The following is a 144,179-nucleotide window of genomic DNA, read 5'->3' as shown; positions in this document are numbered from 1 at the left end:
TCATCTTTCTAAAAACTTACATCAGGTAAGAAATAGATAAAAATCAATTGCAAAAACCTAGTGTAACCAACACCACCATATTTATAACTAATCCTAACTATCATGAATTGCATGATAGTGTTACCATAATTAAAAGTATTACCATATAACAATGAATTTCCTATATGCAATGAAGCGAATAGAAGAGCATCAAAATTAGATACCTTATTCAGAAATGCTCTAATTATGCAATCAAAATAGAAGTTCCATTTTTTTCTGAGCTTGGCTCTAAAAATCTCCCTGGCTTTAGTGAAATCAGTGTTATGGCCTATTTCTCTCACCCATTCAAAGAGAGTAGCATTTAGAGTTACAATAGGTGTCCTTCCATTCAATGCAAGCAATTCCAAAGCTTCCTCAACTACAGTGGCATTGATCTCATATTCCTTTCTATCATGAGTGAACATAATTACCCCTTTCTAAACATCAACAGTTGAATTCTCCAAAATCTCCATGAACTTTTTAAACCAGACTCTAGACGAAGCAGTAAGAGAATACCCAATATCACTTTGAGCTAAAAAGTCTTGAATCATCTTATATTCATCAGAAATATCAGTTCCATGCAAAGGGGATTTATAATTTGTAGCAGGATAACTCTTATGTTGAAACACATACTAAGTGGCAGTAAAAATAGAGACATAATCAGTGGTGGCCATTTCAAAAAAATAGGGTTTTGGCAAAGAAGCTTGAGTTTGAAATGTTTTTAGAGAGAGCGATGAAGATGAGCAGTTTGTGTATATTGTGTGTATAATATGAATGTAAATAGTTTATCAGGTACTGATGGTATCAGTAAAAGACTGTAAGCCAATAATACACATGACATCTTTTAATTTGATGGCATTATTAGTGGAACAAATAATGTGCAATTGTAGTTAATGATGCATGACTTTTATGGAGCGTATATATGTTACTGCACCTAACAAATAAAAATTAATCTTCAATTTTAGTACAAATTACAAACGGTTCTATAATTATGCACAAAAATAATTTTCAAGGTTACTTAATTAAATCAAGTAGTAATCAAGAAGAATAATTGAACAAAATCATAAAATACTCACAGTCAGTATTTGACATTATTAGGATTTTATTACATCATCAGGATTTGATACGTCAGGAATTGACATACCTTGTCAGGATTTGACACGTCAGAAAATGACATACCACGTCAGGAATTGACTAAGTGTGTCAGGATTTGATGTGTCAATATTTGACTGATTCAATCAAGATATGACAAATCATTTCTTCTCATAGCTGACCATTCCAAGCTCATGTAGTAACTTTCCAAAGGTTGCTTCTGATAATGGTTTGGTGAAGATATCAGCTATTTGTTGATTAGTTGGAACAAAATGAAGCTCAATTATTCCTTCCATGAAATGTTCCTTGATAAAATGATATCTGAAACTGATATGTTTTATGAGTGAGTGTTGTACTGAATTACCTGTCATAGCAATTACACTTTGATTGTCACAAAAGATAGGAATTTTTGAGTAAGATAATCCATTGTCCAATAGTTAATTTCTCATCCAAAGAATCAGAGCACAGCAACTGCCAGCTGCAATATATTCTGCTTCAGATGTAGATATATATATTGATTTTTGTTTCTTTCTTTTCCATGTAACCAATCTACTACCCAAATACTGACAACCACCTGGGGTAGTCTTCCTGTCAATTTTGCATCCTGCAAAATCTGCATTAGAATATCCAACTAGACTGAAATTTGATTCTCTTGTATAATACAAACCAAGAGATTGAGTCCCCTTTAAATATCTCGAAATTCTTTTCACAGTAACCAAATGAGGTCCTCTAGGCTTGGCCTGAAATCTTACACACAAACATGTTGCATATATAATATCTCATCTACTAGCAATCATATAGAGTAATGAACCAATCATACCTCTGTAGGAAGTAACATTAATTTCTATACCTTGGTCAGGATCTAACTTTGTAGCAGTGGCCATTGAAGTTGCAATAATTGTACTTTCCTACATACTGAATCTAGTCAATAGATTCTTTATGTACTTATATTGATTAATTAAAATTCCTTCATCAGTTTGTGTAAATTGCAGTCCAAGAAAGTAACTCAACCCTCCCATCATACTCATTTGGTACCTTGACTTCATAAGATCAAAAAATTTCTTGCACAACTTTTTGTTAGTAGACCCAAAAATAATGTCATCAACATAAATTTGCACCAAATGAAGATCACTACCTTTATTATGTAAAATAAGGTTTTATCTATAGTACCTCTTTTGAAACCACTTTCAATCAAGAATTTGGCAAGTATTTCATACCCGGCCTTTGGTGCTTGTTTGAGTCCATATAGAGCTTTGTCAAGTCTGTACACATAATTTGGAAACTTTGGTTCTATGAAACCAGGTGGTTGATTAACACACTTCTTCTTCTAAATCTCCATTTAGAAAAGCACTTTTGACATCCATCTGAAAGACTTTGAATTTCTTGTAAGTTGCATATGCCAAGAAAATCCTGATATCTTCCAGTCTTGCCACAGGAGAAAATGTCTCATCATAGTCAAAGCCCTCTTATTGTGAATAACCCTTTCCAACAAGTATAGCTTTGTTCCTGATTATTATTCCATCTGAATCTATCTTGTTTCTAAAAATGTATTCGTGCTTACTACTGATTTGTTCTTTGGCCTTGGAACCAGTTTCCACACTTCATTCCTCTCAAACTCATTCAACTTTTCCCGCATAGCTTGAATCCAATCAACATCTTTGAATGCATCCTCTACTTTCTTTGATTCCTCCTTCGAAAGAAAGTTATGATAAAGGCATTCATGTTCTGTTGCACTCCTTGTTTGAATACCAACATCAGGATCTCAAATGATAAGATCAGGTGTTTGATCTTTTGTCCATTTAACAGCTTTGGTAGTTCAATCCCATTTCTGGATTCTCCCCCTGAATAGGATGCATCATTTTAAATTGAAGCTCCCCCTGTATCAGTGTTGTCATTTCCTAGATTGAGCAAGGATTTCGGTTGAAGACTGTTCATCAAATTGATCTTGATGCTCAGTTGAATGATCATCTCCTGATGAGGTATCATTTTTTATACTAGAAAAATTTCCAGTTGATCCAGTATTTCCTGATTCATCAGTATAATCAGGATTTGATTCACTAGACTTATTACTGTCTGTTTGTTGATATTGCTCCCCCTCAATATGTCGATCTTCATAAATTAACTCTAGATCATGATCATAATTATCATTAGGATGTGACTCATTGTCATAATTTGACTTGTCAGGATTTGACTTATCATCAGGAATTGACAAGTCATCAAGATTTAAATTATTTCCTGACTTGAGCCTTTTGCTTGAAAATACAAGTTCTTCATGAGTGTCTTCTTCAATTCCAGTAATCTTCTTATCATCAAAAGAGACATTAATTGATTCAAAAATTGTCCTGGTTCTCAGATTAAAAACTTTATAGGCTTTTGATACAGGATATCCAACAAAACTACCCTCATTAGCTTTTCTGTCAAATTTCCAAGCATTTCAGGGTGTGTTTTAAGAACAAAACACTTGCATCTAAAGATATGTAGGTACTTTAAGCATGGCTTTTTTTCTTAATCATTTGATAAGGAGTTAATCCATGTCTGTTGATCAGGGTCAGGTTCTGAGTATAACATGAGTATAATATAAATTATTGATATCTTCAGCACAAAAGTATATTGGTAGATTAGCTTCCACAAGCATAGTCCTTCCGGCTCCAATCAGTTTTCTACTCTTCCTTTTTCATAACTCCATTTTGTTGAGGTGTTCCAGGAGCTGAAAATTGTTGAGAAATTCCCTTATATCTGTATAGCTCATCCATCTTGCTGCTTTTGAACTCAATCCATTTTCACTTCTCACTATTTGTACTTTGTACTTTGAATAATTTTCAATCAGTCTCAGAAGATCTAAAAGAACAATTGCAGTTTCATCCTTATTGTAAAAAAATAAATACCCATGTAAATCTAATATATTCATCAAATACAAGTAGAGTGTACCTTTTCTTGTTGATTGACATGACATTCACAGGGCCAAAGAGTTCCAGATGTAGCAATATATATGGCTCTTTGATGGATGATTCTGACTTTCTTTGGAATTAGGTCCTTCTTTCTTTTGCTTGTTGACATGCATCACACAAACCATCAGGGGAGTAAAACATGTTTGGTAGAAAACTCATCAAATCTTTTTCGCCATTTAATTAAGATTTTTGAAGTTGAGGTGAGAAATCTTCTTGTGCTAATTCCAACTTTCATCTACTGATGTTTTGCTTATCAAACAGGTTTCAGGGTCATAATATCTACATGAAGTTTGGCTTGATAGATGTTTCCATTCTATATCATTTGAAAACAACTTTCTTTGTGACCATATGAACTACTTCAGTCAGTATCATAGAACATAACATAGTATCCTCTGTCAGTAATTTGACTGATACTCAACAGATTATGCTTCAGTCCTTCTACCAGAGCTACATTTGAGATGACGATATTTCCAATGATTATATTACCATATCCCAGTGCTTTTCCTACATTGCAATCACCATAAGGAACCATTGGGCCATCCTTCTCCTCATATTCTAACAACATAGATTTATTTCCATTCATATGTACAGAACAACTATTATCAAGTACAAACACATTCTTCTTGTTTCCCCGTAATCAGAAATATGGAAATCAGTTAGCATTTTTAAGAACCCACACTTGTTGGGTCATTTTTGACATCTTATGTATTTTTGCAGCAGAAGACTTCCTATCAGGATTTGTCCCAATAGGATTTGACCCATCAGATATTGTTCCATCAGGATTTGTCCTGAGAGTTTAACTTTATAAGATGTATGCACATTCAATTTAGCAATTCTATTTGAAATAGAAATTTTATTAAATTTAGGTAAAGGATCATAATTATTGTGATACAAGCTATGATAATCTTTACATGTGTAAATAGAATGCCCAATGCGACCACAGTGAGAACAAGGTTCCGTGGTTTATAAAGTACTGATCAACCACTATTATCAGATGCATAGCCACATGCTACCATCCTTCTTCTTTACAAACAACACTGGTGCACCCCATGATGACACACTTGGTCTTATCATCCCTTCGTCTAGTAATTCTTATAGTTAAGAAGCTAGTTCCTTCATCTCAACTAGGGCTAGCCTATATGGGGCCATAGATACTGGTGTCGTTCCTGGTGCTAATTCTATAGCAAATTCTATCTCTTTATCGGGTGGCAACCCTGGTAAGTCCTTCAGAAACACATCCTCGAATTCATTCACTATGGGTATGTCATGTATGTCAGGGACTTTCTTCTTAGTGTCCATCACATAGGCCAAATAGGCCTCAGTACATTTCTTTAATAACCTCTTGGTCTGAACCATGGCCATAAATTTCATGGTATGTCTTCGACCTTTAAACACTATCTCTTTTCCATCTTGCACTCTTATTTTTATTTTCTTTTTCTAACAATCTATTTACGCTCCGTTACTAGATAACCAGTCCATTCCTAGGATCACATCTAATTCTCCTAACGCAAATGGGATTAAGTCAACCTCAAAGACTTTCCCTTCTAGTTTCAACTTGCATATATGATGTAATTGATTAACATGGATGATCTCATGGTTCGAAATTTCTACTTGTAATACCTCACGTAAAGGTACAATATTAAGATTTATTTTCTTAAAATTTTTTTGAGATATAAATGATTTGGTCACTCTGGAATCAAATAAGACATTTGCACTTTCAAAATTTAATAGAAGGGTACCTGCTATCATATTCATGTTTCGGACATCGTCCTGAATGGTAATGTTGAAAGTCCAAGCAGTTGGAGGCCGGTTGAAAGTAGCTCTGCTCATCCCTAAGGCCGGAGGCCTTGTCGTGGGGTAATCCTTCCTTACATGCCCTATATTTCTGCACTGGAAATATATCATTCCTGGTTATGGGCAACATGGGGCAAGGTGTCCTGGTTGGTTGCATTTGAAACACTTCACTGGGGCTCTTTCCTGGATACACACTTCGAGGTATCTCTTCCAGCATATTCGACAATCTGGTATAGGGTCGCGGGGTTAACTGTGAAATGTTGCTCTAGATTGCTCGCCACCCTGACCAACATTCTCACTTGGGGCCTTTCTAAACCCGGGGCCTCTCGCAGGTTGGGACACCACTCCCCAGACAAACCTGCTCGGAAGGCTTCTATTCCCGGTCCCTCCTCCTCCTTGACTTCCTATCTTCCTTTTCCTACTTTTCTTCTATTTTAAACTCTGCTCACTGCCTGCTACAACTATCGAGGCCTTCTGTACTAGGGTGGCATAATCTATCAATTTTAACATCGCCAGTCGGTTCTGAATCCATTATTTCAGACCAAGCTGAAACCTTCACGCCTTCTTCTCTTCTGTATTCATGAATTCCGTTACAAACCGTAATAACTCAGTAAATTTGGCCTCGTACTCCGCCACTGTCATTCTATCGTGTTTAAACTTTAGAAACTTTATCTCCATCCGAGTCTTCCTAAACCTAGGGAAGTACTTGTCTAGAAACAATTACGTGAATCTATCCCATGGGATCACAGCATTAGTCTCAAGGTTACACTTAGACTCTCACCAATAGTTAGCTTCTCCCTTCAGCATGTAGGAGGCGAAGATGGTCTTGTGTCGCTCTTCGATACCTAGTATCTAGAAATACTTCTCTATCTCCTTAAGCCAGGCCTGTGCCTCAACGGGGTCGGCAGATGCTAGAAACTCCAGGGGTTTGAGGGACTCAAATGCCCTGAAGGCGGTAGCAGTAGTTTGCGGAGCAGCATGTGGCGGTGGTGGAAGGGGTTGTCAGTTCCAATTTGCCCTTAGGAGGTCCTTAAATTCATTCATGGGGTTTCCCCTTAGTGGGTGTCCTCAACCTCTTCTTCCATATATTCTTCTTCATCGAATTCATTGAAATCTAAGTCTTCCTCACTTTCCTCATTTACAACATGGCAAGGTTCGTCCTACCTCTGATTAAAAGATTTTGTGGGCTGAGCCCTAGTTCCTCTTCTACAGAGTGACATCGTTCTGATAATGAAAATGGTGTTAATACAGTTGCATATATTTATACTTTCATTAATTCATTTGTATGTATACATGCATTTAAATATTTGACATTCTTTCATCGAGGGTGCAATAATAAAGTAAAACAATTTCTTAACAACTACTAGATAATATATAACAAGGTCTCCCAGACTATGTCCTGAGGCGAAATACATACGTCCGGAATACAAGACTATATTGGGTTTCATCCTAAGATGATTAATTGATCTTGGTGATACAAGACATAACTAGATTGGATAATAATTGTATGTGTAGACAATTATTATCATGATGGGATTGGGTAATAATTGTATGGGTACACAACCATTACTATAATATGATTAGGTATGTCTTGTTGACAAAGTTTTATGATGGTTATTTTGATAGGTATGCTTAATATATGTAGTCATCTTAGTATCGTGCGGTAGATGCTTGAGCATTGGTTGGTGTTATTCCCAAAGCATCAGAGAGTGGGGGGGGGGAGTTGAATACCTATACCAACAATTTCTTCGATTCGTTTTAAGTTCTTCGTTAAGGTATGTAATCAAATAAAGTGAAAAAACAATTCGAGGAATATATTGCTTTATTAATATAAACCTTGAGATTGCTACACTCTAATCAGTTAAGATTAGCTACAATAAATTCAACAGCATAACAGTATAGTTACAAGCTTTTTTAAATTAATGGCTTTCAATGAGCTCTGGTAAAAATACAGTTGGTTGCTAGAGAAGATCATTATAGCCACTTAATTCAATTATGATTCCCTAATAAAATGATAAACCCAAAGTCATTCTGGCATGACAAGAGTGTATAATAACACTTATAAAAATGCTCCACTTGCGCCAAGAGGAGAATTGTTCTTCTTCCAGTTGCTCCAATAATAAAAACAAGTCTTTTGACTTAGATTTTATGTCTACTTGCGCCATGAAGAAACAAGAGCATTCCCCGTAATATTTGATTTCTCTTGCACCAAGAGGGAGCAATTATTGTGCCTTAGAATCCTTTTCAACTTGTGCCAAGAGGGAGAAACGAAGTTCTTGACTTAGAAATTTTCCCACTTTCTCCAAGAAGGAAAATAGAGTTAGTATTAATCTTAGTTGCGCCAAGAGTGAACATGATTTCATACTTAGGATATTTTCAACATTTTTCAAATAAATCCCACTTCTTTCCCTATTATGATTTACTTTTTTCTGTATCAACTTGATTTCTTCTGAATGATTTAAGTTGATCATTTTCTGATGTGCTGATGCTAAGTGCACTGGTCTAGTTCACAAAAAACTAGCACTGAATTGAATTCACTCAATTTACTTTACAATTCTGAGTTAATACAACCTATAGGTCATTCATTATTTCATTCACTGTAACCATTTGATCTTTAATACTCAAACCAATACATTTCATTGTCACTGGAAGTCCTTTCACATGTATTCTTCACGGAGGCTTGAACATATTATTAAACTTCTTTCCATGACCTAGTTACGAACTTAGAGCATTAATTCCATGTTTTGATTCTTTGTATTTATCCGGTCTTCATATTCATGGTTCATGTGCTTCATAGTTAATATTATTTATTTGTTTTTGTTTCATGTTGAGTTATAATTCCTCGGTTATGTTACATTATGCTTTACAATCGCCCCCTATTTGTTTGTTAGAGTTCGACAAGTAAATCCCTAAAGGATAACTCAAATAATAATAAGAAAAAGTATGCACTGAGAACAGAGAGTATTATTAAATACATTATGGATCATATATACAATTCTATATTTCTCAGTTAGAAGTACAAAGATAAGAATTGTTCCTTTGATTTCTTGGTGTTTGACTTCTTCTGCTTCTTGACTTTACTACATTCTCTTTCTTGAGTAGATTCAGTCTCAACAGACTTTCTTTTTATAGCTTTCTTCTTTTGTTCAGAGGCCTGTGGAGAGTTAGGATGATATGCTTTTTTCTCCTTTCTATCTTATCGTTCAAAAGTTCATTCAGTCTTACCTGAACAAAATTACAAGCTTCAATTTCAAGTTCATTTTTCAGTGGTGGATTATTCAGCTCAATGAGCATCAGTTGAAGATACCTGATATTGCTAACTTTGTGAAGACGACTTAGCAACAATGAATATTTTATTTCCAATATATATACAGTTATCCTCTTGGGAAAGTCTTGCACACTTTTAGTGTTGTTGACAATCTCCTCTTCTATGACTTCCACAAGTACTTCAATGATTGGAATCAAGGAACGCTTGTCATCTTTGCATGTTGAGACTTTTACATCACCCAAGGCTTGCCTGATTGGTTCTGAATCGCTCAATCTAAAATCTTTGATTGAAATCTTCTTTTTGTTGATCTCAAAAACTAAATCCTCTTTATTATCCTTGTTGATAATAGGTTCACTGTCTTTTAAAGTATCAATTTCAGCCACCCCATCAATGAATAACATCTCATGATATGCTCTGTTCAACTTTCTCATGTCTTTTTATGAATCTCTAATTATCTTGTCATTTAACCTGTAAGCATATAACACTTTAGCAACTTTAAAGTCTGCTTATGATATTTACACTCCAGGTGCTCTTAGCTTGGCTCTTTTGCTTTTAAGTTCACTCTCTAGAAATGTGTGTTAAAGATATGGAACTAATCTCATGCTTTCATCAGTTAAATTTAAGTTCTACATCCTCCCATATGCAAACCTTTTGATCACGAATGGTTCATCGAAAGCTTGAGGAGGGAATCAAATATCATCTTGTGAAGCTTGTCTATGAAGTACTCATTTTCCAATGAGGTCATCCATGTGATATTTGTAGATAGGACAAACAGTTCAACCATATTTTGTTTTCTCAGCACACTGGTGGATATCTTCATTAAAATTCCATTTACATGATTAACATAAATTCTCCACCCGTTCTTCAAAGTATTCACCGTTACACCAGTGATTATCTAATTGAACTCATGATAGAAGACATGAATATTCACGTAGCGTATCCTAAATTCTTCAACAATATTCAAAAGGTTTCTGTTGTCAGTGTTTATCTTCAGATAAATCTCTGGTTTTTCCATCTTGCTTTTAACTTCCTCCCACTTTCTCATTCTTCTACTTTTTGAATATATTACTTCCTTGCCTCTCTCGCTTCTTTTATTTAAACAACTCTTTGGATTCTTGCTCTCGTTCTAACTATTTCATCTTGAGTATCTTCGTATGACATTTTTAGTGCTTTAGGAGCTCCAAAGTATAAAAAATCATCTGAGAAAGCATCTTCGTCCTCAAACTTTTCTTCTTCAAAAATCTTCTTTCTTTCTTCTACCTCAACTTTCTCAAACACTGGCTCAAACCCTTCACGAAATTCTCCTTCATCAATCTCTCCTTTATCTAATTCATCCTCCGGTTCTGTGAATATGGGTCTGAGAACATAAACATTGACAAAAGACTCAATTGTGCTTTTAGAACTTGGCTCAAAAGATCTTGTTTAGAGATTAACTGCTCTAGCTTTTTTGAATTCTTCTCACTTGCTCTAGCTTTTTTGAGCACCCTTTCATCCACTCTTTCCTCTCTCTCTCATCTTCCTCTATCTCAGCACCAAATTCAACATACATTGAGTCTTCTTCTTGAAATTCATCTTGAATTAAATCGACATCAACAACTACTTTTCTTATTCTACCCTTTTCTCCCCCTCGGTTTGGTTATCCTTCAGAGCTGGGGTTAATTGAGTAGACAAAATCAATCAGGTATTGGTTAAGCAAATTATTCTGAAAAAGGAACCTGCTTACTAACTGAGGTCTTTGGCTCAATACTGGAAAAAACTACTCCAGTAGAAGTAGGAATTAGTGCTTGTTTGCTAACTGAGATCTTTGACCCAGTGTGGCAATGGCATTTTCCTTTCCTGAGTTAGATAAAGGTTGCTCCATTAATTCTGTAAACTAGCAAATGATTCTTGTTGAACCTCAAGTTATTTGAAAAAATATGTAATTTGATGATCCACGACAGATAGTTTAGCTTTAAGTAGTTTATCTTTCAGAGCCAGTTGTTCTTTAAGATAATCATCCTTGAATATCAATTGTTCTTCGAGATAAGCTTTTGTAACATACTGTGACATGACTATAGTTGTAGTTTGGATGGTAGGAATATGGGTTTCAATAATACTCACGGATACACTCCTCTTAAATCTCTGAATCCAGATGTACCTGCAGAAATCCCTGGATTCGTCCTTAAAGAGGCCAGTAGTGATGCAATGGGAGTTCGCAATTCCCAATCCTTGTACAAGGCAAGTTGTCTGTCATTCTGAGATGACTCATCTAGAGGTTGAATCTCTGGGAGAATTACTGTAGCCATCATAGTTGGCATTTTTTCTTTAGTGTTCTAAAGTGTTTGTGAAGACACTTTCCCCTTAGGCTCACCAAGTTAATCTAGTTCATGGCCAATAGGTTGCCGATCCACACCTATGTTAGATCCCCTATCCGCAAATGCATCCAGGTTTATTAGTCCTGGGAAGGTAAGCGTTATGCTAGATGTGGCAGCGACCATAAAACTTTCTCCTAACACCTGTGGAGGGAATTGATCCATTAAAGGACCTTGAGCAGAATATTTTAAACGTAAAATGGTTGAACCTTCTGTTTTTGTCAATACAACCTCACCAAAAATCTTTCGTTTGATTTACGCATTCAAAGCTTCAAGTGCTCGAATAGGTGAATGAATATATGACTCAGTACAAGATACCATGGTTGACGGGCGAATTTCAATATATACAACTGTTTAAGAAGATAGACCTATAAACTATTTTATTTCCTTTTCAGCTATTGTATCCATTTGGGAAGATACAAGGGGGATTACAGTTGTCTCTTTATGAAAACTAATTTTCTTTTTAGGAGATAGGGCTTTGGGTTCTCTCAACGTACCTTCTTATTTGCTTCATCTAGTGCAGTTTCTCCCTCTACACTTATAAGATCTTTATACTCCAGGGATTTGATTAGGAGATTTTGAGATTCTATAATTGTTTCTACATGGTGGTTAGAATTTGTGGGAAAACAAACTCATTGCCTCTTATCCTAACTTGATATTCAAGGATCTGTGTGTGAAAATCATCCATGTGTAGTGTATCAATAATAATTAAATCGGAAACATTTTTAAATGTACCACTATTGGTGGAGAAATTCATACCTGAGAAGTCTGCCTGTATATATTTTTTATTAATTGTGCTGGCACTGGTTCTCCTTGTTGCTCACTGGTGACAGGTTCCTAATCAATTTCTGTTTCATCAACTTCAGGATTAGGTGCATTTCTCTTCTTTTGCTTCCACAATGTGTGAAACATTTACATTTTGTTGAGCAAGAGTAGCAAAGTAGTCCTGGATGTGATCTATCAGTAATACTTGTGCATTTTTCTTGTTATTGTTGACATAAGATGTATTCTTAATTAGCTTGATAGCAATATTGTCTGACAGTACATGGGATTCTTTCAGGTTGTCACTTCGCACTAAAGCTTTTTATTCTTCTGTAAGCTTTCCATCTAACACCATCTGCATGAATCTAGGATACGGGCAATAATTCTGATAAAGTAACTGATTCTCCAAGATTTCTTCCATGAATTGACATCCAAATTTGATTCGAAGATTTTCAGTGACAACCACTCCAATGATTTGATTGAAATTTGTGATCCCGTAGAAGCCAATGGTCTTTAAAGCCAGGCAGTATGACATAATATTGAAAATTTCGTGCTATACCTTTGGGAAATGACTCTTGTATATTTTACAAGGGAGGTTGTCATTTTCCATGGTGCAGTTGGTAGCATGAAAGAAGATTTAGAGTTCCCATCTTTTTGGTAAATCATCAAAATTATCACAATGTAGTTGAAGATGATTATTTAAGTCTTCCTCGGTGATTCTGATTGTTTGATCACCAATTAAGAAAGAGAATCCAAGATGATTGTCATTAGATGAATCTTCAATTGTAGTGTGAATATATCTGAGAATCCTAATATTCAATTTGACGTTAGTAGTTAGAGCATGGTGCACAATCAAATGTTCATTTAGAAAGCGGATCCATTTTTCAAAAATACCCATATTTACCTGATTGCGTTCAAAAAATAGAAACACAATTTGTTTTTCAAATCTCAAAATTATTTTCCATTTAATTTAAAATGAGTACAAAAATTATGATTTAAAACAAATTATATTGTGCACAATTATTAACTCAATAAAGTTAAACACATAAATAATATTGGACAATTTAGTGTAAAGTCTAGATATAACGGTTCAGATTATGTTAATCAAACTCAAAACAAACATAGCCTTAACATAGATGTACTAACAAATTATTATTTGATAAAACCCAAATAGAATCACTTGAATATTATTTCAAAATAAAGGTAATGATTCGGGATTTACTAATCTAAAATAGTTATGAATTTTGGCAGAGTTTCATTATGTAAATAAAATGAAGTGGACACACATACATAAATACCAAGTACAAAATTTACTTGCGCTTCCAAGGTTGTAGTTGCGCCTATAAGGGAGGGTTATTGTTGGACTTGTGCTTAGTCTACACACTACTTGCGCTAAGAGTGTCACTACTTAAAAAAAATCTAAGTAGACACATTCCAGTTGCGCTAATAGTAGGTGAGGCTATTTGCGCTACTAGAGAGGCTGATACTTAAAAATCTTACTAAGGCTTAAACTTGCGCCTATATTGAAGACTGTAGTTGCGCCTATAGTGCAAACACTTAATTTTTTTTTAAGTAAACTAATTCCCAAAGTAAAAAACTCTCTTGGGCTAACACGTGCTTCAACCACTTGCGCTTACAGTTACTAAGACTTAGAAAAATTTCTAAGTGTTTTCAGAAATATTATTTTGTAATTTGTTAATATTATCATTGATTGATATATGTCAGTAAAATATTAAAAATATTATGTTACTTTAAACTTTTAATTTTAATGAACTCCTTTAAATATTAAATTATTAAAAGTTCAAAAGAATAATTAAATCACAATTTTACTCATTGGAACTACAATGATTATCATTTAATTTCTAATATAATAGTTTTATGAAGCACAATTATGTTGCATTTATCTTACTGATAATTTAAAAAATAATGATAAATTACTTCCAAATGAACAAAAAATAAATATTTATCAATTACATATAAGAACACAAATATTTGATTTACGAGAATTAAATAATGGCAAATAAATTCACATGTCCTAAAAATATTGACATTAACTAATAAGTGAATTTATTTGAAACAAAATGCAGTTATTGGCTTCTAATTAGATGAATTATAAAGATTTAACATTCCAAATTCACTAACCAGTTTAGATATTGGATTCATCAAGCGGTTTTGTGAAGATGTATAACGACTCATGTATTTTCATACTATTTAATGTGTAATTATTGAATAATTAATTAAAAAAATATATGAAAGGGATCTGTCAGCTGTCTATTATTTTATTATTAACTATGTGTGATTTTTGGTGTATAGGGTTGTTCGAGTAATTAAATTTTTGAGTTGTACTGAATTTTTTCACTTTAAGAGTGGTTTTATTGTAGATTTATCTCCTTCATTATTCGGATTGTCTCTAAAATTGTTTTTATGGTTTTATAACTTTAATAATTATTTTTGGAAATTTATAAAATTTAGAAATCAATATTTCATAAAATATTTAGCCCTGTATGATTTTCTAATTATATTTAAGTATAAATTTATTATTAAATTCAGAATTGTTTCAAAAATTATTAAGTTTGGGATATTCCGAGAATTTTAAAATTATTTTGAAAATTTTTGGGATTAATCTCACCCGCGCGTTGATTCGTTTAATTGTTATAAGCAGGTATAAATCGCGTTTCAGAAAAATTGTCCTAACATTTCGAAATTTATGTATTATTAGCTTCAGGATATTTAGAAAATTTAAAAATGGTTTTTACTATATTTCGATGAATTATTATTCGCAGTGTTACGCGTTATATGCTAAAAACAATTAGGATTCGGGTTTGCGGTCAATAGAAAAGCAACACGTGTCCTACTAATTAGACACGTGGCTTGAAATTGAGCAACACATCAGATATACATCTTGTACTCGTCTGTAAAAACAAAATCGATCTCTTCTCAGTTTCTCTCTCTCGATTGTTAATATCTCTATTATCTCGCTTCTCTCAATCCTCTGTTCCGGTTCTTCTTTTCCGGTTTACCTGTTTCTCCGGTAAGCTCCGACCACTGTATAGTTCCGGTTAACTGCTTCGATTTTGTTTTGTTGGATTCCATATGTGTATATACGTGGTTAATATGTGTATATCTGTATTTGCATTCGATTTGTGGGGTTCTGTGCCGCCTGTGTCTTCCGAGTTGCCGCCCTTCTCGGTTTTTTCGCCGAAGTGGTGGCGCGTGGATGTGTGTATATTGCGTGTGTGTATTGTTGTTGTGATCTGGTGATTGTTTCCGTCCCTGGTTCTGTGTTGTTTCCGGTTTTCGTTCTTGTTATGGCCACCCGCGCGCGTGCGTGTGGTGGTAGTTCTCTGATTGTTTTGTTATTGTGATGAATATTCGTATGTATTTAATTGATAATTGCAATTAAATCGTTAAAATTCGTACTGGAAACACGCATGATTCGGGTACCGACGAATTTTGCCGCCGTCAACAATGATTTTCGATGAGCTGACGGTGGACCGTGATGATTATTCTGAGTCCTATAAGTATAAAACAATATTTAATATTTAATTCGTGCAATTATTTTTGAAATATAAATAGTCGGATATAATTGTTAAGGTCCGAATTGGAATTGTGAATTTGCGTAGTCGGGTTGTAATTGATTAATTGTGATTGCGGGTTTGTGAATTGTGATTGTTGGTTGTTGAGACGTCGAATTGGTTCGACGGGATAGTTCGATAAATAAAGAAAGTGTTGTCCGATTTCTCTAAAATTAAGTTACGGAAATACGGGAGCATATCCAGTAATTATCGGGATGTCGAGCGAATATATATATATAAATATATATTTTAAACGAAATTTGATTGTATGTTGTAGTGAAATATTTTTCCAAAGCCAATAACCCTAATTTCGTAAAATGACGAGTATACGTATTTTCTGAAAATGAACACAAAACCAATTTCGAGAATGTGAACTCTAGCTTATACGTGTATGACAATAATGTATATGTTACGAGTCAGGTTTTGTTAACGTACGGATAGATTGCTAGCGAGGATATGTCAAGCATAATCGAATGTCTAAATTAGGGTATTTGGACTCTGTAGGTTCTAGTCGGCAGGCCCGAGAGTTGGCTTTGGACTAAAGATAACCTAGTGATCAGTCGACAAGCACAACGAGGTTCCAAGCGAAGGACCTGAGTGTTGAAGTCGGATCCAGGATAGTTTGCTAATTAGGTGATAAGCCGAACGTCCGAGTCAATCCAAAATCAATCAGTGATAGTTGTAAAGCTCTGCAAGGCAAGTACCCCTGACCATGCTCTTATGGTTCAGTATATATGAATGAAATGTTGTTTTATTTTCGATCAAGAACAAAAAGTTTTGAGTTACATATCCCCTATGTTTGAAAATGTTGTAAAATATATGTTTTGGGGAGAAGTAACTTCTAAAAGTACCTATCTCTAAAATGTGAATAAAAATGGAAAAGAGATTTTGAATAGTGTGCTGTGACAGAATTGATTTTAACAAGAGATAGGTAAAAGTGATTTTGAAACTGAATAAACGGAATGAGATATTGGATAATGTTGCGTAAGTGGCTAATTCGGTTGTGTACCCTATCTTCACCGATTAGTCCAGCATAGTTAATCAGAGACCTAGCTAGTCTCTGTAGATCCGGTTAATTTGTGTGAAATCCCGATCAGCTTTCCTAGACAATTTGTGTGATGGCCTGGCCAACTATCCTAGATAACTTGTGTGGAGGCCTGATCATCCATCCCTAGACAACATCCAATGCATATCTGATTACGGTTGGTGGTCCCCATAACGGGACATTTAGTTTTGTGGTTCCAGTAACGGAATAAATGGTTTTGAGGTCCCCGTAACGGGACATATGGTTTTGTGGTTCCAGTAACAGAACAAATGGTTTTGAGGTCCCCGTAACGGGATAGATGGTTTATGGTTCATATAATGGAACATGGGTTTTGGAAATGAAAATAGCATGCTAAAATTGGACTATGGTATTTATACACAGCACCCGACTGATGACATTTTTTTATAGAGCATGCTAGTTTTGAATATCCAGTTTATACATGTTTTACTTATTTTCTAATGAGTTATGAATTTTGTTCCTATAAGTGCTTTAAATTGTTTTACTTGTTATTCATATAGTGGTAATGCTGAGCAATTGATTGCTCACCCTTGCAGAATATTTTGTATTTATGTATTGCAGCTGCTTAGAAGATTCTTTCGTCGTAGTCAGGGCAGAGTTCCAGTTCCATCTGTACCAGGCTCCTCTGAGGTAGTTATGTTGGACCAAAGATGGTCTGTTGAGTTGTTGTATTAAGTTAGTTAGGTCAAGTTGGTTTGTTAAGTTGGTTTTGTAATAGATGTAACCTAAATCATACTTAAACCTGGAAAAGGTCTTGGTAAAAGGGGTCGTGGTTATGTATTTTTAATGATCTGGATTATATTATGTTTGTTATTAGTGTTGTTGGTGACGTCAACTCCTGACCCCAGGGTTGAGGCTGTCACAAGATGTCTCCAAATTGATCCTCTGTGGGTACAAAATGTAATTCTACGGTGCCATTTATGACATGCTCTCTAATAAAGTGATACCTATTAGGAATATGTTGTAGGCTTGATGATAAGTCACCAAAACACCTTAGTAGATTGTGTGATGCTTGTCAAAAAGGGAAACAAATTAAAGCATCATACAAAAGGATGCTTGAATCTATAATTGAAGAACCACTATAACTGTTGTACATGGATTTGTTTGGACCAGTCAATATGTTGTCAATTTCAAAGAAGAGATATTTCCTAGTGATTGTGGATGATTTCTTATTTTCTTAAATCTAATGATGAAACTAGTGAAATCATTATCAATCATATAAGGAAAGTCTACAATCATCATGATCTCAAAGTTAGAAGAATTAGGAGTGACAATGGAACTTAGTTCAAGAATTCTGCAAAGAGGTTGTTATATGAAGAAAATGGGATCATGCATGAGTTTTTAGAAGAAAGGACTCCACAAAAAAATGAAGTGGTGGAAAGAAAGAATAGATCTCTAATTGAAGCTGCAAGAACCATGCTAGAGGAATCAAAGTTACCAACTTATTTTTGGGCTGAAGCTGTCAATACTGCATGCTACACTCGAAATATTTCTCTGGTAAATCAAGAAAAGTGCATGAATCTTTATCAATTGTTCAAGAATAAGAAGCCAACAATGAACTTTCTTCATTTTTTTGGATGCAAATGCTACATTCCAAGGAACCAAACTGAGCAACATAAAAAGTTTGATGCCAAAGCAGATGAAGGTATCTTTGGTGGATATGCAGTTGGAAAAGCATATAGAGTCTACAATCTAAGAACCAACATTGTTATGGAATCTGTACATGTTGTATTTGATGATAAGAATATTGAAGGACTACAAGATGAAGGTTTCCATGAAAGCCTCAAACTTGACAATGTTGAGATGAATTGTGATGATAGTGATGATGAAAGTGATCAAGAAATAAGTACTAAGGAATATGTAGAAAAATCAACAACAAATAAAGCACAAAATTCTATATATGTCGAGAAAAATGTTGTATATGTCGAAAGATCAAGTATGGCATCCGTTGAAAGATATGGTGCATTAGCCGTTGACAGAAAAACTGCATCATCCATCAAAAGGCAAAATTCAGCATCAGTTGAACCCTCAATAGGAGTTGAAAGTCACTCTAGATCACAAACTAAAAGAAACCCAACCTCAAATCAAAGATTAACAAATTCAGGGGGAGTTTCTTCAAATCAAAACTTAGTCACACATCAAGACAACTATGAGGCCTCTTTATCAAGAGCTACTCTACCACAACAAAGAAAATGGACTAGAGATCACCCATTTGAAATAATTATTGGAGATGCATCTTCAAGAGTACAAACAAGGAAAGCAACTCAAGAAGAATGTCTATATTGCAACTTTCTGTCACAAGAAGTGCCAAAAAAGGTAGAAGAGGCTTTATTGGATACTTATTGGGTTTTAGCTATACAAGAAGAGGATGGAATCTATATCAGTTAGCCTCCAGGTTTTGAAGACCCCAACTTTCCAGATTATGTCTACTATCTTTTGAAAGCATTTTATGGATTGAAGCAAGCACTTAGAGCCTAGTATGATACTTTGTCAAAGTTCCTTTTAGAAAATCATTTCACAAGAGGTACTATTAACAAAACTCTTTTCTTTAGAAATGTTGTCAGGTAATGAATACAACACGGGGGGGGGGGGGTTAATGTGTTTTGGTTATTTTTAAGGATTTTTCAAAGTTAATAGTTTGGTGAACAAAGTAGAGTAGAAATGCAACTATACTATATTAATTGAAATAAAATAGTGCACACAGTATTTCAAAACTCACTAAATTTTGTATTAAAATTAAGCTAGTGTCTTGCCACAAATTCCGGGTTCTTTGTAAGTAAAGAACTCAGCTTCTTCCTTGTGAGAGATACAAGAAATTCTAGATCTGTTTGATACAACTAAAAGCAAAGGACCAGTGTTTACTTTATAGATTAGTAAAACACTGGTTTACACGACATTCAAAGAAATGTACTAAACCCTACTTTGAGTTATCTCTAAAGCTTTCCATTTCTAGCCTAGCAAATCTCTGCATATCCTGTTGAATTGTGACACTCCTTTATCAGCTAATCTTGGCCTTTGATCTAGAACTCTTCAAGCTACTTTTGTAGACTTGTCAATCTAACTGATTAGATCATTTGTTGATTGATAATCTTGGATCTTTAACTTTTTTGTATTCTGTACTTGATCTTCATTTGAGATCTCCAGTTTGTTGAATAAAGAACTGACATATTGATAAGTATAATGGCTTATCGAGATCTATTAGTTCTCTATAAGTGTTTTTGACTTGTCGAGGTCTTTGTAATCTTCATAAATGAACTTGGCTTGTCGAGGTCTCCAAATTTCTGCATGTAGAATTGAGTTGTCGATGTCTCAGAGATCTCTATATGAATTTTGATTTGTAGATATCTCTCAGATCTCTAGTGATATTTCGACTTGTCGATATCTCCAATCTTCATGTCTTCATTTTGGCTTGTCGATATCTCCGAATTCTCTAGTGCAAAAATGACTTGTCGGTATATCAGAGATCTCTATATGAATTTTGACTTGTAGATATCTCTGAGATCTCTAATGAAACATTGACTTGTCAATATCTCCAACCATCACATCTTCATTTAGCATGTCGATATCTCCGAGACTTGTCTATAAGCTATCTTGGACTTCTCGATAAGTCATTCTGGAGTTCTCGATTGACATCTCTATATGACTTATAGATATCTTGACTTAGAATATTTTTCCTAAAATAGATTTATTTAACTCCAAGCTTCTTCATAATTTCTCAAAGGCATGAACTTCTTGATCTTCTTTCAGAGTTTATTCTTAGGCTTGAGACTGTTTACAGAAAAATACTCCATTCTAATCTTTCACATTTTTACAGACTCAAGTAATACAATACAAAATATCAATTTAGATTATCAAACAACTAATTCTTAGGGTTTTCAGTTTGACTTAGTCTTGTTATGATACATGCATGTCTTGCACAAAAATCACCCCAATTTATGAGAAGATTGCTTATCACAAATTCATGCCTGGTAACAAGACTAACCCCAAGTTACAGATAAATACATACATATTGATAGATTTAATACATCTTTTATACACCAATAAATTACATGAGTACAACAAGTATATTCATCAAACAAATTTCACATAGCCTGTTTCTTTTCTAATGAGGTCCTTTAGATACACAAGCACTTGTAATTCATCTATGATTTGAGTCCCTCTTTGAGCTTCCACAAGCTTGAGCCATGATATGGGCCTAAAATTAGCCTAGCAATATAATTAATATTGAATTAATTAGACCTGATACGGTCCAATAACGAAGCCAATTAGAAAGGGCCCAAAACCCTGAATATTAATTAATTTCGTAATTAATTAAATAAGGGAGAAATCAGCTGTTAAGATGAGTCCTAGTGAGGATATAAATCCTTGTAGATTACCCTCCAAGGGACCTAATAGGATAAGGAATCAGTTTCCTACTTCCTAGGACTCCAAAGTCTATTCTAATTCTGAGACTTGCCCACCAAGTCTCCTAGATCTAGTCCAATTAAAGGACTCCCAACACCTATATAAGGGGTCTCACCCCCACCAATTAGAACTATATTTTTTTGGCTTGATTCTCTAACTCACAGAGATACGTAAGCATCTCATAAATGTAAAGTTAAGCTACGAAACATGAGAACAACCATTAAAGGCCCTGAGCTCCCGCACCTTAGTAATAAATACAACAATTAATCTACCCTAGTTTTCAATCCATTACATTTGGTGCCATCTGTGGGAAAGCATAACGATAACCATGACGAGAACACGGAGCGGAAACAGCGTCCCCGAAGGAACACCAGATGAGACGACCCAAACGATTTCGTCAACAGTGGAGATACCTCCGCATTCGACCTATGCCGCCACCCAAGGAGGAGCCCAGATAGGGGCAACTGAACCTCAGCCACAAGGGACGATTCCCCCGTCAACTCAAGGGACGAATTCCCAACTTCAACAGCTACATACACCTGTGAATTCTCGACCCTTTGGGTATGAGTATTCAACTATTATGACCACTAACCCCCCTTATGGGATGCCCAATTACCCCGAGGTTGGAGGAGGCGGACATGCTAATCGGAGTGAAGCACAGGGGTAGTCGCCCCAATATATACGTGGTTTGGCTCCTATCCCGGAGGATCAAGATTTCTCTGGTCCTTACACCGAGAGAGACTCTGAATCTTCGGATGATGAAATGGCCCCAAGAAGGAGGCGTGCTGATAAAGAGCCGATGCCTGATGGTAACCAGCGCCCTAGAAGCACCCGAGGGACGAATCCCCAAGAAGTGTAGGAGAGAATCAGGGCTCACGATGCTGAGTTTCAAAGACTGAAGCGTGACTTGGAGGCGCACCAGACCTCCAGACCCCCACTACCTCCAAGAGGGAGAAATTCCCCTCCAATCATAGACCTGGATGGTCCGCTACAGAGAAGGGTTGTTATCGCAAGGGTTGATCGAAGTAATCTTCTTCCCTTGGGAGATCCTAATGATCCTACTCCGCCGTTCACTGAAGAAATAATGAACGCCCATATCTCAAGGATGTTTAAGATGCCAACCATCAAAGCTTATGATGGCACTGGAGATCCCGCTAATCATGTCAGGACATTCTCTAACGCACTGTTGCTGCAGCCCGTGAACGACACTATTAAGTGTCGGGCCTTTCTTCAAACCCTGTCGGGAATGGCCCAAAGATGGTATATCCATTTGCCACCGAATTCTATTGGGTCCTACAGAGAACTAAGTTAGGATTTTATTAAGTAGTTCATCAATGGGAGAGTGTATGAGAAAAGTTCAGCATCCCTCATGAGCATTGTGCAGGGAACGAAGGAGTCCTTGAGAGATTATCTGAATCGTTTCACGAAGGAAGCTTTAAAAGTCCCACACCTTGATGACAAGGTAGCTATGATAACACTACAACAGGGAACTAGGGAAGAGTTCTTCAAGATGTCATTAGCCAAGCGCCCCCTGAAAGTATGTTATAGCTCCAAGATAGGGTCGGGAAATACATCAAAGTGGAGGAGAGTATGAGGAAGACAGTAGTAAATAACGAGCCCGCTGGTGGCAAGAAACGAAAGACTGATCTAGAATATATTGCTAAGGACAAGTATCCTAGAACTCAGCAAAACACTGATTCTGCCCCAAGAAGGGGGACATGGGTTAAAGTTCACTGAATATGCTAAGTTGAATGCTCCTAGAAGCCAGATCTTGATGGAAATTGAGAAAGATAGAGATATTCGTTAGCCTAATCCCCTGAAGGCTGATCCTACCAAGCTAGATAAAAGTAAATATTACAGATTTCACAAGGATGCTGGTCATGACACCGATGAATGTAGATAATTGAAAGATGAATTAGAGTTCCTCATTCGAAAAGGAAGGTTGAGCAAGTATATTGGAGATAGAGGAGATAGGAATAATAATGGGAGAAAGAATTTTGATGATCGTAGGAGGGACCAAGACGATCAAGGGCGAAATCCCCAGCCTAGGGGAGTGGTGATAAACACAATCTTTGCAGGACCGTGACCCCGAGGGCCTGTGATAAATACAATCTTTGGAGGACCAACTGCTGCTGGGTTATCAAAGAACTCAAGGAAAGCATATACTAGAGAAGTTATGCATATTGTTGGGGAAGCCCCGAAAAGGGCTAGGACAGGAGTGCCAATGGCATTTGATGATCCTGACTTGGAGGGTGTAAAATTTCCTCATAATGACTTGCTGGTCATAACACCGATAATAGGGAACAACCCGGTAAAGAGGGTTCTTGTAGATAATGGTGCCTTAGTGGATATCTTGCTCCATGATACCTTTTTAAGGATGGGTTATAATGATTCTCAATTAACCCCGACCGATATGCCTATATATGGATTTGCAGGAGTGGAGTGCCCCGTGGAAGGGATAATTAAGTTGCCAACGACCATAGGTCAGGAATCAAGGCAAGCAACACAAATGTTGGACTTTGTGGTGGTGAAGGGTAGTTTAACTTACCTTTAAGGCAGTCCCTTCTTCCTACCATTTAGTGATGAAGTTTCCCACCCGGAATGGGATTGGAGAAGAAAAAGGAGATCAAAAAATGGCAAGGAGTTGTTATATGGCCGCTCTCAGGGCTGATGGAGTTGGGGGGAAGGTTCTTCCTATTGAAGATCTGGATATCCGTGAGAATGATGAGAAAAGAGGGAAGCCAACAGAAGACTTGGTTCCGATTCCTTTGGCTCCCGAGGATCCCGAGAAAGTGACTTTCATTGGAGCAACACTAGAGGAGCCCCTTAGAGGGAAGTTGGTAAAATTTTTGCAAGAAAACAGTGATGTGTTTGCATGGTCAGAGGCTGACATGCCAAGCATAGACCCAGAACTGATCACTCACAAGCTGATTGTGGATCCAAATCGAAAGACTGTGAAGTAAAAGAAAAGAAGCTTTGCACCAAAAGGGCAAGAATATATTAAAAAAGAAGTAGAGAAGCTCTTAGAGGCTGGTTTCATTGAGGAGATACGGTTTTTGGAATGGTTAGCGAACCCTGTGATGGTAAAGAAGGCTAATAGAAAATGGAGGATGTTTGTGGATTTCACCGATTTGAATGACGCATGTCCCAAGGACTGCTTCTCATTGTCAATGATAGATACATTGATAGATTCTACTACTGGTCATGAGATGCTGAGCTTAATGGATGGTTTCAGTGGGTACAATTAGATCAAAATGCACAAGCATGACATCCTAAAGGTATCATTCATTACTGATATTGGTGTTTTTTGTTATCTTATTATGGCGTTTGTTCTCAAGAATACATGAGCCACCTATCAAAGGTTGGTAAATAAGATTTTCAAGGATCTTATTGGGAAGACCATGGAAGTTTCTGTCGATGACATGTTAGTCAAGAGTCTAGTGAAGACTGACCACATAACCCATTGGAGGGAAGCTTTTGAGGTCCCGAGATATCACAAAATGATGCTAAATCCTGCAAAGTGTGCTTTTGAAGTGGGATCCGGAAATTTTTTGGGATTGATGGTCTCCAAGAGAGGAATCGAGGCCAATCCCGATAAAATAAAGGCAATCTTGGACATGGAGCCCCCAAAGACTATCAAAGATGTTCAAAAGCTCACTGGAAAGGTTGCTGCGTTGGGGCGGTTCATCTCCAAATCTGGGGACAAGTGCTTGTCATTCTTCAAATCCTTGAAGAAGGTTAAGGAGTTTGTATGGACTGAGGAAAGCCAGAAGGTATTCGAAGAATTAAAGAAGTATATGGCTGAGGCCCCATTGTTAGCCAAGCCAACTCTCAATGAAACTTTATACTTGTACTTAGCCGTTTCAGAAAATGCCTTTAGCGCTGTATTGGTTAAGGAGGAATTTAAAATCCAGAAACCCGTATACTATGTAAGTAATATTCTGCATGGAGCTGAATTGAATTATTCAACTATTGAGAAGTTTGCTTTAGCCTTGGTAATGGCCTCAAGGAAGTCGCGCCCTTATCTCGAGGATCATAAAATTGAAGTGCTAACAAATCAGCCCTTGAGAAATATTATGCATAGTCCCAAAGCTAGTGGGAGGCTGATTAAGTGGGCAATAAAATTGGGAGAATTTGACATCAAGTACAAACTATGAACTTCAATAAAAGCCCATACATTGGCTGACTTCGTGGTGAAATGTACCATACCCAACCAAGAAGTCGGGGGGCAGGAAGATACTATACCTAAAAACACAGAAGGTGATAAAGGAGACAAAGAAAAGGGCTTTAAGGAGAAGGAATATTGGGTTCTCTATTTTGATAAAGCATCAAAACAAATTCAAGCGGAGCAGGGCTAGTTTTACAAAGCCTCGATGGGTTCTTGATTGATTATGCTATGAAGCTAGATTTCCCAACTACAAATAATGAAGCAAAATATGAAGCTTTGATAGCTGGCCTCAGCCTAGCAGGGACACTGAGAGACAAGAACTTAAAAGTCCGTGGAGACTCAAAGTTGGTCATATCCCAGGTCAAGGGAGAGTTTGAGGCAAGGGATGGTACAGTGGCTACGTATGTCCGCCTAGTAAGGGCTGTGATGACTCTGTTCGATGAATGCCATATTGAGCACATCCCAAGGGAGGAAAATGCTAAGGCAGATGCATTGTCTAAGTTTGCTTCATCAGAGATAGAGGAAAGTTCAGGAAGTGTATACTTCCGCGTTTTGAAAATACGGAGCATTGATGTTAAGCTTGTAGCTCCTATATGGCTGGGGACGTCATGGATAGATCCCATTAAGGCCCATATTCAAACTGGTTGGCTGCTAAATGATGTGACTGAAGCACGAAAGTTGGTTGTTCGAGCAATGAGATACTCTTTGATCGATGGGATTTTATACACAAGATCTTATGTGGTTCCTTACTTAAGATATCTCAGGCCTAATGAGGCATGCTTGGCTCTTGAAGAAGTACATGAAGGTATCCGTGGGCAACACCTAGGGGGTAGAGCACTGGGTCATAAGATAACCCGTTTAGGCTTTTATTGGCCAGAGATGATGGCTGATGCCAAAGAATATGTGAAGAAGTGTGATCGTTGTCAGAAACATGCACCGGTTGTTCGAAAACCCCCCGAGATGTTAATTTCCATCAACTCTCCCATCCCCTTTGCCATGTGGGGAATGGATATACTTGGGCCTTTCCCCATGAACACGACATAAAGGAAGTTCCTGATTGTGGCTATTGAATATTTTACTAAGTGGATTAAAGCCAAGCCTTTGGCCAAGATCACAACTAAGCAAGTTGCACAATTCCTGTGGGAAAATATCATGTGCCGATATGGAATTACCCGATAATGGAACACAATTCAACAATGAGGAATTCAAAAAGTATTGCGAGGAGAATGAGATTGGGTTGCGTTTTACCTCCATAGCTCACCCGCAAGCCAATGGGCAAACAGAAGTGGCGAATCGTATAATCTTGGATGGACTGAAAAAGAGGATTGAGAAATCTAGAAATAACTGGGTGGATGAAATACTCCCAATACTATGGGCTTATAGGAGTTGAAAATACCAAGTTATAATAAAAAACATTCAGTTTAATCTATTTTATTGAATTGTTAGATTCTGAAAGACTAAGCAAGTTATACACTTGAGTTCAGGAACTTGAAAGGTCAAACTATGATAATACTTGAGATTTGATTACTAGACAAGACAAGTAAAAACATGCAAAGTCTATTACTAAGACTGAAAATGTCTAAAGAAAAGTAAAATATTTAAGGCAAGGGAGTTAAGCCTTAGAAGGCTCAGATTCCTCGAAGCCACTATCTGAAGTCTCCTTAGACGTCTCCTGAGTTGACTCCTCGGAAGTTTCTTCAGAAGTCTCCGCGGAGGTCACCTCGGAACTACCTTCAGACGCCTTAGAAGCCTTTGGGGATGCTGGTTTTGGAGGCTCTTCCACTCTGGCCTTCTTCACACTAGGCTCAGCCTCTTCCTCAGAAGAAGATTCCTCTTCTCCGGAGCTGGACTCAGGCTCTTTCCTTTTCTAACTTTGGCTCCCGACCGGGGCCTTTGATGAAGAAGCTCCGTGACCAGGAGAATGAACTGATCGTTCCTCTTCCCGGATAAGCTCCACGACCCTATAAGTTACTCCCCCTAGCCTTGGGATCTTGAGAGAGCAGGGGAAGGATTCTGCTTCAAGCATTTCTGGGTACTCAGCCTGAATGGCCTCAACCGCGGCATCCCAGCCCTCTTTGTAGCTCATGGGGTGAGTAAGCGCGTCGTGCTCCACCATCAGGTCTTGGAACTCCTGAGTGTCCATCCATGCCTCAAAGGCTTTATCTTTTTTATTTTTGAGGATCATAATCTCAGCCCGAGCCGTTTCCAAGTCGGAGGTTGAGGAGGCAAGTTGGGCCTTGAGGTTTTCAATTTCTTGGTTGGCCTCTTCCAATTTCTTGGTCGTATCCTCTAAGCCGACCTTCCAAGCCTTAGCTTGGTGAAGCGTCCCTTGAAAATGGACGTTCGCCTACAGGAGATAAAGAAAAAGTGAGAAATAAGGAAAATCACGACAAAAGGAAATAGTAACAAAAAATAATAATACCTTCGCTAGAGCCTGAGCATCAAAAAGCTCGTTAGCCTCCAAGTCTTGTTGGAGGACAAAATATTGGTAGTCTACCGTGAATAGACTGAATTGACCATTCTTTGGCGTGTTTAGTATTTCCAACAATCGTGTCTTTTCCCCGAATTCCCCACGCAGGTTGAAAGAAGGCCCCTGGCTTCTGTTTGGTACGCAGGGGTTGGCTAGGGCCTTCTTCGTCCCCGTCTCTTGTCCTTGAAGACCTTTCCAGCACGCTTCATCCTAGTTATTTCCAAGTCCTTAGGCTTGGTAGCCTCTTCGATCCTCTCAGCCACTGCAAATATTAAAGGAAAAGAGATTGGAAAGATAGTAAAAAGGTAAGGAAAAAAAAACAACTAAAAGGATTAAAATATACCTTGCTTAGAAATAGCAGAAAGACCGCATTCAATAAGAACCGTCTCTCTAATGAGGTCCCAGGAATGTGATGTCCTATTATCCTGGGTAAGGAGGTTGAAGGCCTTGGTCTCCTCCTCAGTCAAAGTGATGTTGTTTGGACTTCCGTCAACAGCTTACCCAAAGGACGAGCGAAAGAGAGTCCCCCAGTCACCGCCTTCCCAGAGGACGTAAAGAAACTCTTTCTTCCACCCCAAGTTATTGTCAGGGATGGACTTCTCGTTCACTATGTGGGGAATGGCGGGGCGTTGGTTCAAAGAAACCCACTCCAGATTCTTGTGGGGGCTATTCTTGAATTGAAATATCTTTCTGAACACGACGACCGAAGGAGGAACATCGTGTTTGGCACATTACGATAAATAGCAAAGGATCAGCCTCCAAGAGTTTGGAGGGAGTTGGCAAGGGCTGATGCCCACATCTTCTAGTAAAACTGGAATGAAAGGATGGAAAGGAAGTCTGATACCTTCCCTCAAGGTGTCCCTAAAAACACATAAGGCGTCCTTCTTCAAGTGGCAAGCCCTGTCGGTCGGGCCTGTGAGAACTAGCTTGTACGGCTCCTTGATCTTGAAGAAGAATTCATTTTGTCCAACTCCTTCGGATCCTGAAAAATGTTGACATGATCAAACGCGTCTAGATGTTCATTGGATGGATACTCGTCCCCTCGAGAATTGATCATATCAATCAAGGAAGTATACCTTGATCGGATGGGGAACTCATTCGACTTCTTAGCCACGTTCATCTTGGCCAAACGGGATAATTTCTTATCCGCCATTTAAGGAAGCAGAAAAGAAAACAGTTTTTAGACACAAACTTTATACGTAAAGAGTGCGTAAAAATGAATAATGTAAAGAAAGTATCCGTCTTACCTAAAATAATACTGAAAAAGGGTTGATTTGCTGGAAAGACAACTTTGAGGGATTAAAACTCTGACCTACAGTTATCCTTACGCCTTCAAGATTTTTGAGACAAAAAGAGAGGAAGAGAACTTAGAAATAAGAAGTGACGAGTGAACAACTCCACTCACTCCTTTATATAGGATAGGAGGTGAAGTTGAAAAGGAAAAAAGGCCCAATAAGTTGGAAACCCAAAGAAAAAGCCCACATTCCGGAACTTTCCAGAATATAGTTGAAAATTCTTAAGGATTTCTAAAAATAATTAAAGGAAAAATAAAATCCAAAAAGGATTTGGAAATTAGAGGCCCAAGTCAAGACCCAAATCCAAAGAGGATTTGGAAATATTGAAGGCCCAAGTCAAGGCCCAAATCCAAAGGGGATTTGGAAATATTAGAGGCCCAATTCAAAGCCCAAATCCAAATTGGATTTGGAAAAGACCAAATTAGGAGACCAATTAGAAAAAGACCAGGCCCAAATCTAAATTGGATTAGGAAAAGACCAATAAAATCAACTCGTCCAAATAGACCAGGATCTAGGTCAAGGTTTAGGTCGTAAATCCTATTCGAAATCTTTCGAACAGGAGCCAGAAAATCACCCACCTAATAGACCAGGATTGAGGTCGCGTATGAGTTTGTAAATCCTGGTCGAATTTATTGGAACATGAGCCAAAAAATGACCAATATTTCGACCAAGATCCTGTGCGTCAAAACGACTAGGATCTAAGTCAAGGTTTAGGTCATAAATCCTGGTCGAATGTATTCGAACAGTAGCCAAAAAATGACCAGAATTTCGACCAGATCCAGGTCGTCAAGACGACTAGGATCCAGGTCGAATACTGGTTGTGGATCCTAGTCGTATGCATTCGACCAGGCATCAGGTGTTGGCCATAATTTTGACTAGGATCCAGGATGAAATTTTGACTAGGATCCTGGTCGAAAAAGGGTAGAAAATTTCAGAAAAATTCCTAAAAGTTGGAAAAAATTACTGGAAATTGCTAAAAATTCCCAAAAAATAGGGAAAAATAAGCGAAAAATCCCAGAAAATCAGGGAAAATTAGAAAATAATTTTCAAAAATTATTTCTGATAAAATACTCTTGAAATATTAAAGAAATAATACATGTGAGTGTCAGAATATTCGGGAAAACTAGGAAAAAATTCCAGAAATTAAGGGAAAATTCCTGAAAAACACCAGAAAATTCCTAAAAAAGAAGGAATAAGGTAAGGAAAATAATAGGGAAGTTTTAAAATAATCCTGAAGCTATGTGCAAGGCAAATCATTATAAATGTGTAGGTCGCTCCACACTTTACGCAAAAACGATACCCTGTAAGGGAATAAATGAACTTAACTTCTGCGAAATCTCTTACGATTTCCCAGAAGTTGGGGGGAAAATGATATGGGCCTAAAATTAGACTACGAATATAATTAATGTTGAATTATATAGACCTGATACGGTCCAATAATGAAGTCCAATTAGAAAGGGCCCAAAACCCTGAATATTAATTAACTTCATAATTAATTAAATAAGGGAGAAATCAACTGTTAAGATGAGTCCTAGTGAGGATATAAATCCTTGTAGAATAGCCTCCAAGGGACCTAATAGGATAAGGAATCAGTTTCCTACTTCCTAGGACTCCAAAGTCCATTTTAATTCTGAGACTTGCCCACCAAGTGTCCTAGATCTAGTCCAATTCAAGGACTCCCAACACCTATATAAGGGGTCTCACCCCTACCAATTAGAACTACATTTTTTGACTTGATTCTCTAACTCACAGAGATACGTAGGCATCTCGTAAAGGCAGAGTTAAGCTAAGAAACATGGGAGCAGCCATTAAAGGCCCTGAGCTCCCGTACCTTAGTAATAAATACATCAATTAATAGACCCTAGTTTTCAATCTATAACAAGCCAATCATAAAATGAATAGCCATTCAAATAATTTATTCTGAACCTTGGAAATCTGCCAATTCTTATGTTTAGAAAGTTTCCATCTTCAGTCACTCTGCTCATTCCTTTTTCCTTTAGTTCCTCTGATCTTTGCTCAAAAATTTCTATTTTCTCAGCATATTTCCTTTCCCTCTCCTCTCTTGCAGCCTTGTCTCTTGCTCTTCTATCTTCTCTTACTACCAACCATACACATAATATAGACCTCCATGTCATTGTATTTGTATCCTTCTCCTTTATTAAGCTTGTGGCGCTCCGAAATCCAGGGTCAGGGATCTTGGAGGCCACGCCGTCTTGAATCCTGTATAACACTTATCTCATACCACAATATATAAATACTAACAAATTTACGACCCCACACTTATCATACATACACACTTATAGGTTATTGTCTTGGAAATGAACCATTCATTAATAGAGTATGTCAATCCATAAAATGATTAATTATTACAACCCAAAAGTGATTACGTCTTACCGCGGAAATAACCTTTAAGTAAGGTTAGTCCGTGGGCCAAATATCCGTTTCTTATTTATTACCTTACATAAGTCATACTTGTAAATGAGCCGGACTAAAGACAATTGAAAACCAATCCAGCTTATTCGATCTACCTGAGGTACAACACCAAACCTCCTATGGAATAGCTGGTCATTTCCTACCCATTTCCTGGCTATGAGTTTCATGATTGGCATCTTGATTCACTGTTGTGTTATGTCAATTTAGGAAAACAAGTGTGAGCTATAATGGCCAGCATAATAATGTACAGTATGAAATGACTGTATAATATACTCAAGTATAATGCCATATATAATAAATATGTTTTATTCAAAAATAGTTTTCCTCGGTGATACACACCTTCTTTCGAAAACAATTCTTTAGTAGATTTATTATCCTGCAAATACCTTAATGGTAAACCCAACACCTAGGCTTGGGTTACGGTATTGCATCATAATTCCAATTGGAAGAATAGGACATTCACTTGGAGCTAACGCATACGATGATCATTCATACTACAGACGTTCAGTAACCTTTTCCACTAGTAGAAGGACGATACCTTCGTATTCTGGTTATCATCCTTGCCGCATACGGGCTATGTGTCCTCATTTTGGGTATGCACACACTTCGCAGGTCCTTAGGTACATATAGTACTGTCTCCTACGGTACTAACAGTCTATCCAATACACGAAGTACTTGGATCTCTACCCCACCTTTGTCCTTTAGGAAATCCTATCATATACTTGGAATCATTGAACTATATTGAAGTTCCCCAAGCGTTTTGCTCGTTGATAGGAACAACTCGTCTCATGTGTATATATATATGTACTTCGGAAAATTTTCGGAGGAAGTACTAGGATAATGTGAGTTGACCATTGTCAAGAGATAAATAAATAAGGGGGAGTTTCTTTTGAAACTATATTCAAAATATTTAAAATATGTCGAGATAATATTCTTCTACGATCTGAAATTATTCGAATGATTTTTTGAAATTCAGAAAGTATTTTAAATCAGGTTTTATGATTTTTAAATCATATTAAATAATTTAATAAATAATTATTAATTAAATAATTAAACCTTGAATAATTATACTTTAAAAGAATATTTGAAATAATATTTCTCAACTAATTTATGTTTAGATAATTAAAGTAATCTTTAATAATTAATCGAGTTTGAAGTAGATAATCATTTGAGAATAATTCTTCTATATTAAATAAATAAATGAAATAATATCCATTATTCGAGTAATTAAATATAGTTGAGGGAATACGATCTTTGGAAATCGTTTTAATAAAGTTTGAGGTATTTAATGTTTCGCAAGTGGACATCGAGTCCATTAGAATAAAATAACTGCGGACTTTAATCGTCCAAAACATCACTGAAATGATTCTCGGGTTTTCATTTTAAAACTCTGACCGACTCTCGGTCTTATAATTATACATCACACTCATGGCGGCATTAAAATATTCTATGACATATACATATCGTAACACCATCGCTATATATGCGAAAACACAAATACTTAGTATCATGACAAGCATGACATTTATGCAAAAGATAATAAAACAATATTTTCACAACACAATAGTATATGGAGTTGGGTTCATAAACTTTCCTGGGTACTTTAAGGTGGAGGATGCTCTAGGGTCCGCTCGGAAATCTATAACCATAAACATAAACCGTTTCGTTAGATTCCGTTCTTATTTACGTCAACTTGTACTCATATGCTACTTATTATTCATTCTCTCAATTTATTTTACCCTTATTATTCCTTTAATTACTTATTCATGTCATGGTCGCTTCCTTTTCGAAGTAACTTATGTCCGGTTATATTTTCATTGTCGGCTCTGCTTATGATTTCTAACGGTTTTGTAATTGCGCGGTCTTGGTTCCGATATTTTTATAAAATTGAAAACTCTTTATTTTCACTTGAAATTTTTGTAGAAGTTACGGAACTCTATTTAATACTCTCTGTAAAAATTTTATTATTTATGAATATCTTTAAGTTGATCATTTCTATTCCCAAAGTTCGTAATTTGTAGAAGTTTTTGTCGTATAAATCACTTTTACTAAAACGGTCATAACTTTTGATCCGTATATCAGAATCAAGCGATTCAAGCGCCTAAACCTTATAACATTTTATATCATAATAAAGTGAGTTTTCAAGAAACTACAGTATAAATTCGGGACATTCTGCAGAAGCTTAATGTTGAGTTTTGTTCGCTTTAGCGAGATTACGATTACGATCCGAGTTTCGTTTACATCTTAAATCTCTATACTACCACCAACAATCATCAAATCATCATATCAAAACTAGATCCTCTCAAGAACATCATGATCTTGAGGCAATAATCATCAACCTTAGAACTAATTAACTAAAGATCAATATTACAACAAATCAACCACTAAAACTAAGTTTATAACTAGGTTTCAAAAGATTCTTGAACTTAAACCTTAAATAAAGATGGGTCAAAGATTTATATATTTATTGAAATATTGAGATGTGTTATTGATGATGATGAAGTCTTGGGAATGCTTGGTAGGGTTTTTGGAACCTAGATCAACCATTAAAATTAAGAAACCAAAGAAAAGTTACTATTTATTGTCATCTTTTTTGAATTTATTTCACCTAGCAAACATCAATGAAATAAGATTAAAAATTTATCTTACCTTATTTTAGGATGTATAAATCTTGGGAATTAATGGGGGAGTTTTTCCAATTACTAGAACTTAGGGTTTTGAATTTGATTTTCTTCCTTTTTTTGAAGAACGCCGAATGAAGAAGATTTAGAGGAAGAGAGAGTGTTTTGTGTTGTGTTTCTTGGATGCTTCTTGTATAAGAATATATTATGATTTGTATATCTTCTAGTATATATCCTAGTATAAGAGAATGTTGGCATATCTTAGGACATATCTTGTTAGCTTCCTAGATTACAAGCTAATCTATTTAGTTTTAGGTTTTAGCTTTACTATTCCTAGCTTTAGGTCATCATGCTTCCTAATTTAGGTTACTATTTGGTAACCTAGCCATGGTTAGTTTCTTACCATGGTTAGTTAATTAGTTAGGTTCGATTCATTTATTTATTCGTTTACGCGTTTGCTTGGTCGCTTATTCATTTTCATAATAATTTCTTGTAAACGGTTCGCGGTGTAAATTCTTTCATGTACATTCTTTATGTTTTGAAGTATCATTCTTGGATATAAATTTGTAGGGTTTTAAATTCGTAATTATATTGTGATTCCCGTAATCCTTGATGGTTCGTAAATACGGTCATTTTTCAAAGTTCGTTTTCTTCGAAAACTAATAGCGTTTACATACACTCATTTGGCATGTATAATCATGTTATCAACTCCGAAATTCAATTTCTCATGCACAACATAGTGTGGGCTAAAAAAAATTTCCCCGTCTGTCAGGATTACTATTAATTAAGAATTTTACAAATTTCAAAAATTCGAGTTATTACAGTCTTCCCCTCTAAAAAGGATTCCATCCCGGAATCAATTAGAAAACAGGTGGGGATATCTATTCCTCATTGCATCTTCTAGTTCCCAAGTTGACTCTTCAACATTTTAATTTCTCCACAAGATTCTAACCAGCTTCACAGTCTTGTTCCTCAGTACTTGTTCTTTCTGGTCAATTACCCTTACCGGTTGCTCAACGTAGGTCAGGTCCGGTTGTAAATCTACCTGCTCGTACTCTATCACATTTCGCGCATCGACATGGTATTTTCTTAGCATTGACATGTGGAACACATTGTGCACTTGTTGCAGATTAGGAGGCAAGGCGAGCTCGTAAGCTAAAGGTCTTATTCTCCTCAAAATCTCAAAGGGTCATATGAATTTGGGACTCAGCTTCCCTTTCTTTCTGAATCTCATCACTCCTTTCCATGGAGATACCTTCAACAATACTGAATCTCCTACTTCATATTCTCTATCTTTCCTGGTCTGGTCGGTGTACTTCTTTTATCTGTCTTGAGCTGCTACCAGCCTCTTCCTAATGAGTCCCACCATCTCTCTGGTTTGCTGGACTAACTCAGGTCCTATTATATTGTGTTCTCCAACCTCATCCCAACATAGGGGAGAGTGGCATCTTCTTTCGTAAAAAGCTTCATACAGAGGCATTTCTATGCTACCGTGATAGCTATTGTTGTAGGCAAATTCGATCAGGGGTAAGTGGTCATTCCAATTCCCTTTAAAGTCAATGGCACATACTCGCAACATATCTTCTAGGGTCTGAATAGTCCTTTCGCTTTGCCCATCAGTTTGGGGGTGGTAAGCGGTACTCATATTTAGTCAGGTGCCTACACACTCCTAGAAGCTTCTCCAAAATCGGGAATTAAATATTGGGTCTCTATCTGACACTATAGCAATAGGAACACCGTGTCTTACCACTATTTCCTTCAAGTAAATCTCAACTAGCTTGTCTATGGTGTACCTTTCATTGATTGGCAGGACGTGCGCGGACTTGGTCAGTCTATCTATGATGACCCATATGGAATCATGATTGGTTTTCATTCTTGGTATACCGGTCACAAAATCCATGGTTATATGCTCCCATTTCCATTTTAGAATCTCCAGGGGCCGTAATAGTCCACTCGGTCGCTGATATTCAGCCTTCACTCTTTGGCATGTCAAGCATTTGCTGACGCAATCTGCTACTTCTATTTTCATGTTAGGCCACCAATAATATTCCTTAAGGTCACGGTACATTTTCGTACTTCCTGGATGGATCGATTATCTGGAGCTGTGCCCTTCGTACAACAGCTCATCCTTTAATTCTTGCACATTTGGAATCTAAATCCGGGATGCATACCTCATGATCCCTTTCTCATCTTTCTCGCATCTGACTTCCTCAACGGTCAACATTTCTCTTTCTTCATTCATCTTCTTTTCCTGACACACTCGTATCTTTTCAGTCAATTCTGGCACTAGCTTAATCTCAAATAATCCTTCTGATCCTTTATTGGTTATTCTCACGTTAATTTCCATCTTCTCAAATTCCTCAACTGACTCCTCAGATGTCATTATCATTTCGAGTCTCTCTTTTCTACTAAGGGCGCCATCCACCACATTGGCTTTACCTGGGTGATACAAAATTTCACAATCCTAGTCCTTAATCAATTCTTCCACCTCTTTTGTCTCCTGTTCAGTTCCTTCTAAGTAAAAATATACTTGAGGCTCTTATGGTCTATGTAAATCTCGCATTTCTCACCGTACAAGTAGTGCCTCCAAATTTTGAGGGCAAACACTATGGCTGCTGACTCTAGATTGTGGGTTGGGTATCTGATCTCATATTCCTTCAACTGCCGAGAGGCATACGCATTAACCTTTCCATGCTGCATAAGCACACATCCTAGTCCTTTGTGCGAGGCGTCGCTGTATATCACAAATTCTCTCTTTCCGTCGGGAAGAGTGAGCACTGGTGCTTGCTAGTGTTTGTGCCCTAGAGATAACATTATTATGTTTATATTATGAAATATTTGGATTATTAATTATGTTTATATGGATTATTCTTTAGTAATTTATTATGTCTTTATTTTATGCAATAAGATATTAGATTAATAAATGTCCTTGGAATATGATATGTGAATCTATATCTCTAAGTACGTGACTTAGCAATGAGATTATGAGAATAGTATTGATATTCCTAAAGGTCCCTAGTCAAGTATTATTGTTAAGGGACGGTAATAAATACATTGAGACTAGTGTGTTTGTTGGCTGATGATCACATCTCATTGATCATAGTATGGTGATACTAAAGTCAAAACACATGTACATGTATTAAATACATGGTGTTGGATTGACTCGTTGTGAAATACTACATGTTTATAGTGTCATAAGTTAATCTCACAGTGATAATGATGTATAGGTCCTTTGACCTAAAATCATTATATTTCTATACGAGAATTAATATACTTTGATACTATTAAAAATTATCCTTGACCGGGTAATAATAAAAGTAGACATTGGGTACATTATGAATCGTATGTGAAATATGAATGATCTAGATGGGATTTAGCCCTCCTTTATTAATGGAGTGATATTATTGGCCTCTTGATTGAGTAAGACTATAAAATGCATGGCCGTGGTCAAATACTGATTTGTTTAATAGTTTACTCATTGATCAAGGAAAGAACGATTGAACGTTAACAGAGGATGATACAATGCATGCCTCGAGTTTGATCTATAATATAAGGCTAATGGGATTATATTACATTGTTCATTATTCACGAAAGGTTTAATTGATCACCGATTTAATTATTATTACTTGGGTAACAATGATGTATTACTAGATGCCGCTCACTGTTTATGATTTTAAATTAGATTTAAAATTATTGCCAACGTAATAATAACCTAAAGGGTCGCAGAAAAAATGATTGGAGGATTATTTAATTTGAATTCAGATTTAAATTAAATGTAAGTAATTCTAATTATTTGTTATTAATTATATAACGACTCGTGTACTTTTGAATCATTTAATTATGTAATTATGGAAATTATTAAATAAATAAAATATGTATGTTGGTGTTGACCGCTATATGTTGTTTGATTACTATCCATATGTGATTTATGGTGTACTGGGTTATCCGCGCAATTAATTATGCGATCGTATTGAATTATTTTCACTTTCAAAAGCGGATTTAGTGCAAATTTATTTGCATAACTATTGGAAATGTTTTTAAAATTGTTTTTATGATTTTATAATTACAATACTTATTTTTAGGATTTTATAAAATTGAGGGATCAATATTTTATTAATTATTTATCTTTAAATGATTTTCTGAATGCTTTTATTTGTAAAATCCATAATTAATTCTAGAATTCTTCAAAAATTATGAAACTCATATTTATTTATGTTTGGAATATTTCGAGAGTTTTAAAATTATTCTGTAAATTTTCGGGATTAGTTTTACCCGCGCGTCGATTCGTTTGAATGTTAAAATCGGGTATAAATTGTGTTTCAGAAATTATTTTAAAATTATGAAATTTATGTTTTTATTTACTTCGGGATATTTATAACATTTTAAGACTATTTTCATGATTTTCTGAAATTGTTCTAAGTGTAGCTCGGTTCGTTAATCATGAAAAGCGGGTATAAAGCATGATTCAAAAAGTACTTTAAAAATTACGGGAAATTTATTTTATTAGTTTTGGAATATTTATGAAATTTTAAAACTATTTTAATATTATTTTGATTAATATTTAGCGGCATATTATACCATTCAATTAAATTGAAACATATCGAATTGGGCTTGCAGCCAATTAAAAAGACAACACGTGTCCAATTAATTGGACACGTGGCTTGTACACAGCCTAACAGGAGGTTAATCAGCTTGTTTTGGGAGAGAAATATTAACATTTCTCAAAATCCCTCGATCTCTCCTCTCTCTCTATTTCATCTCTCTCTTAAATCTCTCCTGCCCTCTTCTCGTTTCTGCCTCGCTGTTCTTCGTTTTTTTTTTCTCGGTTTCCTGCGATTCCCCCATTCTTGCTCCTCCCTCCCGGTCGAGCTCCGTCTCCGGTACTCTTTCCAGCCGCCCTTCTTGTTGCGGTTGTTTAATTCCGGTTATTGGCTTCGAATTCTTCAGTTGATTTGTATATATATACACTTGTATATATGTATGTATCTGTGCAGCTGTTTATTATCCCTTAATTTTCGATTGCCACCATTTAAATTCCGGCTAGGTGACCGGAAGTTGTGTGTGTGTGCAAGTGTGTGTGTGCGGTTGTTATGCTGTTGTGTTGTGCAGTTGCTGCGGGTGTTGGCCTGCGGTTCCTGTGTTTTGCTCTGTTCTGTTTTTGCGAATTGAAACTTGGAATATTATATTAATTTTTAATTAATTTCTTAAAATTTCTGCAGGAAATTATTTTGAATAAATTTTGTGATATGAATAATTGCGAGCGGAAATTTTAAAATAATCGGTGGAATTTTGCGTTGGAAACCCGGGATTTCATCGGATACCCACAAATTTTTGCCGCCGTCGGCGATGAGCCTCGGCGAGCCGACGGTGGACAGTGATGAATTATTTCTGAGTCTTACGAATAAAAATATAAACATGTGAATAATAATAATTAATAACTAAATTGTATCGAGGATTGAAATTTGCGAGTTGTGATTGAAATTGTCGTTGATGTTGTTGTGATTATGAATTGTTGTAGTGAATTGACGTCGAATTGTTCGACGGGTTAATCCGATAAATAAAGGAAGTACTGCCCAATTTCTGGGAAAACTGAACTACGTAAATACGGGAACGTATTCGATGATTATCAGGATATTGAGTTACTATATATATATATGTGTGTGTGTGTGTGTGTTTTATACGAAACTTGATTGTATGATGTGATAAAATATTTTGCCAAATCGATAATCCTGATTTCGTAAAATAAAGAGTTTATGTACTTTCCGAAAATGAACACCGAACCGATTTTCGAGATTGTGAACCCTACTTGTTGCGTGTGTTATCATAGTATATATAATTACGAGTCGGGTTTGAAAATAGTTGGGTAGAATTGGTATCGAGGATATGTCAAGCATACCTAGACATCTAAAGTAGGGTATTTTGACCCTGTAGGTTATAGTCGGGAACCTGAAAGTGGAAGAGGGACTAAAGATAACCTAGTGGTCAGTCGACGAGCTAAGTAGAGTTTTAACATAAAGACCTGAGTGTCGAAGTTGAATCCAATGGGATCTAATGGTTGGACATTAGAACCTGAGCAGCAGAGTCGGCTCAGAGTTGATCAGTAATAGTTATAAAGCCTTGTAAGGCAAGTATTTCTGAACTTTTCTTCAAGATATATTACCAATTTTTTCAAACTATTTCATAACATGTTACCCTTATTAAACATAACTCCTGTTTTATAATGCATATGCTTCAAACTATTTACCCTTAAACCCTGATTCTTTCTTGATCTTGAGTCATAAGCCTTATTCTTTGCAAACCGTCCCTTGTTGATCCTCAGACACCAAACTATACAAATATAATACTACTCTTCAAAGATATAACTACCAAACACCAAACACTGAAAGAAAATGATTTGAAAACACATAAACTTTTATACTACAATCATTCTTAATAACATCAAAGAACCATATCCTGAAAAATCATTACTGGTCTGATACCTGACCCTTGTGCAAACTGAAACCGTTTCTTATACATACCCTGATATACCCTTGAGATATCCATGAGTTTCCTTACATTTTTATGCAAACGTTTAACCATCATTGATTGTGATCTTGTTTTATTGAATCATATTGTTATCATATTGAACTGCTTTAAGATTGGATAGTTTTTATATATGTGGACCAGATTCGTGGTCAGACCATACCAATGGTCAAGTTAGGCCAATGTGTGCCTTGGATCCAGTAATTAGAGCAGTGATGTGTGCTTGCTCGGGGTTAGTGCATGACTGATCAGTAGCCTAACCTTGGTTTTAAAAAAAAAACTTAAAATGAATATCCAATTCTAATGATTAGTTAAAAAGGAACTTGATTTCTCTGAATCATCTCGTTTGATCTTGGTTTAATCTCAGTTATCGTTATTATGACTTGTTGAGCTAGTTAGCTCACCTTTGCGATTCTTTTATATATTTTACAGTTGAAAAGACTATGGGTGATAGTGAAGTTCCTCAGTCCAATGTACGGGCTAAGGTTCCAGTTGAGTTGAATCGAGCTAGCAGAAGCTTCATGCGGTATAGAGATAGTCAGATTGTAAGAATGATTTTATTTTCAATTGTAAGTTAAATTAGTTGGGATTTGGTACGTTGTAATAAAGGTTAAGATTGTGGCTTGTTTTCATAATTTAACCTGTAGCGATCCGTGGTTATGTGAAACAGGGTCATTGCAAATAATATTTCCTATATAGGTTTATATTGTGCATGTGTTGTGGACCCCAAACTTCTAACCCTGGTTTGGAGGGCGCCACAAATTAAGTGTGACTTAATTAATTAAATAAATAGGAAATTCAAATTTAATATTAAATCCGAAATTAAGTTATTGGATGATTAAGTGAGACTTAATAATACAATAATTAGAATTTCGAATTTAATAATAATAATAACTCTAAAAATTCAGTTTAGGGTTGGAGGCCCATTATCTCTTGCCTATATAATATGTTTTTCTAATAGAATTAGGGTTAGACGTTTTATTTGATAAAACATAAACCCTAGCAGCTTGAAGAGAGATAGAGAGAGCAATAAGGAGGCCTCAATAATGTGCTAGTACACACCCATCCTCCGGGCGATCATTCGTGTGGATACCTTCAAGGTGTAGATCGTTTCAGTGACGGGCTACGTAATTGATAGGGATAAATAAATCCTGATTTTATTAATAATGGGCTGCTGGACCCAATAATAAGATGTATAATATTCAGACCAGAAAGGTTAAGCCTGACGGACCAGATCAGGCCTGGTGGAATAAAAAAAGGCCCAAAAAAGCCCTGATTATTAATTAATTTCGTAATTAATTAATAAGGGAGAAATCAGATGTTGAAAAGAGTCCCGATGAGGATATAAGTCCTTAGAGATTAGCCTCAAGGGGACCTAAAAGGATAAGGAATCAGCTTCCTACTTCCTAGGACTCCTAAGTCTATCCTAATTCAGAGGCTTATCCACCAAGTCTCCTATACCAAGTCCAATTCAATGACTCCCACATCTATATAAGGGGTCTCACCCCCACCAATCAGAACTACGTTTTTTGACTTGATCCTTGGTAATCAGCAAGGTACGTAGGCATCTTGTTAAAAGGCAGATTGAGTCACGAAACACAAGAGCAGTCAAACCGAGCCTCGAAGCTCACGTTCCTTAGTATTAAATACAGCAATTATATATAGTAGTTTTAATCCATAACATTTGGCGCCGTCTGTGGGAATTACGCAACAACAACCATGGCGAGAACACGGAGAACAACCAGCACTTTGGAGGAGGGAACACCATCAGGGACAACCCAGGTGATTTCATCAACCGTGGAGGTTCCTCCCCATTCAACTTATGCATCTACTCAGGGGGAAGCCCAGACAGGGGCAACTCATCCTCAGCCACAAGGGACAACTCCCCCGACTGTTCAAGGTACGAATCCTCAAGTTCAACAAATACATATACCTGTGAATTCTCGACCCGTCGGGTATGAATACTCAACTATTGTTACTACTAACCCCCCTTATGGGATGCCCCTTCACCCTGAGGTTGGAGGAAGTGGATATGCTGGGCGAAGCGAAGCACGAGGGCGGTCGCCCCCCTATATACGAGGTTTGGATCCTATCCCTGAGGATCGGGAATTTTCTGGTCCACACACTGAGAGAGACTCCGAATCTTCGGATGATGAAGTGGCCCCGAGAAGGAGGCGTCCTGGAAAAGAGCCAATGCCCGATGGAAGGCAACGCCCCCAAAGCACCCCAGGGGCGAATCCCCAAGAAGTGCAGGAAAAGATCAGGGCTCATGAGGCTGAAATCCAAAGGCTGAGGCGTGATTTGGAGGCTTACCAAGCCACCAGACCCCACATACCTCCTAGGGGGAGAAATCCTCCTCCTATCATAGACCTGGATGGTCCGGTAAGAAGAAGGGCTGCTGTCCCAAGAACTGATCCAAGCAATCTCCTTCCCCTTGGAGATCCTGATGATCCAACTCCACCCTTCACAGAAGAGATAATGAATGCCCATATCTCAAGAAAATTTAAGATGCCCACTATCAAAGCCTATGATGGCACGGGAGACCCCGCTAATCATGTTAGGACATTCTCTAATGCACTGCTGCTGCAACCCGTGAATGATGCTATAAAATGTCGGGCCTTCCCTCAAACCCTGTCGGGTATGGCTCAAAGATGGTACAGTCGCCTACCCCCAAATTCTATTGGATCATTCAGAGAATTAAGTCAGGCTTTTATTAAGCAATTCATCAGTGGAAGAGTCCATGAGAAAAGTTCAGCATCTCTTATGAGTCTTGTGCAGGGAGCTAAAGAATCCTTAAGAGATTACCTAAATCGTTTTACAAAGGAGGCTTTAAAAGTCCCAGACCTTGATGATAAGGTAGCCATGATAGCGCTGCAACAAGGAACTAGGGATGAGTTTTTCAAGATGTCTTTGGCCAAACGACCCCCTGAGAGCATGTTGCAGCTCCAAGAGAGGGCAGGGAAGTATATCAAGGTTGAAGAGAGTATGAGGAAGACCGTAGTAAGTAATGAGCCCACTGGAGGCAAGAAACGAAAAACTGATTTGGAGTACATCGCTAAGGATAAGTATCCTAGAACTGAACAAAACCCTGATTCAACCCCCAAGAAGGGAGGACCTGGGCAAAAGTTCACTGAATACGCTAAGCTGAATGCCCCCAGAAGTCAGATTTTGATGGAGATTGAGAAAGACAGAGATATTCGCTGGCCTAAGCCCTTGAAGGCTGATCCCGCCAAGCTAGATAAGGGCAAGTATTGCAGGTTTCACAAAGATGTTGGCCATGACACCGATGAGTGTAGGCAGTTGAAAGATGAAATTGAGTTTTTGATTCGAAAAGGAAGGCTGAACAAGTATACTGGAGATGGAGGAGACAGAAACAATAATGGAAGGAAGAACTTTGAAGATCGTAGGAGGGACCAAGATGATCAGGGGCGGAATCCCCAACCTAGAGGACCAGTTATAAACACCATTTATGGAGGGCCGAGACCTCGAGGGCCTGTAATAAACACGATCTTTGGAGGTCCAACTGCTGCTGGATTGTCCAAAAATTCCAGAAAGGCATATACTAGAGAGGTTATGCATATTGTTGGAGAAGCCCCGAAGAGGGCCAGGACAGAAGTAACATTGGCTTTTGATGATTCCGACCTAGAGGGTGTGAAGTTTCCCCATGACGACCCGCTGGTCATAACGCCGATAATAGGAAATAGCCCGGTTAAGAGGGTCCTTGTGGATAATGGTGCTTCTGTGGATATCTTGCTCCACGACACCTTTCTAAGGATGGGGTATAACGACTCCCAGTTGACACCAACCGACATGCCGATATATGGATTTGCTGGAGTAGAATGTCCTGTGGAAGGGATAATTAAATTACCAACCACCATAGGTACGGAGCCAAGGCAAGCAACGCAGATGCTGGATTTTGTGGTGGTAAAGGCTAGTTCAACTTATAATGCTATCATGGGGAGAACAGGGATACATGCCTTCAAGGCAGTCCCCTCTTCCTACCATTCAGTCATGAAGTTTCCCACCCGAAATGGGATTGGAGAAGAGAGGGGAGATCAAAAAATGGCTAGAAGCTGTTATGTGGCCTCTTTGAGGGCAGATGGAGTCGGGGGGCAGGTTCTTCCTATTGAAGATATGGATGTTCGAGAAAATGATGAGAATAGAGGAAGGCCAGCAGAAGAATTGGTTTCGGTTCCTTTAGATCCCAAGAATCCTGAGAGGATGACTTTCATTGGAGCTACATTAGAGGAGCCCCTTAGAGGGAAGTTAGTGAAATTTTTGCAAGAAAATAGTGATGTGTTTGCATGGTCAGCAGCTGATATGCCAGGCATAGACCCGGGGTTAATTACCCACAAGTTAAACGTGGATCCAAGCCGGAAGACAGTGAAACAAAAGAAAAGAAATTTTGCCCCGGAAAGACAAGAGGCTATAAAGCAAGAAGTGGAAAAGCTCTTAGAGGCTGGTTTCATTGAGGAGATTCAATTTCCGGAGTGGTTAGCAAACCCTGTAATGGTGAAGAAGGCTAATGGAAAGTGGAGGATGTGTATAGACTTCACCGATCTGAATGATGCATGCCCCAAAGACTGTTTTCCGCTGCCTAGAATTGATACTTTGATTGATGCCACCGCTGGACATGAGATGCTGAGTTTCATGGATGGATTTAGCGGATACAACCAGATCAAAATGCATAAGGATGACATTCCAAAGGTATCATTTATCACTGACTTTGGTGTTTATTGTTATCTTGTTATGGCGTTTGGTCTCAAGAATGCAGGAGCCACCTATCAAAGGTTGGTGAATAAAATTTTTAAGGATCTTATTGGGAAGACTATGGAAGTCTATGTTGATGACATGCTAGTCAAGAGTCTAGTAAAGATTGATCATATAACCCATTTGAGGGAAGCTTTTGAGGTCCTGAGGTACCACAAGATGATGTTGAATCCCACGAAGTGTGCCTTCGGAGTAGGATCTGGAAAATTCTTGGGATTGATGGTCTCAAAGAGGGGAATTGAGGCTAACCCCGATAAAATAAAGGCAATCCTGGACATGGAACCCCCAAAAACTGTCAAGGATGTTCAGAAACTCACAGGAAGGGTTGCTGCGCTAGGGCGATTCATCTCCAAGTCAGGAGACAAGTGTTTGTCATTCTTCAAGTCATTAAAGAACATTAAAAACTTTGTATGGAGTGAGGAAAATCAGAAGGCATTTGAAGAGTTAAAGAAGTATATGGGCCAGGCCCCGTTGTTGGCCAAGCCAGTTTTGGGTGAAGTTTTATTCTTGTACTTGGCTGTTTCAGAAAGCGCCTTGAGCGCGGTGTTGGTTAAGGAGGAACTGAAAGTCCAGAAACCCGTATACTATGTCAGCAAAATTTTGCATGGTGCTGAGTTGAATTATTCAGCCATTGAGAAATTCGCTTTAGCCTTGGTGATGGCTTCAAGAAAGCTGCGTCCTTATTTTCAAGCTCACCAAATTGAAGTGCTAACAAATCAGCCACTGAGAAATATCATTCACAGTCCCAAGGCAAGTGGGAGACTAATTAAGTGGGCAATAGAGTTGGGAGAGTTCGATCTCAAGTATAAGCCACGTATGGCCATAAAAGCCCAGGCACTAGCTGACTTCGTGGTGGAATGTACCATACCCAACCAAGAAGTCGGGGGGCAGGAAGATACCACACCTCAAGAAAAGGGAGTCGACAATGGGGACAAGGAGAAAGAATATTGGGTTCTCTATTTTGATGGAGCATCAAAAACAAATTCCAGTGGAGCAGGGTTGGTTTTGCAAAGCCCTGATGGATTCTTAATTGAGTATGCCATGAAGCTAGACTTCCCAACCACAAACAATGAGGCAGAGTATGAAGCCCTGATTGCTGGCCTTGGTCTAGCTGGGACACTTAGAGTCGAAAACTTAAAGGTCCGTGGAGACTCGAAGTTGATCATATCCCAGGTAAAGGGAGAATTTGAAGCAAAGGATGATACGATGACAAAGTATGTTCGCCTAGTAAGGGCTGTGATGACCCAATTTAATGAATGCCATGTTGAACACATTCCAAGGGAAGAAAATGCTAAAGCAGATGCGCTATCAAAGTTTGCTTCATCTGAGATTGAAAAAAGTTCAGGAAGTGTGTACTTCCGTGTTTTGAAGACACGAAGCATAGATGTTAAACTTGTGGCTCCCGTAGGCTTGGGGACGTCATGGATTGATCCCATCAAGGCTCACATTCAGACCGGTTGGTTGCCAAGCGATACAATTGAGGCACGGAAGTTAACTGTTCGAGCACTAAGGTACTCTTTGATAGATGGGATTCTATATAAAAGATCTTTCGTGGTTCCTTACTTGAGGTGTCTTAGGCCCGATGAGGCACGCTTGGCTCTTGAGGAAGTGCATAAAGGCATTTGTGGGCAACACTTGGGGGGCAGGGCCTTGGCTCATAAGATAACTCGTTTAGGCTTCTATTGGCCAGAAATGATGGCTGATGCCAAAGAATATGTAAAGAAGTGTGATCGTTGTCAGAAGCATGCACCAGTCGCCAGACAACCCCCCGAGATGCTGACCTCTATCAACTCACCTATTCCCTTTGCTATGTGGGGGATGGATATTCTAGGGCCTTTTCCTATGGCCACAGCACAAAGGAAGTTTCTGATTGTAGCCATTGATTATTTCACCAAGTGGATCGAAGCCAAACCTTTGGCCAAAATCACAACTAAGCAGGTTGCACAATTCCTGTGGGAAAATATTATGTGCCGATATGGAATTCCCCGTATCCTCGTCACTGACAATGGAACGCAATTCAATAATGAGGAATTCAAGAAGTACTGTGAAGAAAATGAAATTGAGTTACGGTTCACCTCTGTCGCTCACCCACAAGCTAATGGGCAAGCAGAAGTTGCAAATCGAATAATTCTGGACGGATTAAAGAAGAGGATCGAGAAGTCAAGAAATAATTGGGTGGATGAGATACTTCCCATATTATGGGCATATAGGACTACCTGTAGAGTCACGACAGGTGCGACCCCTTTCATGTTGGCATATGGGGCAGAAGCAGTAGTTCCCGTGGAGATATCACATTCTTCTCCAAGGATTCAGGCTTTTGATGAGAAAGAAAATGAGGAAGGGCAGAAGCTAGCCCTGGATTTAATCGATGAAGTGCGAGATAAAGCACATGCAAAGATAGTAGAATATCAGAAAAAAGCTTCATTCTACTACAACCTAAGGGTTAAAGAAAGGTTTTTTAAACAAGGCGATCTAGTCTTGAGGAAGATAGAAGCATCTGGTGTAGGACAAAAAGGGAAGCTTGCCCCAAATTGGGAAGGGCCGTACAGAGTCAAGAGTGTTCAAGGTAGAGGAACCTACAAGCTCGAGACTGTGGATGGTTTTGAAGTCCCGAGGACCTGGCACGCACAAAACCTGAAGGTTTACTACGTGTAAGATAGGCGAAGTACGATTCTCACTTGTCATTATGGCAAGTAGGTTTAAAAGCACCTGGAAGCTTTGCTTGCGTAGGATTTTATATTCCAGTAGAATTTACATTGTCAAGTTATTATTGATTAGGGTCGAACCCATGCTATGTAAGGTTTTGAAAAACCAGACTTCATGTTAAAGAGTTTTAAGTTATTTCTATCTAAAGGATGTTTAAACACACATTAAGACTATAATGATAAGAGGCCGAAGGAGCAACATACAAAATTTAACCCCAAAGGGTAACAACTTCTGATAAAAATAAAGTTCATAAAGAAGATATACAAAAAAATTAGGCCTTGGAAGGTTGAGATTCTTCAGAACCACTATCCGACGACTCCTCGGAAGTTTCAGTCGTCTCTTCAGAAGTCTCAGTCGAACCCTCCGAAGTCCCTGTGGAAGTTCCCTCTGCAGGAGATGATGGCTGTTGAGGCACTACTTTTGAAGGTTCTTCCACCCTTGCCTTCTTAGTAGCAGGCTCGAGTTCCTCCTCAGAAGAATCTTCCTCTTCTCCATCCCTGATCATGCCAGCAAGCTTCTCAGTAACGCCTCCAAGCTCTGGAACCCGCACAGGGCAGGGAAAGGGCGACTGCTCAAGGATCTCGGGAAACTCATCCTGGATAGCCTCCACAGCAGCGTCCCAACCCTCCTTGTAGCTGACTGGGTGAAGAAGGGCGTCATGCTCCACCATCAGGTCTTTGAATTCTTGGGTATCCATCCAGCCGTCAAAGGCTTTGTCCTTCTGCGCCTTCAAGATTACGTTTTCAGCCCGGGCCGTCTCCAGGTCAGAAGTGGAAGAAGCCAATTGAGCTTCAAGGGCCTCAATTTTTTGGTTGGCCTCCTCCAACTTCTTGTTGGCATCTTCCAGGCCAACCTTCCAAGCCTTAGCTTGGTGAATTGCCCCTTGAAAATGGGCGTTAGCCTGCAAGAGAAATAGCAAAACTTTAGAAAAGAAGCATGAAAAGAAAAGTGTAAAAGGCATAAGTAAAGTGCGTACTGTCGCCAGGGCTTGGGCTCCAAAAAGCTCGTTCCCCTCTAAGTCCTGTTGGAGGACAAAGTCTTGATAGTCCACCGGAGAGATGGAATGTTTGGACCATTCCTTGGACAGGGCTGTGCTTCCCAATATTGAGTCCTTGCCCCGGATCCCCCAGGCAGGTTGAAAATAGGCCCCTGGCCTCTGCTTGGTGCGCAAAACCTGGCTGGGACCTTCCTCATTTGGCTCCATAGCCTGAAGGAGGAACTCAGGGAAGCGATCACCAAGCCTAGGATCTTTGAAAATCTTCCCAGCCCTCTTCATCCTGGTCTTTTCCAGGTCCTTTGGCTTCGTAGCCTCCTCAATCTTCTCAGCCACTGCGGCAAGCAAAGTCAGTTGAAAACTAATGGAATAAAAATGCAGGAAATAAAGTAGATGAAGGTAGGAACTTACTTTTCTTATGAACGGGCGAGAGGCCGCGTTCTACCAGGACAGTCTCCCGGATAAGATCCCAAGAATGGGAGGTGACGTTGTCTTGCGTCAGGAGGTTGAAACCTCTAGCCTCCTCCTCAGACAAAGCTATGTCATTTGGGCTCCCATCCACGGCAATCCCAAAAGAAGAACGAAATAGGGAACCCCAGTCTCCACCCTCCCAAACTATAAACAAAAAATCCTTCTTCCACCCCAAATTGTTGTCAGGGATGGATTTCCCATTCACAATATGGGGGATAGTGGGGCGTTGGTTGATAGAAACCCAACCCGGACTTTTATCGGGGCTGTTCTTGAACTGGAAAATCTTCCTGAAAACAGCAACAGATGTGGGGATGCTGTGCTTGGCGCATTGCGACAGATAGCATAGGATCAACCTCCAGGAATTGGGGGGAAGCTGGCAAGGGCTGATGCCTACATCAGCCAAAAGTAAAGGAATGAATGGATGAAAAGGGAGTCTAATACCTGCCCTTAGAGTATCCCTATAGACGCATAGCGCGTCCTTCTTCCACTGACAGGCCCTGTCGGCCGGACCTGCAAGAACCAGCTTAAAAGGTTCTTTGATTCTGAAGCAGCCGCTCAACTTTTCCAGCTCCTTGGGATCCCGTAAGGCGCTGATATGATCGTGTGCGTCCAGATGCGCATCAGACGGATACTCGTCCCCTCGAGTGTTGATCATGTCGATTAAGGAAGTATACCTCGATCGAATAGGAAAATCATTGGACTTTCTAGCCACGTTCATCTTGGCCAAACGAGTCATTCTTTTGTCAGCCATCTGAAAAAAGGTATGAGGCACGTAAATAGGCTGTCTTAAAATGGCACACAATGGAAAAATGAACACAAAAAACAAAGGGAGAAATCTTACCTGAAAAAGCACTCCTGAGAAAGGCTTTGAGCTCCGACTTGCTGTTATTGCTCTGAGAATCTTAGCAGGAGAATGAAGAAGAAAACAAAGAAATGAGGAAGTGAGGAGTAGTGACCTTTCCTCATTCCTTTATATAGGAGGAAAAAGAAGTTGAAGGGACAAAAAGCCCATTAAGAACAAAGGCCCATGAGAAAAAGCCCAGGAAAAAACATCTTCCAGAATATTCCTAGGAATTCTAGGGCATTCTAAACAGGGTGTGATAAAGCCCAATAAAGAGGCCCAGTAATATTTGATAAAGCCCAATAAAGAGGCCCAGTAATATTTGATAAAGCCCAATAAAGAGGCCCAGTAATATTTGATAAAGCCCAATAAAGAGGCCCAGTAATATTTGATAAAGCCCAATAGAGAAATCCAGGCCCAAATCCAATTAGGATTTGGAAAATTCAGTTTTAGCCTTAAAAAATGTAAGGCCCAAATAAAAAGATGTAAGACCAGAATTCAGGTCGAAATCCAGGTCGTGAATCCTGCTCAAAAACTTTCGAGCAGACACCCGAAAATAACGGAGAAAAAAGACCAGGATTCAGGTCGAAATCCAGGTCGTGAATCCTGCTCAAAAACTTTCGAGCAGACACCCGAAAATAACGGAGAAAAAAGACCAGGATTCAGGTCGAAATCCAGGTCGTGAATCCTGCTCAAAAACTTTCGAGCAGACACCCGAAAATAACGGAGAAAAAAGACCAGGATTCAGGTCGAAATCCAGGTCGTGATCCCTGCTCGAAATTTTTCGACTAGATTCACGAAAAAAGCGGAAAAAATAGAACTGAATTGAGGTCGAAACTTCGACTGGGAATGAGGTCGAATTAGACAAGCATTTTACAGAAATAAGGATTAAAAATCCAGGTCGAATTTCGACTAGGATCCTGGTCGAAATCCAGGTCGTGAATCCTAGTCGAAATTCTTCGACCAGGAATCAAGAAAACCAAAGAATTTTCGACCAGGATCCAGGTCGAAATTTCGACTAGGATCCTGGTCGAAATCCTAGTCGAAGGGCTCAAAATCAGAAACTAAAAGTGGGGAATTGACGACCTAGATCCAGGTCGAAATTTCGACTAGGATCCTGGTCGAAATCCAGGTCGTGGATCCTAGTCGAAATCCTTCGACCAGGATGATAAGGCTGACCCCTATTTTCGACTAGGATCCAGGTCGAAATTTCGACTAGGATCCTGGTCGAAAAAAAGGGCTGGAAATTTGAAAATTCCAGAAAATAAGGAAAAATCCCAGAAAAATTAGGGAAAATTCCAGAAAATGAGGAAAAATCCCAGAAAAATTAGGGAAAAATCCAGAAATTAGGGAAAAAATCCCGGAAATAAGGGAAAAATTCCTGGAAATCAAAATAATTCCTGAATAAAAGGAAAAACTCGTTGTAAACGTGTAGGTCGCTCCACACTTTACGCAAGAACGAAACCCTGTAAGGGAATGAATAGACTTAACTTCTGTGAAACCTAATCAATGTTTCCCAAAAGTTGGGGGGCAAATGATAGGGATAAATAAATCCTGATTTTATTAATAATGGGCTGCTGGACCCAATAATAAGATGTATAATATTCAGACCAGAAAGGTTAAGCCTGACGGACCAGATCAGGCCTGGTGGAATAAAAAAAGGCCCAAAAAAGCCCTGATTATTAATTAATTTCGTAATTAATTAATAAGGGAGAAATCAGATGTTGAAAAGAGTCCCGATGAGGATATAAGTCCTTAGAGATTAGCCTCAAGGGGACCTAAAAGGATAAGGAATCAGCTTCCTACTTCCTAGGACTCTTAAGTCTATCCTAATTCAGAGGCTTATCCACCAAGTCTCCTATACCAAGTCCAATTCAAGGACTCCCACATCTATATAAGGGGTCTCACCCCCACCAATCAGAACTACGTTTTTTGACTTGATCCTTGGTAATCAGCAAGGTACGTAGGCATCTTGTTAAAAGGCAGATTGAGTCACGAAACACAAGAGCAGTCAAACCGAGCCTCGAAGCTCACGTTCCTTAGTATTAAATACAGCAATTATATATAGTAGTTTTAATCCATAACAGTAATGATCATTCAAGACCTCCATATTTCCATTAACGTAAAACTTCTTAAGGTAAACATACTGAACTATGAATTAAATATTGTTTTTCGCATGGATCCTGCGGAGGGTTTTGATTTTTAAGATTTAAATTTACATTTTTTGTTGCGTTTATGTGCTAAAAACCCTTCAATTGCATCAGAGCTACTTGCGAAAAGTTTTTAATTCATATATGTTTTTAACCGTTTTCGATATATGAGCATGTACGTGATTCTCCATGATTTGATGTTGATATAATATGCTTGTATATGTATGGTTTTGAATATATGATATTATGTGACTTGTATAATCAAAAGATGATTATGTAATCTGTATATATACTGATATATACATGATTTATGTTTGTTCTAATTATGAGAATCGTATTAGATACAGATTCTGAATTGCCTGCTACAGATTTGCTGAAATCTGGGTCTGGTGTCCGATTTACGCAACTGAATACCCTATTCAATAGGTAAACGAGCGTCTGAACAACACTGATAGATAAAGCTATCATCGACCTGTTTGTAAGGAATTTGACATCGTTTAATGCCCGTAAACAGTTTGTAACGACCTTTTTTTTTCTGATTTGATTCTGATTTTTCTGATTCTTGTCATATTTCTTTTATGATTAGATCATGGATAATATGATATGTTAAGATCAGATTATATGTTTTAACATGCTTTTATGTGTTTTATGAGCATGGTGGATTGTTATGGCCTTTCGACCTTAGTGTAATGGTTTTGGTTTTAAATACGACTTGCATGTCATCAATCTTTTTAATCATAAATCTCGAATGTAACTCGAGTTATTCTTGTAAGTTCATTAGATTAGTTTTACTTTCAATCAGTTAATGTAATTGAAGGCTCAAGAAGGCTATCCAATGGAGGTGATTCAAAGAAGAAGATGAGGCATACAAGAAGTCAAAACAAAGAAGAAGACATATGTAATAAGTAGTTGTATTTATTTGCATCACCACATTAGATTGACCTTGATCTTTATCATGATCTTGATAAAGATCACATAGGATGGGGCCATAACCAAACACATTTACTTTATTGCACTTTACATATTGATGTATGAATGTATGTATAGAATAGTTAATGATGCATGCTTTAATTAGATTAATCATGCATGAATATATGTATTAGATACATCACCCATGCCATGCCTAAATAAGATAAAATCTGTAACGACTCAAGATTTTAAAATTTACAAACGATTATGAGATTCTCATGTTTATGAAACACGAAATGAAATACAAATCTTCTTTATTTCTGACATGGGGCGATTTTGTCAACAACGGGTTCATAGAACTTGTAAGGATGTGGGTTTTAAGCGAAACCGATGTGACTCCTCTACTACCTGGAAATCAAACCATTGATGAGTATTGATTTGAAGTATTTTATTCAAGGAAAAATTGGGAATCTCTTTATGATAGGATCATGATCGTTATAGTACTAACAAAACCCTAATGTTTATATTAAGTTATTTAGATGCCTTCCAATATGTCCAACGCGTTAACCCCTAGATCGATAAGGAGTGGGTTCTCCAGAGTGAAGTACTCCCATCTATCGTGGGACGGCGTGTTAAAGTATATGATACTTTTTAGACCTTTGGGTTTTAACTTAACTAAGTTACCACAATAGGATTGTGAACTTAGAGGCATAGAGTTTGGTGAGATTTATTGGATAAATAATAATAAATGTTATTCCACTAGACTATCCAAGAGTTATATAGTTGATATAATTCACAAATATTGTCTACCTTATTGAATCATGTTTTAAGAGTAAAGCCAAAGCTGAACTAAAACATTGTGAAAATTTGGATCTTGGCTCACTAGAAAGTATATAGAAGATACTTTTTCCAAATTAATAGTTCGGGCTATTAATTTGATAAAATAGTGGGAGATATATATTTTGAATATATATGAATAATCACTTGAACATAATTTAATAATCATCTATAAACTAATTTATCTTATGCATTTTAAACATTGTAGATATCAAATGGTAATCAATTCAAACAACTTCTCTATGCGATCAGTCCTCGAGGAGGATAAGCTGACAGGAACAAATTTCCTTGACTGGTAGAGGAACTTGAGGATTGCCCTCAAACAAGAGCGCAAGCCCTATGTCACAGATATCCCTCGCCCTGCACCTCTCCCTGAAGGAGCATCCCATGCTCAGCATAATATTTATCAGAAACATATCGATGATGACACGGATGTTCAATGTTGCATGTTAGCGACCATGAATGCTGAACTTCAGAAATAACATAAGAATATAAATTCTTATGATATGATTGAGCACCTTAAATGTATGTTTGAAGGACAGACTCTTCGGGAGAGGTTTGATACTTTCAAATCATTGCATGCATGTAAGCAGGGAAAACGTGATCCGGTTGGACCGCATGTTCTAAGGATGATTGGGTATATTGAGTACCTTGCCAAGTTGGGTGCCCCGATTGCTGTGGAGCACCAGATTTACCTAATTTTGCAATCTTTAAACAACAGCTATTCTCAATTTGTGATGAATTACAATATGAATGAGATAGATAAGAACCCCACCGAACTGTTGGCTATGTTTAAAACTGCTGAGACCAACGTTCAGAAGGCATCCCCTGCTCCCATGTTGATGGTGAATAAGGGGAAGGCCAAAGAAAAGGGTAAATGGAAAGGCAAGAGGAAGATGGGATCTAAATCGAATGCCAATCCGAAACCTGATCTGACCAAGGATTTGAAGCCTAAAGGTGGTGTTCCAAAGCTTGGTGATTGCCACTATTGCAAGAAACCAGGTCATTGGAAGAGGAACTGTCATGCTTATTTGGAGGATCTGAAGAAGAAGAAGGTTGTTGTTACTGCTTCTGATTCAGGTATTTATGTTATAGAAGTCAATTTGTCTACTTCTACATCGTGAGTATTAGATACTGGATGTGGTTCTCACATTTGTATAAATGTGCATGAACTGTAGGGAAGTAGGACATTGGCGAAGGTAAAAGTCCACCTACGAGTTGGCAATGGAGTAAAGGTTGCTGCTTTAGCTTTAGGGACTTATCATTTATCGTTGCTCACTGGGCTTGTTTTAGAACTAGATAACTGTTTTTACGTGTCTGCGATTTGTAGAAACATTATTTCGGTTTCTTGTTTGGACAAGAAAGGTTTTTCATTTTTGATTCAGAACAATAGTTGTTCCTTTTCATTCAATAATGTTACCTACGGGGTTGCACGTTTGTTTAATGGTTTATATGTTCTTGATATAGATACTTCTGTCTATAACATAAATAATGATAATAAACGTATTAAGATGAAAGACTGAAATCAAACATACCTTTGGCATTGTCGTTTAGGTCACATAAATGAGAAACACATTTCCAAATTACATTAAGATGGTTACTTGGATAAGTTTGATTTTGAATCATACAAAGAATGCAAATATTGTCTCATTGGAAAAATAGCTAAAGCTCCTTTTACCGGACAATGTGAAAGGGCCGCCGAACGATTAGGACCTATACATAGTGATGGATGTGGTCCAATGCGTACGATGGCAAGAGGTGGCTTTTACTACTTCATTACTTTTACTGATGATTTCAGTAAATATGGATATGTGTATCTTTTGAAGAACAAATCCGATTCATTTGAAAAGTTCAAAGAATACAAGGCTGAAGTGAAAAAGCAAACATGGGAAAGTACAGAAGTTCTACAATCAGATGGTGGAGGAGAATACTTAAGCCTCGAGTTTAAAGGTTTCTTGAAGGAGTGTGGTATCGTATCACAACTTACTCCTCTTGGAATGCCTCAATGGAATGAAGTTTCCGAGAGGAGAAATCGTACCTTGTTGGACATGGTGTGATCGATGATGAGTCTAGTAGATCTTCCAATAAGTTTCTAGGGTTATGCTTTAGAAACAGCTGCATATACACTAAACCGATTTACACTAAACTGAGTTCCAACTAAATCGGTTCAAAAGACTTCATATGAGATGTGGACTGTGAAACGTCACAGCATGTCTTTTATGAAAGTATGGGGATGCGAAGTGTTTGTGAAATGCTTGGTGTCTGACAAGCTGGGACCAAAATCAGATAAATGTTATTTTGTGGGATATTCTGAAGAAACTAAAGGGTATAGTTTCAATAATCCTACCGAGAACAAAGTGTTTGTTGCTCGAACCGCTGTATTTCTTGAAAGAGAGTTACTTTCAAAGAAAATTAATGGGAGGACTATACCTCTCGATGAAGATCAAGTTGTACAAAATAATATTGAACCAGAGTTAGAAAATGGGCAAGAAGTACATCAAGATGTTCCTGCTCCGGAAACACAGGTTGTAGATCTAGTAGGGCTTGTCATGAGCTAGAGAGATATTATGGATTTCTCTTGACTCAAGATGATGATGTAATGCTCATAGATAATGATGAGCCTCTTACCTACCAAGATGCTATGAACAGTCCAGACTCCGAGAGATGGCTAGAGGCCATGAAATCCGAAATGGAATCCATGTATCAAAATAAAGTATGGACTTTAGTTGATCCACCTGAAGGGGTAAAACCTATAAGATGCAAGGGGGTTTTCAAGAAGAAAACTGACATGGATGGTAAAGTACAGACCTATAAAGCGCGATTGGTGGCAAAAGGTTTCAAACAAGTTCATGGTATAGACTATGATGAGACCTTTTCACCAGTTGATATGGTCAAGTCCATCAGGATTTTGCTAGCAATAGCTGCTTACTACGACTATGAGATTTGGCAAATGGATGTCAAAACCGCTTTCTTAAATGGGAGCCTTGAAGAGGATGTATATATGATACAACCTGAAGGTTTTGTCAATCCGAAGTTTTCTAAGATGGTCTGTAAGTTGCTTCGATCTATTTATGGATTGAAGCAAGCCTCAAGGAGATGGAATCGTCATTTTGATAAAGCAGTCAAAGAATTTGGCTTTATTCAAAATGAAGATGAACCATGTGTTTACAAAAAGGTTAGTGGGAGCCATGTGGTATTTCTAATACTATATGTAGATAACATATTACTAATAGGGAATGACATACCTTCTCTACAGGTTGTTTAAGACTTGGCTGGCAAATAGTTTCTCGATGAAGGACTTAGTTGATGCTACCTATATATTAGGGATCAAGATCTATAGAGATAGATCAAGGAAATTAATCGGCCCAAGTCAGAGTACATACATTGAAAAAGTATTGCATCGTTTTAGGATACAAGATGCAAAAAGAAGATATGTCCCAATGTCTCATGGGATATTTATTTCAAAAGACAACTGCCCTAATTCATTAGATGATAAGGGCCGTATGAGTAAAGTTCCATATGCTTCAGCAATTGGATCTATAGTGTATGTGATGATATGTACTCGTCATGATGTTTCGTATGCCTTGAGCATGACGAGCATATACCATTCTAATCCTGGTGAGGGTCACTGGATAGCTATCAAGAATTTATTTAAGTACTTGAAAAGTACTAAAGATTCATTCTTGGTGTATGGAGGATATGAGAAGCTGGTTGTAAAGGGTTACACTGATGCCAGCTTTCAGACAGACAGAGAAGATTCAGTATCTCAGTCAGGTTTTGTGTTTTGCCTTAATGGAGGTGCTGTAAGCTGGAAGAGTTCAAAGCAAAAGACAATAGCTGTTTCTACAATGGAAGCTGAGTATATTGCTGCCAGTGAAGCAGCCAAAGAGGTTGTTTGGATACGGAAATTCATATCGGGACTTGTTGTGGTTCCATCGATCACAGATCCAGTTGATCTTTACTGTGATAATAATGGAGCCATCGCGCAGGCTAAAGAACCAAGGTCCCATTCCCGGGTAAAGCATATACTTAGGAGATATCACCTCCTTCGAGAGATAAATGAAAGAGGAGATATACATATATGTAAAGTGCATACTAATGATAATGTTGCAGACCCACTGACTAAGGCTTTGTCGCAGCAAAAGAACGAAGGTCACACTAGTTCCATGGGTATTAGATACATGGGTGATTGGCTCTAGTACAAGTGGGAGATTGTTAGTGTTTATGCCCTAGAGATAACACTATTATGTTTATATTATGAAACATTTGGATTATTAATTATGATTATATGGATTATTCTTTAGTAATTAATTATATCTTTATTTTCTGCGATAAGATGTTAGATTAATAAATGTCCTTGGAATATGATATGTATATCTATATCTCCAAATACGTGACTTAGAAATGAGATTATGAGAATAGTATTGATATTCCTAAAGGTCCCTAGTCAAGTATTATTGTTAAGGGACGGTAATAAATACATTGAGACTAGTGTCTTTGTTGGCTGATGATCAAATCTTATTGATCATAGATATGGTGATACTAAAGTCAAACACAGGCACATGTATTAAATACATGGTGTTGGATTGACCCGTTGTGAGATACTACATGTTTATAGTGTCATAAGTTAATCTCACAGTGATAATGATATATTGGTCCTTTGACCTAAAATCATTATATTTCTATACGAGACTTAATATACTTTGATACTATTAAAAGTTATCCTTGACCGGGTAATAATAAAAGTAGACATTGGGTACATTATGAATCGTATGAGAAATAATAATGATCTAGATGGGATTTAGCCCTCTTTTTTTAAAGGAATGCTATTATTGGCCTCTTGATTGAGTAAGACTACGAATTAAATATTGTTTTTCGCATGGATCTTGCGGAGGGTTTCGATTTTTAAGATTTAAATTTACGTTTTTCGTTGCCTTTATGTGCTAAAAACCCTTCAGTGATGACACCAATCTTCTTTTTAGTTCCTGAAAGCTTTCCTCACATTTCTCTATCCACACGAACTTTTCCATTTTCCAGGTAAGTATAGTCAATGGGCCAGCTATCTTGGCAAATTCTTACATGAATCTCCAATAATATCATGCTAAGCCCACAAAACTCCTAACCTCGGTTGGGGTAGTTGGTCTTTCCCAATTGGATATCGCCTCTATCTTGGCGGGGTCAACTAAAACTCCTTTTCTACTCACCACATGTCCTAAGAACTAAACTTCCTTTAACCAAAACTCGCATTTCGAGAACTTGGCATATAATTTCTCATTCCTCAAGATTTCTAAGACTATCCTTAAATGTTGTGCATGTTCTTGCTCTGTCTTTAAGTAGATTAGAATATCATCTATAAAAACTATCACACATATATCTAGGTACTTTTTGAACACTCTGTTCATCAAATCCATAAAGGCTGCGGGTGTATTGGTTAACCCAAACGACATGACTAAGAACTCATAGTGTCCATACCTAGTGCGAAAGGCAATCTTGGGTATATCCTCAGGTTTGATTTTCAACTGATGATATCCTATCCTTAAATCTATTTTAGAAAAGTGTATAGCACTCTTGAGTTGGTCGAATAGGTCATCAATCCTAGGGAGAGGGTACCTATTCCTGATAGTCAACTTATTCACTCCCGGTAGTCTATGCATAATCTCATACTGCCATCCTTTTTCTTTACGAACAGTACTGGCACTCTCCACGGCGATGTACTGGGACTTATCATCCCGTTATCTAATAACTCTTGCAGTTGAGAAGCTAGTTCCTTCATCTCAACTGGGGATAGCCTATCAGAGGCCTTGGACACTGGTGCCGTTCCTGGTGCTAGTTCTATAGCAAATTCTATTTCTCTGTTTGGTGGCAATCCTGGTAAGTTCTTTGGAAACAGATCCTCGAATTCATTTACTACAGGTATGTCCTGTATGTTTGGAACTTCCTTCTTAGTATCCTGCACATAAGCCAAGTAGGCCTCGTTACCTTTCTTTAACAATCTCTTCGCCTGAAGCATGGTCAGAAATTTCCGGGTCTGTCACTGACCTTTGAACATTATTTCCTTTCCATTTTGCACTCTTATCGTTACTCTCTTTCGCTCACAATCTATATGCGCTCCAATACTGGATAACCAACCTATTCCTAAGATTATATCAAATTCTCCTAATGCAAATGGGATTAAGTCGACCTCAAAGACTTTCCTTTCTAATTTCAATTTGCAATTTGGGTGTACTTGATTTACAGGAATTATTTCTCTGTTTGCTATTTCCACTTGTAATACCTCATGTTAGGGTATGACGTTAAGTTTTAACTTCTTAGCAAAATTTTGAGATATAAAAAACTTGGTCGCTCCAGAATCAAATAGGATATTTGCATGTTCGGAATTTAACAGAAGGGTACTTGTTATCACGTCAGTGTTCCGGACAGTGTCCTGAACGGTCATGTTGAAAGTCCTAGAAGTTGGGGGCCGGTTGGATGCAGCTCTGCTCATCCCCGAGGCTGGGGGCTTTAATGTCGGAAAATCCTTCCTTATGTGCCCTACCTTTCTATATTGGAAACATGTCACGTTGAGTTGGGGGCAAGGTGTCCGGGTTGGTCGCACCTGTAGCATTTCAGAGGGGCTCTCGCCTGGTTGCATACTCCAAGCTGTCTTTTTCCACATGTTAGACATTCTGGTATTACAGCGCGGGGTTGATTATGAAATGTTGCCCTAGATTGTCCGCTGCCCTGTCCAACACTCTCACTTGGGGCCTTTCTAAATCCGGTGCCTCTCGTAGGTTGGGACACCACTCCCCTAACAAACCTGCTCGGAAGGCTCCTATTCACGATTCCTCCTCCTACGCCTTGACTTCCTATCTTCCTTTTCCTAATTTCCTTTTACTTTAAAATTTAATCACAGCCTGCTTCAACAATCATGGCTTTCACGCTTTCCTCTCCTCTGTATTCACAAACTCAGGTACAAATCGTGACAACTTAGTAAACTTGGCCGTACTCTGCCACAGTCATCTTATTTTGTTTCAACTCTAGAAACTTAATCTCCATCCGAGTCTCCATAAACCTAGGGAAATACTTGTCTAAGAATAATCGCATAAACCTATCCCATGGAATCACATCATGAGTCTCGAGGTTTCGTTTGGACTCCCACTAGTAGTTAGCCTCCCCTTTCAGCATGTAAGAGGCGAAAATGATCTTGTGTCGTTCCTCCACACCTAGTATTTCGAAGGACATTTTTATTTCCTTGAACCAGGCCTATGCCTCAACCGGGTCGGCAGATCCTAGAAATATTTGGGGTTTGAGGGATTTGAATGCCCTGAAGGCAGTGGCCGCAGTCTGTTGGACAATATGCGGTTGTGGTGGAATGAGCTGTTGGTTCAGATTTGCTCTCAAAAGTTCCATAAACTTATTCATGGGGTTCCCTCCCTGATGGGTATCCTCAACCTCTTCTTCTACATATTCTTCCTCTTCATACTCATTAAAGTCTAAGTCTTCTTCACTTTCCTCATTCACTATGTGGTCAGGTCCATTTCGTTGTTGGTTAACAGATTCCGCGGGCCGTGCCCTGGTTCCTCTTCTACGGGGTAACATCGTTCTGATAATGAACATATGTCAATACAGTTGCAAAAAAAAAGTACATTTGGATTAATTTATTGGTAGGTAAGCATGTCATTTATTATGTAGCATTTCTTTATAAAATGTAGTAAATATGGACATTAATTTCTTAATAACTGCTAGATATATACCATAGGGTCTCCCAAATTATATCTTGGGGACAAATCAACCATCCAAGTTCATACATGATCCTGAATATAATAGACCAACTACTTGGTTCTGAATACTGAAATAGAAATACATACATCGGGTACCCTGAAGGGCCAGGAATGCTATCTAGTACCACCTATCCTAACAAAATTGGTGACAAGTCACCCAACCCTTTACAAGGTCCATAAGTAGTCATTTGTCTCTCAGTCACTGTCATTGTGTGTGAGGTCTCGAACCCTCCTCATTGCTCCTGCCAACATCAGCTCTGCATCGACTACTAGAATGTATCCTTCCATCGCTGTCATCCTCATCTGTACTCATGTACGGAGCTCAATCCCATCAATCTCCCTGCGAGCTATGGCCGGGGAAGCAGCTCTAAAGTCCCCTGGGTATCCTAGCATGATGGCTCTCTCGGCGGTCATCGTCTATCGTAGCTCCACAATGCAGACAGAGGTCGCGGTGATCTCAGCATTAAGCTGAGCCACTATCCAATCATGCACTGCTACATGTATGGTTGCTGGGGGTGTTAGATGTGAGTCTGGGTCACTAGAGGATATGTCATGAACCTCGTAGGCCTGTGCATCCATCTCGTCATCCTCGTCCTCATCAGTATAGGGAAAAGGGCTCAGCATCCCTAGGTGAGGTGTAGGAGGGTGAACGGTCGGGAGATGGTACATTTCTATGCCTGTCAAGTCTACGCTATCGCCCTGAGCCATCTCAACATCATCAGTTTTAGGGGCAGGGAAAATATTATCCTCCTCCGGGGGATCCTCAGTAGGGTCATCATCTGAGTCATCAATGGGTGGGTCCTCCGTCTCGGGATTAGGGTCACGCTTAGGGGCCATAACATCATCAACGGGGTCAACCTCCCCATAGGCTCCACTGGCACCTGACACAATAGGCAAGGTGTTACTAACTTAGAGTCGGAATTCCCTTGAGGGTAAAATTGTAAATACTACCCATGTAGCCCGACGACGAACTCGACTTGAGCTCTAATTGATTAATATTATTCTTATGTCTAAGTATTTTACATCCTATCATTTCCAAGATTTGATAACCTAAGGCTCTGATACCATTTCTGTGGCACCCCAAAGTCCGGGGTTAGGGATCCAGGAGGCCACGCCGTCTTGAATCTTGTATAACACTTATCTCATACCTAGAACTCATATGATTTGTGTAAATCTTGCACTTCTCTCCATACAAGTAGTGCCTCCAATCTTTAGGGAAAAACTATTGCCATGAGCCCAAGCTTATGGGTGGGGATATCGAATTTTATATTCCCTTAATTGTCTTGACGCGTACGCGATTATCTTGTTGTGCTGTATAAGAAGCACCCTAATTCCTTATGCGAAGCGTCACTACACATCACAAAATCTCCTTTTCCATCCGGCAACGCCATCATAGGGGCCGTCACCAACCTTTGCTTCAGTTCTTAAAAGTTGTTCTCTCATTTCTCTGTCCATTCGAACTTCTCAGTCTTACGAGTAAGCCGCGTTAAAGGGGCTACTATCTTTACAAACTTGAACGAACCTCCGGAAGTGACCGGCCAATCCTACCTCTGGTAGTCGCTCTAACCATGGTTATCAATTCCTCAGCGACCATCTCTTCAGTCTTGTTAGGATCCCCCACGAGATCCTTCTCAGCAATAATCCCTTCTGGGACAACATCCTCAACCGCTACATCCTCAATATTAACATCATCCGGTCCCGCGTTAGGACGCTCTATCGGATCCAGAATCTGATCTCCAATAAGTAATAAAACATCATCGCGTTGTTGCTCCTCAACCTCAGGGTTCAGAGTCCCGCTACCATATACGATAACGAACTACGCTTCTATCACGTTATTTATAAGGGTACCCATAAGGGTTTTAACTGTCAGTACTACGTTAGGTAGTCCGACTATGAACTTGGTAAGAGTTCTTATTATCTTAGTGAACTTATTATTTTAATGTCATATCATCTCTGAGGTTTATAACGCTTAGCTCTGATACCATTTCTGTAACACCCCCAAATTCGGGGTCGGGGATCCGGGTTGTCACGAGTTCCATTTCCCTTAATAACACCCAATCTTAATAAACAATCAACTACTCCATACTGTGACCGCACAATAAACACACACACTACAAGTTATAGTCTCAGAGATGAATATCCAAAAATAACACGAGTCATTTTATTCCACAATTATATGCCATTACACCTTAAAAGGGTTTCTGAATAAATTTACATTTCTTTGCCATTATTACAATTCACAAAGATACATAAGTCTGGTACATCAAAAGTTGAAAGCCTAGCCTATTGGTAGTTCCTACCTCAGCTACAGCGACATCAACGCCTATAGGAAACTGCGGAACGTTTCCTATCCGCTCGCGAATTGGGAGCTTGGTCCTGTTCATCTTGTCTATCTGATGTTGTGTGATGAAAGAAGAAAGCAAGGGTGAGCAACAAGCCCACCGAAATAGTATGTATAATAATTTACAATATATGAGCATTCTCATAGTACTCAAGAAAGTCTTGGTTAAGAAGAAATGAACCAAATTGATATCTTAACGCGACCAAGTCGCAAAATATTCAGTATATACATACATATATACTTTTCACAATCTTTGAAATCCTCTGACATGTATAATATACACAGAGTTCCAGTTTATAACTGTATAAAAATATCATTGCAAGGTGATCTCATATATCTAACCTTGTCTCAACGTTTTTCTGAAAATCTTTGACATGTATAAGATAATCATTTACTAGATATAAGTTCAAAAGATGAAGTTACAAGATACTCCAATATACTTATATCTTTTCCGAATACTACTTGAACTACCACCGTTCAAGTTATAATTAGTTTCAAAAGTTCATCACACTGATGAGACTACGAGATAAGACTTGAATAGATTCAATCTTTGAAATATCATTTGAAAGAAATGAAGTTACGAGATACTTCATTAAATCCCGATATATATATACACCTATATATATATACATTTCATACACTCCTTGAAAACCTCTGTTATGAAAATTATAAACAGAATTGGAATATCCAATGAATTTTGAAAAGGAGAAAACCATGGCATAAACCAGATATCTTGCTGATCAGGCAAAGATACCAATAAGTAACCTTTTCTACTAGTAGATTGACGAATTCCCCACTGGTCATCACCCTGGCCGCAGTAGGACCTTATGCTGGACTGCCACTCAGCCACTTACGCATTTGATGGACTCCCACTGAGCCACTTACACTTTCATGGACGCCCGCTGAGCCCATGTTGCTTATGCCGACTCAAATAGATGAACTTACTTCCCGAACGATGGGCAAGTAATCAAGATGTTTTCTCAAAACAGCAACCTCGTTGCGTATGTAAAATACAACACTGAGCCGGATCCCTCAGGTTTTGAGCGAGTATTTAAATCATCTTCAAAAGGAAGATCTTAAATATAAAAATGAGTTTTGGGATCCGCTCTAACTTTTAAAAATCATTTTGAAGACTCGAAAACATTTTTAAGAATGTTTGGAGTAAAGCTGATTTAATGAAATAAATCAGTCCCGATATATTAGAAAATATCTGAATATTATTATTTAAATAATATTCCCAAAAGGATAATCCTTTTAAAAATAATTGAAGTAGAAGTTTTAAAACTTATACTTGAAATGAATAATAAATAACCAAAGATATACGATCTTTATTTAAATAATTAAAAATAAGTTTGATTATCGAAACATTATTCTTTAATAAAATAAAGAATATTATTTAATAAGATAAGCGGAGTCATAAGTCCTCGAATGAATATTCAATATAATATTCATTAAATAAAATAAACGGAGTCATAAGTCCTCGAATGAATATTTAAACTAATATTCATTAATTAAAATAAAGTTATCGAATAAACCTTATTCGATTAATGGTTTTGAAAACTATTCATATATATATAAAAATATATATATAAATATATATTATACTCGGGAACATCGACTCCCGGTTTAGAAAAATGTTCACCTTTGGGTCCACTATACTAAGGGTATACGCAACTACTGCTTATCTCTAGCATAGGTATTATGCAACTTATAAGCATTTGAATCAACAATTAGATATCAAGATTACGAAACAGACATGCATATATACCATATCACATACTCCAATATATCACAAGATTTGCTAATAACAATCATGCACTTATCACAAGATAATGCATATAAATATATTTACATCACAACAACAGTATAACGGGTAGAAAACTTGCCTGAGTGCTCCGGGGTAGACTTAAGCTTAGAGTGGGTCCGGTAACCTATGAACAACAACATAAGCCGGAATTAAACCACGTTCACTTAAGGAACTAGAATTTAACCAATTGAACCCTAACGTTTGCTTATGGTCATTTCTACGCTTAACAAATCACATAAGTCGTTCGAGTACCCTCGGCTCCACCATTTTTAATAAATTAACCATTACGAATTTTAAGGCAATGATTTCGCAAATACCCTACCAACTGCCTAGTCCACTTTACATAATTGTTTCATACTCCAATTAGTCATTTAAGGGCCTTAACCAAGGTTTCAAAGTAAGGCGAGGGGTAATGGTTCGTTCGCGAAACGCCGTTACTTAAACCGGTCGTTTCTCCTAAACCGTACATTGGATTCAAGCGAACCACATATCAAAACGAAGCTCGTAATATGAACTATCTAAAAATGGCAAAGATTAGAATCTTTCAGTGAGTTCACGGGTCCTAAATCTAAGAACAGAACGGTTTAGGAAAATCAGGCATTATGACGTTTATGTTTACGCGATTTCCAATTTAATTAATACTCTAAATTATCATCAATTCACTCACAACCACCAATACAACAATATTCAACCATCATACTACAAACTCAGTCCCCAACTCCAAATTTTACCAATTTATCCAACCAATCAAAGACCCAATATTCAAAACCAATACAAATCCACCAAAACTACTTATAATCAAAGATCAAGCCTTAATACTAATAATGCTTCAATAAAACTTAATGGAATCATAAAATCAAAGCTAGAGTTTGAAGTTGATACCTTCCTTGGTAGGTGTTAAGTTTCTAGGAAGCCTTAGGTAGCCTTAATCTAACCTCCTACAAGCTTGATCTTTCCAAAGAAATCAAGAACACAAAGTTAGGTTTTGAAGTTTCTAAAAGTCAGATTGAAAGAACTGTAAAAACGAGGGTCTTACCATGCTTATTTGGACGAGACTTGTGAACAAGAGTTGTAGGCCATATCAATACCTTTCCAAAGAGCTATAGAACATACTATTTGACTGAGTATTGAAGGAGATATGGTAGTTTGAAGTTGCTGCTCTGGTTTAGGCCGAGACTTTTGTTCTTGGAAAGCAAAAGTCAACTTCTAATTTGTGTTTTGTGATTTGTTTTGTCTTGGATTGATTGTTTTGTTTTTGTTTTGATTAATTAACCTTTTAACCATGGTAAATTTTGTGTGGTTTATAATCAACCAACACTTCCTTCCCTTTTTGGTCATGCTTATGTCATCTGCTTATGTCATCTTGTTACACTTGTCTTCCTCTTGTTGGTGTGATGACATCATCGTCCATTAACCTCTTTGATTAACCCCTAATTACTTGGCTAATGACCGCTGATCTGTTATACGGTTCACTTAACTTCCGTTCTCATTTATCGTTTGAGGGATCATACCCGGGATCTTATTACTTGGGTTCCCCTAAACCTTTCTCAATATTTTATATTCCTTTTATGATTCTCTCTTATAATCCTTGAATTAAATCCTTTTAATCATGTTCCCTTATACTCAATTCTTTCGGTATCTGGTGGATTTTTGGGAAAAATCAAAGGGTTCGAATTTGGATTCTAACGATCTTTACATACACTTATTTACCTTATGGAATACTAATACGATCTTCAAATTTCCATAACAGTACTCCTATATAGCGTGGTCTGATAATTTTCCTTAATCAGCATCATCAGCAAAAGTTACTATTCATCCGTGTTTCAAAAATTCCAAAAATTGGGGTTATTACAGTCTCCCCTCTTTAAAAGGATTCCGTCCCGGAATCGGATAGAAAATGAATAGGGATGCTCTCTTAGCATTGCACTTTCTAACTCTCAAGTAAATTTTCCTACATTGTGGTTCTACCATCAAACTCTGACTAGTTTGATAACCCTTCTCCTAAGCACTTGTTCCTTTTCAATCTATAACCCTTCCTGGTTGCTCCATATAGGTTACGTCTGGTTGCATGTCTATGCGCTCATATGCCCCTATTTGTCTGGCATCCGAATTACACTTCCTTAACATTGATACGTGGAACACGTTATGAACTTGCTACAGGTTCGGGGGTAGGGCTAGCTCATATGCTAACTTCCCAATACGTCTTAATATCTCCAAGGGTCCAACACTTCGTGGGCTTAGCTTTCCTTTCTTTCCGAACCACATCCATCTTTTCCAAGGGAATACCTATAACAGCACTAGGTCCTCTACTTCCTATTCCTTGTCCTTTCGTGTCAATTCAACATACTTCTCATGTCCATCTTGGGCTACTACCAGCCGTTTTCTGATTAGATCTATTATATCCCTAGTCCCTTGGACTACTGCGGGTCCGAGCATCTTGCGCTCTACAACTTCATCCTAACATAAGGGAGATCGACATTGTCTTCCCTCAAGGATCTCATAAGGCGACATCTCGATATTGACATACCATCTATCATTGTAAGAAAACTCGATATGTGCTAAGTGATCATTCTAAATTCTTTAAAGTCTATCACACAGACTCTAATCATAGCTTCTAGCGTTATAGCTTTTGCTTCTCAATACTCCTTCTTTTCTGGTTCGTAAGCGTTACTATCTTCCGTATAGAATACTATTTTAGATATACCTTTACTCGCTAGAGTTTTATAACTTTTTAATAAATGCGTCAACCTTAGTATCACGAATGCGTTTCCATTCCGAATACCACCATACTTGGTACCACTTCATCTCTAGCTGCCTCCATCTTCGAAAGCTTGGTCCTTCGTGTAGAAGTAAAAGAATTTATTGAGAGATCACTATGATCATGAACACTTGTTCTATTGTATAGTTAGTACAGAAGGTGGCCAGCCTTTAGTAATTGACAAGCAATTAAACAACATTTGGTATCCTACTAGGCTTCTATCACACAGATTGATAGTCATTCGGCAATACCTCCCCTTCTGGAAGGGTTATTCTTCTCAGCTTATACAAAATGAAAAGAAAAGAACGAATTGAAGAGAATTGTATATAAAAAAATACTGACACAAAAGATCTGGCTTGGAATCTACCTCTACACTATAGAGGTTTGTCACAAGAGAACAAAACATATATATGTATATATCTCAACATCAAGTATTATAGCATCGCAATTCACATGCATGAATATTTACTATTCCGTCCATCATTCTATGAACCCATGCTCTTGCTCGAGCTTATAAACAATCACCGTTAAAACTCCCTCGACAGCGAAAATCGAATCTAGGATTTCATTCTAGACCTCCTCGTTACTAGAATTTTATGCTTGCACCGCAACCTTCCTCGTATAGTAATACGACTCTCTATTGATAAGAAGAAATAAATATTCAATAGGTAGATAATTGACTTAATTAGTCTATCAATGATAACTTATACATCACCACGACCCGATTAGTGGTACTTAATCTCAACATCCATTACCATACAACTCTCGCGGTTGTAATCGGCTCATTATTCAAAGAATCGTTGATGCATTATTATAGTCCACCACGGACCTACGGTAGTCATTCGTTTTCCTTGGAATCTTAATAGCTAACCATATGGAGTCCATACCTATTGTTTCGAATTCTTCTAAGGAGGTAACATGATCACCGCTCATGATTCATGAAGAACACTCCTGAACTTGACGCATATATGACATGAAGTAGATAAAATTTCAGAAGAGTTTCAATGAAAGAAACGATAGCAGGTTAATACCATTATTAACCATATGTCTTTATTAGGAAACATGAAGCTAAAAGGTTCATTTAGTCCTCTCGTAACATGGTCCTGGCTTATCTCAAGATAGGACCTTCTAAAATAGATAGCCCGCTCACAGTGCTAACATGAATTAAATCTTTACCAAACTACTATTATGGTTGAGTATCATACAATCATCAGAAGAAATGTCAATCTTTCAAACCATAATACAACCTTCACGGCTTTAACCATCATCACTGTATTCCTCTGGCACGTGTGCTTATAATTGTCCTCTTATACTTAAAGTGTCGGCCACCTCTTTGACCTTTCCTGATAGTAAAATTTCCTTACAATCAATGTCATTTTAACCACCTCCAACTAAATTTTCTACCTCATTTCAATCACTACTTATGTGAAAATGCTTTTCTTAAGCCCTGGTGAGAAAAAAAATCACCATTTTTCCATAAGTCATTGCCTTAGTCTTTAGATGTGAACATTGCCACGACTGACTCTCGATCATACTTAGGACATCTCTTATCTTGGGTCCTACTTGTTTTCACCAATCTCGACCCTCATTGGATCGATCTATAATTTCTTATGGTTCAATACGTGCCCCACCTGTCATTATTATAATTATGTCATATTTCGTTTATCAAAATTTCTATGCTTGAGAACTTTGAATACTACTTTTCTTCTTGTAAAACCTCTAAGGTTATCCTTAAATTCTTCATCAGGTACACCCTAGGTACAGGGCATATCAAGATACCATTTACCAATACCAAAATCATTGTCTATATAGTTCTGAAAACTTTCTCCACTGATCTTTAACGGTTGTTGTTGCCTTAGTCCTTCATTCCGTACTACCCAACTCATAATGTCCCTACTAAGGCTGAAATGCCAACCTTACATTCCCCTAGGGTTCATCTCAAGTTATCGGGGTTTTATCCTTAATTTCACCTTTAAAAGATACTTACACTCTTCCATGGATAAATCCAGTCATATATCCTTGATAGATTATCTTATTCAATCATTCTCACCTCGATAGTCTATGCCTAATTTCATAATAATATCCTTATCTAAAATGAGGTCAATCCATATGGCCTCCAAACGATAACAACGGTTATCCACTTTTCTTGCCTGATTTGGTAATGATAACAGGGATGTTCTGGAAGATATTGGTCGTGTTCAACGTGAACTTCTTTGTACTAAATCCTCATTTATTTTTGTTGTTTATCTCAACAGTCATCTCAATGTTGGGATATCTTTCATACATAGCGTCTCCCTTTCTGGGTATCATGCCCCCGGTCTTACACTTCACTTTCTTGAAGGTCACTTCCTTCATCCAATTTTCCTAATTTCTTACTTTCTTGTCTCATCAGTCTATCCGCGTCTCCTTGTTTATCCTTCGGACTATCTCAAGGTTTCCTCGAATCCTCCCAACTTAAAGGGGATAAAATATATGTATCTTTCATGCCTTCATCCATCAGCTTTAACTCATGGTGAATCACTCTCATCCTGACGATTACATACTTTTCTATTTCTATTGCTACGAGTCTTTAGGGTTTCTTCATATCTAACTCCCTTCTCATTCCTCCAACTCTATTGCCTTTATATTCCTTTCCAATTCAGTTTCTTTTTATCTACCTCTCTCTTGCAATCATTTCACGAACCCACTAATCATTGACTTCAAGCATCACGTCGTTCTGGGATTCTAGTCCTCAGAACAAATCTTGACAACTTTTACAATCTTAGATTCATAATTCATCATACTCGTCTGCCTTTGTTCTGGCTCTAAAGCTTTTACACTATCTCCATAACCTTAGAAAGTACTTTCTTGAAAACAATTGACTGAACTTAAATCAGTTTATTATAATCTCTTGCTCCGTGCCTTCCTTGGCCTTTCACCAGCGGGTGGCCTCTCTCTTAGGAGGGTAAGTGACAAAAACAGTCTTTTGTGATTCGTCGATCATTTAGAATCTCAAATGATTCCTATATTTCCTTTAGCCAGGCTCTTGCCTCGACTGGGTCAGCTTGTTCCTTGGAACTCTGAGAGCTTAGCGACTTAAAGGTCCTAAAAGAATTTCTCACCACATTGTTTCCTCAGGGTGGTGGTTGGGGATAATAGTCTAAGTTCTGTCTAGAAAGGTCCATAAATTGTTGTATAGGAGTACCGTCTCGGGTCTCCTTTCCTTACTCGACTTCTGTTTCCTTAATCTGAACGTTCCCTCCTCCTCCCCATAATCGGGGTCATCCTACATGTTTTAAATCCTCATTTTCCACTTCATTATGTTATGGGTTCCTTCTATCTTGATGGCGACCTCCCTGACTATCACGTTCAGGGTTTGCTCTAAATCTTATTCCTCAAACTAGCTTTCATCTAAGATCTCATCTTTAAGCTCTTGAACATTTGGAACCCAAATTATGTAGGAATACCTCATTATTCCTTTATCATCTTTCTCGGTATTAATCTCTTATCTATTTGTTGGCTCTCTGCCTTCATTCATCACTTTTTTTGGCACAATATGTTCTTTTCCAATAATTCGGGCTGTATTGCAATCTCAAACAGCTTTTCGGTACCGGCTCCAGTTACCTTCACTTCTATTTCAATTTTCTCAAAATCTCTTATAAACTTTCCCGAAGACATTATCATCTTGAGTCTCTCCTTTTTACTAAGGGCATCAGCCATCACATTGGATTTCCCCGAATGATAAAGAATCTCCCAATCATAATTCTTGATTAGCTCTAACCGCCTCCTCTGGCGTATGTTGAGCTCTTTCTACGTAAAAATGTACTAGAGCTCCTATGGTTTGTGTAAATCTTGCACTTCTCTCCATACAAGTAGTGCCTCCAATCTTTAGGGAAAAACTATTGCCACGAGCCCAAGCTCATGGGTGGGGATATCGAATTTTATATTCCCTTAATTGTCTTGACGCGTACGCAATTACCTTGTTGTGCTGTATAAGAAGCACCCTAATTCCTTATGCGAAGCGTCACTACACATCACAAAATCTCATTTTCCATCCGGCAACGCCATCATAGGGGTCGTCACAAACCTTTGCTTCAGTTCTTAAAAGTTGTTCTCACATTTCTCTGTCCATTCGAACTTCTCAGTCTTACGAGTAAGCCGCGTTAAAGGGGCTACTATCTTTACAAACTTGAACGAACCTCCGGTAGTGACCGGCCAATCCTACCTCTGGTAGTCGCTCTAACCATGGTTATCAATTCCTCAGCGACCATCTCTTCAGTCTTGTTGGGATCCTCCACGAGATCCTTCTCAACAACAATCCCTTCTGGGACAACATCATCAACCGCTACATCCTCAATATTAACATCATCCGGTCCCGCGTTAGGACGCTCTATCGGATCCACAATCTGATCTCCAATAAGTAATAAAACATCATCGCGTTGTTGCTCCTCAACTTCAGGGTTCGGAGTCCTGCTACCATATACGATAACGAACTACGCTTCTATCACATTATTTATAAGGGTACCCATAAGGGTTTTAACTGTCAGTACTACGTTAGGTAGTCCGACTATGAACTTGGCAAGAGTTCTTATTATCTTAGTGAACTTATTATTTTAACGTCATATCATCTCTGAGGTTTATAACGCTTAGCTCCGATACCATTTCTGTAACACCCCCAAATCCGGGTTCGGGGATCCGGGTTGTCACGAGTTCCATTTCCCTTAATAACACCCAATCTTAATAAACAATCAACTACTCCGTACTGTAACCCCACAATAAACACACACACCACAAGTTATAGTCTCAGAGATGAATATCCAAAAATAACACGAGTCATTTTATTCCACAATTATATGACATTACACCTTAAAAGGGTTTCTGAATAAATTTACATTTCTTTGCCATTATTACAATTCATAAAGATACATAAGTCTGGTACATCAAAATTTGAAAGCCTAGCCTATTGGTAGTTCCTACTCAGCTACAGCGACATCAACGCCTATAGGAAACTGTGGAACGTTTCTTATCCGCTCGCGAATTGGGAGCTTGGTCCTGTTCATCTTGTCTATCTGATGTTGTGTGATGAAAGAAGAAAGCAAGGGTGAGCGACAAGCCCACCGAAATAGTATGTATAATAATTTACAATATATGAGCATTCTCATAGTACTCAAGAAAGTCTTGGTTAAGAAGAAATGAACCAAGTTGATATCTTAACGCGACCAAGTCGCAAAATATTCAGTATATACATACATATATACTTTTCACAATCTTTGAAATCCTCTGACATGTATAATATACACAGAGTTCCAGTTTATAACTGTATAAAAATATCGTTGCAAGGTGATCTCATATATCTAACCTTGTCTCAACGTTTTTTTGAAAATCTTTGGCATGCATAAGATAATCATTTACTAGATATAAGTTCAAAAGATGAAGTTACAAGATACTCCAATATACTTATATCTTTTCTGAATAATGAACATAAAGTATTTGATCAATCATGATCAGCTTTATGTATTACCTTAGGTTTAGATGCTCAAACCTGGGTATTTATTTAGGTTTCTGTAAATATTTGGGTCAGAGAAAGAGAAGTGTATAATTTATAGTACTAGTATTCACTTTAAATAAAGTCTTATATTCCAAAATGACCATCTTTTCCACAAAGTCTTATGTATTACCTTAGGTTTATATGTTCTCGATGTTGTTCGCAAAGAAGCTGAGAATTGTGACTGCTTGCAAGGTTTCCTTCTACCCCCCTTATGTCCATACATACATCCCGCATTTACGGATCATCCTTGTTTCTGTTTTGTCTGCTACTATGCTAGGATCCATGATCATGATTTGAAGTTTGGTTAGATTTCTAAGTAAATTATTCTTAAGTGATTTAAGTTGCATCTTCCTCAAACAGTGTTGATATTTTGTATAAATTTTTTTACATGATTTTCCAAGAAATAGAGTTGACAACTAATATAGGAACAATGCATTTGGACTAAAAGGATACTAAATTCTACATATTATATTTTGAATTAAGCAATGCCTACAGTCTTGTTTCGTGTAAATATGATTAATATTTGCTTAATCTCATATTTTCTAGTAGATTAATATATATTTATTTGTAGGCATTATATTCTTTTCCAATTTATAGTGTTTCAAAGGTGTAAGTTTTTATTAAACAAAAGGAAGAAATTTGTAGAAGAAAATTAGAAATTTTGAAGATAAATAAGTGTTAGAAGAGGCTTTACACTGAGCATATGTACCAGGTCTATGGAAGTCCTCAAGTTATTAAAATTACTCAGGGATTACTCAGGGGTACTATTCTTCACTTTTTATTACTGCACATTTACCAATTAATAACTTGCTGATCAATTTAGAGTTTATGAAGGCCAAAATTTACAAAAAAAATTGAAAGAAAAGAAACAATGAGGGAGACTATAATTCTACAGTTCTTATAAATCATGTGGTTTGTAGCAAAGGGGATAAATTGCATTGTAGCAAATATAATTTTACATTCTTTTGTATGAACTATTTTTGAATTTGATTTCTAATGACAGGAATTTGCTGATGCTGAATCATGGAAATTGGCACAGCCACACCGGAACGTACTTGCCTGTTTGAGCTACTGGATAACCCAAGAGGATATGCTGACAGCTGGCATATTTCACAATATAAACGTGGTCACCATTGAGAATGCAGGTCTTGTAGAGAAGGTGTTTTTTTAAAAAATAATACATGTACCAGGTTGTGCAAATGTAGTGTTGCAATTGCAAAATTGTACTTTAAGTTGCGTTATCTTGCACGTTTAGTTCTTAGCAAAGAGTACTTGTATTTCTTAAGTTATGTTTTGGTGTGATGGATTGTAATTGTTGGTTGGACAGAATGTAATGGTTCGATGTGTTGTTAAGACTGGTTGGATGAATTGAATTCATTGTGAATGTCGTTGAATTTATGGGAAATCAAGTATTTGAAAAGTATATTTCAATTTTTTACAGTTCAGGTGTTGCAATAGCCTATTAGTATGTTGCAATAGGGTGTTAATTATGCACATAAATTTCTTTTTTACAAAATTAAAGGTATTGCAATAGGTGTGTTTTTATAGATGATGTGGGCCCCACATGTAGGTCCCACCAGTGGGACCCCGCCACGTGTCATGTTACATGTCATGCCATGCAGGACCCACATGTGGGGCCCACTTTCCAACATGTGAAACCATTGTCTATCAAAAATTAGTATTTAACGAAGTTTATTTTGGAACTAATGATCTTTAACAAATGTTTAAATAAATATTTACTTTTTAGTATTTTAAAAGTAAATAAAAAAATATATTAAATGAATATTTATTTTTAGGACAAATGTTACTCAAGTTGCAAGAGACGTTACACTACACTGCCATAATTGTTAATGTAGACTAATAATAAACATATTTTTTAATTTTTAAATAAAATAAAAATTGTTTAATTTTTTAATTTTAAAAATAATTAATTTTAATAAAATTATTGATGGCAGTTATGGTAAAAGTAAGATACCACCAAATAAATAAATTATTTATATTTATATGTACTCGAATATTTAAATAAATTTAAAATAAACAAGTTTTAAAATTAAAATAATATGTAATAATTTTAAAATTGGATCATAACAAAAACAAAAACGCGAATTGTAGCCCATTTCTTGGTGAATTGTTAAGGCGTTACATGAAATATACGTGAGCGGAAAAATTGAATTGGGGCTTATTATTTACTCACTTCCTCTCTCCAAATTCACTCACCCGCCTCTCCATCTGAATTAGGGTTCTCTGACTAGTTTCTCTGTCTAACTAGGGGTTCAAGCTAGGTTTGGATTCACTTTAAGGGGTCAAGGAGACTAACTTGGGGTTCAATTAGGTTTGAATTCTTTCTATGTCTATCCCTTTATGTCTCTTTCTCTATTTCTCTATCTCCGTCTATCTTTCTTTCTCTCTCTCTCACTTTCCTTCTCTTTGTCTCTCTATGTTACTAGGGATGCCAATGCGATTGAAGGGTATTTTTCGAGGAGTTTGAGAGTGGTGGATGGGATGAATCAGAAAGGATATTATCCTTTATATGATTTATAATTTGTGAAGTGTTTATTTAATTGATAAGCTAGTGACACTTGTTTAACTTCTCTTCTATTCTCCAGAAAATGGAAACAACTGTTTTTAATGGCAATGGGAAAGGGATGCGTCATATTATTGTCACAACTATTTGTTTAACGGTCAACCAAAGCAAGTATAATTTTTCATTCACAAATTATATTTGGTGTATTTATTTATATGACATTATAATGCATTGTAATGTGTTATTTCATTCGATCCCATTTCATTCTCCCCACCAACACAACATTTGGCCTTGACAAGATGTCTCTGCACAACTCATGTAGTAAACTGGAAGTAGTATATGGAATATATCCTTGGAATTATATTTGTTTTTCATATATTCTCTTATTCCATTCATAAATTTGAAATTGTTTCATTTGAAAATCGCACATGTAAGGCTGCTCTAGTATGCAAAAATCCCAAGTCTAGAAGCCAGTTTTTGGGCAGAGAGATAAACATAATAAGAAATACAGTTGGTGATCCCACATTGATATTTGAAGATTAGGGAATTACTCACCTGAATGCCAGCTTTTAGGGTCAAAATAACTGCCATAACAGCCAACACTAGTCACCTATATTTGATCACTGATTCACCTGGTGACATATTTTTCTTTATGAATCTCATTGCATGCTTGACAGGAGGAAAGCCTATTGATTTTTGATTTTTCACCATCAAATAGATTTTAGAATCCACGATATTTTTTAAGGTAAAACTTGCTGTCTTTTCAACAAAAGCCGCTCTAATGTTACTCTGCTATGTTTCAACTTTGTGGCTTATTTGCAATAACTGGGCTGTTTAGCAGCGAAAAATGAGCTCAAAAAAATATCTTAACTGGAGTTGGTATGGTAGCAGGATCAACAATTTTCAATCTTACATTATTATGGAGAACTTGTCTATTTTTAGGTCGACAAGTTTTTGTTCATTAAGCTAATTCTATCCCTGTCATTGATACTTCTATAGAAACCCCACAAAAGAATGTACTGTCATTATTGAGTGGTTAGTTTTCGGCATATATATCTAATTTTATTTTTCTTTTATTTTTTTGCTAAGCACCACAACTCTTTAATCATCACCATTCTATTGAATTCTGTTTGTTTTTTTTTGTTTTTTTACAAGTTAACCCTAATCCCAGGGAGCTATATTCGGGGAAAGATTGTTCAAGTTTAAGATATCTATAAAATTAGAGTCATGTTATGTTCTTTTTTCTGAAATATGTTTCATTATTATGTTAACATCCTGTAATTATTTCTCGTTTCATGTAAAAGTTCAAAATTTTCATCTGCAGGACCATTACTTTGATGTGGTGACAAATGTGGGTGGTCTAATAACTGCTGTTCTTGGTGATAAATTCTACTGGTAGATTGACCCTATTGGTGCCATATTCTAGCATTCTACACTATCTCAAATTGGGGCAGAACTATACTTGAAAATGCAGGTAAATGAGACCTATCTTATTCTCTAACACGACAATGCAAAGGTGTCATTGGTTATTTGGTTTTGGTTCTCCGATTAAGATTTGTTCTAACATTTGACTATATATGATATGGGATTTCTCTGGTTAGACAATTAACTCCAGCAGAAGTTCTACAGTAACTTACATATTTAGTGCTAAGGCATGGTCCGTAAATAAAATATGTAGACACCGTTCGTGCCTAAAATTTTGGCGCTCTTTATTTCGTGGAGGTGGATATAGAACTACCAGAATATTTGCCATTGAAAGAAGCATATGTGATCGAAGAGTCATTGCATATCAAAATTGAAGAATTATCTGAAGTGGAGCGTGCATTTGTTCATCTTGATTATGAATGTGACCATAAAACAGAGCACTATATAATTAGTATTAGCTAATTATCGGTGAAGTTGCTATTTGGTATTTAACTTTGCAATTTGTATTATTGTATTGTACATATTTGAATGGTTGGGTTTTGATTTTACAATTTTTATTCGCAACTGATTTATATAGAATGAAAATAATATTTGTTAAAATTATATAATTTGACAAACTAGTTCACAACAATTTGAGTTTCATAAACTATTGTTTGTTAGAAACTCAAACAAGCGTAATCTGTTAATTCTATTGTATAATCCATTGTGGTAAATAATTTCATACAACGTGTCATGTTTTAGAATTTGTTGACTATAGGAAATAAGGACAACGCTTCTGTTTAAAGAAACTGTTGTGTTAAAGATATCAGATCCGGGTATGCATCTAACAAACGGTCGAGTAATACAATATTTTACAACAATCCATTTTGACAAAACCGTTGTATATACCAACCTTCGAACAACAGTTTTATATGCACTTGCTATTGTGCTGGATGAAGACAGACACAGAAGGTACCGTTGTTTGATACGCGTATCAGATGGCACCTCAATATTTAACAGTATTGAGCGGTATTAGACAACAATTTAAAATTGTTGTCTCAACCTGTTTTTCTTGTAGTGATAGTATAGTAGAAGAATGGATTAATAATGAAGGAATTGAATGGAACGAACTGACACTAAAGGAAATCCTTACGGATCAAGAGATTGAGGATGTCAAACTTGTAAAGTGGCTGAAAGTGACCAGGAGGATTTTTTGAGCTGGAAATATAAAAAAAGGAGCATATACGGTGAGAAGTGGATACCATCATAAAATGCAAAGAATATTTGGAGGTGTTACCTCTTCAAATGTAGAAAAAGAGCGATGACTGTGCAAGAAAATATAGAAGGCAAAGTTTCCAATAAAAAATAAAAATATGGTCAGGATAGTGATATATAATTGCTTTTCAACAAGGACAAACCTTTTAATTCGGGGTATAGATGTGGATACGGTATACCCGAGATGTGGAGAATTCTATAAAATAATTACACACTTCATGGTATTATGTAAGGAAAACAGGATTTTATGGCATATATCTCCCATAAAAATTGACTTAAAAGACCGGAAATCTGATTTTTGAGAATGGTGTAATACATTTTCTAGAAAGTGTGTTATTAAATGATCGTGGGAGATGATGATGATATTAATATAGCAAATTTGGAGCATATGAGAAACACCTGGGTTTGTGAAAAAAAATTGATCTTGATTTGACTTGTTTGAGAATAATAACATATTTAGATGATGATGATGTTAATATAGCAAATTTGGAGCATATGAGAAACACCTAGGTCTATGTCATATGGATCATAGACAGTGGATGCTCAAGACATATGATAGGTGATAAGGCCCTGCTATCACAATTTGAGGAGATGGTTGGCCCACTAGTGACTTTTGGAGACAACAACAAAGGTTTCACAATGGGATATGGCAAGTTAATTTCTAAAAATATTGTTATTGAAGATGTAGCACTGATAGCTGGTTTAGAAGTGAATCTCCTAAGTGTCAGTCAACTCACAAATAGAGGATTGAATGTTTCATTTGACAAAGAAGAATGCTTAATCATCAGCAAAAAGACTAGTGAAGTTGCTCTGAAAGGAACAAGAAAGGGAATCCTGTTTGTTGCATATTTACACTCAGCAAATAAGGAAGGAATCTGTTGCTTCTACACCAAGGCATCTATAGAGAAAAGCAAGCTGTTGCACAAAAAACTCTCTCACCTAAATTAAAAGGCAATCAACACCCTGGTGAAAATGGAGTTAGTGAGAGACATGCCAAATATGGAGTTTGCTCAAAATGAAGTTTGTGAGGCTTGTCAAAAAGGAAAAATGAAGAAGTCAAGTCACAAGAGTAAAACTGTGAATTCCATAAGTGCACCTCTGCAACTTATACACATGGACTTATTTGGACCAGTTAATGTCTTATCAATTTCGAGGAAGAAATATGCACTTGTGATGGTGGATGACTACTCAAGGTACAAATGGGTATGCATTATAAGGATGAAACTCCATACATCATAATTGAACACATCAAGAAGATTGAGAAGCAGGCTGAAGATCGGAATTTTATGAAAAGACTGAGGAGTGACAATGACACAGGATTCACAAATGTAAATTTAACGGAATTTTGCAAAGACAAGGGCATTTTTCAAGAATTCTCAGCTTCCAGAATACCTCATCAAAATGGGATATTTGAGAGAAAGAATAGAAAACTAGTAGAGGCTGCTAGAATAATGCTGCAAGATGCCAAACTGCCAACAAGTTTTAAGGAAGAAGTTGTCAATACTGCATGCTATAGTCAAAATAGATATCTCATTAATAAGAATTTTGGAAAATCACCCTACTCATTCTTATCTAAAAGGAAGCCTACTTTGAAGCATCTTGACGTGTTTGGAAGCAAGTGTTATATTCTAAAAGACAACTCTGAATATGTGGAAAAATTTGACTCTAAGGTTTTTGAAGTAATTTTTTCTGGGATATGGAAGAACTGCCTACAAAGTCTATGTGCTTGAACAAAAGAAAATTATGGAAAGCACATATGTGATTTTTTATGATGACAAGTGTCCAGGATCGGAATGCCTAGATGACAATGAAGATAGGGCCATTAAATTTGAAAATCTCAATATTAATAGTGATTCTGAAGATGAAGCTAAAGTCAACACAAGCAACAGAGTAAATGAAGAGTCAACTAACCAAGTGGATCATGACAATGGAAGCTTATTTCAAACACCTGAATTTGATAGCACAAACTCAGGAGGGAAAGAGGAGAAAGTTCTTCAAGTCATACCAATGAAGAAGAAGATGTAGAATATTCAAGTCAACAAACTCACACTAGGAAATGGGATAGAAGTCACATGAGAGAAGCAATTATTGGTGATCCAAATGCTGGAGTAAGGATTAGAAGTGCAAGTGCTAATGAATGTCTACATGCATGCTTTCTATCAAAAGTTGAGCCTAAGAAAACTGAGGAAGCTCTACTTGATCCTGATTGGATATTTTCTATGCAAGAGTAGCTAAATCAGTTTGAAAGAAACAATGTTTGGAAGTTGGTTCCTGCACCAAAGAACAGTGCACCAAAGAACAGAAGTGTAATTGGAACAAAGTGGGTGTTTAGGAATAAAATGGATGAAAATGGGAATGTAACAAGAAACAAAGAAAGGTTGGTTGTAAAAGGCTACTCATAGGAAGAAAGAATTGATTATGATGAAACTTTTGCTCCAGTTGCAAGACTTGAAGCAATAAGAATCTTTCTTGCATTTCTTGCACATTCAAACTTTAAAGTGTATCAAATGGATGTGAAGAGTGCATTCCTAAATGGTGAGCTAAAAGAAGAAGTTTATGTGTAACAGTCACCTGGCTTTGAAGATCCTGAATTTCCATATTTTTACTACCAACTTTTAAAGGTTCTCTATGGATTAAAGCAAGCACATAGAGCATGGTATGACACACTATCAGAATTTTTAATTAAATATGGATTCACTAGAGGAACTATTGATAAGACTCTCTTCTACAAGCAACATGGTGCTGATATGATCCTAGTTCAGATCTATGTGGATGATATTATTTTTTGTTCTACTAGTGAAAAGCTATGTTAAAGATTCTCAAAACTCATGCAGAGTGAATATGAAATGAGTCTGATGGGAGAGTTAAGTTACTGTCTTGGACTTCAAGTTAGTCAAAGAAGTGATGGAATCTTCATCATCCAAAGAAGTATATTAAAGATTTATTAAAGAAATTTGGTATGGTTGATTGTTCACCTACATCAACACCCTATGTCTGTCACACCCTGAACCAACAACTCACACACACTAAATAATTGTGAACCATAATTATATTACAACTTATAAGTCCAAAAGATGATAATAATATGATTATAGACCCGACCAAAAATATTAACAATCCCGATATCTTTACAAGTTCAGAGTTTGGAACAGCCCTTCTAACTAATATCATAATTACAAGCTGGCGGATATTGCCTATATATATTCTACCTGCACCCTCAAATGGTCTTCACCCTACCTACCGGTTGACTTACAGGAGGTCTGCTTGGTATAAACCATGATTGCTAGCTGTAGAATAGGGTTAAATATAAGAAAATGAGCTAATACGCTCAGCAAGTACTAACAGTTCTATTGTACAATGCATTATCTCAAAATCACGGGTTCATGAATCAAGGGATTATAGATGCTTGTAAAAATGACAATAAGAGACATAAAATTTTAATGTAAAGACATGATAAAATCATAGCAATTGAAACATGGCATATGGAATTATGGCATTGGGCAATCATGCTAGAAATATAAAGGCATGGTAGAATTATAATGACCAAAACATGGCATATGGTATCATGGCATTGGGAAATCATGTTATAAATATCAAATCATCAAAATCATTTTTGGACGCTACGGATTACAGCCGGTGATTAGTCGCGAAGTAATCCCGAGCCGCGCTGGGTTTTCAAATATAATGGGATCTCTAGGCTATATGTGAGCCTATCAATAAGTGTGAAAAGGACTTGCGTCTAGTCCAATCCACTAAAATAAGAAAACACTTTATTATTTTTAATGATTTATAATATGGTTATCGGGAAAGATTTGGTATCATTTTAATGGAATTGTAACAAGAGAATTCAAGTTCACTAATGAGGCTCGCTTTAGGGGATTTGATAGAGAGTTTATGTGACGACCTCAACCCCGGGGTCAGGAGTTGATGTCACCAACAACAATAATAATAAACATAATATAATCCAAATCATTAATTATACATAATCACGACCCCTTTACTAGGACCTTTTCCAGGTTTAAGTATGATTTAGGTTACAACTATTACAAAACCGACTTACAACAAACTATCCTGATGCAACTAACTTAATACAGCAACTCAATAGACCATCTTTGGTCCAACACGACTACCTCAGAGGAGCCTGACATAGAAGGAGCTGGAACTCTGGCCTGACTATCGCGCAAGAATCTTCTAGGCATCTGCAATACACATGTAAATTGTTCAGCAAGGGTGATCAATCAATTGCTCAGCAGTACCACTATATGAATAACAATAAAACAGTTTACGATAAAATAGTGATAGGAATAGAGGCTATAGTTCGCTTACAAAACATGTAAAATATTCATAAACTGGATATTCAAAACTAACATGCTCCGAGAAATAATATCATCAGTAGTGTGATGTGTAAATACCAGAGTCAAATTTTAGCATGCTAATCACTTTTATAAGACCGCCGTATCAACTACTTATACTCTATGGAAATCACAAATCCAAATCAGATACTTACGGATATGTGAAGACAGCTGATCAGGCTATCAACACCAGACGGCTCCCACTACCATCCCATATACCTGTTCCGGAACTCAGAGACTAGCTAGGTCTCTGACATGCTGGACTAATCAGTTTTATATTGCGCGCAACTGAATTAGCCTCTTACGCCACCTCAATAGGCCTACTCTGGCCCCAATGTATCTCATATCTGACCGTTTCATCCAGTTTTCAAAACACTTGTACCTATCTCATTTTCAAAATCATTTATTTAACCAGCACACATATAAAATCTAGTTCGCAATTCATTTCATTCGAGGTAGGTACCTTTCGAAGTTACATTTCCCCAAAACAATTTGAAAACAGTGATTTATCACTACAGGGGATACGTAACTTAAAATGTTTATGTTCCATTACGAGAATAAAACATTTTGCTATTCATACATACTGAACCATAAAAGAATGGTCAGGGGTACTTGCCTTGTAGGGCTTTACCGCTATTATCGATCGACCTTGGACTAATTTGGATACTCGGCTTTATCGCCTTACTATCAGACTATCCTGGATCCGACTTAAATGTTCAGGTCCTTCGCTTGGAACCTCGCTACGCTTGTCGACTGATCACTAGGTTATCCTTAGTTCGACTTCACTTCTGGAATCCTTCAACTAGAACCTACAGAGCCGAAATACCCTACGGTAGATGTTTAGGTATGCTTGACATATCCTCGCTAACAACCTACCCATTCGTTATCAAATCCCGACTCGTAATTACACATATTGTAATAACACACACAACAATTAGGGTTCACGTTCTCAAAATTGGTTTGGTGTTCATTTTCAGAAAATACGCATACTCGTCCTTTTACGAAATTAGGTTTAGTGGGTTTTGACAAAATATTGCATCATAGTGTACAGTCAAGTTTCGTATAAAATACATATGTATTTATATAGTTGCTCGACGTCCCAATAATCACCGAATACGCTCCCGTATTTCCATAGTTCGATTTCACGGAAATCAGGCAACGTCTCCTTTGTTTATCGGACTACCCATCGAAACATCAATCGACGTCAAATCAACAACACAATCACCGCAATCCAATTTATAAGTCCCAACCACCAATTCGAACCAACAACAACAATTGCAAGTCACAAATTCCCAAACGCCCATTCCATTACAGTTATTAATTATTATCCGTAATTTATAATTATTTATTTTAAAATATTAGGACTTAGAATAAACATCATAGTCCACCGTCCGCTCGTCATAATTCATCGCGGATGGCGGTAAAAGTTTGTCGGTGCCTGATTAATTTCGGGTCTCCATACAAATTTTCACCAATTAATTTTTCAAACCCGAATAACTTGATCGATTATTAGTTCATAATTTCATAAAAGTAATCATTGAATTTAAATAATTAAAATCACCGGATAAACACTCGAGTTTCTAAAAGAATAGCAAAACCAACAGAAAACACGCGCCTACGCGTTGCAACACACAACACAAACAGGGTCACCTCGCAGGAATTAATCAGGCGGCAACCAGGATAAACAGGAACAAACAGGCAACGCCACCGCACAACACTCGCGGCACACAAGCAGACACACATTGGCACACACACTCACACCATTTTACAGACACATATAACTACAGACATATGTATAAATTAGAACATCATAAGGCTGAAATCACAGAGAAACAATATGACCAACCTTGCATATATCTATACATATATACGCACAAGAACACACGCGACACAGGGCCGGAAAACAGCCGGAAAGTGAACGGGCGGAAGGAGGGCGGCCGGAAAACCAATCGGCGGCGGGTGACAGAAGAACAGAGGAGGGGAAAAAGAAAAATGAAGATTGAGAGAGATTAATTGGGGGTAACACATAGATAATCGAGAGAGATTGAGAGCCGAGAAAGATTAGGAGGAGATCGAAGAGATTAACAGGGGAGGATGGGTTTTGGTGATTTTATCATTTTGTTTTTTAACTAAACACGCAGCAACAAAAGCTGACTGCACTTGCTATTAGTGGTAACAACAAAATTAGGACACGTATCATTATACTTTCCTGTCATCCCGATTTCGCCCCGCATTTCACAATTTAGCGGATAACGTACGGATAAATAAGACTCGAAAATTACTAAAATGTTTTTAAAATTCTCAAAATAATTAAAAGATAATAAAATAAAGTTTTCATAATTTTTAAAGCATTTTTGAATCGCAACTCGTACCCGCATTTCACGATTAACGAACCGAGCTGCTCTTAAAATAATTCCAGAAAATCACGAAAATAGTTTCAAAATGTTAGAAATATCCCGAAGTTTATAAAAACATAACTTCCGTAATTTTATAATAATTTCTGAAACGTAATATATACCTGCTTTTATCAATTAAACGAATCAACGCGCGGGTGAAATTAATCCCGAAAATTCTCGAAATAATTTTAAAATTCCCAGAATATTCCCAACTTAAATAAATATGAGTTTCATAATTTTTTAAGAATTCGGGAATTAAATACAGATTTTATAAATAAATGCAATCAGAAAATCGTACAGGGTTAAATAATTGATGAAATATTAATTTCTGAATTTTATAAAATCCAAAAATAAATATTGAAATTATAAAGTCATAAAAATAATTTTGGAGACAATCCACATATTCACACAAATAAACTTGTATTAAATTCACTTTTAAAAGTGAAAATAATTCAATACAAGTCCGTAATTAATTACGAGGACAACCCAGTACACCCAATAATCACACATACATAATAATGATAAAACACATAGCGGTCAAATCCAATACACATATTTTATTTATTTAATCACTCAATAATTACACATTTAGATATTAAAATATACGAGTCGTTATAGTTTAGTATTCACGGTTTAATGGATAGGGAATGTTTTGAGGGTAAGGTACTAACAAGATCAAGAGATATTAATGGAAGTATTCGAATTAATTAATGACATGGTGATTATTAGAACTAAGCATTCGCGAAAGAAATATATAGACTTGCAACTTGCCAACAATTATAAGCATAAGAAAGTAGTAACTTGCCAATAATTATAAGCATAAGAAAGTAGTAACTTGCCTTCCAATAGTTCTAAGATTATTCGATCTTGACGGCGCGAGCCTTCCCTTTCGCTTCGGAACCTACACATTATATTAACCTCAATACTATTCACTCTTTACACCTCATACACCTATAAGCTCCTAGAGTCACTATTACCTTTATCATAACTATTATTACACAAGAACTTATAATTATAAGAATACACATCACTTAATCGCATGCAATTCAAGTAATCCACATAGTCACATAATCACATAACGACATGACATATACTACTAGTTATTTATACTATAATATCTCCTAAATACCTAAGCACATAAGAAAGTAACACATAAGAACTATTATTGACCTTAATTTAACCCTAAAGATGATGTGCAACACTCGGACTCTTCACTTCTAAGTCCTAATTACAATGAACACCACTAAGGTTTCCTAAGGCCACTCGAAAGGTGCTCTCGGGTTTCTTGGTGGAAATGGGGTGTCTCCACCTTGGACCTTCACTCCAATTCACTTTCTAAAGGTTGTTAAGACTCTAAATAACTTCTAAAGTTGAGGAGACTCAAAGGCCTCACTCCTATAGGCTTGTAAAAATCAATATTCACGCTAAGGTTTCTGCTAGCACCAGTTTGCATGTCCTGTGCTCCTTGGCCGAAATCTCAACTTCTACATGGGTTATTCTAACAAAACCAATTCCCATGGATTCTTAAGACCTAAACTAATCTCTCAAACTTGGTTTGAGGCCAAGGCCTCACCTGGGCCTCTCTAGGCATCTGCCCAAAGTTGACATTATCCAGTCTCCCGCGCAAACACTCTATTATGTTCTTACTCACATAAAACTCACTTTTATCACTCAATTTTTAATTATAATGGTTTTTAAGCTTCCTAAGGATGTCTTACACTTATTTAAGCCAAGGCCCCGTGAAGGCCTAGCCTATGGCATAATTAAAGTCGACCAAAGTTCAAGCTTACGCAATTCTTCCCTGTTCTGAGTTACTCTCGGAAATGTGTGTGTGCACCTACCTAAATGCAAGTTTTTCAACAAATAAAAGTCACTGGACTCAACTAAAACTCAAGTCCTAACTCCAGTAAACTCAGGCCTAGGAAGGCCTTAGCAAAACTCACCTAAAACAACCTATACTTTTGGTGAAAATTCTGCTATAAAGTGCCTAGTGTGCCTCCTTCCACCTTAACTCCCATATCAACACCAAAACCAACATGCAAGCCCAAAAATCTATCCTACATTGTACAAAACCTATTAACTATCATTTTATGGAAAAACTCAAATTTAGATCACATAGCACATTTATGCGATATACTACTTATTCTACAACATGCAATTATAACTTCAACTTTTTAACATAAAAATTATGGCATGCAAGGATGGAAACTTGGTAAAATATATTTTACAAGATCATAAGTTCTTTTAAAAGTCATATTCAAAGTCTCTTTCTTCTTGAAAACAAACAAAACTATCACACAAACAACAAAAATCCATTCGGCTCCTTAGGAGTCATTGCCGAATGCTTGAGGCCAAGATTATGACTTGAAAATGGAAGCAAAACACTTCATCAAGACCATCTCTTGCTCAAGTTTTATGAGCCACATTAGGTTGAACTCTAGATGCACAAGAATCAAAGTTAAACCCTTGGCTTTATCCACATGCAACTAAGAAACTAACCTCAAATGAAGATGTAACACTAGGTGTAAATATCCCTTGCTTAGATGAGTTGAAAGGTGTTAAGAAAATGAAGAAATGAGAAAGAAAAATGAGAGGGGTGGGGGGTTTTGGTTCGGCCGAGAGAGGGTAGAGAGAAGACAGAGTGGAGTAAAGTGTTGGTGGAAAGAAAAATGAAGTGAAATGAGTGTTGTTCTAGCTTTTTGTCTTATCAAAATAGTGAGTGAAGTTTGAGTTTACTATTTTATCCTTCATCCACTAATAGAAAGATTTTGCATGCAAGGTTTTATTGGTCATTTGTTTTGTCAAATGGATTTAGTGGAGGGTTAAAGGACAGTCTTACCCTTGATCTCTACTTAGGTGGAAGTTGTATGCAAGGGCATACTTGTAATTCAATAATTCTTAAAAGTATAAATAAAAAGAATGTGTTTTAGTAATTAAAATATAAATCCATAAATCACAAAATTAATACCATAAATACTATGAGATTTTAGAAGTTTAATAAAATTGTTTTTCAAAAATTTCGAACAAAAATTTTATATTAAAAGAATTTTTTTCTAACATTATCACACTAATAAATAATTCATGTAAAATATAATTTAACACATTAAAAATCACACAAGCAATTGCAAATAAATTGACTCTACTCCACAATATTAGAATATAATTTATCCGTCTATTCACAACTTATTCAAATATCACTACATCGCAAGAATCTCAATTATTACTTAATCGCGTAATCGCAACTAATCGAATAATATCAAATCGCACCACTTATTTAATCGCGTAACAAAAATCTTACTTGCGTACAAAAGCTATACGCTTAAAAATATTCCAGCAACATTCGCAACGCCATACGATAAAATTATACACACAATATATAATTAATCCACATAGTCGGCCTTATAACACAAAATATTTATGAATAAAAACAGCGCAGTTATAAAATAGCTCAAATATTTACTGGTTGTCACATCCTCTCCCCCTTATAGGATTCTGTCCTCAGAATCTAGGAAAATAGTTGAGGATACCGGTTCCGCATTACAGATTCTAACTCCCACATTGATTCTTCGACTTTAGGATTCCTCCACAATACTTTCACCAAACTTACTGATTTATTTCTAAGAATTCTCTCTTGTTGATCCAGTATCCGTACGGGTTGCTCTTCATATGATAAATCGGCTTGAATTTCTACTGGTTCAATCTCTATCACATGATTGGCGCCCGGATTATACCTTTTTAGCAATGAGACATGAAATACATTATGCACGTGCTGATATTGTGGCGGCAAGGCTAGCTCATAAGCAACTTTCCCTACTTGGTTCAAGATTTCAAAAGGTCTGATATATCTTCGAGCTAATTTCCCTTTCTTACCGAATCGGGTCAAACCTTTCCATGGTGATACCTTTAGCAATACCGCTTCCCCAATTTCGAATTTCACATCCTTCCGGGCGGGGTTCGCGTATTTTTTTGTCTATCCTGAGCAACAATGAGTCTCTTCTTGATCACAGTGACGGTGTCCTTCATTTGCTGAATCAATTCGGGTCCAAAAATCTTTCCTTCCCCAACTTCATCCTAACTTGTCGGTGTTCTACACTTTTGCCCATATAAAGCTTCGTATGGTGGCATGTCAATACTTGAATGGTAACTGTTGTTATATGAGAATTCTACGAGTGGTAGATAATCGTCCCAACTTCCCGAAAAACCAATTGCACAGATCCGTAACATATGTTCAATAGTTTGGATTGTTCGTTTGCTTTGGCCATCGGTTTCTGGATGTATGCCGTACTCATGTTTAATTTCGTTCCAAGATTTTCTTGAAATTGCCTCCAGAATCTCGAATTGAATCGCGGGTCTCGATGCGAAACTATCGATGTAGGTACACCATATCGTAACACGATTTCGCGTACATACATATGAACTAGTCTGTCTAACGAAGACTTCTCATTGATTGGAAGAAAATGTGCCGACTTCGTAAGGCGGTCAACTATTACCCAAATTGCGTCGTGTCAAGAACGTATTCGCGGTAAACCCACTACAAAATCCATGGCAACATTTTCCCACTTCCATTCTGGAATCTTCAATGGTTGAATCAAACCACTTGGTTTATGATGTTCTGTAATAACCCCAATTTTTGGAAATTTTTCAAACCCTGATGAATAGTGACTTTTGCTCACTATGCTAATTAAGGAAAATTATCAGACCACACTATATAGGAGTACTGTTATGGAAATTCTGAGATCGTATTAGTATTCCATAAAGTAAATGAGTGTATGTAAAGATCATCATAATCCAAATTCGAACACTTTGATTTTTCCTGAAAATCCACCAGATACCGAAAGGATTAAGTATAAGGTAACATAATTAAAAGGATTTTATTTAAGGATTATAGCAGAGGATAATTAAAGGAATATAAGATATTAATAAAGGTTCAAGGAAGCCCAAGTAATAAGATCCCGGATATGATCCCTCAGCCGATTAACAAGAACGAGAGTTAAGGGAACCGTAAAACAGATATGCGACCAAGAGACAAGCTTGTACAAGAATCCAAGGTATTATGACATCATCAAACCACAAGACAAAGACATGTGGCAAATGGATGACATAAGGAAGATGACATAAGCATGACAAGTAGATTTGTTTGGTTGGTTGATTATTAGCCAAGCATTATTTACCATGGTAAATTTTAATTAACCAAGCTAACAAAACCACCACAAATTATTCAAAGTCCAGCAAGAAAAATTTCTCTTTCTTTTTCTTCATGAAGCTCTCGACTTTTTTCTTAGCAAAAGGGAAGTCCAAGCTCCTCCACTTGCTAATTTACAAGATCAAGCTTGTAGGAGGTTAGATCAAGGCTTCTTAAGGCTTCCTAGCAACTTATCACTCACCAAGGAAGGTAAAACCTCATACCCTAGCTTTACTTTTGAGTATTTAGGAGTGGTTTTGATTGATATAGTTTATGAGAAGCATGATTCTTGTTTGTTTAAAGTTTGGTTGGATTTGTAGTAATTTTGGGTTATGAATCTTGGTTATTGGTTAATGAATCTTAAGTATAGTTAGTAGCTCATGTTTGTAATTTAATGAGTTGTAAAATCTTGAGGTTATGGACTGATGTGGTGAGGTTTAGATGAATTTTGGTTGTATTGATTGTTATGAGTTGGTATGTGGTTAATTGGAGTAGTATAAACATTGGTAATCGCGTAAACATAGCCGTCGTAATGCCCGTTTTCATTCAACTGCTTGTTCTTAGTGTTCGGGACAGAAATATCACTGACCAATCTGTAACTTTGACATGTTTTGCTAGATCGTGTCGTAAGCTTCGTTTTGATATGTGGTTCTCTTAGATCCGATGTACGGTTTAGGGGAAACGACCGTTTTAAGTAACGGCGTTTCGCGAGCGAATCATTACCCCTCGCTTCACTTTATAAACTTGTTTAAGGCCCTTAAAGTACTAATTGGATTACGAAACAATTATGTAACGTGGTTTAGGCAGTTGGTAAAGTACTCGCGAAAGAGTCGCCTTAAAATTCATAACGGTTAATTTATTAAAATTGGTGGAGCCGAGGATACGCAAGCGATTAACGCAAATCGTTAAGCGTATAAGCGACCGAAAGCGACCGTTAGGGTATGAGTGAGTTTTGACTAGTTTCTTAAGCGACCGTTGTCTAATTACGGCTTATGTTGTTGTTCATAGGTTATCGGACCCACTCTAAGCTTAAGTCTACCTCAGAACGCTCAGGCAAGTTTTCTACCCGTATAACTATTGTTGTGATATATATATATGTATATGCATTATCTTGTGATAAGTGCATGATTGTTATTAGTAAATCTTGCGATAAATTGGAGTATGTTGATATGATATATATGCAAGAATGTTTCGTAATCTTGATATTCTATTATCAATTCAAATGCTTATAAACTGCATAATACCTATGCTAGAGATAAGCAGTAGTTGCGTATACCCTTAGTATAGGGGATCCAAAGCTAAATATTTTTCTAAACCGGGAGTCGATGTTCCCAAGTATAATATATATATATATAGTTTTCTATAACTATTAATCGAATAAGGTATATTCGATAGTTTTGACTAATAATCAAACTTATTTTCGATTATTCAAATAAAAATCGTACATTCGTATAAGTATATCTTTTGTTATTTATTATTCGTTTCAAGTATGAGTTTTAAAACTTCTACTTCAATTATTTTTCTAAAGATTATCCTAATGGGAATATTATTTAAATAATAATATTCAGATATTTTCTAACATATCGGGACACAATTATTTTATTAAATCATCATTACTCTAAACATTCTTTAAAATGTTTTCGAGTCTTCAAAATGATTTTAAAAGTTAGAGCGGATCCCAAAACTCATTTTCAGATTTCAGATCTTGCTTTCGAAGGGGATTTAAATACTCGCTCAAAACCTAAGGGATCCGACTCAGTGGTGTATTTTTGGAGCAACGAAGTTGCTAACTTGATAAAAGAGTTTGATTACTTGCCCAACATTCGGGAAGTAAGCCCAATCGGAATGCGTCGACATAAGCAACATTGGCTCAATGGGATTCCATCAAAGTGTAAGTGGCTGAGTGGCAGTCCATCTAAGCGTAAGTGGTTGAGTTGCAGTCCAACATAAGGTCCTAATACGGCCGGAGTGTTGACTAGTGGGAAATTCATCCATCTACTCGTAGAAACGGTGACTTAATTAGTATCTTTTCCTGATCAGCAAGATATCTGGTTTATGCCAAAGTTTCTTCTTTCCAAAATTCTTGGGAATGACAACTCTGCTTATACTTCCATAGAAGAAGAGTGTATTAAATGTATATATATATAGGTGTATATATATATCGGGACTAATGAAGTATCTCGTAACTTCATTTTTTCAAATGATATTTCAAAGATTGAATATATTCAAGTCTTATCTTGTAGTCTCATCTATGTGATGAACTTTTGAAACTGATTATAGATTGAACGGTGGTAGTTCGAGTAGTATTCGGAAAAGATATAAGTATATTGGAGTATCTTGTAACTTCATGTTTTCAACTTATATCTAGTTAATGATTATCTTATCCATGACAAAGATTTTTAGAAAAAACGTTGAGACAAGGTTAGATATATGAGATCACCTTGCAACGATATTTTTATACAGTTATAAACTGGAACTCTGTGTATAATATACATGCCAGAGGATTTCAAAGATTTTGAAAAGTATATATGTATATATATATATACTGAATATTTTGTGACTTCGTCGCATTAAGATATCAAACTTGGTTCATTTCTACTTGACAAAGACTTTCATGAGTACTATGAGAATGCTCATATATTGTTAATTATTATACATATTATTTTGGTGGGCTTGTTACTCACCCTTTATTTCTTCTTTCATCACACAACAAGAGATACATAAGATGAACAGGACCAAGCTCCTAATTCACAAGCGGATAGGAAATGTTCCGCAGTTTCCAGTAGGCATTGATGTCGCTGTAGCTGAGGTAGGAACTACCAATAGGCTAGGTTTTCACCTGTTAATGTACCAGACTTATGTATATTATGAATTGTAATAATGGCAAGGAATATGTAAATTTATTCAGAAACCCTTTTTGAGGTGTAATGACTTATAACTTTGTATAGATCCTGTAGTAGCATATGAGTCATGTTGACTATTATTAGATATGCAGAATAGGCTGATTAATTATAAATATGAGATGTCTTGTAATTCTGCATAAGTGAAATGAAGTCAAGTGTTAAATAGCTACCTGACGGATGATAACAAAGCAACCCGACGGATGATCAACAACGCAACCCGACAGATGATCAACAAAGCTACTTGACGGATGACAAGCATGTACCCGACGGATGATCAATTCAAATATTTGTTGACAGTGACAAGACAGTCACATGCGTTGGGTGTTCATAAAAGGAATGTGGGAGCCTGTTTAACATGAAATGAAGAACAAAGAAGTATTACCATTTCCATGCAAGTTAAGAAGATTTTCAAAGGTGCTGGAATAGAGTTTGACTTGATAGTTTTGTTTTATTATACTGTCTTATTACCATGTAAACTTGGTGATATATAAACCAAGTGTAGCTAGTGAAACAAACAACTAAGCAAACACTTTTGGAAGAGAAATAGAAAAAGCTGTAACTGTTAAGAATTTCTCTGTAGTTTGTTTGTTCACTTGTAAAGCAGCTGTGAGACAATTTGTTCTTCACAGAGTTCTTAAGTCGAGATATATATATATCTCTGGTGGATACTTTCAAATCCACCAGAAAGTTTAAAAAACCTGTGTTTTATTACTTTGTGTTTTTGATTTATTTAACTTGTGATTCCGCACCTTGCAAATCAAAACACTTATATATATAGTTTGAGTTAGAACATTTTATAGTTCAAGAAAAAGTTTACTAGAATTACATTCAACCCCTCTTCTGTAATTATTGCTGCATTATTAGGGACTAACAATTGGTATCAGAGCAAGCTCTTAAAGCACAAAGAGTTTAAAGATCATAACTAATAGCAAGATGAACAAGAAGGATGTTGGAGTCAAGATTCATTTTCTGGACAAAGATAATTACCATCACTGGGAGGTAAAGATGCATATTCATTTACTTTCTCAAGATGAGGCCTATGTGGATTGCATAGATAGAGGTCCTCATGTACCAATGAGAGCTGCAACTAGAAATGAGCCATCACTTCCCAAGCCAATGCATGAATGGCCAGATCCTGATATTGAACAAGTTAGGAAAGAAAAGAAAGCCATGAATATTTTATTCAATGGAGTTGATGGTGACATGTTTGACAACATCATCAATTGAAAGACAACCAAGGAGGTTTGGGACACCATTCAAATAATTTGTGATGGCACTGAACAAGTTAGAGAAAACAAGATGCAGTTACTAATTTTGCAATATGAGCATTTCCACTGTGAAGAAGGTGAAACTCTCACTGATATCTTTAGTAGATTTTAAAAGCTACTAAATGCTCTGAAGTTGCATGGAAGAGTCTACCAAACCAAAGATTCTAACCTCAAATTCCAGAGATCCCTTCCAAAAGAATGGAAACCAATGACAGTGTGACGGCCTCTACCAAACCAAAGATTCTAACCTCAAACAACAGAATTAATATTAAAATATACTAACTTGACCCCAAACCAAGATCCGATCCAGGTTCAAGTATAATTCAGGTTCTCATTATTACAAACTCTTTATTCAAAATCTAAGACACACTAACTTTATTCAGCAACTCTTCAGACCTCATGGTCTGATACAAATTACCTCAGAGGAGCCAGGTCCAGTAGGGGCGGAAACACGGGTCGGTTTAACTGATCTTCTAGGCATCTGCGAAATATACATAGTAGTTTGCAAGGGTGAGCATAATCGCTCAGCAGTACCAAATATGAATAACAGATTAAAACAGTAATGTAACAATAATGGGAACAAAGCTGTAATCATGATATCAACATTTCATAATGATAATCAAAGCAATTGGATATCACTAATTAGCATGCTTTGTGAAAACAACATTGTAGTGTGCTGCGTAATACCAAAGTCAAATTTTAGCATGCTAATCATTTTATTAAACTGTTGTATCAATTAATCATGCTTTCATATAATTCACAAATCCCAATCAGATACATAGCGGTTATGTGAAGACAACTGATCAGGCTATCAACACCAGACGGCTCTAACTGCCATCCCATTTACCTGTTTCGAAACTCAGAGACTAGCTAGGTCTCTGACCTGCTGGACTAATCGGTTTTATAATGCGCGCAACCGAATTAGCCTCTTACGCCACCTCAATAGGCCTACTCTGGCCCCAATGTATCCCATATCTGACCGTTTTATCCAGTTTTCAAAACACTTGTACCCATCTCATTTTCAAAATCATTTAATTAACCAGCACACATATAAAATCCGTTTCGCAATTAGTTTCAATTGAGACAGGTACCTTTCGAAGTTACTTTTCCCCAAAATAATTCGAAAACAGTGATTTTATAACTACAGGGGATACGTAACTTAAAACGTTTCTGTTCCATTACGAGAATAAAACATTTAGCTATTCATATGCACTGAACCATAAAAGAATAGTCAGGGGTACTTGCCTTGCAACGCTTTACAAACCCTAAATACCTTTCACGCTGACTTTGATCCTGGAACAACTCGATTGGGATCTACAATTACAGAATACCCTAATTAGTTATACCGACATGCTTGATATCCTCAAATCCTAATGACCCAAATCCGACAACCCGACTCATATTATTATTATACACATAATCATGTAATCACATCTCTCGAACATAAATAGGAGTAACACGTAACACATAATTATGTACGATTACAAATATATTTTTAGAAAATTTTGGCAGCAACTTCTTTATTTATAAGACTACCCGTCGATTATAATCGATGTCAACAATTCTCAACAATTCACAACATTATTCCGAACAACCCAACACCAATAAAAATTAATTATCTAAATCCAAACATATTTTACATAATTATTTTATTTTATTTATTTATAGAATTTAGGACTCAGAACATCGTCATCACCGTCCACCGTTGACTCACCGAAGTTCATCGTCAACGGCGGCACAATTTATTGGCGCCCGATATAATACGTGTTCCCAAATAAATAATACTGATTAATATTATTTTCTCGCCACGAAATTCTTTTATTTCACAAATGATACTCATTTATTTCTCTGCAGAAAAATTAAGTAAATAAAAAGAATCAAAATAAATTTACAATAACCAATCTGCTACACGAACAGGCCCAAACAAAACAATCCAAAAACCCAACTGCAAAAACAAGCTCACAAAATAAGCCCAATAGTATAGCCCAACTGCAAGCCCAATAACCAGCCCAACCAAACACACAACCGCATCACTGCACAGGTAACACACGCGCCACCGCGCCTCACACACACACACACACACACACACACATACAGACAGGGCACACACGTATATATATATATATATATGTATACCAACTGTATAAATCAAAGCCAAGCCAATCGGAAAACAGGGGCGGCTCACCGGAGAGATCGCCGGAAAAACAGAGAAATGGAGAAACGAAGCCCAGGGAAGCAAAGTAAAAGGAAGAAGATGGAAATCGAGGAAAGGAGCCGAGCAAAAGCAAGAAACAATCGAGAGAGAGAACAGAGAATCGAGAGAGTTCAAGACACGGCCGAATGACCAAAGGGAAATAAGCCAAGGAACTAACAGGGCAGCCACACGTGTCCTGTTAAAATAGGATACGTGTTGGTTTATTATTAATCCAAACTTCTGAATCCCGGAACCCAATTTATATCTCGACATATATATTTTTAACGAACCAAGTAGTATTAAAAACACATTGAAATAAATTCCAACTAATTCGAAAAGATCCGAAATATTCCGAACTAATTAAAACATAATTTCAAAATTTTAAAAACAATTCCGAAAGCGCACTTTATACCCGCTCTTTAACAAACAACGAAACGACGCGCGGGTGAAATGATTCCCGAAAATTCCCAAAATAATTTTAAAATTCTCCGAATAATACGAACTTAATAAAATATAAATTTCATAATTTTTAAAGATTCCCATAATTAAATATGGATTTTAGCATTTAACATACTCAGAAAATTATTTAAAAATGAATAATTAACAAAATATTGATTTCTCAATTTTATAAAGTCCTAAAAATAATTATTGAAATTATAAAATTAGAAAACCAATTTTAAAGACAACCCAAATATTCATGGAATTAAAATTACAATAAAATCACTTTTACAAGCAAAATAAAATCATGTAACTCACTAATAAATCACACAATTCAATTCCACATATCAACAAATCATAATTAATTAAATAACAATCAGTAACCGCTGCCGAAATCAATACACATCTTTTATTTATTTACTTAAACTTTTATTACACTTCCAAATATTAGAAATAAAATAAAAATACACGAGTCGTTATATTCCTTCCCCCTTAAAAAGATTCTGTCCCCAGAATCTAATTCAACTAAACAAATGAGGATATTTATCAAGCATGTCTGACTCCAATTCCCAAGTAGACTCTTCTATTCGAGGATTTCTCCATAAAACTTTTACTATAGGAATTGACTTATTCCTAAGGACTCGTTCCTTACGGTCTAGGATCTGAACCGGTTGTTCTACATAGGACAAATCTGGTTGAAGCTCAATCGGTTCATATTCTATAACTTGATTCGAATTAGGGACATGGGGCTTCAACATAGACACGTGGAACACATTATGAATGTATTGCCACTGTGGTGGTAACGCTATCTCATAAGCGACCTTTCCCACTTTCTTCAAAACCTCAAAGGGTCCTATGAATCTAGGACTAAGTTTACCCTTCCGACCAAATCGTACTACCCCTTTCCAAGGCGATACTTTTAGTAACACCAAAGCTCCTATCTCAAAGTCCATGTCTTTCCTATGCAAATCTGCGTATTTTCTTTGTCTATCTTGAGCTGCTTCCAATCTTTTCCGAATCAACACTATGGCATCTCTAGTCTGCTGAACCAACTCAGGGCCTAACACTTTCTTTTCTCCTACCTCATCCTAGTATAATGATGATCTACACTTTCGTCCATACAAAGCTTCATAAGGTGGCATCCCTATACCGACATGGTAGCTATTATTATACAAGAACTCAATCAAAGGTAGGTGCTCGTCCCAATTACCCTTAAAATCTAAAACACAGACTCTCAACATATCCTCTATGGTCTGAATCGTCCTTTCACTTTGGCCATCCATCTGAGGGTGATAGGCGGTGCTCATATTCAACTTCATTCCTAGGAACTCTTGGAATTTAGTCCAGAACCTGGAATTAAATCAAGGGTCTCAATCCGACATTATAGAAACAGGAACTCCATGTTTGGTAACTATCTCATCCAAGTATAACTTTACTAGCCTTTCCAATGAATACCTCTCATTAATCGGAAGGAAATGCGCCGACTTAGTCAATCTATCAATGATTACCCAAATAGCATCATGATTCGCTCTCGTCTTTGGCAATCCCACTACAAAATCCATAGTAATGTCTTCCCATTTCCATCGGGGAATCTCCAAAGGTTGCAACAATCCACTCGGTCGTTGATGCTCTGCTTTCACCGTCTGACACACGTGACATTTACTTACCCAATTGGCAATATCCTTCTTCATTCCTGGCCACTAAAAATTTCTCTTCAAATCCTGGTACATCTTGGTACTACCAGGGTGGATAGAAAACCTAGAGCTATGTGCTTCCTGTAATAATTCGTTCTTCAACTCTGTTACATCAGGAATCCAAACTCTGGACGAAAACCTATATAAACCTTGACTATCTTTTTGAGTACACAACTCTTCTCCTGTCAAAGTATCCAACTCTTGTTCCATAACTCCTTCTTGACATCTTCTAATCTTTTCCATCAAGGCCGGCTGGAAAGTAATTTCATATAGTTGCTCTTGACTTCCGTTAGATCCTCGAACTTCAATTTCCGTTCTTTCTAAGTCTCGTGCCAACTCTTACGCAATCTTAATCATATTCAGCCTTTCCTTTCTACTCAAGGCATCAGCCACTACATTGGCTTTACCTGGGTGATAATTAATTGAACAATCATAGTCCTTAATCAACTCTAACCACCTTCTCTGCCTCATGTTCAGATCTTTCTGCGTGAATATATACTTTAGGCTCTTATGGTCTGTATAAATGTCGCATTTCTCGCCATACAAGTAATGATGCCATAACTTTAAAGCAAATACTATAGCCGCCAATTCAAGGTCATGAACTGGATATTTCTGCTCGTGAGGCTTTAGTTGTCTGGAGGCATACGCAATCATTTTGTCATGCTGCATTAACACACATCCCAATCCTTTCAGAGAAGCATCACTATAAATTACAAAGTTTCCCGTCTCATCTGGTAATGCTAATACTGGAGTCGTCACTAATCTTCGTTTTAACTTCTGGAAACTCTCTTCACACTTTTTCATCCAAACGAACTTCTCATTCTTCCTGGTCAACTTGGTTAGTGGGGATGCAATCTTCAAGAAATCTTTCACAAACCTTCGATAATATCCTGCTAATCCATGAAAACTTCTTATTTCTGTTGGTGTCTTCGGTTGCTCCCATTTTGATACGGCTTCAATCTTTACCGGGTCTACTTTGATACCTTTTTTACTTATTACGTGACCAAGGAACTGTACTTCCGTCAGCCAAAACTCACACTTAGAAAACTTAGCATACAATTGCTTTTCTCTTAACTTTTGAAGGGCAATCTGCAGATGGACTGCGTGATCTTCTGGATTCTTCGAATATATGAGGATGTCATCAATAAATATAATAACAAATTTATCCAAATATTCCTTATATACCCTATTCATCAAATCCATGAAAGCTGCTGGCGTATTCGTCAATCCAAACGACATCACTAGAAACTCATAATGGCCATACCTTGTTCGAAATACAGTTTTGGGGATATCTTCTGGCATTATCTTCAATTGGTGGTAGCCAGATCTTAAATCAATTTTTGAGAAGTAACATGCGCCCTTAAGCTGATCAAACAAATCGTCGATTCGTGGCAATGGATACTTATTCTTTATTATCAACTTATTTAACTCTCTATAATCAATGCACAATCTCATACATCCATCCTTTTTCTTCACAAATAACACTGGAGCACCCCACGGAGAAACACTGGGTCGAATAACTCCTTTATCCAATAGTTCCTGAAGTTGTTTAGCTAATTCTTTCATTTCCATCGGGGCCATTCTGTATGGAGCCTTAGAAACTGGTTCAGCTCCAGGTACCAAATCAAGGGAAAACTCTATCTCACGATCAGGTGGCAATCCTGGTAATTCTTCTGGAAAAACATCAGGGAATTCTCTTACTATAGGGATTTCATCCAAAATAGGGGTCTCTTTCTTCGTATCCACTACATGAGCCAAGTACGCTTCACATCCTTGTCTCAGCAATCTACTTGCTTGCATCACTGAGAGAAACTTCCTATCTTGCCTCTGCCCTTGATAACTGATCCTTCTATTATCTGAGGTGTACATAACAACTCTTTTTTTCTTACAATCAATATTTGCCCTATATCGAGACAACCAATCCATACCTAAAATAACATCAAAATCTCCCAACTCGAAGGGTATTAAGTCAACAGGGAATATATACCCTGAAATCTCTAGGGAACAATTAGGACAAAATTGTTTTACAGGTACTTTGTCTTTATTAGCCACTTCTATAATTAAGGGTTCATCTAAGTCTTCTAACATCAATTACACTTTATTCACATAATTCACAGATATAAAAGATTTGGACGCTCCCGAATCAAACAAAACATTAACAGGTACGGAATTTAGAGTAAGCGTACCTACAACCACATCAGAATCATGAACTGGAGACTTCTGGGTCATCTTAAAAGTCCTAGCTCTCGCAGTATTGGTTGCTGGTCCTTGGGACACACTCTTTCCAACATTACCTTGAATCATTGACTTGCAATTCCTAGCTATGTGTCCCACTTTGCCGCAACTAAAACAAGTAACTCCTTGAATCTCAGACTTACACTCCGTAGAATAATGACCCTTCTGTCCACACTTAAAATAATTAACATTCTCTCGGCACTGCCCACTGTGCTTTTTCCCACACGTCTTACAATCAACTACTGGCTTACTCATTCTCTTCGGGGCAGAGTTAACTGATGTTGTACCGGGCTTAACTTGGGGAAAGTTCTGCCCTTTAAACTTTTTATTCTTATTTCTGCCAAACCAACGCTCAAACTTTCGACTTGCTATTCCTGATTCTGACTTTGCAGGTCCACTTTCAAATTTTCTTTTCTTCTCACCCTGCTCTTTTGCAGCTAATTTCTGATCACTTTCTATCACCAGGGCAGCCTGAACTACCGAAGTATATGTCTTGAGTTGTAAGGCTACAACTCCACTCCTTATTTCTGGCTTCAACCCTTGTTGAAACCGCTTTGCTCGTTGGGCTTCTGAACTCACATATTCTGGTGCTATACGGGCCAACTCCGTAAATTTCGCTTCATATTCCGTGACACTCCTATTTCCTTGTTTCAGCTCCAAAAATTCCATCTCCATTTCACTTTGGAGACAAGCTGGAAAGTATTTTTCCAAAAACAATTCTGTGAATCTGGCCCAGGAAACTGGACCTTCTCCTTCTTGGGCTCGCGTAGATTCCCACCAATAATTCGAATCATTCCTCAGAAAATACTAGCATAATCAGTCTTTAAATTCTCACTCACCTTAGTGAGCGCAAACGCTTTTTCCATTTCCTTTAACCATATCCTGGCAGCAACAGGATCTACCTCTCTTTTAAACTCTAGGGGCTTCACTGCTTGAAAAGACTTAAAACTAACACCTTGATTTTCCCCTCTCATCTCATGCTGCTGTTGGATTTGTAGTTGCTGCTGTTGGATTTGCTGTTGTTGTTGCTGTATGAGCTGCTGTTGCTGTTGTTGTTGCTGTTGCAATTGTTGCTGCTGTTGCTGGAATTGTTGTTGCTGTTGGGCCAGCTGTACAGTCTGCTGACGCAACAAGTTCATCAAATCACTCATGGAAGGATCCCCAACAGATCCGTTATTGGGCTGAGAATTTCTCTTTGGTGGCATCTCCTGAAACATAATAGTCATAAATAAGAAAATGGATTGCTCCAGCAGTTATATTTATGCATCAGGAGAGCGTTGCCACTAAGACAATATTCTCATCCCCCCATTATAATTGGATCTGTCCTGAGCGAATGATTATAATCTAAAAATGCCAGCAACAGAAACAACAATAATAATAACAACAATAATAGCAACGCACAATATATAAAAACTGAACAATAAGATAAAGCAGCTAAAATACAATAACCAACAGAATCCAACCAGTACAACTGAAAATCCAACTACAAAGAACCATCCGAATACACACCAAAATTGACTGTTATAACAGCCTCGCCTACTACAACCTATCACAACATAATGTACATATACAAAGTAAACAACTACAGAACTCCTAGAAGTCAACTCTGAGCTCTGCATCCCTCTACTGCAACTCTGTCTAGCCACTACCACTGCCACCAATGGAACCTAGCTCAAACACTAGCCAGTTCACTAGGTCCTGATACTGCACAGCTCTGAACTCTGAGCTAATGAAACGGTCAACAGATCTAGCTCTCTCTACAGCCATCTGGGTCAATGCTCGCACACGGGCTCGCACCTCAGGGGAAGGGGCAGAAATACCCTGAAATGGTGCAATAGGTACCTGGTCCAACTGGGCAGCAAACTCTGGACTCTGATCTCTGATAAAGGAAGTATTCACCGTCCTATGGACGTGATAAGGGATCGGTGAAGAAGTACCACTAGGGGCCACAGGAGGTACCGGAGGTCTCATCATGGAAGAACTGGGATCGCAGCCGGGAGGGAAATCCCTGACAGCAGACACAGACCTGCGTACCCAACGGGGATGAGGACCAGGTCCAGGGATGTCTCGAGGCACAAAAGAAGGGACTGGTGGAGGAGGCATAGGGGTCTCCTCGGTAATAGCATCAAGAGGTCTCTCAGAATCTGAGCTATCCAAATTAGAAGGATTCTCCCGAGATGGAGAGCTTAAAATCGCAATAGGCCACTGCCAACATAATAATATACAGACAAGACACAACCAGGTCAAGGCAATTCTATCAAAACATTTAATAGATGCCAGGGTAACGCCGTCGGAACCCTCGACTGACTCTAAAGGTTTGCTCCTCTATATGAGTTGCTGACTCACACTTAAAGTCTCACGTTATCACCTACTTAACACAATCCCTAACCTGAATCAGGGACTTGAACCTGTAGCTCTGATACCAACTGTGACGGCCTCAACCCCGGGGTCAGGAGTTGACGTCACTAAATACAATTACCAAAAATATAAACAATAGAATTAATATTAAAATATACTAACTTGACCCCAAACCAAGATCCGATCCAGGTTCAAGTATAATTCAGGTTCTCATTATTACAAACTCTTTATTCAATATCTAAGACACACTAACTTTATTCAGCAACTCTTCAGACCTCATGGTCTGATACAAACTACCTCAGAGGAGCCAGGTCCAGTAGGGGCAGAAACACGGGTCGGTCTAACTGATCTTCTAGGCATCTGCGAAATATACATAGCAGTTTGCAAGGGTGAGCATAATCGCTCAGCAGTACCAAATATGAATAACAGATTAAAACAGTAATGTAACAATAATGGGAACAGAGTTGTAATTATGATATCAACATTTCATAATGATAATCAAAGCAACTGGATATCACTAATTAGCATGCTTTGTGAAAACAACATTGTAGTGTGCTGCGTAATACCAAAGTCAAATTTTAGCATGCTAATCATTTTATAAAACCGTTGTATCAATCAATCATGCTTTTATATAATTCACAAATCCCAATCAGATATATAGCGGATATGTGAAGACAGCTGATCAGGCTATCAACACCAGACGGCTCTAACTGCCATCCCATTTACCTGTTCTGGAACTCAGAGAGTAGCTAGGTCTCTGACCTGCTGGACTAATCGGTTTTATAATGCGCGCAACCGAATTAGCCTCTTACGCCACCTCAATAGGCCTACTTTGGCCCCAATGTATCGCATATCTGACCGTTTTATGCAGTTTTCAAAACACTTGTACCTATATCATTTTCAAAATCATTTAATTAACTACCACACATATAAAATCCGTTTCGCAATTCATTTCATTTGAGACAGGTACCTTTCGAAGTTACTTTTCCCCAAAATAATTCGAAAATAGTGATTTTATAACTACAGGGGATACGTAACTTAAAACGTTTCTGTTCCATTACGAGAATAAAACATTTAGCTATTCATATGTACTGAACCATAAAAGAATGGTCAGGGGTACTTGCCTTGCAACGCTTTACAAACTCTAAATAGCTTTCACGCTGACTTTGATCCTGGAACAACTCGACTGGGATCTACAATTACTGAATACCCTAATTAGTTATACCGACATGCTTGATATCCTCAAATCCTAATGACCCAAATCCGATAACCCGACTCATATTATTATTATACACATAATCATGTAATCACATCTCTCGAACATAAATAGGAGTAAGACGTAACATATAATTATGTACGATTACAAATATATTTTTAGAAAATTTTGGCAGCAACTTCTTTATTTATAAGACTACCCGTCGATTATAATCGACGTCAACAATTCTCAACAATCCACAACATTATTCCGAACAACCCAACACCAATAAAAATTAATTATCTAAATCCAAACATATTTTGCATAATTATTTTATTTTATTTATTTATAGAATTTTGGACTCAGAACATCGTCATCACCGTCCACCGTTGACTCACCGAAGTTCATCGTCAACGGCGGCACAATTTATTGGCGCCCAATATAATACGGGTTCCCAAATAAATAATACCGATTAATATTATTTTCTCGCCACGAAATTCTTTTATTTCACAAATAATACTCATTTATTTCTCTGCAGAAAAATTAAGTAAATAAAAAGAATCAAAATCAATTTACAATAACCAATCTGCTACACGAACAGGCCCAAACAAAACAATCCAAAAACCCAACTGCAAAAACAAGCTCACAAAATAAGCCCAATAGTAGAGCCCAACTGCAAGCCCAATAACCAGCCCAACCAAACACACAACCGCATCACTGCACAGGTAACACACGCGCCACCGCGCCTCACACACACACACATACACACACATATACACACACACATACACAATAGCACACACATATATATATATATGTATACCAAATGTATAAATCAAAGCCAAGCCAATCGGAAAACAGGGGCGGCTCACCGGAGAGATCGCCGGAAAAATAGAGAAATGGAGAAACGAAGCCCAGGGAAGCAAAGTAAAAGGAAGAAGATGGAAATCGAGGAAAGGAGCCGAGCAAAAGCAAGAAACAATCGAGAGAGAGAACAGAGAATCGAGAGAGTTCAAGACACAGCCGAATGACCAAAGGGAAATAAGCCAAGGAAATAATAGGGCAGCCACACGTGTCCTGTTAAAACATGATACGTGTTGGTTTATTATTAATCCAGACTTCTGAATCCCCAGAACCCAATTTATATCCCGACATATATATTTTTAACGAACCAAGTAGTATTAAAAACACATTGAAATAAATTCCAACTAATCCAAAAAGATCCAAAATATTCCGAACTAATTAAAACATAATTTTCAAAATTTTAAATACAATTCCGAAAGCGCACTTTATACCCGCTCTTTAAGAAACAACTAAACGACGCGCGGGTGAAACGATTCCCGAAAATTCCCAAAATAATTTTAAAATTCTCCGAATAATACGAACTTAATAAAATATAAATTTCTTAATTTTTAAAGATTCCCATAATTAAATATGGATTTTAGCATTTAACACACTCAGAAAATTATTTAAAAATGAATAATTAACAAAATATTGATTTCTCAATTTTATAAAGTCCCAAAAATAATTATTGAAATTATAAAATTAGAAAACCAATTTTAAAGACAACCCAAATATTCATGGAATTAAAATTACAATAAAATCACTTTTACAAGCAAAATAAAATCATGTAACTCACTAATAAATCACACAATTCAATTCCACATATCAATAAATTATAATTAATTAAATAACAATCAATAACCGCTGCCAAAATCAATACACATCTTTTATTTATTTACTTAAACTTTTATTACACTTCCAAATATTAGAAATAAAATAAAAATACACGAGTCGTTATAGACAGTCTCCTTGAGAAATTCACAAGAATACAACGAGTTTACACTAGAGAGACTGTATGGCATTCTAAAGACTTATGAGCTTGAAATAGAGTAAGATGAAAGAATGGAGAAAGGGATAAAGAAAGGAGGGTCCATTGCACTGGTTGTTGAGTAAGAGAAAGAGAAGGAGATGAAGATATAAGCTGTTGAGTCCACTTTAAAGGTCTGTGAAAACAAGGACAAAGGGATGGTAGCAGAAAATGAAGATTCTTTGAGCCAAGATGATATGGATGATATTGATAAACATCTTGCATTTTTTTCCAAAAGATTTTCCAAGCTCAAGTTCAAGAAGAACTAGTTAATCCAAATAGAAACATGGTGGATAAATCAAAATTCAAGTGTTTCAAATGTGGCTTGGCAGGGCACTTTGCCAGTGAGCGTAAAAAGTCAGATTCCAGCAAAAAGAAGTTTGAGCCTGTGGATTATAAACAGAAGTATTTTGAGTTGCTCAAAAAAGGAAAGAGCTTTTATTACACAAGAAAATGACTGGGCAGCAGATGGTTTGGATGAGGATGAAGATGTCAGCTATGTCAATCTAGCCCTAATGGCCAAGTCTGATGAAACAGAGACAAGTTCTTCAAGTAATCAGGGAAACAGAAAGAATCTATGGTACTTGGATAGTGGTTGTTCAAGAAACATGACTGGAGATTCTACCCTGCTCACAGAGTTCAAGGAAAGAGCTGGCCCAAGTATTACTTTTAGAGATGACAGCAAGGGTTATACTGTGGGATATGGCTTGATTTCAAAAGACAATGTCATCATTGAGGAGGTTGCCTTAGTGGATGGTCTCAAGCACAATTTGTTGAGTATCAGCCATCTTTGTGATAAAGGCAATTCAGTAACCTTCAATATAGAAGCCTGTGTTATGACAAACAAGAGGAGCAACAAAGTGGTTCTCACTGGAGTGAGAAAAGGAAATGTGTACCTAGCTAACTTCAACTCATCAAATGCAGAATCTGTTACTTGTCTTATCAGTAAAGCAAGTCAAGATGAAAGTTGGCTATGACACAAGAAGCTTTTCCATCTAAACTTCAAGACCATGAATGAGCTTGTAAAGAAAGAACTGGTTAGAGGTATTCCACAAGTGGAGTTTTCCAAGGATGGACTATGTGATGCTTGCCAAAAGGGAAAGAAAATCAAAGCATTATTCAGAAATAAGCTTGATTCAACAATTGAAGAACCTTTGCAACTGCTACACATGGATTTGTTTGGACCAGTCAATGTGTTGTCCATCTCAAGGAAAAGATTTTTCCTAGTAATTGTAGACGATTTCTCAAAGTTATCTTGGACATATTTCCTAAAGTCTAAAGATGAGGCTAGTGAAATCATCATCAATCACATATGGCAAGTCAACAATCATCCTGATTTCAAAGTTAGAAGAATCCGGAGTGACAATGGAACTGAGTTCAAGAATTTTATCATGAGAGCATTTTGTGAAGAGAATGAGATTATGCATGAGTTTTCAGCAGCAAGAACACCACAACAAAATGGAGTAGTAGAAAGAAAGAACAGATCACTTATTGAAGCTGCAAGGACAATGCTTGTAGAATCAAAGTTACCAACATACTTCTGGGCTGAAGCTGTAAATACTGCATGCTACACTCAGAATATTTCTTTGATTAATCAAGCAAAATGCATGACTCCCTACCGATTGTTCAAGAACAAGAAGCCAACTATAAATTATCTTCATGTCTTTGGCTGCAAATGTTATATCTTGAGAAATCAAACTGATCAAAATGGGAAGTTCGATGCTAAAGCAGATGAAGGAATTTTGGTTGGATATGTTGTTGGTAAAGCATACAGAGTCTACAATCTGAAAAACAATATTGTTATGGAATCAATACATGTTATGTTTGATGATAAAAAGATTGAAGGACTACAAGATGGAGATTACCATGAGAGCCTCAAATTTGACAATGTGGAGATGGTTAGTGATGACAGTGATGATGAAAGTGATCAAGAAACTATAACTAAGGACAGTGCAGAAAAATCTACAACCAATGAAGCTAACAACTCAACATCCATCGAGTTACAAAATGCTTCATCCGTCGGCAGACAATCTGCATCATCCATCGGGAGACAATCAGCTTCATCCGTCGGAACTCAAAATTCACCATCCGTCGGGTCATCAAAAGAAGCTGAAAGTCAGAATATATCACTTACAGAAAGTTCCTCTTTCTAAAATCATAGATTTACAAACTCAGGGGAAGTTTCTAATAATCAAAACTCAATCACACATCAAGACAACAGTGAGGCCTCTTCATCTAGAGCTAATCTACCTCAACAAAGAAAATGGACAAAGGATCACCTCTTTGAGCTCATCATTGGTGATGTATCTTCTAGAGTTCAAACAAGGAGAGCAACTCAAGAAGAATGTCTATATAGAAGTTTCCTATCTAAGGAAGAACCAAAGAAGGTAGAAGAAGCTTTGTTGGATCCTGATTGGATTTTAGCTATGCAGGAGGAGCTAAACCAATTTGAAAGGAACAATGTTTGGAAGCTGGTACCCAAGCCTAAATGAAAGAATCCAATAGACACCAAATGGGTATTGAGAAACAAGATGGATGAAAATGGCATAGTAGTCAGGAACAAAGCTAGATTGGTTGCTAAGGGCTATTGTCAATAAGAAGGAATGGATTTTGATGAAACCTTTGCTCCTGTTGCAAGACTTGAAGCCATCAAAATCTTCTTAGCCTATGCATCTCATGCCAATTTCAAGGTCTATCAAATGGATGTCAAGAGTGCTTTTCTAAATGGAGATTTGGAGGAGGAAGTCTATGTCAGTCAGCCTCCTGGTTTTGAAGATCTAAATCTACCTGATCATGTATACTATCTTTTGAAAGCACTCTATGGATTGAAGCAAGCACCTAGAGCCTGGTATGACACTTTGTCAAAATTTCTTTTAGAGAATCACTTCACTAGAGGTACTGTAGACAAAACTTTATTCTTTAAAAATGTTAATGGCTCTAGCATACTTGTTCAAATTTAAGTAGATGACATCATTTTTGGCTCTACAGATGAAAAACTTTGCAAAAAGTTTGCCAAATTGATGCAAAGTAAGTATGAAATGAGCATAATGGGAGAATTAACTTACTTTCTTGGTTTGCAAGTTAAGAAAGTTAGTGATGGAATATTCATTAGTCAAACTAAATACATTTATGATCTTTTGAAGAAGTTTGAACTAATGGATTGCACATTTGCAAAAACTCCCATGACCACTACAACTAAACTTGAATTAAACACTACTGAAAAGTTTGTGGATATTTCAAGTTATAGAGGCATGGTTGGCTCACTTCTATACTTAACAGCTAGTAGACCATATATAATGTTTGCTACGTGTCTTTGTGCTAGATTTCAGGCTGATCCTAGAGAATCTCATTTAATTGCTATTAAGAGAATTTTCTGATAACTCAAAGGTACACCAAAACTTGGCATTTGGTACCCTAGAGATTCTGGTTTTGATCTAACTGGTTATTCAGATGCAGATTATGCAGGTTGTAGAATTGATAGAAAAAGTACAACAAGAACCTGTCAATTTCTAGGAAACAAGCTTGTGTCCTGGTTCAGTAAAAAGTAAAATTCAATTTCTACTTCTACAGCAAAAGATGAATATATTGATGCTGGCAGTTGTTGTGCACATATTTTGTGGATGAAAAACCAATTGCTAGACTATGGTCTGCCAGTGGAAAGAATTCCCATTTTCTGTGATAACACAAGTGCAATTTCCATCACTGAGAATTCAGTACAGCATTCAAGAACAAAGCACATAGACATCAAGTACCACTTCATAAAGGAACATGTAATGAATGGTACTATGGAACTACATTTTGTTCCAAGTGAAAAATAGCTTGCAGATATATTTACCAAGCCACTGGATGAATCCACCTTTTCAAGGTTGGTAAGTGAGTTAGGTATGCTTAATTGCTCTTGAATCTTTTCAGATATTTTGCAAGTTGTAATGCAGCTAGAAATTTAATTAATTTTTCAGTCTTGGATGAAATTTTGGCTAAGTCAAAATTTACATCCCGACTGATGATCATTATCCATCGAGTTCGATCATCCATCGGTATATAATTTGTTAATAAAATCAATTATTTTTTTGGAATTATTATAACTCGACGGATAACTGATTTATCCTCATCCGTCGAATTGTCTCAATTCTAGCCGTTAATTTTCTGAACATTATCCATCGAGTATACTTATAGTTTGTAAGCATAACACGACGGATAAGTGATGGAATTTTTACAGTTTATTTTTTTAACGGCTATTTTGGGAAATTTTTATTGGTCACTTTATTTTACTTTATTATTTTTGACAGTTTTTTTAAAGTATATAAGCATAATTCATTTTCATTACTTTTCTTTTATCATTCTCAATTCATCTGCTCTAACTTCATTCTTTCTCAAAAGCAATTACCCTCTCTCTCTACAATTTTTACTCTCTAACAATGGCACCAGTCATCAAAATCATGTCTCAAACTAGCTTTATCTATGAGAAGAACAATTTGACGGCTCTAGTGAACAAGCGGATTCAACAGGCTGGCGACTACCACAAAATGATGGATTTTGTGCAAGGTTGTAAGCTCAAATATGCTATGCTAGAGTCTCCCACTATCTACTGTGAGGTTGTGGAGGAAATATGGACGGCTGTAGTGTATAAATCAACTGACAAGACCATCACTCTCACTATTAAAGATAAGGAATTATGTGTTAATAGTGACATTGTTAAAGCATGCTTTAGGATTCCTGATAATACTATCTCTACTCCACACACAGACACTGATATTGTTAATATGGTGAACTCCATGGGTTATGCACTCACCATCTCTAAATTAAGTGAAATTAGGAGATTGGGTCTTAGGAAAGAATGGAGTTTCCTGTGTAATGTAGTTACTAAAGTATTTTTTGGAAAAATTAGCAATTTTGATTCTATTAATATCTCCATGCTCAACATGCTTTACATGCTAGTAACTGATAAATACTTCAATTTTAGTGATCTAGTCCTGTTTGAGTTGGGATTTTAGTGTCGTTGTTAATAAGGATAAAAGCTCAATTCTAGTTTCATCCTCCCAAAAGGATGTAACTATTGAAACAAGCTCTCAACCAGGAGCACATAACAAAAGGGGTAGGGACACAAGTTCACCACAAACCTACACAAGAAAGAATAAAACTAAAACCCTTGGGGATGCACAGGGTACACACACAGTGCAAACTGGAGCTAAAGACCCAGTCACTGCACCATCTCAAAGTCAAATTGATGTGGCTCCAACAATTGTGGAGTCACAGCCAAAATCTGTACAAATTGAAACACCTCAAACACCGAATTCTCCCACACACTCTTTGGATGTTGACATGATTCAAACATCACAACCATATTCTCCATCTTTAACTCTGTTGGAGAAGCCAAAAATCCATGCAAGTGAGCATCATCTTCTAGATGATTTGTTGGCTCACTTGCCATTTCTTTCTGAGACTGTTGAGATATCTATGCCAAAATTTTCATTAATCCGCACAGAGTCCACAATAGTCTCCACTCCAAACTCATTCATTTCTACTCACTCGATGGATATTGTTCATCCGTCGAGTAGTGATTGTATCTCGGCGGATATGCCTAACAGCAGTCATCTGTCGAATAGTCAAATTACTACCCCGATGGATATTTCTCATCCGTCGAGTGTCTCTGCACAACTCCAAAGTTCAACTATAGTTACAAATGTAGATGACTTAGTAATTATGCAATCACTATTAAGATTGAGGGAAGGTAGTGACTTGAGTGGGAGTCTGGGTTGCCCCCAGGAAAAAGGAGAGAAAAAGAGTGATCCAATGCAGTCCATTTCTTCAGGACTGGAAAAAGTGAGTGTGAGGAGTCCCACCTTAGATGGTGAAGGTGAGGGTGTGAGGGTGGGGAGCCAAGGTGAGACCTTGATGCAAGAAAAGAGAGATAATGAGATATATGCAAGTACAGGAGATATAAGGGTGGGTGTTATTGCAAGTAAGTTTATGAATGTCCAGGATGCTAACAGGGGGAACTATTTCAGCAAAATCAAGTTGTTGTAGATTCCACCTCCTTGGATGCTGAGGCATTTACTCACCCTGTTCCAGCATACCAACTTCTAGCTGGACAGGGCAATGATAATGCATAAAGGATGCTAAACTTGGTGCATACCACACAGTCCATACAAAGAGCTAAGGATGCCATCACAGCTTTGCCTTCAACAGCTGGTGATGTTGATTATGAGACTGGTGGTTCAGAAGAATTCTTTAAAGCTGAAGGTGAAGATAGTAAAGAAGAGCCATTGGACATAGGGGGAGAAGTAGGCCCTAGTTCCAGATCAGGTATGCCATCTTGGGCATTTTCAAAGCAGTGTGATGAACACTATTTCAAGACAACCCTGATTCAACTTATACATCAGACACATTCTACTCTTCAAACCACAACAAATGCCAGCACCAAGAAGCTCCTTCAAGCACACCTTGCTTTTCTGCAACTACAACAAATCCAAGGTTTTCAACATACTCAGGATGTCACCACTATCAAAGGTGATATTGATCAAATGAAAAGGGACATTTCTGAAAGGTTGGACTCTAAACTTCCAGAACCTACAATGCTTGACATTAAGAGACAACTCAGGAAGAATTCTGATCTTGCCACAAAGGTAGATGCCTTGGATACAAGAATGATAGCAATGGAACCCTCTCTCACAGCAATTTATCTACACCAAGCACAACAAACAGACTTGCTTCAGAAACTGGTGGTTGCACAGACCTCCTCCTCTACTCAACTTGCTGATAACAAAAAGGGGGAGAAAGAGAGTTCTAGGAGTGAGGGGGAGCAAAAAGTGCTTAACATTCAAGTGAGTAAAGCAATTGTCCCAACAATTGCTTTCACAAAGTCACCAGCTAAAGATAGCATTGCTCTAATAAATGAAGCAGCAGCCACTTTGAGAGCAGCTGAGAAGAAGCAGTTTTGTCCAATCAACTGGGAGAAAATTGATGAGGATATTTTAAAGAAATTTGGCCTAACAAAGAAGCCAGATAAATCAGTCATTCATCACTCTCAAGTCAGGCAAATTTCTGTGAATGATATGAGCATGGACTATCTGGAGAGAGGCCAGACATCCTGCATCAAATCCCCAAAGGCAGATCTAAACATGAAGCCAAAGGTGAACTACCCAAAATCTTCACTAAAGAACCCTTTGGACACAGTGTATGAGACACCAAAACCTGATGAGAAGAAGCTGTTGGCCAGGTCTATAGTATTCTACAAAGATCCTGCAGATTCAATTCTAAAAAGGAGAATTGCCAAGATTTTCAGAAATGGTAAGGAAATTTGTGTGGTGGCTGGACAACCTCAATTTGTTGAAGCAAAAAGGGAAGAAAAGGCAAGATTGAAGAAAGAAAAGAAGCAAGCTGCTCTAGATACTAAAATGCTCAAACAAAAGAAGGAGCAAGCTGCTATATTGGCTAAGTTACAAGCTGTGAAACCCACACAACAAATTTCTGCACAACCATCTGTATTTCCTGAATCTCAAGATCAAGTAGTGCAAGTTGAACCTCCACAGATAAAGAAACCAAGGTACAAGCAAAGAATCAAGAGAAAATTGGATTTCAGTGATGAGGAGATGGAAGAATACTTTCCCAAAGAGTCTACTTCTACAACAACTCAAACATCCATGCCCTCTGTGGCACATGAAGAATTCAAGATAGATCCATCCAAGAATTTCCATGGTGAACCTATCATTCCAAAGGATGAGCCAATAGACTGGGATAGTCTAGCAATTCCTGAACTCAATCTACCTCATTTTATGAAGCCAAAGAAGACAAAGACCAGAGCAGTTAAGAAAGTGAAACCCTCAACTCTCAGATCCAAGTCCCTAACTAAAGCTCAAACCAAGGTCAACAAGGGAGATATCATGTACATCTGTGACATTAAGGAATTCTCTAATCTAAACCTCTATCTAGATGAACTGGAAGAAGTTAGAAGGATTGATGCTTACAGGAATCTACCTGAAAGGTTAGTATTCAAGTACAAGGGAGGAAAAGAAATAACATGGCCACTTCACAGGATTCTTCAAGAGAGCCAATCTGTACTGATAAAAGTTTATTCATCCTTCAAAAAGAACTTTGGATTCAATGTGACAGCTAGAAGATTAGTTCTAAAGAAGATTGAAGAACTGAGGAGCATTAGAGCCAAAGATGCACTCCCAAAGACTTTAACTATTCCTTACACAAGGAGTAGAGTGCATCTAAGGCCCTACTGGCTGATGGAATTCATGGATGATAAGGGAGTTAGAAGATTCTTAAAATTAGAGGACCAGTTGAGCATCTCTAGCAATGAGACTCTTCTAGAAATGCAAGGAATGCAAGATTTCTCAGAATCTGATGAACTTGAATTCCAGAGACAACTCCAAAATCAGATAGAAGAAAACAACAGGAGGCTTGGGAAGAAATTCAGACAATCAAGGAAATAGATCAATTTGCTCGGACTAGAGGAGTACCTTGAAAATGATTGTGAGCAAATCTTTGTATACTTTGTCTTTTAAATTTTTCAGTAAATTATGCAGCACTTTTTAGTTTTATCTACTACCTTTTAAATCTTTATTTTAGGGTGTTTTGTTATCATCAAGTTTCTCTTAATTTATGGCTACAATTCTAGCAGGCATAAATTGGGGGAGATTGTTGGGAATATGTTGTGAACTTGATGATTACATTAACAAAACACCTTAGTAGATTTAACTTAGTGAAAGATGTAGCACTCGACGGATGATCAAATATAGTCCCGATTAATGACTCAATATAGTCCCGACGGATGATGATTTGACATCCATCGAGTGAGTAGCTTATGTAACAATAAGTATTGTAACACATTTCTGTGAACAACTTTGTATAGATCTTGTAGTAGCATATGAGTCATGTTGACTATTATTAGATATGCAGAATAGGATGATTAATTGTAAATATGAGATTTCTTATAATTCTGCATAAGTGAAATGAAGTCAAATGTTAAATAGCTACCCGACAGATGATAACAAAGCAAACCGACGGATGATCAACAAAGCAACCCAACGGATGATCAACAAAGCTACCCCATGGATGACAAGCATGTACCCGACGGATGATCAATTCAAATATTTGTTGACAGTGACAAGACAGTCACATGCGTTGGGTGTTTATAAAAGGAATGTGGGAGCCTGTTTAACAGGAAATGAAGAACAAAGAAGCATTACCATTTCCATGCAAGTTAAGAAGATTTTGAAAGGTGCATGAATAGAGTAGTGAAGCAGCATAGAGTTTAACTTGATAGGTTTGTTTTATTATCCTGTCTTATTACCATGTAAACTTGGTGATATATAAACCAAGTGTAGCTAGTGAAACAAACAACTAAGCAAACACTTTTAGAAGAGAAATAGAAAAAGCTGTAACTGTTAAGAATTTCTATGTAGTTTGTTTGTTCACTTGTAAAGCAGCTGTGAGACAATTTGTTCTTCACAAAGTTCTTAAGTCGATCTATATATATATATCTCTGGTGGATACTTTCAAATCCACCAGAAAGTTTTAAAAACCAGTGTTTTTAATACTTTGTGTTTTTGATTTATTTAACTTGTGATTCCGCACCTTGCAAATCAAAACACTTATATATATAGTTTGAGTTAGAACATTTTATAGTTCAAGAAAAAGTTTACTAGAATTACATTCAACCCCCCCTTCTGTAATTTTTGCTGCATTATTAGGGACTAACAATCGTATATGGTAGGGGGACTCCAAACCCTGAGGTTGAGGAGAAACAGCGCAATGATGTTTTATTACTTATTGGAGATCAGATTGTGGATCCGATAGAGCATCCTAATGAGGGACCGGATAATGCTCATGTTGAGGATGTAGCCGTTGAGGAGGTTGTCCCAGAAGAGATTGTTGCTGAGGAGGATCCCGAGGAGGATCCTGATAAGAGTAAAAATTTGATCGCTGAGGAATTGATGACCATAGTCAAGGCGACTATAAGAGATAAGAATTGTCAGTTACTACCGTAGGTTCGTTCAAAATTTTGCAAAGATCACAGCCCGTTTAACACGGCTTACTTGTAAGACTGAGAAGTTCGAATAGACAAATAAATGCGAGAATAGCTTCCAAGAACTGGAAAGAAAAAGATTGGTGGAGGCCCCTATGTTGGCGTTGCCAGATGGAAAAAGAGATCTTATGGTTTGTAGTGACACTTCGCACAAGGAATTATGGTACGTTCTTATACAGCACGGAAAGGTAATCGCGTACGCGTCAAGACAATTAAGGGAATATGAAATTCGATATCCCACCCATGATCTTGGGCTCACGACAATAGTTTTTCCCTAAAGATTGGAGGCACTACTTTTATGGAGAGAAGTGCGAGATTTACATAAACCATAAGAGCTCTAGTACATTTTCACGTAGAAAGAGCTCAACATGCACCAGAGGAGGTGGTTAGAGCTAATCAAGGATTATGATTATGAGATTATTTATCATCCAAGAAAAACCAATATAGTGGATGACACCCTTAGTAGAAAGGAGAGACTCAAGATGATAATATCTTTGGGAGAGTTGATTACAGATTTTGAGAAAATGGAAATAGAAGTGAAGGTAATCGGAGCCGGTACCGAAAAGCTGTTTGAGATCGCAATGCAGTCTGAATTATTGGAAAAGATCAGATTGTGCCAGGAAAAAGTGATGAATGAAGGCAGAGAGCCATTGATTGAAGAAGAGATTAATACCGAGAAAGATGATAAGGGAATAATTAGGTATTCCGACATAAATTGGGTTTCAATGTTCAAGAGCTTAAAGACGAGATCTTAGATGAAAGCCATAGTTTGAGGAATAAGATTTAGGGAAAACCCTGAATATGATAATCAGGAAGGTCGCCATCAAGATAGGATGAACCATCACATAAGGAAGTGGAAAACAAGGATTTTAACATATAAGTTAACCCCGATTATGGGAGAAGGATGATACATTTCATATCGAGACAACAAAAGTCGAGCAAGATAGGGAGAACCAGGATGGTACTCCTATGGGGAAATTCATGGACCTGCCTAAACAAAACTTGTACTTTTATCCCCAACCACCACCCTAAGAAAATAATGCGGTAGGAAATTCTATTAGGACCTTTAAGTTGCTAAGCTCTCATAGTTCCAAGGAACAAGCTGGCCCAGTCGAGACAAGAGCCTGGCTAAAGGAAATAGGGAATCATTTGAGATTCTAAATGATTGACGAAGCGTAAAAGACTGTTTTTGCCACTTACCTTCCAGAGAGAGGCCACCCACTAGTGGAAGGCTAAGGAAGATAGAGATATAGTGTAGAATTTTTAGAACCAGACCATAGCCGGGCATGTATGATGAATCATGAATCTAGGATATGAAAGTCATCAAGGTTCGTCTGAAGGACGCGAATCCAGAATGACGGGATAATTGAAATCAATGTTTATGTTGTGTTGTTTCATGAAATGGTTGTAATAAACGCGAAAATAAAAGACTGGAAAGGGAAGGAGTAAAAATGGATTTAAAGGAAATTGAGTTCAAAAGCGATAAGGGAGTTAGGTATGTGAAACCCTAAGAAACCCTAGCAATAAATATAGAGAAGTGCGTCATCATCAGCACGTGGTGACTGATCATGAGATAAAGTCAATTTTGAAAGCGTAAATGATACATATAATTAATCCCCTTTAAGTTGAGAGTATTCAATGAAACTTTGAGATAGACCGATGGATTAATAAGGAAGCACAGATGGACTGAGGAGATATGATAACAAGATATTAGGAAAATGGGGTGAAGGAAGTGACCTTCAGGAATGTGAAGTGTATGTAAGACCGGTGGCTTGATACCCAAAAAGGGTGACGCAGGTGTAAAAGATATCCCAATATTAAGATGACGGTTGAGATAAATAATGGAGATAAATGAATAGTTACTAAAAAGTTCACATTGAACATGACCAATATCTTCCGAAACATCCCTGTTATCATTACCAAATCAGGAAAGAAAAGCGGATAATCATTGTTATCTTTTGGAGGCCATATGGATTGACCTCAACTTGAATAAGGATGCTATTGTGAAATTTGGTATAGACTATCAAGGTGGGAATGATTGAATAAGATAATCTATCAAGGATATATGACTTGATTTATCCATTGAAGGATGCAAGTACCTTCTTAAAGGTGGAATTAAGGATAAAACCTCGATTAATTGAGATGAACCCTATGGGAATTCATAAAGGTTGGCGTTTCACCCTTAATAGGGATAGTATGAGTTTTGACAGTATGAATTGGAAAGGATTAAGGTAACAACAACCTTTAAGGATCAGTGGGTAAATTTTTCAGAAGTATATAGACAATGGTTCTAGTATTAGTCAATAGTATTTTTAAATGCCCTGTATCTAGGCAATACAGGAGGAATGATTCAAGGATAACCTTAGAGGTTTTACAAGAAGAAATGTAATATTCAAAACTCTAAAGAATAGAAATTTTGATAAAGGAAATATGACGTAAGTATAATTATGACAGGTGGGCACGTGTTGAACACTAAAAAAGTATAGATTGACCCAATGAAGGTCGAGATTGGTGAAAACAAGGACCCAAGATAAGAGATGTCCTAAGTATGATCGAGAGTCAGCCGTGACAATGTTCACATCTAAAGACCGAGGCAATAAGTTATGGAAAAATGGTGATATTTTTTTTTCTCTCTCCTCACCAAAGCTTAATGAAGAGCATTTTCACACAAGCAGTGATTGAAAATGAGGTAGAAAATTTAGTTGAAGATCGTTCAAAAGACATTGATTGTAAGGAACTATTACTATCTGGAAAGGCCAAGGAGGTGGCCGACACTCTAAGTGTAAGAGAGCGATTATAGGCGCTCGTACCAGAGGAATACAGTAATGATGGTTAAAGTCGTGAAGGTTGTATTATGGTGTGAAAGATTGACATTCCTTCTGATGATTGTGCGATACTCAACCGTAATATTAGTTTGATAAGGGTATAATTCATGTTAATCGTTGCGAGCGGGCTACCTATCTTAGAAGGTCATATCTTGAGATAAGTGAGGACCATGTTATAAAAGGACTAAATAAACCTGTGAGCTTCATGTCTCCTAATATAGACATATGATTATTGATGGTATTAACCTGCTACCGTTGCTTGGATTGAATCTCTTCTGCAATTTTATCTTCTTTGAGTCTTACGGATGTCAAGTCAGGAGATGTCCTTCATGGATCACAAATGGTGATTATGTTACCTCCTTAGAAGATTTTGATACGGCAGGTATGGACTCCGTATGATTAGCTATTAAGATTACAAGGAAAACAAATGACTACAATAGGTCAGCGGTGGACTATAGTAATGCATCAATGATTCCTTGAATAATGAGACGATAACAACCGTGAGTGTTTTATTGTAATGGATGTTGAGATTGAGTACCACTAATCGGGTCGTGTTGACGTATAAGTTATCATTGATAGAATAATTAAGTCGATTATCTACCTATTGAATATTTATTTCTTCTTATCAATAGAGAGTCGTATTAGTATACGAGGAAGGTTGCGGTGCAAGCATAGAATTCTAGTAACGATGATGTCTAGAATGAAATCCCAGATTCGATTTTCGATGTCAAGGGAGTTTCAAAGATGATTGTGTATAAGCTCGAGCAAGAATATGGGTCCATAGAATGATGGACGGAATAGCAAAAATATTTAGGCATGTGAAATGCGATGCTATAATACATAATATTGATATATATATATATATATACGTATATGTTTTGTTCTCCTATGACAAACCTCTATAGTATAGAGGCAGATTCCAAGCCAGATATTTTGTGGTAGTATTTTTTTTATACAATTCTCTTCAATTCGTCCTTTTCTCTCCTTTTCATTTCGTGTAAGCTGAGAAGGACAACCCTTCCAGAAGGGGAGGTATTACCGAATGACTATCTATCTGTGTGATAGAAGCCTAGTAGGATACCACATGTTGTTTAATTGCTTGTCAAGTAATAAAGGCTGGCTACCTTTTGTACTAACCATGCGATGTAACAAGTGTTCATGATCATAGTGATCTCTGAATAAATTCTTTTACTTATATACGAGGGATCAAGCTTTCGAAGATAGAAGCATCTAGAAAGGAGTAGTATCAGTGCGGTGGTATCCCGAATCTAACGCGTTCGTGATACTAAGGTTGACGCGGTTATTAAAAGGTTATAAAATGCCAACGAGCAAAAGTGTAACCAGTATAATATTAGGAATGGAGGACAGTAACGATTAAGAACTAGAAAAGAGTGGGTATTGAGAAGCAAAAGCTATAACGCTAGAAGCTATAATGAGAGTCTGTGCAATAGACTTGAAAGGATTTGCAATGATCACTTAACGCAGATTGAGTTTTCTTACGATAATAGATCGTATGTCAATATCGAGATGTCGCCTTTTGAGATCTTTCAGGGAAGACAATGTCGATATCCCTTATATTAGGATGAAGTAGTAGAGCACAAGATGCTCGGACCAGCAGCGGTCCAAAGGACCAAGGATATGATAGATTTAACCAGAGGACGGTTGGTAGCAGCCCAAGATCGACTATAGAAGTATGTCGGTTTGGCCCGAAAGGACAAAGAGTATGAAGTAGGGAACCTAGTATTGTTAAAGGTATTCCCTTGGAAATGATTGATGAGGTTCGGAACTAAAGGAAAGCTAAGTCCACGATTTGTTGGACCCTTGGATATATTAAGACGTATTGAGAAGTTATCAAATGAACTAGCCCTACCCCCGAACCTGCAACAAGTTCGCAATGAGTTCCAAGTATCAATGTTAAGGAAGTATGATCCATAGGCGAGAGACATAGGGGAATATGAACACGTAAACCTCCGACCAGACTTAACCTATGTGGAGCAACCAGTGAGGGTTATGAATAAAAAAGGAACAAGTGATCAGAGTTTTATAATTGAATCACAATGTGGGAAAATTGACTTGAGCTAGAAAGTGCAAGGCTAGAAAAGTATCCCCAACTATTTTCTATCTGATTCCGGGACGGAATCCTTTTAAGGAGGGGAGATTGTAATAACCCCATTTTTTGGAAATTTTTGAAACCCTGATGAATGATAACTTTTGTTGACTATGTTGATTAAGGAAAATTATCAGATCACACTATATAGGAGTACTGTTATGGAAATTCTGAGATCGTATTAGTATTCCATAAAGTAAATGAGTGTATGTAAAGATTGTCAGAATCCAAATTTGAACACTTTGATTTTTCCCAAAAATTCATCAGATATCGAAAGGATTAAGTATAAGGTAACATAATTAAAAAGATTTTATTTAAGAATTATAGCAGAGGATCATTAAAGGAATATAAGATATTGATAAAGGTTCAGGGAAGCCCAAGTAATAAGATCCCGGATATTATCCCTGAACCGATTAACAAGAACGAGAGTTAAGCGAACCGTAAAATAGATACGCGACCAAGAGACAAGTTTGTACAAGAATCCAAGGTATTATGACATCATCAAACCACAAGACAAAGACTTTAGGCAAATGGATGACATAAGGAAGATGACATAAGCATGGCAAGTAGATTTGTTTCGTTGGTTGATTATTAGCCAAGCATTATTTACCATGGTAAATTTTAATTAACCAAGCTAATAAAACCACCACAAATTATTCAAAGCCAAGCAAGAAGCATTTCTATCTCTTTTTCTTCATGAAGCTCTCGGCTTCTTTCTTAGCAAAAGGGAAGTCCAAGCTCCTCCACTTGCTAATTTACAAGATCAAGCTTGTAGGAGGTTAGATCAAGGCTCCTTAAGGCTTCCTAGCAACTTATCACTCACCAAGGAAGGTAAAACCTCATACTCTAGCTTTACTTTTGAGTATTTAGGAGTGGTTTTGATTGATATAGTTTATGAGAAGCATGATTCTTGTTTGTTTAAAGTTTGGTTGGATTTGTAGTGATTTTGGGTTATGAATCTTGGTTATTGGTTAATGAATCTTAAGTATAGTTAGTAGCTCATGTTTGTGATTAAATGAGTTGGAAAATCTTTAGGTTATGGACTGATGTGGTGAGGTTTAGATGAATTTTGGTTGTATTGATTGTTATGAGTTGGGTTTTGGTTAATTGGAGTTAGTATAAATATTGGTAATCGCGTAAACATAGCTGTCGTAATGCCCGTTTTCATTCAACTGCTTGTTCTTAGTGTTCGGGACAGAAAGCTCACTGACCAATCTGTAACTTTTCCATGTTTATCTTGATCATGTCATAAGCTTCGTTTTGATATGTAATTCTCTTAGATCCGATGTACGGTTTAGGGGAAATGACTGTTTTAAGTAACGGCGTTTCGCGAGTGAACAATTACCCCTCGCTTAACTTTAAAACCTTGTTTAAGGCCCTTAAGAGACTAATTGGATTACGAAACAATTATGTAAGGTGGGTTAGGCAGTTGGTGAAGTACTCGCGAAAGATTCTCCTTAAAATTCGTAACGGTTAATTTATTAAAATTGGTGGAGCCGAGGGTACGCAAGTAATTAACGCAAATCGTTAAGCGTATAAGCGGCCGAAAGCGGCCGTTAGGGTATGAGTGAGTTTTGACTAGTTTCTTAAGCAATCTTTGTCTAATTCCGGCTTATGTTGTTGTTCATAGGTTACCGGACCCACTCTAAGTTTAAGTCTACCCTGAAATGCTTAGGCAAGTTTTCTACCCGTATAACTATTGTTGTGATGTATATATGTATATGCATTATCTTGTGATAAGTGCATGATTGTTATTAGCAAATCTTAAGATATATTGGAGCATGTTGATATGATATATATGCATGCCTGTTTCGTAATCTTGATATTCTATTATCAATTCAAATCCTTATAAACTACATAATACCTATGCTAGAGATAAGCAGTAGTTGCGTATACCCTTAGTATAGAGGACCCAAAGGTGAACATTTTTCTAAACAGAAAGTCGATGTTCCCAAGTATAATATATGTATATTTATATAAATATATATAGTTTTCTATAACTATTAATCGAATAAGGTATATTCGATAGTTTTGACTAATAATCAAACTTATTTTCGATTATTCAAATAAAGATCGTACTTTCGTATAAGTATATCTTTTGTTATTTATTATTCGTTTCAAGTATGAGTTTTAAAACTTCTACTTCAATTATTTTTATAAATATTATCCTTATGGGAATATTATTTAAATAATAATATTCAGATATTTTCTAACATATCGGGACTAAATTATTTTATTAAATCATCGTTACTCCAAACATTCTTTAAAATGTTTTCGAGTCTTCAAAATGATTTTAGAAGTTAGAACGGATCCCAAAACTCATTTTTAGATTTCAGATCTTTCTTTCGAAGGGGATTTAAATAATCGCTCAAAACCTAAGGGATCCGGCTTAGTGGTGTAGTTTTGGAGCAATGGAGTTGCTAACTTAATAAAGAGTTTGATTACTTGCCCAACATTCGGGAAGCAAGACCAATCGGAATGCATCGGCATAAGCAACATGGGCTCAGTGGCAGTCCATCAAAGTGTAAGTGGCTGAGTGGCAGTCTATCTAAACGTAAGTGGCTGAGTGGCAGTCCAGCATTAGGTACTAATGCGGCTAGGGTGATGACTAGTGGGGAATTCATCCATCTACTAGTAGAAAAGGTGACTTAATTGGTATCTTTGCCTGATCAACAAGATATCAGGTTTATGCCAAAGTTTCTTCTTTCCAAAATTCTTGGGAATGACAACTCTGCTTATACTTCCATAGAAGAAGAGTGTATGAAATGTATATATATAGGTGTGTATATATATATCGGGACTATTGAAGTATCTCGTAACTTTATTCTTTCAAATGATATTTCAAAGATTGAATATATTCAAGTCTTATCTTGTAGTCTCATCTATGTGATGAACTTTTGAACCTGATTATAGCTTGAACGGTGGTAGTTCGAGTAGTATTCAGAAAAGATATAAGTATATTGGAGTATCTTGTAACTTCATCTTTTCAACTTATATCTAGTTAATGATTATCTTATGCATGACAAAGATTTTCAGAAATAACGTTGAGACAAGGCTAGATATATAAGATCACCTTGCAACGATATTTTTATACATTTATAAACTGGAACTCTGTGTATATTATACATGTCAGAGGATTTCAAAGAGTTTGAAAAGTATATATGTATATATATATACTGAATATTTTGTGACTTCGTCGCATTAAGATATCAAACTTGGTTCATTTCTGCTTGACCAAGACTTTCATGAGTACTTTGAGAATGCTCATATATTGTTAATTATTATACATATTATTTCGGTGGGCTTGTTGCTCACCATTGCTTTCTTCTTTCATCACACAACAACAGATAGACAAGATGAATATGACCAAGCTCCCAATTCGCAAGCGGATAGGAAATGTTCTACAGTTTCCTATAGGCGTTGATGCCGATGTAGCTGAGGTACGAACTACCAATAGGCTAGGTTTTCACATGTTAATGTACCAGACTTATGTATATTATGAATTGTAATAATGGCAAGGAATATGTAAATTTATTCAGAAACCCTTTTTGAGGTGTAGTGACTTATAATTGTGGAATAAAATGACTTGTGTTATTTTGGTATTCATCTCTGAGACTATAACTTGTGGTGTGTGTATATATTGTGGGGTCACAGTACACAGTAATTGGTTGTTTATTTAGATTAAGTATTTTTAAGGGAAATGGAACTCGTGACAACCCGGATCCCCGACCCCGGATTTGGGGGTGTTACATGTTCTGCTTTCACTCTTTGGCATGTGTCACATTTTGAAATCCATTTTGCAATTTCTCTTTTCATGTTCAGCCACCAGAAACTCTTCTTCAAATCATGGTATATTCTGGTACTTCCCGGGTGAATTGAAAATCTTGAGTTATGTGCTTCTTGCAAAATATCCTTCTTCAATTCAGTCACATTTGGGATCCAAATTCTTGTCAAAAATCTCAACACACCTTGTTCGTCTTTTTGTGTACATATCTCTTCTCCTGTCAACTGATTATTCTCTTGAGTCATTACTTCTCCTTGGCATTTCTTTATCCTCTCTAGTAGTGTTGGTTGAAAAGTAATGGCATAACACATTTTTTCTGCTCTTCCATGTTCATAAAGCTCTAATTGAAATTTTTCAACTTCATCAGATAATTCCTTCGGCATTGTTATCATACTTAGCTTTTCCTTTCTACTCAATGCGTCTGCTACCATGTTGGCCTTTCCTGGATGATATTGTATTGAACAATCGTAGTCTTTGATCAATTCCAACCATCGGCAATATCTCATATTTAGCTCCTTCTGAGTAAAGAGGTATTTCAGACTTTTGTGATCCGTGTATATTTCGCACTTTTCCCCATATAAGTAGTGTCTCCATAGTTTCAAAGCAAACACTATTGCAGCTAATTCTAAGTCCTGAGTCGGGTACTTCTGTTCATATGGTTTAAGTTGTCTTAAAGCATACACTATCACCTTCCCGTGTTGCATCAATACACATCCAAGTCCTTTATAAGATGCATCACTGTATTTCACAAAATCTCCCTTGTCATCTGGTAATGCTAAAACAAGAGCAGTTACCAATCTTTTCTTCAATTCTTGAAAACTACTTTCATACTTCTCCGTCCATTCAAACTTCTCATTCTTCCTTGTCAATTTGGTCAATGGTATGACAATCTTCGAAAAATCTTTTACAAATCCTCTGTAGTATCCCGCTAGTCCCATAAAACTTCTCACTTCTTTAGGCATCTTCGGTCTCTCCCAATTCATCACTTCCTCAATCTTTTCAGAATCTACTCTAATTCCCTCACTTCCAACAATATGTCCTAGGAATCTTACTTCGGTTAACCAAAACTCACATTTTGAGAACTTGGCATACAACCTTTTCTTTCGCAATACTTCAAAAGCTATTCTTAGATGTTGTGTGTGATCAGCTTCTGTCTTTGAATATACTAAAATGTCATCGATGAAAACTATGAAAAACTTATCCAAGTACTCCTTGAATACACGATTTATTAAATCCATGAAAGCAGCCGGTGCATTCGTCAACCCAAAAGTCATAACGAGAAATTCGTAATGTCCATATCTTGTTCGAAAAGCTGTTTTTGGTATATCTTTAGACTTAATCTTCAATTGGTGGTATCCCGATCGCAGATCAATCTTTGAAAAATAAGAGGCCCCTTTGAGTTGGTCAAACAGATCATCAATCCTAGGCAAAGGGTATCTATTCTTAATCGTCAACTTGTTCAATTCTCGATAATCCATACAAAGTCTCATCCTTTCATCCTTTTTCTTCACAAACAAAACTGGCGTGCCCCATGGTGAAACACTTGGTCTTATAAATCCCTTTTCTAGTAATTCTTGTATTTGCTTTGCTAATTCCTTCATCTCCGTTGGTGCCATCCTATATGGAGCTTTCGAAACAGGTTCGGTGTCGGGTGCAAGGTCTATTATAAACTTAATTTGTCTGTCTGGGGGTAAGCCAGGAAGCTCTTCAGGAAAAATGTCTAGGAAATCTCTCACTACTGGAATGTATTCCAGATTGGAAACTTCTCTACTTTTATTGACTACATACGCCAAATACGCCTCACATCCTTTCCGAATCAACTTCTTTGCTTGCATCGAGGTGAGGAATGTCTGAGTTTTCCTTTGGCCCTTGAATGTCACTTTCTGACCTTGCGGTGTACTTAATACTACCCTTTTATCCTTATAGTCTATTTGAGCACTGAAACTTGTCAGTCAATCCATCCCTAAGATCACATCAAATTCGCCTAATTGGAAAGAATAAGGTTCACAGGAAAAACGTGTCTGGCTATCTCTATTGCACAATCAGGGCAAATACGATTTATATATTCTCTATCTTGATTAGCTAAGATAATGGATAAAGGTTCATGCATCAATTGAGTTTCACAATTCAACTTATCCATAAAAGACTTCAAAATAAATGATCTGGTAGCTACCGAATCAATCAGTACTTTAGCACTAGCGGCATTCACATAAAGCGTACCTGACACCACATCAGAACTTTGAATCACATCCTTCACGTTCATATTGAAAGTTCTCGCTTGAGCTGGATAACTCAAAGCTAGATGATTTGAAGATGATGATATCTGAGGTTTATTGAAAGACATTGGGAATGGTGAGGGTGGCATAGGAGCTGCTTGATTCACAGGGTAGGGTACAATGGTTATTTGCAGCAATTTATTGTTACCCACTCCTTTGCACTCTCTGACATATGTCCTGCTTTCCCACACTTATAACATGTGTTGCTGGTCTTCTGATTCTTACATTCATGAGCATAATGGCCCTTTGTATGACATTTGAAATAAACTACATTCGCCTTATTGCAGATTCCTGTATGTCGCCTATTACAAATCTTACATTCATGAACTGATCCTTGCGGGGGTTTCGGTCCACTAGATAACTGAGATCTCGTTTCTTGTGATTTATTCCCAAATTCTCCCTTTTTGAAGTTTCCGGGTCCACTCTGAGGTTTAAACCTTTGATTAGTTCTCTGATTCTGACCCTTGTAAATTGAGCCTTCTTCTCCCGTTTCTAATTTTCTTTTCTTGTTGCCTTTCTCCTTTTGATTCTGCTCACTCTCGCCTTCGATTACCATCGCTTTCTGAACCACTTCAGCATAAGTAGTCAACTCAAAAGCTGCCACACGACTCCTTATCCAAGGCTTCAATCCCTGTTGGAACCTTTTTGCCCCTTTCTCTTCAGAATCAACATACTCTCCCATAAACATAGAACGTTCTGTAAACTTCTTCTCATATTCTCCAACTGTCATATTGTCTTGCTTCAACTCAAAGAATTTCATCTCCATTTGTGTTTGCATATAGCGAGGAAAATACTTATCCAAGAACATTCTCTTAAACCTATTCCAAGTAATAATTTCAACAGCTTCTAAAGCTTTTGTTGTCTCCCACCAATAGTTTGATTCGCCTTTAAGAAAATAAGTGGCATACTCCACCTTCTGATTATCTCCAACATTTGTTAAGGCGAAAGCCTTTTCCATTTCCTTGAGCCAAGCATGAGCTTCTACTGGGTCTCGAGTTCCTCTAAATTCTGGGGGTTTTACAGATTGGAATGTTTTGAAAGTAGTGACATTTGCTGGGGGTGGTTGAGGTGGTTGCTTTTGTTGAAGAAGTTGTTGTTGTGGGCTATAGTAGCAGTTTGTTGGCGTACCAATTCCATAAGTTGTTCTATATCAGGATTTTGGTTTTCTCCTTCATTTTCTTGGTTATTTGTAGGTCTTCCTCGGGCTCTTCTAGGAGCCATTTTCTGAAATCAGAGATATACAGTTCGAGTGATGCAGAAACTAGGGTATTATTTGTATTCATCATGGTATACAGTTTTCAATATACCAATAAAGGTGATGTATGGTTATGAGCAAGATTTTTTTTTAAAGAGCAAATATAGGAATCAAGGAAAGTGCATAACTGAGTTTAACATGGCTCAAGTCGAAAGGTACGAATCACAAGGTACAAATACGAATACATATCCGAATTAAAACAGTACGAGAGTCTAGAACGGAAATAAAGAATAAGGTAAATTAAAGGAACAGCCTAATCCAAGCAACTAAAGGTCAAGTCCCCTAGAACTCATCCTAAGCCTCCTCATCGGACTCCTCCTCGGGTTCATCCTCGGACTCCTCCTTACGGGTCGTTGCGACATCAGGGGTAGTTTCCTCACATAGCATCTTGACCATACTCCCAAGCTCATCCACTATCGTCTGTACAGTAATCTGACTGGTCTGGTCGCGGTGCACGGGCATCTCCTCCGATCTTGATGTCACTTGGATCAGTGATTCGAGCCTCGAAATGGTTTTCACCTTAGGTCCTCTACCCATCTCTTGCCTACTTGGATAGAGCTCTTCAAGATGTTCCATCAGCCTGACATACTTTCCTTGGAGAAAGTCATGATACATCCTTAAGTCAGCATAGACATATAAAGCAATTGTGTCACTTGGCGGAATCGAAGATGATGAGTGCGCACGTTGCTGCCAAGTAATATATATATATATACAAAGGTTAGATATGTTTTACTCGAATATCGCGCATTAGTACTCCCGATATTATATTATATACTCATACTTCCTATAGTCCTAATTGGGATGTCCAGGGACTCTAAACTTAGGCTCTGATGGCAACTCTGTCACACCCTAAACCAACAACTCACACACACTAAATAATTGCAAACCATAATTATATTACAACTTATAAGTCCAAAAGATGATAATAATATGATTACAGACCCGACCAAAATTATTAACAATCCCGAGATCTTTACAAGTTCAGAGTTTAGAACAACCCTTCTAATTAATACCATAATTACAAGCTGGCGAATATTGCCTATATATATTTTACCTGCGCCCTCAAATGGTCTTCACCCTGCCTACCGGTTGATTACAGGCAGTCTGCTTGGTACGAACCATGATTCCTAGCTATAGAACAGGGTTAAATACAAGAAAATGAGTTAATACGCTCAACAAGTACTAACAGTTCTATTTTACAATGCTTATCTCAAAATCACGGGTTCATGAATCAAGGGATTATAGGTGCTTGTAAAAATGACAATAAGAGACATGAAATTTTAATGTAAAGACATGATAGAATCATAGCAATTGAAACATGGCATATGGAATTATGGCATTGGGCAATCATGCTAGAAATATAAAGGCATGGTAGAATTATAATGACCGAAACATGGCATATGGTATCTGGCATCGGGAAATCATGTTATAAATATCAAATCATCAAAATCATTTTACGAAGCTACGTATTACAGCCGGTGATCAGCCACGAAGTAATCCCGAACCGCGTTGGGTTTTCAAATATAATGGGATCCCTAGGCTATATGTGAGCCTATCAATAAGTATGAAAAGGACTTGCGTCTAGTCCAATCCATTAAGATAAGAAAGAATTTTATTATTTTTAATGATTTATACCATGGGTGCCGGGAAAGATTTGGTATCATTTTAATATAATTGTAACAAGAGAATTCAGGTTCACTAATGAGGTTCACTTTAGGGGATTTGATAGAGAGTTTAGTATTCACGGTCTAATGGATAGGGAATGTTTTGAGGGTAAGGTACTAACAAGATTAAGATATATTAATGAAAGTATTCGAATTAATTAATGACAAGGTGATTATTACAACTAAGCATTCGCGAAGGAAGTATATAGACTTGCAATAACTTGCCAACAATTATAAGCATAAGAAAGTAGTAACTTACCAACAATTATAAGCATAAAAAAGTAGTAACTTTCCTTCCAATAGTTCTAAGATTATTCGATCTTGACGGCACGAGCATTCCCTTTCGCTTCAGAACCTACACATTATATTAACCTCAATACCATTCACCCTTTACACCTAATACACCTATAATCTCCTAGACTCAATATTACCTTTATCATAAATATTAGTACACAAGAAATTATAATTATAAGAATACACATAACTTAATCGCATGCAATTCAAGTAATCCACATAGTCACATAATCACATAACAATATGGCATATACTACTAGTTATTTATACTATAATATCTCTTAAATACCTAAGCACATAAGAAAGTAACACATAAGAACTATTATTGACCTTAATTTAACCCTAAAGATGATGTGCAACACTCGGACTCTTCACTTCTAAGTCCTAATTACAATGAACACCACTAAGGCTTCCTAAGGCCACTCTGAGGGTGCTCTTGGGTTTCTTGGTGGAAATGGGGTGTCTCCACCTTGGGCCTTCACTCCAATTCACTTTCTATAGGTTGTTAAGACTCTAAACTAACTTCTAAAGTTGGTGAGACTCAAAGGCCTCACTCCTATAGGCTTACAAAAATCTATACTCACACTAAGGTTTCTGCTAGCACAAGTTTGCATGTCCTGTGCTCCTTGGCCAAAATCTCAACTTCTACATGGTGCATTCTAACAAAACCAATTCCCATGGATTCTTAAGACCTAAACCTATCTCTCAAACTTTGTTTCAGGCCAAGGCCTCAACTGGGCCTCTCTAGGCCTCTGGCCAAATTTGACACTATCCAGCCTCCCTCGCAAACACTCTGCTCTGTTCTTACTCACATAAAACTCACATAAAACTCACTTTTCTCAGTCCATTTTTAATTATAATGGTTTTTTAAGCTTCCTAAGGATGTATTACACTTATTTAAGCCAAGGCCCCATGAAGGCCTAGCCTATGGCATGGTTAAAGTTGATCAAAGTTCAAGCTTATGTAATTCTGCCTTGTTCTGAGTTACTCTCGGAAATGTGTGTGTGCACCTACCTAAATGCAAGTTTTTCAATGAATCAAAGCCACTGGACTCAAGTACAACTCAAGTACTAATTCCAGTAAACTCAGGTCTAGCAAGGCCTTACCAAAACTTAACTAAAAAGCCTATACTTTTGGTCAAAATTCAGCTATAAAGTGCCTAGTGTGCCTCCTTCCACCTTAACTCCCATATCAATACCAAAACCAACATGCAAGCCCACAAATCTATTCTACATTGTACACAACCCTATTAACTATCATTCTATGGAAAAATGAGAGCATAAACCTAGCCATAAAAGCCATTTACCGAGGAAAAAACAGAGAGCATAGCAGAGCCAATTTTACATATGAAATTTTAAGCAAATATTCGAACCAAAAATACATGGTATTCCTTAAACTTTCTTTCGTAATCCGTCACTGACATACTTCCCTGCTTTAACTCCATAAATTTTAATTCCATTTGGTCCTGGATAAACTAAGGAAAATACTTCTCGAGAAACAACGCCTTGAATCTATCCCATGCAAAATCATCAGTACCTTCCAATACTTTAACTGTTTCCCACCAGTAGGTGGCTTCATTCTTCAGATAGTAACTTGAAAACTCAGTCTTCTGCTCCTCTTTCACCTTAACTAAGGAAAATTCCTTCTCAATCTCCTTCAACCAGACCCTTGCCTCAATCGGATCTACAGAACCTTTAAATTCTGGTGGATTCACCGCCTGAAAGATCTTAAAGGTTACCTGAGGGTTAGTCTGCCTCTGTTGTTATTGATTCAGGTGGACTGTCTTTTGGGCCAAGATCTGAAGAATCTGGGCTACAATTGGGTCTATGGGACCTGGGTTGGCATTCTGGTTATTGTTGTCTTGGGTGTTGTTGTTGTGGTTGGTTTCTTCATTCTGGTTGGTCAAACGGGTATTTCTTCTGGGAGGCATTTCCTGTAAAGAATCAAACAATTTATTTAGCCTTTAAAATATAATTCTTTTAGTGAAAAGATTTTGTAAAATAGAAATATCTTTTGAAAACATTTTCAATAGTTGAACTAAGTAAATTGCATGCTTCTTTACATAATGTAAATAGTTAAGGGAAATAGGGTACATGTTATCACAAAAGTTTCATAACTGGTGCAGTAAGATAAAATACGTATGGTAAAGCAAATGGCAATGCTGGAAAGGAAAGTTACTGATATATATCAAAGTTTGGTGGTATAAGCGCAAAACATTTTATTAAAGGCAAATGTACAACATGCCTATTTCTTATTCAGCAGGTCTAGTTTATTCGCACACCTACCAAAAGTCCAATTTTTACAAATCCCACATCCTTATACACATATCAGCTGTCCCATCATCTCCGATGTCTAGTTTTGAGTACTCCCCGGGTCACCCATATCTTATTCCGAAGTTCCTTCACATTTTCGTTGACATCTATAGTCCTGATAATATGTTAAAATCCCCGGACCTGTGCCAACAGAGCTTCTCGTTCCAAAAGAATAGCCTCATACTAGAGAATACTGAAGAAATTCATTATCATGGAATACCAAATGAAATTTCAAAACCAAGGAAATCGAATGAGAAGGTATAGTGAAGAAGATGTAGGTATGACTGAGAGCAACCATATAAGTACATAAGATGGGCAGTCTTAGTACCGTATAGCTCACAACACATAGTTCGGTGGCATCCCACCAGACCCTTTTGTCATATAGATAAATAGTCAACACATATGCATTGTTTGCCCCAATCGTCCGATAAAGTTACCGAGGAAAGAAACAATGTTTAGATATAAAATTTCATAAATAAGGAAGGAGAGAATCTGATTTATAATGGGATCAACAAAATCCTAAGACACACCCGCAACCGAATATCCCATAAATTCAAAATCAACAGGTGGAGGTCCTCGAATAGGTAGTCTCGCACTTGGAGGTAGAATAGTTCGCATTGGTGCATTCGTCGCAATAGGTATTATGGCTGACATCGGCGAAAGAGCAGGACGTGGATCAGATGACGGTGTTCCGACAAAAAGCTCCGAGTAATCAGATGATATCGAAATAAAGGAATCTTCCATCGCTGCTATCCGCAAATCACGTTGCTAAATAAGAATCTCGAATCTCGGCACGAATCATACTAAAGCCTACTATTTAGTCGTATTCAACTTTTTGACGTTCTATTTCTTTATTATCTAATACTAATCTTAACCCTCTACTCATTCTTGACAATCTAGGCTTGTGGCAGTGACTTTAAACCGTAGTTCTGATGCCAATCTATAACATCCTCCAAACCCGTGTCAGAAGTTTGGGGCGCACAACACACACACACACACACACCATATTTAAACCTGTTTATGAATATAAAAATATATATAAAATGACCCTACTTACCATAATCCACGGATCGACGTAGTTTAAAGTATGTCCACAAGCCACAATCTTATTTATTACATAAACGTACCAAATCCCAGTTTATTTATCTTACAACTGAAGTTTAAACTTTATTACAAATTATCAACACAAACTTGATATGCTGCACGCCCGAATCGGAGTTCGATAACGCCTTCGATCATATGTTTGATTCTCAAGAATGTATCATTTTTAGGGGTTTTCTCTGTATTTCTTATTTGTTACTGATTGGTTATGATTATTATGAATAAAATGAAATAATAAAAGGGCTATATATATTTATGGAATATTGGTTCGTGTTGGATCATTTTGGATCTTTAATTAGTTACTTATCCACTAAGTAACTGCAAAAACGATCTGATTTAATACCCGTATTGGATAATTATCCCAACCGGGTCTTTTATAAAACACTTTATACGAAAATAATGTAATATTATCCCGTCTTTCGAGAATACGGGTTTTGTTGATATATCGAAACAATTATCATATCGAAAATTGTACGCCGGGACGCGTACGGGTCAAACCGTAATCTGGATCGAAAAAGTCAAAACACGGAAAATGTCCAGAATTACCAGATTATGTTAGGAAGGAGTTTTTGGAAGAGTTTTGGGTTGTAAAAACGTAAAAACGGTTGAGGTTGGATGATTCCCGACTTTATAAAATAATTTTGTAATTATTCAGAAAATAATTAATAAATTCATAAATCAATATAAAATCATATAATACTCCAAAAATTACCAGAAAATACATTAATTATCTATATTTTATTCCGGACATAAGAAAATTAACACACTCACATCTTATCACATATATACATCTAAATATTGTTACCAATAAACAGATAATTCACTAAAATTCACACAATAATTACATTATAATCATTTATTGATAAAAATAATTACACGCGATATCCCGGATATTACAATACTTATCGAGATGTCAGTTCTCTATACATCAAACTGGAGATCTCGATATAAGTCTCAAGTACATAATGCAGACAAGTTAAAGATTCAAGATTATCAATCAACAAACGATCCAATCACTTAGATTGAAAAGTCTACAAAAGAATCTTGAAGAGTGCAAGATGAAGGGCCATGATTAACTGACAAAGGAAGGTCATAGACCTACAATATTTGAAAACATTTACTAAGCCAGAAATGGAAAGCTTTAGAGATAATTTAAAGTAGGGTTTAGTTAATCTAATTGCATGCTATGTAAACCCGTGTTTACTTACAAAGAACCCAAAAATTTGTAGCAAGACATACTTAATTTTAATACAAAGTTAAGTGCGTTTTGAAAATACTGTGTTTGTTATGCATAATTTATCAACTCTGTTAAACACAATATTTCTACAAGTTAGATTATTTTGTTCACCATATCCAAATAGTTTAAAAAGCCTAAAATTAAAATAAAACACATTCACCCCCTCTGTGTTGTACTCAATATCTAACATATGTAATTACGTAGCCCATTTAATTTCCAAGGCCGATGTCTCTTTTGATCAGACTTTGGTATAGGTGGAAGAATGTCCCTCTTATGTAATTCCTCAGGTTATTTCTGATAAGCATTCAACTTAATAAATAGTTTATTTCTTGGAAAAAAAGACTTACCATCTTGATATTCTTGTAAATTTACTTTTTAATATCATTTCTTCTCTTTTTCCTAAAATCAACTTATTATATTATATTTTCCAAAAAAAATTCTTTTAATTTTTAACCTATAAAATATTATAAAGACAAGTATCTATAAATATTTATCATCATTCATATTATTTTCCTAAGTTTCTACAACATTTTTCCTTAAAATTTTTAAAATCAATTTACCATCACAATATTCTCTTCAAACTTCTTATTCTCTTAATATTATTGTAGTTATATAAAGAATAAGACAAGGGTGGTGTGGTTGTGCCTCTCATATCCTTTTAATCTCTATATATAATTTTCTAAAAATTTTATATTATTAAATAGAAAATATTACATTCATTAAAACTAATAAATAATATAAATTTTTAATATTAGATTTGTGAATAATGAAATAGCGACTCATTGGAGTAAACATGTTTAATGAGAGAACGGTTTTTTAAACTTTTTGAATTGTTATATTTATTTATTATGCATAAAAAATATAATATTATAATTTTATGATATTAAATTTGTGAATAATGAGAGAGCGACTCATTGGAGTAAAAATGTTTAACGAGAGAACAGTTTTTCAAAAAAAATTTATCTACTATATTTTTTAATTATTTATAAATAAATATAATAAAATAATGTTATGATATTAGATTTGTGAATAATGAGAGAGCGACTCAATGGAGTAAACATGTTTAGTGAGTGAACAAATTTTTAAACTTCTTGATTTTTTAAACTTTTACTTTCTCTTTAAATAATCTTAACATCTTAATAATCTCCTAAATTTATTTTTAAATACCATTTCCCTCCTTTTCCTAAAATTAACTTACTATATTCAATTTTCCTAAAAAATTCTTTTACTACTTAACCTATTATCTATAAATATTTATCGTCATTTATAATATTCTCCTAAGATTTCTAAAATATCTTATGTTAGGAATCAAGCTTAAATCTTGATGATAAGCAAACACATAGCATCATTATGTTAAGTCAATTTGTAGCCTTCAACGGCCAACCATCATAAGTGATAGCCGCTAAAAGGGCAGCCCATCAACTGATGAGCTTTTTGTAACATTTTCTATTAGATTCTTGTTATAGTTAGTAAAGTTGTTAATAATTCAGAAGTCATGTTGACTCAATGGATAATCTGGAATAGGGTAACTAATTGTAAATATGTGATGCCATATAATTTTGATTAAATAAATTGAGTCTTCAACTTTTAAGTGAAACTACAACATCAACGGCTAACTGCATCAACTCATCAACGGATACACCAATCACCCTAAACGGCTAATAAAATTCAAATAGCCGGTGATATTGACTTAATAGTGGTCAAATCCTGATTCTGACACAACACATGGGTTGATTGGAATCTCAGTAATAAAAATGGCAACCAAGAAAAACTTTACATGGAATCTTGGAATTTGAAGAAAGGAAGCATTCTATTTACATGCATGACAAATTTGAGGGATATTCAACACAATATATCAAGATAAAATCGAGCCTCATTTTTCAAGAATCACGAAAAAGAATGTTGAAGCAATCTTACTGGACCTAGAAGATTGTGTTATGTATTGTATAATATAGATTGTAACTTGGTGATATATAAAACAAGTAGTAGCAGTAGTATCTCTAAAAATATTTTTAGAGGTATTCTTCAGTAGAGAGAATTATCTTGAGAGAAACACTGAAAAACGCAGCGGTAAAATTGTGTTTTTGTAATTTACACAAATTATTTTTTCAATATATATTTCAGGTGGTAAGCTTAAAAACAAACCACCTAAATTTCTTAATTTGTGTGTATTTCTTCATGTTATATTCAAAAAATAATTTTCTTTTTCAAAATCATCAAAAAGAATTAATTTATGTTCACCCCCTCTACAAACCACCATAATTGACAGTTAGAGAATAATAATTGGTATCAGAGTAAGTATAACGACTCGTGTATTTTCTTTTTATTTTCAATATTTAAAAGTGTAATAATTGAATAAATATTTTAAAAAAATGTGTGTATTGATTTTTGGCAGCAGTGTGTAGATTTTTATTAATTATCGGTGATCTACTAATATATGGTATGGATTTTTGTGATTTATTATCGAGATATGTGGTTTTGTTATTGCTTGAAAAAGTGATTTTATTACAGTTTTAATTCCATAAATATTTAGATTGTCTCTTAAATTTGTTTCATCATTTTATAATTTCAATAATTATTTTTAGGATTTTATAAAATTGAGAAATCAATATTTCACTAATTATTTACCTTTAAATGATTTTCTGAGTGTGTTTATTTATAAATTCCATATTTAATTCCAGAATTCTTCAAAAATCATGAAATTCATATTTTACTAAGTTTATAATATTCTGGTAATTTTAAAATTATTTTGGAAATTTTCGGGATTTATTTCACCGGCGCGTTGTTTCGTTTAATTGTTAAAAAGCGGGTATAAAGTGCACCTTAAAATTGTTTTGAAATTTCAAGAATTATGTCTTTAATTACTTCGGGATATTTTTGATATTTTAAGACTAGTTTGGATTTATTTCGATATGTTTAAATCGTATTTTGTTTCGTTAAAATAAGAATTCGGGATAAAAATCGGGTCCCTGGGTATTCAGGGATACGTGTTAACAACTTATAATAAGAAGTTAACACGTATCCAATGTTGCAGGACACGTGTTAATAGCATTTTATTCCCTAAAACATCAATCTCTTGTATCGGCTGTCTCTTGCTCTGTTGCTCTCGGTTTCTTCTTCTTCTTCTTCTTCGTCTTCTTCTTCGATTCTCGAAACAACTCCTCCTCTTCATCTCGTTTCTTTCCCTGTTCTTCTTCTTCCCTTTTTCTCTGGTGTTCTTCCGGCCTTCAGTCCCGGTAATTACTTCCGGCTACTTTTGTTTCGATTTCCAATTGGTTCGTTCTTGTTATTATATATATGTATGCGATTGCATGTATATCTCTGTGTGCTCCTGTGTTTTGTGTGTGTGTGTGTGTGAGTTCTGTGTGTGTGTGGTGGTGGAGGCGGACGGTGGACGGTGATGACTTTGTTCTGAGTCCTAAATTTCATAAATAAATACAATGATTTGTATAAGATGTTTTCTAAAAATAAATTGTATGTTGGAATTGTATGTAAATAAATAAGTGATTGTGAAATTGGTGTTGTAATATCGAAACTTGTGGATTGATGTGATTGTTGACGTCAATTATAATCGACGGGTAGGCTTATAAACAAAAGAGTTGCTGCCAATTTTTTTAAAATTTACTTTAAATACGAGAAAAAAAAACGTACTTTATTATATTAAATGTTGTACCCCTATTTGTATATGGACTACGTGACCATGTGATTGTATGTATAATAGCTATCCGAGTCAGGTTATCAGATTGGATTAGTAAGGTTGAGGATATCAAGCATGTCGGTATAACTGATTAGGGTATTCTGTATTCGTAGATCCTAGTCGAGTTTCACCAGGACCGAAGTCAATATAAAAGCTACTTAGGATTTCCGAAAGCATTGCAAGGCAAGTACCCCTGACCATTCTTTTATGGTTCAGCACATATGAATAGCTAATGTTTTAATCTTATAATGGAATAGAAACATTTTAAGTTACGTATCTCCTGTAGTTATAAATCACTGTTTTTAATCTGTTTTGGGGAAAAGTAACTTCGAAAGGTACCTATCTCGAATGAAATGATTTTCGAACTAGACTTTATATGTGTGCTGTTAAAATGAATGGTTTTGAAATAAGATAGGTATACGTGTTTTGAAAACTGGATAAAACGATCAGATATGGGATACATAGGGGCCAGAGTAGGCCTATTGAGGTGGCGAAAGAGGCTAATTCGGTTGCACGCAAATTATAACCGATTAGTCCAGCAAGTCAGAGACCTAGCTAGTCTCTGAGTTCCGGAACAGGTAAATGGGATGGCAGTTAGAGCCATCTGGTGTTGATAGCCTGATCAGCTATCTTCACATATCCGTTACGTATCTGATTTAGCTTTGTGATTCCCGTGAGGGTATAAGTAATTGATACAGTGGTTTTATAAATGTGAATAGCATGCTAAAATTGGACTCTGGTACTTACATAGCACACTACTATGTTGTTTTATTAAAAGCATGCTAGTCAGTGATATCCAGTTATCTCAGCTTTTCATTATATAATGTTGTTCACATGATTATAGCTCTGTTCCTATCTTTGGTTACATTACTGTTTATATTCTTTTATTCATATGTTGGTACTACTGAGCGACTATGCTCATCCTTGCAACCTGTTATGTATATATATCGTAGATGCCTAGAAGACCAGTTAGACAGACCCGTGTTCCCGCTCCTTTAGGACTCGACTCCTCAGAGGTAGTGTATATCAGGCCACATGCGGTCTGATGAGTTGCTGAATAAAGTTAGAGTGTGTCAGATGTTGAATAAATGATTTGTAATAATGTGAACCTGAATCATACTTGAACCTGGATCGAATCTTGGTTTGGGGTCAAGTTAGTATATATTAATAATAATCTTGTTGTTTATATTTCTTGTAATTGTGTTGAGTGACGTCAACTCATGACCCCGGGGTTGAGGATGTCACAGTAAGCCTTCAACTTACAGAGAATTTAAAGATCTTAAAGCTAATTAATCGAAAATAGGAAAGAAGGATGCCGAAGTGAAGATTCTGGTGTTGGACAAAGAATACTACTCTCACTGGCAGGTGAAGATGAGCCTACACTTGATGTCACAAGATGAAGGCTTTGTGAGTTGTATTGACAATGATCCTGTTAGGAATATGTTGTGAACTTGATCATAAGTTAAACAAAACACCTTAGTAGATTTAACTTAGTGAATTTTGTAGCACTCGGTGGATGATCTAATATAGTCCCGACGGATGAACTTTATAGTCCCGACGGATGACAAATTGACATCCATCGAGTGAGTAGCTTATGTAACAAATAAGTACAGTAGCACATTTCTGAAAACAACAGGTATTAGTTAAGTAGATTTTGTAGGGTTTCCTACATCATGTGGACTACTAGATTGATATGCAGAATAGGTTGATTAATTGTAAATATGAGATGTCTTGTAATTCTGTATAAGTGAAATAGAGTCAAGTGGCAGATAGACTCCCGACGGATGATCTACAAGACTCCCGACGGATGATCAACAAATCTCCCGACGGATGACAAACATAGTCCCGACGGATGATCAAATTCAAATATATGTTGACAGTGACAACACAGTCACATGCGTTGGGTGTTTGCAAAAGGAATGGGGCATCATGTTAAGCGGATTTCGAGAACAAAGAAATATTACCATTTCCATGTAATTGTGAGGATATTCAAAGATGCTGGAATAGAGTAATGAAGTAGCATGGAGTCAGACTAGATATGTTTTGTTTTATTATCTTGTCTTATTGTCATGTAAACTTGGTGATATATATAAACCTAGTGTAGCAAGTAGAACAATTAACTAAGCAAGCTTATTTTCAGAAAAACAAATCAAGTTGTATTCTGTAAGCATTTCTTTGTAGTTTTATTTGTTCAAACTTGTAAAGTAGCTGTGAGCTATTCAAAGCTTCACAGGGTTCTCAATTGATATATACATATATATATATATGGTGGATACTTTCAAATCCACCAGAAAGTTTTAAAAGCTTGTGTTTTTATTACTTGTGTTTTGATTTCTATCACTCATTTATTACACATCATTTCTAATCAAACACAATTATATTTATCAAGTTAGAACATTTTTAAATCTGAAAAAGTAGCCAGAATTACATTCAACCCCTTCTGTAATTCTTGTTGTATTGTTAGGGAATAACAATTGGTATTAGAGCAAGCTCTTGAAGAAAAAAGAGTATAAAGATCACAATAAACAACAAGATGAACAAAAAAGATGTTGGAGTAAAGATTCCATTTTTGGAAAAAGACAATTATCACCACTGGAAGGTGAAGATGCACCTACATCTTCTTTCCCAAGATGAGGCCTATGTGGACTGCATAGAGAGAGGTCCTCATGTACCAATGAGAGCTGCAACTGGCAATGAGCCATCTATTCCAAAACCTAGGCATGCATGGTCAGACCCTGATATTGAGCAAGTCAGGAAAGATAAAAAGGCCATGAATATATTTTTCAATGGAGTTGATGGTGATATGTTTGATAACATCATTAACTGTAAAACAGCCAAAGAGGTTTGGAACACAATCTAGATTATTTGTGATGGTACTGAGCAAGTAAGGGATAACAAAATGCAGCTACTTATTCAGCAATATGAGCATTTCCACTGTGAAGAAAGTGAGTCTCTCACTGATATTTTTAGTAGATTTAAAAAGCTACTAAATGCTCTGAAGTTGCATGGAAGAGTCTATCAAACAAAAGTCTCTAACCTCAAGTTCCTTAGATCCCTTCCAAAGGAGTGGAAGCCAATGACAGTATCATTGAAAAATTCACAAGATTACAAGGAGTTCAGCTTGGAGAGATTGTATGGCATCCTGAAAACCTATGAGCTGGAAATAGAGCAAGATGAAAGGATGGAGAAAGGAAAGAAGAAAGGAGGGTCCATAGCACTGGTTGCTGAGTTAGAGAAGGAGAAAGAGATGAAGGTGGAAGTTGTTGAGTCTACATCAAAGGTCTTTGAAAGAAAGGGTAAAGGGCTGGTAGCTAAAAATGAAGATCAGCTGAGCCAAGATGACATGGATGATATTGATGAACATCTAGCATTCCTATCCAGGAGATTTTCTAAGCTCAAATTCAAGAAGAATTTTGGAGCAGTTAAGCCAAACAGAAACATGGTTGACAAGTCAAAATTCAAGTATTTCAAATGTGGCTTGGCGGGTCATTTTACCAGTGAATGTAGAAAGTCTGATCCCAGCAAAAATAAGTTTGAGCCTGTTGATTATAAACAGAAATACTTTGAGTTGCTCAAACAAAAGGAAAGGGATTTCATTATACAGGAGAATGACTGGGCAGCAGATGGAGTGGATGAAGATGAAGAAAC

The 144,179-nt window shown here is 36.8% G+C and overlaps 1 long non-coding RNA gene across 1 annotated transcript; it reads left to right on the top strand.

The window, feature by feature from the left end:
• Positions 1-76,851: 76,851 nt before the first annotated feature.
• Positions 76,852-79,143, top strand: LOC141664282 (uncharacterized). Its single transcript, XR_012551937.1, has 4 exons — positions 76,852-76,987; positions 77,103-77,350; positions 78,504-78,653; positions 78,781-79,143. It is a non-coding gene; the product is annotated as an uncharacterized LOC141664282 (long non-coding RNA).
• Positions 79,144-144,179: the final 65,036 nt, after the last annotated feature.

The sequence above is a fragment of the Apium graveolens genome, chromosome 6 (assembly GCF_009905375.1).
Source record: "Apium graveolens cultivar Ventura chromosome 6, ASM990537v1, whole genome shotgun sequence".
In the NCBI taxonomy this organism is placed as follows: domain Eukaryota; kingdom Viridiplantae; phylum Streptophyta; class Magnoliopsida; order Apiales; family Apiaceae; genus Apium; species Apium graveolens.
The sequence above is the reverse complement of the archived record's forward strand: the minus strand, read 5'-3'. Positions and strand labels throughout refer to the sequence as shown.